This window comes from Bufo gargarizans, chromosome 6 (genome assembly GCF_014858855.1).
Source record: "Bufo gargarizans isolate SCDJY-AF-19 chromosome 6, ASM1485885v1, whole genome shotgun sequence".
NCBI classification, from domain to species: Eukaryota; Metazoa; Chordata; class Amphibia; order Anura; family Bufonidae; genus Bufo; species Bufo gargarizans.
This window is the reverse complement of record NC_058085.1, coordinates 140,630,266-140,774,444: the sequence shown is the minus strand read 5'-3', so window position 1 is coordinate 140,774,444 and position 144,179 is coordinate 140,630,266. Positions and strand designations below refer to the sequence as shown.

At 44.0% G+C, this 144,179-nt stretch overlaps 2 protein-coding genes across 2 annotated transcripts; one reads left to right on the top strand and one right to left on the bottom strand.

Annotated features, from left to right (window-relative positions):
- The first annotated feature begins 28,905 nt into the window (after positions 1-28,905).
- Positions 28,906-103,530, top strand: NSF (N-ethylmaleimide sensitive factor, vesicle fusing ATPase). The gene is made up of 21 exons (XM_044296533.1): positions 28,906-29,024; positions 48,960-49,045; positions 57,272-57,371; positions 59,512-59,551; positions 80,195-80,361; positions 81,035-81,142; positions 82,983-83,058; positions 85,724-85,879; positions 94,489-94,688; positions 95,559-95,724; positions 95,814-95,888; positions 95,991-96,178; positions 97,338-97,433; positions 97,713-97,869; positions 97,962-98,095; positions 99,212-99,278; positions 99,355-99,434; positions 99,942-100,076; positions 100,167-100,280; positions 101,102-101,157; positions 102,428-103,530. The coding sequence occupies exons 1-21, from the start codon at positions 29,013-29,015 to the stop codon at positions 102,453-102,455; spliced, it is 2,241 nt and encodes a 746-aa protein (XP_044152468.1). The 5' UTR covers positions 28,906-29,012; the 3' UTR covers positions 102,456-103,530.
- Positions 103,531-106,821: 3,291 nt separating this feature from the next.
- Positions 106,822-122,999, bottom strand: WNT3 (Wnt family member 3). The gene is made up of 4 exons (XM_044298227.1): positions 122,923-122,999; positions 110,998-111,239; positions 108,732-108,997; positions 106,822-107,301 (listed from the first exon to the last, which is right to left on the bottom strand). The coding sequence occupies exons 1-4, from the start codon at positions 122,997-122,999 to the stop codon at positions 106,822-106,824; spliced, it is 1,065 nt and encodes a 354-aa protein (XP_044154162.1).
- Between the last annotated feature and the right edge of the window lie 21,180 nt (positions 123,000-144,179).

Here is a 144,179-nt window from a genome sequence, read left to right as displayed (position 1 = left end):
CAGTGAGATAAAGTTGAAGAAAAATAAACGAACCAGCACCTCCATAATAAATGAATATGAGAACGCAGGTGGGTCCTACTCTAACATGCCTCTCCTGGGCTTACAGCCTACAATCTGGGCAAAGTAGTACCAAGCTGTATTCTACGCATGCCTCTCCCAGGCTGTGAGCCTGCAGTATGGGCTGAGTAGAATACAAGCTATCTAATTAAAAGCACATGGTAAATGGGCTGGTGGTGCACAATTCAATCTCACCACCAGGGGGAGCCACCCCCCTAGTGGCAGTGACAATGGGGAAGAAAAATAAACGAACCAGCACCTCCATAATAAATGAATATGAGAACGCAGGTGCACCAGGGCCGTCTTTAATATTGATTGGACCCTGGGCAAAAATTTACTTGGGCCCCCTGGATCCCGCCTTCCCGCACCTTAGCAGGCAATCACGCCCTCCACCACAACACACACAAAAAATCCACACATCTGGTAGACTCCAGTGAATGACTGTAAATACTTCCAGTTCTGAAGACTCCAGTGGCTCAGGATCAGTGCTCTGGGCAGCTGGGCTCAGGCTGGAAGTGGGCACCGCTCTGCAGGAAGGAGACCAGGGCTCGGCTCACCCTAGTGTTACAGTGCACCCCAGCACCCCACAGTATGCAGTATAGCACCCTATAGTATACAGCACCACACAGTATGCAGTTTAGCACCCCACACTATACAGTACCCCACAGTATATAGTAGAGCAGTAGAGCAGCCCACAGTATACAGCACCTCACGGTATACAACACCTCACTGTATACAGCACCCCAAACTATACACAATACAGCCCCCCACACTATACAGTACAGCAGTATAGCACTCCCCCCCACTATACAGGCCCCCCCCACACTATACAGGCCCCCCACAGTATACAGCCCACCACACAGTATACAGGCCCCCACACAGTATACAGGCCACCCCCCCCCACAGTATACAGCCCACCACACAATATATAGCCCACCACACAATATACAGCCCACCACACAATATACAGCCCACCACACAGTATACAGCCCACCACACAGTATACAGCCCACAACACAGTATACAGCACCCCACTATACAGTAGTTTACAGTATATTAACATAACAGCCCCTGTCACCTTTTTCTGATGTAATCTTTACACAAAAAAGCTCCACAGTTAACTTCTGTAGGACCTGTGATGACCTCATAGCCATGTGACCAGTAATTGCTAGGTTACTGGTCACATGGTAATGATGTCATTAACCCCTTAAGGACACATGACGTACCGGTACGGCATGTTTCCCGAGTCCTTAAGGACACATGACGTACCGGTACGTCATGGCTTTAAATAGCGATGCCGGCGCCGCGGGGGTTAATCGGAACGGGATGCCGGCTGAAATCATTCAGCCGGCATCCTGTAACAATGCAGGGGGGGGGGGTCATTTGACCCCCCCGCATCGACGATCGCAGAAAACCGCAGGTCAATTCAGACCTGTGGTTTGCTGCGCTTTTTGCAGTTTCTGATCCCCGCGGTCCCTGACCGCGGGGATCAGAAACTTTAGAGTGCCTAAAATCAATACAGTACACCCCCCCCTGCACCCCTGCATGATTTAATGGCGGCGGGTGGTGCAGGGGGGGTGTCGCAGGCGGTGGGGGCGTTGCGGGAGGCGTAATCGTTGGTGTACAGTGGGTATACCAGGGTGCCAGCACATTGCTGGCACCCTGGTATAAACGGCTGACATCGTTGATGCGATGTCAGCCGTTTAACCCTTTCCATACAGCGGTCCGTACGGACCGCTGTATGGAAAAGGTTAACAGTAAGAGGGAGCTCCCTCCCTCTCCGATCGGGGGGCTGCTGTGCCTTTGCAGCCCCCCGATGGAGAGGGAGAGAGCCCCCCGAAGCCCTGTCCTCACCCTTCCCCGTCTGCGAAGTTCTGACCATAACTGAGCAGACGGGGAAGGTTCCCATGGCAACAGGACGCCTGCTCAGGCGTCCTGCTGTCCATGGTGCTAAACAGATCTGTGCTGAAAGCATAGATCTGTTCAGTGTAAGTAAAATACAGTACAGAAACCTATATAGGTTCTGTACTGTATTTTACAGACATCAGACCCACTGGATCTTCAAGAACCAAGTGGGTCTGGGTCAAAAAATAAAAAGAATAAGTGAAAAAAGTTAAGATAAAAAAAAAAACATTTATCACTGAATAAAAATTAAAAAAATAAAATAAACTACACATATTAGGTATCGCCGCGTCCGTAACGACCTGATCTATAAAACGGCCATGTTACTTTCCCCGCACAGTGAACGCCATAAAAATAAAAAAATAAAAACTATGAGAAAATTGAAATTTTGCCCACCTTACTTCCCAAAAAAGGTAATAAAAGTGATCAAAAAAGTCGCATGTACGCCAAAATAGTACCAATCAAACCGTCATCTCATCCCGCAAAAAATTAGACCCTACTCAAGATAATCGCCCAAAAACTGAAAAAACTATGGCTCTTAGACTATGGAAACACTAAAACATCATTTTTTTTGTTTCAAAAATAAAATCATTGTGTAAAACCTACATAAATAAAAATAAAGTATACATATTAGGTATTGCCGCGTCCGTATCAACCGGCTCTATATAAATATCACATGACCTAACCCCTCAGGTGACCACCGTAAAAAAAAAAAAAAAACGGTGTAAAAAAAGCTATTTTTTGCCATCTTACGTCACAAAAAGTGTAATAGCAAGCGATCAAAAAGTCATATGCACCCCAAAATAGTGCCAATCAAACCATCATCTCATCCCGCAAAAAATTAGACCCTACTCAAGATAATCGCCCAAAAACTGAAAAAACTATGGCTCTCAGACTATGGAGACACTAAACAATTTTTGGGTTTTAAAAATGAAGTTATTGTATAAAACTTACATAAATAAAAAAGTTTTTTATACATATTAGGTATCGCTGCGTCCGTGACAACCTGCTCTATAAAATTACCACATGATCTAACCTGTCAGATGAATGTTGTAAATAACAAAAAAAAAAACGTGCCAAAAAAGCTATTTCTTGTTACCTTGCCGCACAAAAAGTGTAATATAGAGCAACCAAAAATCATATCTACCCTGAACTAGTACCAACAATACTGCCACCCTATTCCGTACTTTCTAAAATGGGGTCACTTTTTTGGAGTTTCTACTCTAGGGGTGCATCAGGGGGGCTTCAAATGGGACATGGTGTCAAAAAACCAGTCCAGCAAAATCTGCCTTCCAAAAACCGTATGGCATTCCTTTCCTTCTGCGCCCTGCCGTGTGCCCGTACAGTGGTTTACGACCACATATGGGGTGTTTCTGTAAACTACAGAATCAGGGCCATAAATAATGAGTTTTGTTTGGCTGTTAACCCTTGCTTTGTAACTGGAAAAAAAATATTAAAATGGAAAATCTGCCAAAAAAGTGAAATTTTGAAATTGTATCTCTATTTTCCATTAAATCTTGTGCAACACCTAAAGGGTTAACAAAGTTTGTAAAATCAGTTTTGAATACCTTGAGGGGTGTAGTTTCTTAGATGGGGTCACTTTTATGGAGTTTCTACTCTAGGGGTGCATCAGGGGGGCTTCAAATGGGACATGGTGTCAAAAAAACTGTCCAGCAAAATCTGGCTTCCAAAAACCATACGGCGCACCTTTCACTCTACGCCCCGCTGTCTGGCCGTACAGTAGTTTACGGCCACATATGGGGTGTTTCTGTAAACGGCAGAGTCAGGGCAATAAAGATACAGTCTTGTTTGGCTGTTAACCCTTGCTTTGTTAGTGGAAAAAATGGGTTAAAATGGAAAATTAGGCAAAAAAATGAAATTCTCAAATTTCATCCCCATTTGCCAATAACTCTTGTGCAACACCTAAAGGGTTAACGAAGTTTGTAAAATCAGTTTTGAATACCTTGAGGGGTGTAGTTTCTTAGATGGGGTCACTTTTATGGAGTTTCTACTCTAGGGGTGCATCAGGGGGCTTCAAATGGGACATGGTGTCAAAAAAACTGTCCAGCAAAATCTGGCTTCCAAAAACCATACGGCGCACCTTTCACTCTACGCCCCGCTGTGTGGCCGTACAGTAGTTTACGGCCACATATGGGGTGTTTCTGTAAACGGCAGAGTCAGGGCAATAAAGATACAGTCTTGTTTGGCTGTTAACCCTTGCTTTGTTAGTGGAAAAAATGGGTTAAAATGGAAAATTAGGCAAAAAAATGAAATTCTCAAATTTCATCCCCATTTGCCAATAACTCTTGTGCAACACCTAAAGGGTTAACGGAGTTTGTAAAATCAGTTTTGAATACCTTGAGGGGTGTAGTTTATAGAATGGGGTCATTTTTGGGCGGTTTCTATTATGTAAGCCTCGCAAAGTGACTTCAGAGCTGTAGTGGTCCCTAAAAATTGGGTTTTTGTAAATTTCTGAAAAATTTCAAGATTTGCTTCTAAACTTCTAAGCCTTGTAACATCCCCAAAAAATAAAATATCATTCCCAAAATAATTCAAACATGAAGTAGACATATGGGGAATGTTAAGTCATCACAATTTTTGGGGGTATTACTATGTATTACAGAAGTAGAGAAACTGAAACTTTGAAATTTGCAAATTTTTCCAAATTTTTGGTAAATTAGGTATTTTATTATGCAAAAATTTTTATTTTTTTGACTTTATTTTACCAGTGTCATGAAGTACAATATGTGACGAAAAAACAATCTCAGAATGGCCTGTATAAGTAAAAGCGTTTTAAAGTTATCAGCACTTAAAGTGACACTGGTCAGATTTGCAAAAAAGGTGAAAATGAGCCTGGTCCTTAAGGGGTTAAGGTCCTAGAGCAAAACTCATTAAGGTCCTAGAATTAAGATCATTAACACAGTACGATCATGATGCCTGTGTAGCCGACAGCCTGACACCCGGGGCAGTAGCTAGCAGGGCTCAAGAGGCAGCTGCCTTGGGCCCCCCAGGAACAACTGGGCCCAGGGCAGCTGCCCCTTTTGCCCCTTGGTAAAGACGGCCCTGAGGTGCACGCTACCTTGGCTGAAACACAATTGGATTAGTATAACTACAGGTAACAGCACTCTGCTAGTCAACTGCACAAAGATATAAGCAAACACTGAAAGAATAAATACTTGGTGGTCATACTTACTGCAAATGCAGCTAGAATCTTTTTGCGAATATAATTGATCAAAAATATTTCGGCCCATCTACCAGTCGACAAGGTAGCTTCTAATCAGATGGGTCCTACTCTAACATGCCTCTCCTGGGCTTACAGCCTACAATCTGGGCAAAGTAGTACCTGCCACTAGGGGGGTGGCTCCCCCTGGTGGTGAGATGGAACCATGCACCACCAGCCCATTTACCATGTGCTTTTAATTAGATAGCTTGTACAGCTGTATTCTACTCAGCCCATGCTGCAGGCTCACAGCCTGGGAGAGGCATGCGTAGGATACAGCTTGGTACTACTTTTCCCAGATTGTAGGCTGTAAGCCCAGGAGAGGCATGTTAGAGTAGGACCCATCTGATTAGAAGCTACCTTGTCGACTGGTAGATGGGCCTGAAATATTTTTGATCAATTATATTCGCAAAGAGCTTCTAGCTGCATTTGCAGTAAGTATGACCACCAAGTATTTATTCTTTCAGTGTTTGCTTATATCTTTGTGCAATTGACTAGCAGAGTGCTGTTACCTGTAGTTCTACTAATCCAAGTGAGATAAAGTTGTCACTGTGATTTTGTAGCAAATAGATCAGAGAGAGGCAAAGAGCATTATCAATTATGTTAATGCTCTGTGTCTCTGCTGTCCAGTACAGGGCTTGGCTGTCTTTCACACAGCGGATTGCCCACACAGAATCCGCTCATGTGAAAGAGCCCTGAGCCCAATGCATGACTACACTCACGCAGTCCTAATAAAATCTGGTCCTACCTCATCCAGGGTGTCGCTGGCGTCTGCTGGATCCAGAACAAGGTCCCTGTGGCGATAGAGAAAAAAAGAATAATCACATAAGGAAGGGATGGTGACTGCCCCTGTCAAATCACCAGCAGGGGGCGCTGTGTTGGCCTGAATCTACACAGTCCCTTTAGAGATCCTCGGGATATAATTCATAATACTATGTTGGTCTGTGGGACCAAATAATCCCTTTAGGGATCTCTTTTTAACAGTTAAAAAGTTTTACTTTATTGTTTATAATATTTACTCACAAGACATAGACAAAAATTAGAGAAAATATAAAGAAAAGTTCTTTTAAAAATCTCAGTTGTGAGGAGTTAGGAGAAAAAGCAATAACTAAGCCTAGTTGCCTAGTTTTGCAACCTTTGCTGGCAATATCTTGCTAGATACAGTATATTGACAATTATCACATGGTATGGTGACTGTAGGTGTGTGAGAGCCTCACCTTTTGAATAAGAATCACTTGGATATCTATTTATGGGTTTAGCACTGGGACTATATGCTTTATTTATTTGGAGTGCAAGTAGAAAACCTTTATTTGAGGCCTCCTGTATTCAGTTCCTATTGTACTGGGGCTCACAGATTGTTTCCAGTCCCCTGCTTATGATACTTTTATGTCTGCACAACAATTGGATACAGATTGGCTTACAATGTTGCCTCTATTTATGCCATAGAGGTCAATGTAGCCATATCTCTCTGTCCATACAGCTGCCAAACTTCTATTTCCTGACTTGCTATTCTAGCTATTTGACACTAGGGGTCGGCTTCACACACCGTATCTAATCAGTCACAATCTGCCACTATATGCTTTTATATAAAGTCTGTATCTCAGCGTGAAAGACTCCTCTTATTTCCTCACAAACTGCCTAAAACCGACATCACATAACTACACCCCTCCCGACATGTTTCGCCGCTGTTGCGGCTTCGTCAGGGGATGCGGGGTAACACTGAGCCATGCCAATGTATAGAATACATTTCCCCTAAGTGCTACTACACAGTACTAATGCCCACCTTGTGGCCCCTCACAGTAATAAAGCCCACCTTGTGGTCCCTTCAAAATAGTTATGTCCTCCTTGTGGCCCCTCACAGTAGTTATGGCCAGATATATGCCCCCCTTGAAGTAGTTATGGCCAGATGTATCCCCTCACAGTAGTCATGCCCAGATATGTGTTCCCCTCACAGTAGTTATGGCCAGATATGTGTCCCCCTCACAGTAGTTATGCCCAGATATATGTCCCCCTCACAGTAGTAGTTATGTCCAGATATATGCCCCCTCACTGTAGTTATGGCCAGATATGTGTCCCCCTAGGACAGGGGGCAAAATGGAATATATATACAGCGGAGGTAAAAAATTGAATATATACAAAGGGGGCAACATGGATATATATATATATATATATATATACACATACATACACACACACACACACACACACACAGTACAGACCAAAATGAAACATGAAAATTGTAGATTCACACTGAAGGCATCAAAACTATGAATTAACACGTGTGGAATTATATACATAACAAAAAAGTGTGAAACAACTGAAAATATGTCATATTCTAGGTTCTTCAAAGTAGCCACCTTTTGCTTTGATTACTGCTTTGCACACTCTTGGCATTCTCTTGATGAGCTTCAAGAGGTAGTCACCTGAAATGGTCTTCCAACAGTGTTGAAGGAGTTCCCAGAGATGCTTAGCACTTGTTGGCCCTTTTGCCTTCACTCTGCGGTCCAGCTCACCCCAAACCATCTTGATTGGGTTCAGGTCCGGTGACTGTGGAGGCCAGGTCATCTAGCGCAGCACCCCATCACTCTCCTTCATGGTCAAATAGCCCTTACACAGCCTGGAGGTGTGTTTGGGGTCATTGTCCTGTTGAAAAATAAATGATGGTCCAACTAAACGCAAACCGGATGGAATAGCATGCCGCTGCAAGATGCTGTGGTAGCCAAGCTGGGTTAGTATGCCTTCAATTTTGAATAAATCCCCAACAGTGTCACCAGAAAAGCAGCCCCACACCATCACACCTCCTCCTCCATGCTTCACGGTGGGAACCAGGCATGTAGAGTCCATCCGTTCACCTTTTCTGCGACTGACTGACCTTCATTTCTTAAAGTAATGATGGCCACTTGTTTTTTCTTTACTTGGCTGCTTTTTTCTTGCCATAATACAAATTCTAACAGTCTATTCAGTAGGACTATCAGCTGTGTATCCACCTGACTTCTCCACAACGCAACTGATGGTCCCAACCCCATTTATAAGGCAAGAAATCCCACTTATTAAACCTGACAGGGCACACCTGTGAAGTGAAAACCATGTCAGGTGACTACCTCTTGATGCTCATCAAGAGAATGCCAAGAGTGTGCAAAGCAGTAATCAAAGCAAAAGGTGGCTACTTTGAAGAACCTAGAATATGACATATTTTCAGTTGTTTCACACTTTTTTGTTATGTATATAATTCCACATGTGTTAATTCATAGTTTTGATGCCTTCAGTGTGAATCTACAATTTTCATAGTCATGAAAATAAAGAAAACTCTTTGAATGAGAAGGTGTGTCCAAACTTTTGGTCTGTACTGTATATATATTTATCAATTTTGCCCCCTCTGTATGTATTCCATTTGTCCCCTGTGTATGTATTCCATTTTTTACCCCCTCTGCATATATTACATTTTTGCAAATATTTCATTAAATTTGCTCCCAGGGTCGGGCCCCTATGAAGGATTGGCCGCACTGACAGATCCTCCTTGTGTTATGAGCCGGCACATACCCAAAAAAAAAAATGTACCTACTCTCTGAACCTGCTCTGCTCCCGCCGTCTTGTTCATAATCCCGTCTTCTGGCGTGCGTCGGCCGCGTCATCCCGTCAACCAGCGTGATCCCGCGAGACCTGGCGCGAGGGTTACAGGTCTGGAGCAAGGCAATGGCAGCAGCTCTGGATGGGTGGAGGAGGGGCTGCCGCGTGAAGGTACTAACTGCGAATGTGCAGTGCTGCACTGCCGGCCAGATAATATTAAAACTTTTAAAATCATTTGCGGTCAGGCTGCGGGCCCCAGCTGCCTTGGGTACAGCACTACTGCATGGGCCAGGGGTCCACAGGCGGCCGAGCCCCCTGGAGTACCGGCCCGGTCGCAACTGCAACCCCTGTATGTACGCGCCTGGGCGGAGCCTATTTTTTGAGCGCCAATGTTGTTATTTCAATCCTGCACCAGTGGTCATTCGGCCTCTTGGAGTGCAGGTGTATGGTTTTCCTTACTCTGCTTATCTTGAGATATTGGCTAAAGCGAATTTTCCCTTGGTTTTGCTTTGATCAGCTAGTGCTGTTCCTCTGCTAATGACCCTTGCGGTTTTGTTTGAAGCAATTTCTTGTTTTTTCTGGGTAAAAGCCTATTTGCTTGGATTTCCATTCCTCCTTCCAGACTGAACAGTTAATTCTGTTTGTTTCTTGCAGCCATGTCGTCTACAGGGGACGGTGATCGGGACCCTGGCAGGAAGAATTCTGGCAAGAGACACCATCTTCAATGCCACGACTGTCAAATTGTCCTGGAGGACAATTATTTATTTTCTCGATGTCTGCCCTGTAAAGCTAAGCTTCTTCCCCAGCAAGAACCTACGGTTCATGATGTAGTTGACTGGGTGAAGAGCTAAATGGGGTCCAACATGAATCATGTAAACTCCTCTATAAAGGAGCTGAAGCAGGCTCTTATATCTAAGCGCCAAAGACCTTCCTCTCCTCATCAGGCCATGGAGGTATCGGGGGCTCAGGATGCTAGAGAGGGATCTATCTCCTCTTCTTCCGAAGATGAGGATGGGTTTTCCTACTTCTTCCCTCCTGAGAAAGCCCAGCGGCTGCTGAGATCCATCCGGTCGGGGGACCAGGATGTTGATCAGGGTGAAGCCTCAACGTCCGCCTCTAAAGGGCCCAGGGCCTTTAAAGTGGACAATTCCCTCCTGTCAATAATGAACACGGAGTGGAAGAAACCAGAAAAAGGTCCCGTGCTCACCAAAAGATTTAAGTCTGTCTTCCCGTTAAGAGAAGATCAATTGTCCTCTTGGAGGCCAGTACCAAAGGTGGATATGGCCATTTCCAGGCTTTCCAAGAGTACCATAGTACCATCGGACAACATATCAAGTCTCCAGGATCCCATGGACCGCAAGGCTGATTGCGCCTTTAGGCGTACTTCTTCCTCTGCATCGGCTTCTGCCTAGGTCGAAATAGCGTCCTCGGAAGTGGCGAACTCTCTCAAGACCAAGTTCGCCCAAGTTCAGTCTGACCTGGACCAGGGGGTTTCTAGGGATGACATCTTGGCCTCTTGTAAGACGGCCGGTCTGGCCATTGATTTTTTTGGGTGATGCTGCGCCACAACAACTAAAATTAGCTTCCAAGACCATGGCGCTCTCAGCCGCGGGCAGGCTCTGGCTCCGCTCTGGCTAAAACCCTGGAAGGCTGATACAACTTCCAAGCATAATCTCTGCGCCATGGCATATGAACCTGTCAAACTTTTTGGGACAGAACTTGACCATATAATGGAGGGACTGTCGGATAAGAAGGGCAAGTCGTTTTCATGGTCGGGACAAAAGGTATGGGTCTAGGTCTGGACCTTAGCCCAAAGCCCAAAGAGATTGAAGCTCCCGTAGTGTGGGGGGGGGGGGATCCTCCAGGGTCTCTAAGCCCCTCAAGAAATCCTCGGCACTCTGATTGCGGGACTCCCTGCTCCCCATATCACTGTAATGACCGGCAACACGCACAGGGAGGAAAACAGGGAAAGCCCTGCCCAAGGGAGAGGGAAAGGTGGTGACCCCTAACTCACCTTGCAGCTGGCACCTGCCTGCCCTGACGTCCCTAGACGGGTTCCTCACCCGTGCGGCGATCACGTGCCTAAACCCTGGCTTTCCCTGAAATGAGCCCTAGATAATGAACGGGCCGGTGGGATCGCTAGTCCTCACCACTGCACTAAGAGGGAAACACTAGGGAGAGGACAGACAAACACAGACAAACACAAACACCCAGGTGGACGGCAACAATTGTCCACAAAGGTCCAACAGGGTTCCGGAGGGTAGCGTTCTAAGGCAACACTCAGAGAACGCAGCAACACAGCTCCAGTGGGTCAGAATAGATGTCCAGGCAGGAAGCTCTATATCTGGCAACCAGAGAAGTGTGAGAGGGGAATATAAGGAGGATTGGGAGTGCTGGACAAGGAACAGCTGAGAGAAGGAGCTACGGATCCCTGAGTGAGCCAAAAGGGTTTGTAAAGCAAACCCAGAAAGCTACAATAAGGAAACTTCCCTATCTGACATAGAGCGTGCAGCCAACCGCTGCGACCTCCTGACCCCGGGTACAACGGAGTCAGGCGTGGCTCTTGACACCCTCGTGACAGTACCCCCCTCTCTACGAGGGGCCTCCGGACACTCAGGACCAGGTCTCTCAGGATGAGAGGCATTAAAAATCCGGACTAGCCTGTCGGCGTTTACCTCAGACGCAGGAACCCACATTCTTTCCTCGGGACCGTAACCTCTCCAGTGCACCAGATATTGGAGAGAGCGGCGGACCCGACGAGAATTAACAATTTTGGATATCTGAAATTCCAAACTACCATCCACGACAACAGGAGGGGGTGGCAGCGGTGATGGTTCTAGAGGTGGAACATATTTTTTGAGTAACGACTTATGAAAGACATTATGGATTTTAAAAGTCTGAGGTAACTCCAGGCGAAAAGCCACGGGGTTGATGATGGCTACAATCTTGTAAGGACCAATAAACCTAGGACCCAGTTTCCAAGAGGGAACCTTCAACTTGATATTCCTAGTAGACAACCACACATAGTCATTCACTCCTAGGTCCGGACCTGGCGACCGTCTCTTATCAGCCATGCATTTGTATTTACCTCCCATATTTTTCAAGTTAGCTTGCACCTTCTGCCATACTGATGAAAGAGATGACGAAAACCTTTCCTCTTCGGGAACCCCAGAAGACCCCCCCTCTTTGAAAGTACAGAATTGGGGATGAAAACCATATGCACCAAGAAAAGGTGACTTGCCAGTGGATTCCTGACGGCGATTATTTATGGCAAACTCAGCTAACGGTAAATATGACGACCACAACTCTTGGTTTTCAGACACAAAACATCTTAGATATGTCTCCAGGTTTTGGTTGGTACGCTCAGTCTGTCCATTCGACTGAGGATGGAAAGCTGAGGAAAAGGACAAGTGAACCCCCAAACGGGAACAAAAAGCTTTCCAAAATTTTGAAATAAACTGGGTTCCCCGATCCGAAACAACATCGGAGGGGACCCCGTGAAGCTTCACGATCTCACTGACGAATACCTGAGCAAGAGTTTTAGCATTAGGTAGTGCGGGTAACGCAATAAAGTGTGCCATTTTGCTAAACCTGTCCACTACTACCAAAATCACTGTTTTACCCGCAGACAAAGGTAAGTCAGTGATAAAATCCATAGACAGATGTGTCCATGGTCTATTGGGAATGACGAGTGGTAATAGAGACCCTGCAGGACGTGTATGTGAAACTTTTGCGCGCGCACAGGTAGAACAAGAAGACACAAAATCCAATACATCCTGACGCAACCTTGGCCACCAAAAACGACGAGACAATAGCTCTAAGGTTGCTTTACTACCCGGGTGCCCAGCAAGTGCCGAATTATGATGTTCCTTTAATAATTCGAGACGTAGGTTCAACGGTACAAACAATTTCTCTGAGGGGCAAGAGACCGGGGCGTCCCCCTGGGCCTCTAACACCTTCCCCTCCAAAGCAGAGTGTACCGCAGAGACAACTACTCCTCTTTGTAGAATGGGTACCGGATCACTCACATTACCCCCTCCAGGGAAACTACGAGATAGTGCATCAGCCTTGGTATTCTTTACCCCAGGACGATAGGTAATCACAAAGTTAAACCTGGTAAAAAATAGCGACCACCTAGCCTGTCTAGGGGTGAGACGCTTAGCTGATTCGAGGTACAGCAGATTTTTGTGGTCCGTAAACACAGTGACGGGGTGGACTGCCCCCTCTAAAAAGTGACGCCACTCCTCAAACGCAAGTTTAATAGCTAACAGTTCCCTATTGCCAATATCGTAGTTCTGTTCTGCTGCAGATAGTTTTTTAGAAAAGAAAGCACAAGGACGCCATTTGCCAGGAGACGGACCCTGAGACAGCACAGCCCCCACTCCCACCTCTGATGCATCGACTTCAACAATAAAAGGCTGAGAGACATCAGGTTGGACTAGTACAGGTGCTGAGGTAAACCTCTCTTTTAGAGAGGAAAAAGCAACTTTAGCGGCGTCAGACCATTTAGAAAAATCAGTCCTCTTCCTAGTCATGTCAGTAAGGGGTTTTACGATCACCGAATAATTTTTAATGAATTTCCTATAGAAATTCGCGAAGCCCAAGAACCGTTGTAGTGCTTTGAGGTTCTCAGGAAGATCCCAATCCAAAATTGCCTGGACCTTCCTAGGATCCATACGGAAACCTGACGCAGATAAATAATAACCTAGGAATTGTATCTCCTGAACGGCAAAAACACATTTTTCAATTTTAGCATATAATTCATTCGTCCGTAGGACCTGTAGTACTTGTCTGACATGCTCCTCATGTGTTTTCAGATCAGACGAATAAATTAAGATATCATCTAGGTATATTACCACAAACCTGCCGATTAGATGACTAAAAATGTCATTAACGAAATGTTGAAAGACGGCAGGAGCATTGGTCAGGCCGAAAGGCATAACTAGATTTTCATAATGCCCCTCAGGGGTGTTAAAAGCTGTTTTCCACTCATCCCCCTCTTTAATACGAATCAGATTGTAGGCCCCCCTAAGATCGAGTTTGGAGAACCACCTAGCACCCGCAATCTGGTTAAACAGGTCAGGAATGAGAGGAAGAGGGTATGGGTCTCGGATGGTTATCCGATTTAATTCACGAAAATCTAGGCAAGGACGCAGGCCCCCATCTTTCTTTTTAACAAAGAAAAACCCTGCAGCCACGGGTGAAGAAGAGGGTCTGATGTGTCCCTTAGCCAAACTCTCGGAGATATAATCCTTCATGGCTTGTCTCTCTGGACCTGAAAGATTATATAACCTGGTCTTGGGTAATTTTGCGCCGGGAATAAGGTTAACCGGGCAATCATAAGGACGATGAGGTGGTAACTTCTGACAACCCTTTTCAGAAAAAACGTCCTCAAAGTCCGAAACAAATGTAGGTACGGTAGTTATGGAGGCGACTAAGCAATTGCTATTTAAGCAATTTTCTCTGCACGGCTCACTCCACTCCAATATCTCCCTGGCCTGCCAATCCACCACTGGATTGTGCGCTACCAACCAGGGAAGGCCCAGCACCACCGGAGTGGGAAGCCCCTCCAGAACATAACATGAGAGCATCTCGTTATGGTGGTCCCCTACCCGAAGGTGTAAATTATGAACGATGTGGGTGAGGTTTCTCTGAGACAGAGGAGCAGAATCTATAGCAAATATGGGAATAGGTCTCTGTAACGTACAGAGAGACAAACCCATAGTGCGGGCAAAATGGGCATCTATCAAATTTACCCCTGCTCCACTGTCTAGAAAGAAAGAAACAGTCTCTGTCTTATCACCAAAAACAATAACCGCTGGCAACACAAATTGCGATGTACGTATGGAGGAAACGTATACCCCCCGGCTGACATCCTCCACACAGCCTGGGGTTAGTAGTTTTCCGACGTTTTTTTTGTTTCTGAGGAAAGAAGGACAGACGTTAATGAAATGACCCCTCTCCCCACAAAAAAAAACAACCCCCACGCCTACGGCGAACCTTAGGAGGACGGACCTGACGAGTAGTTCCTCCTAGCTGCATAGGCTCGTCTATGTCCGTACAGACTAACTGCTGCTTGGGAGGGGTTACCAATGGCTCCGGTTTTTTCAACCTGTCCCTAAGGCGTCTATCTATACGGATAGAAAGGGACATAACTGCATCAAGGGAAAAGGGGGTCTCATACAATGCAAGCGCATCCTTAACCCTTTCGGATAACCCAGAGCAGAACTGACTCCTGAGAGCCGGGTCGTTCCATTGGGTATCCGTAGCCCACCTACGGAAGTCAGAGCAATACTCCTCTACCGGCCGCTCTCCTTGTAGGAGTCTCCGTAATTTTGATTCAGCCAGTGCGACTCGGTCAGGGTCGTCATATATGAGACCCAAGGCCCCGAAAAACTCATCCACTGACCGAAGAGCCTGGGAATCAGTAGGTAAAGAGAACGCCCAGGACTGCGGGTCCCCCTGCAGCAGGGAAATAACAACACCCACCCGCTGTTCTTCATTACCAGAGGAGTAAGGACGCAGTTTAAAGTATCGTTTACAGGCCTCACGGAACGTCAAAAACTTGTCCCTTCCCCCAGAAAATCTGTCAGGGAGAGGGACCTTGGGTTCCGCAACAACCTGGTTACCAGTAGCAACCGCTGGGCTTGCGGTCTGTTGTAATTGCTGCTGTTGCTGGAGGACCGACGCCTTCAATCCTGCCACCTCCAAAGACAGGCCATGAAAGTAGGTAAAAAAAAATTTTTTTTTTTTTTCAACACAAAAATAAGGGCCAGATATAATGTAATGACCGGCAACACGCACAGGGAGGAAAACAGGGAAAGCCCTGCCCAAGGGAGAGGGAAAGGTGGTGACCCCTAACTCACCTTGCAGCTGGCACCTGCCTGCCCTGACGTCCCTAGACGGGTTCCTCACCCGTGCGGCGATCACGTGCCTAAACCCTGGCTTTCCCTGAAATGAGCCCTAGATAATGAACGGGCCGTTGGGATCGCTAGTCCTCACCACTGCACTAAGAGGGAAACACTAGGGAGAGGACAGACAAACACAAACACCCAGGTGGACGGCAACAATTGTCCACAAAGGTCCAACAGGGATCCGGAGGGTAGCGTTCTAAGGCAACACTCAGAGAACGCAGCAACACAGCTCCAGTGGGTCAGAATAGATGTCCAGGCAGGAAGCTCTATATCTGGCAACCAGAGAAGTGTGAGAGGGGAATATAAGGAGGATTGGGAGTGCTGGACAAGGAACAGCTGAGAGAAGGAGCTACGGATCCCTGAGTGAGCCAAAAGGGTTTGTAAAGCAAACCCAGAAAGCTACAATAAGGAAACTTCCCTATCTGACATAGAGCGTGCAGCCAACCGCTGCGACCTCCTGACCCCGGGTACAACGGAGTCAGGCGTGGCTCTTGACACCCTCGTGACAATCACTTTCTAGAATCTTGGCAGATCCACATCCAAGACCCTTGAGTGCTTCGTATTATATCTCAGGGATACCTGGTAGACTTGAACAGTCGCCCTTCGGACAAATTTGTTATAACAAGACTGTTTCCATCCAGCAAACAGAAGATTCTAGAAGACTATATCCTGGAGTATTTTCGTAAAGGGGCCTTAGAGGAGGTACCCCTTCAGGATCAGGGATCAGGTATCCCCCAGTTTTCCTGGTACCCAAGGTGACCGGAGACTGGAGGATGATTATAGATCTGAGATATTTTAATCAGTTCATAAAACGCAAGCATTTCCGGGTGGAAACTATCCAGTCAGTAGCCGATCTTCTATTGCCAGGCAACCTGGGATCTTAAAAGTTATCTTTTGTAACTGCTTTTAATGGAGAAAAAATAAAATTAAATGGATTTTACCAATACCGGTGGCTGGAAATCGCTTATATTTATCAAGGATGCTTGCCTCCATATTCCCATCCAGAAGATTCTTAAGGATCGCGGTGCAAGTCAGGGGGGTCCTAAAATATTTTCAATTTGTGGCCCTCCCGTTTGGAATTTCTTCGGCTCCACACACATTTACCAATGTGGTGGTTTCCGTGGTGGCAGCTCTAAGACTTCAGGGTCTGAGCATCATTCCATACCTGGACGACTGGCTCTTCAGAGCTTCTTCCCAAGCGATCCTGTCCCAACACATTCAGCGGGCTGTAGCCTTCCTCCACCAGCTAGGATAGATAATCAACTGGGAAAAGTCCCATCTCCTGCCAGCTACCTCAGTGAAGTTTCTGAGGTTCGTGGTGGACTCAGTGGAAATGACTATTCATCTTACTCCGGAAAGAAGGCTACCTGTTCAAGAGACAGCCCTTTCTCTCTGAGTATCTCGGAAAGTAACCATTCGCACTTTGATGAAAATGTTGGGACGAATGTCCATCAACCGCAGAGGCGGTTTCTTGGGCATTATGGCATCTACATACGCTACAATCGGCGGTACTAGCCAAGTGGAATCACAGTCCGGTGGGACTAAATTCTGTGCACTCCCTGTCTTACCGTGCCCGGTCCTCCCTAAGATGGTGGGCCCATCTAGAGGAGGGCAAGTCCCTGATCCAACCTTCTTGGATCATACTTACCACAGATGCATCCCTAGTAGGCTGGGGAGCACATCTTCTGGACAAGACAGTTCAAGGAACCTGGACATCTCAGGAGAAGTTATTGTCATCGAATCTCCTAGAAATCAGGGTGATCAAACTGGCCCTTGTTCATTTCGCTCCCTGCATTCGGTAAAAGTACAGTCAGACAGCATGACCGCTGTAATGTACATCAACAAGCAGGGAGGCACAAAGTCACAAAGTTTCCTGAGAGAGATAGGTGTGATATTGGATTGGGCAGAATTGAATCTCACCCATTTATCAGCCGTCCACATTCGTGGAGTGCACAATATGATTGCAGATAGCCTGAGCCGAGGTCTTCCAACCGGAGAATGGTCTCTCCATCGAGACATCTTCAAGGAGACAGCGCTCAGGTGGGGCATGCCAGAGATCGATCTCATGGCAACGAGGTTCAACACCAAGGTGGAGAGGTACTGCTCCCTTTACAGGGAGAACAACCCAGTGGCAATAGATGCACTGTCAATCCTATGGAGTTCGGGCTGGCTTATATCTTCCCTCCAATTTCCTTGATTCCGAGGGTATGGATGAAAATCAGGCAGGACCAAGCAGCAGTCATCGCCATCATTCAATACTGGCCGAAAAGAGCTTGGTTTGCCCAACTCACTCAAATGAATAGGGGTCAATTTTGGAGGCTTCCCCCAGAGGGAGAACTGGTGTTGGGGGACACTCAGATCTCCTCAAATCTTCAACCTGACAGCCTGGAGGTTGTTCAGTCCCTTCCAAGAATAGAAGGGCTATCGGGGTCTGTCTTGAGAACCCTACAGCACTCCAGATCTGAGACTACTAACAGATCTTATTCAAGAATTTGGAAGATTTTTTCAAATTGGTGTTCCAGTTGTCAACTGTCATCCACAGACAATTCCATGCCTATCATCCTACAGTTACTGCAGGATGGTCTGGACAAGGGGTTGTCACCGTCTACCCTCAGAGTGCAAACTTCTGCTATCTTGGCCTGTCTCAACAGGTCCATTTCTTAAGAACCCCTTATCAAGAGGTTCCTGAAGGGAGCTTCAAGGTTAAAGCCTACAGTAAACAGACCTATCCCGGTATGGTATTTAACGGTCGTGCTCAGGGGGTTATCATTCCCCCTTCTTTGAGCCTTTAAAGGAGGTTGTGTTCAAATTTCTTGCCTGGAAAATTACTTTTTTATTGGCTATCACTTCTGCAATGAGAGTTGGGGAACTCCAAGCTTTTTCTGCTTTTGAGCCGTACACTAAGTTCCTGCAAGACCGGGTGCTGCTCAAGTTCTTGCCTACCTTTATCCCAAAAGGTGCCTTCATTCAGCAACAGCAACCAGGTAATTTCTCGACCAGTTTTGGCTCCACTCCCCTCCTCAGAAGAAAGAGGGCTCCACCATACCCTCGATGATTCGAGATGTCTCAGGATTTACCTGGAGCGGGCCAAGGTATTTAGGAAAGATGAAAATCTCCTTATCCTTTTTTCTGGTACCCACAAGGGTAGGAAAGCCTCTAAGCCCTCCATCTGTCAATGATTTAAAGAGGCAATTCAGGAGTCTTATGTGTCTCAGGGTTCTTAACCACCTGAGTTTGTAAAGGCCCACTCTACTCGAGCAGTAGAATGGGCCTCTAAAGAAGCTCGATTCCACTGGATGTCATCTGGAAATCAGTAAAAACACCAGCTCCAGATGTCAGCTGAAGGTCTATGGGAAATATGAAATGCAGGACACACAAGTGTTTATTTGCTACTGGCGTTTTTGATAATTAGGTGGTGTTTTTGTCTTTCAGCTTTTTTTTTTTTTTTTTTAAGCGCATGCTGCAGCTCTGGCCGTTTGTACAGAAATGTTCACATCACCTTCACTATAGGGGAAAAACTACATGAAGAAAACACTCGTGGAAAGACGCACTGTTTGCAAAAAAAAAATGCCCAAATAAAATGCTGAAAGGTGGCAAAAAACAAACAAAAAAAAACCTCTTGACTTTTTTAACTGGTATAAAAATCTGCGTGTTTAAGGACCATTAGGGTTCATTCAGACAGCCGTAACATGTATGCAAAAATGCAGATAGTTTTTTTTTGCGGACATGCTGAACTGATTGCATTCCGCATTTTTGCGGACCCATTTTGCAGACTTCAATGGGGCCACATTCTGATTTTCATTGACAAGTATAAGGACATATTTTATATGTTTTGTGGAGCAGTGGAATAGAAGAAGAAAAGGGCCCCACAGACGTAATAGGGTCTGCATCTAATCCACAAAATTGCGGATCAGATGCTGAAAGCAACATACGGTTGGCCATCTGAATGAGCCCTTATACCTGATTCACATGTCAGTGTTTGGTCTAAGGCTGCAGTAAAACAATTATTTTAGGAATAGAGTATTCTATTGATTATTTTTAAACGATCAAGTAATCTAATAAGAAAACATTAATAGACAGTTTTCCTTTATAAAAACTCATCAGACCCCCTGCCATCAGTCCCCAACACCCTTCGTTCCCCCCTGTGCTATCAGCCCAAGTGCATCAGTTCCCCCCAGTGCCATCAGCTCCGTTCCCCCAGTGCCTTCAGCTCTTACTCACCCCAGTGCCACCAGTTTGCCCTCAGTGCCAACTGCCACCAGCTTGCACCCCAGTGTCACCAACTGCCCCCCAGTGCCACCAGCTTGCCCCCCGGTGCCAACTGCCACCAGCTTGCCCCCAGGTGCCACCAGCTTGCCCCCCAGTGCCACCAACTGCCCTCCAGTGCCACCAACTTGCGTCACCAACTGCCCCCCAGTGCCACCATCTCCCCCTCCTAGCCATGTCCCCAGCGACAGTACTTACCTTTCCTGTAGGGGCGCCACTCCACAGCTCCTCCATCTTCTTCTCTGCGCGCTGCACTGATGTCCTGACGTCACACGGTGTCGGGTCATAGTGCGCGCTTACGTACACTATGATCTGACAATGTGTCAGGAAGAAAGTGCAGCGCGCGGGCCGGCGGGTGACCACAGAGCGGTAATTAATAGCAAGTGCTTCACTCCTGCTCCGTGGTCACATGACACAAACAAATCCTCGATGCAATCGTTTCAGCCCTAGTTTGGTCAGTGATTGTGAGCCAAAACCAGGTGTGGCTATGAACACAGAACATGTGCAGATCTTTCCATTATACCTTATGTCCGTGGAAGCTCCAGTCCTGGTTTTGGCTCCCAATCACTGATGGAAATCACTGACCAAACACTGACGTGTGAATGTGGCTTTAGTTTTGCTTGATTATGCACTGATCGGTAGAACAGAGTCGTGGAACTAGTGCTGCTCATCAGCCAAGACTAGAGCAAAAATAAGAATCTCTCAACAATATAGATGACATTTCACCAGGCAGATGGATAACTGAAAGGTCCTCTGACTCTACTTTGACCAATATTACTGCAAACATTTGCAACCATGTACCACTTAATGTTGGCAGATACATAGAGAAGAAAAAGTTATTGGTAATTATCATGGTCAATTAAAAAACTATTCCCAGGGTGGAGATTTATAAGGAAACCAGTCCCACCTTAGGGACATTTACTAATTGCAGTGTGGGAGTCCCATGACTCCCAATTGCCAATTCAAAGTGGCAGTCAGCAGCCTTTACCACTGAAAATAATGGAGAGGTCCCTGTTGTACATGTAGCCTGCTCTATTAAAAGGGTTATCCGGTTACACAAAAAAATAATAACCACCACCAGAATGCAACCTTACTGCATTATATAAGTCAGACGAAGTTATCGGGATAGGGAATCGACACAACGGAAAATGTCATGTGACCGTTATAGAGTACAGGAAGATGGGGCATTACAGATATTCATTATTAGTAAGTGATAACTTCTTGTTTCCAGTTACTTGATACTGAAAATTGTAAAACCAGAATACCCCTTTAACCTGTTGGGGACACAGGGAGTACAGGTACGCCCTGATGTCCCGGTGCTTAAGGAAACAGGGCGTACCTGTACGCCCTGTGTATTCCCAATCACCACTGCACGGTGGGCAGTGATCGGAACAGAGTGCCTGCTGAAATCATTCAGCAGGCACTCTGTAACAATGCCGAGAGGAATCCTGTGACCCCCCCCCCTCCGTATTGGCGATCGTGGCAAACCGCAGGTCAATTCAGACCTGCGGTTTGCTGCGTTTCTGGGTTATTTGGGTCTCTGGTGACCCGATAACCCGGATAACACATCACCTCTCAGGATCGCTTTCGATTGCCTGCTCCTCCTCCACACTGCGTCCTGGAGCGTGGAGAGAGGAGCCTCGTGGAGCCCAGCCACCACAGGTACCTGAGCCACCACAGGTACCTAGGGACAGGTTTAGGGACAGGTTTAGGGACAGCTTAGATTAGGCAGGGAGATTAGGAAGAGTTTAGGGAAAAAAAATAAGTTTTTATTTTTTTCAGCCTCACCATGATTGGGTGATTTCAGCTGTGTGACCCTAGACCCCCGCCCCCCTCCCCCCCACATTTTTTTGGGCGCAAGCACTAATTTTATTTATTTTTTGCGTGCGCTGACTGTGGCCGACACTCTTAGCATCCGGCAACTGTTAGCGCATCGCCAACACCACACCACTGATCAGCTTTGGACCGCTGATTTTTTGGAGCTTTTTTTTCTGTATTTTTATTTTTTTTCCTGTTAGGTTTAGGGTAAATACGCGAACACCCGTGCCCCCACACACACGCACACTAAAAAAAAGTTTTGCACACACTCCCCTATGGCCAGCCGAGGAGGCATACGCCCTGCTTGCCTCCGGCTCCGAGAGCCCCAGTGGGGACGAGGATGACCCCACTTTCCTCTTGTCATCCGGATCCTCCTCATCATCTAGTGATGATGATGAGCCCCCAAGGCAGCGGAGACGCCGCCAGGCGGAGCAAGGGGACCCCCATGCCATGGACCCTGTGGCCCACACTAGTACGAGCAGCTCTGGGGCTCGTACTAGTTTTCCAGCCCACCAGATAAGTCCACCTGTGCCCCCTACCGGTGAACTTGCATGGTGTACCCCAGAGGATTTTGAGCCCGTGATTCCTGATTTTGTTGGCCAATCAGGAATCCAGATTTCCACAGTGGGCTTCACTGAATATGACTATTTTAGTTTTTTTTTCAGTGACCACTTTGTGACTCTGATGGTGGAGCAAACGAACTTGTTCGCCCAACAGTTTATTGTTCAACACCCGGGCTCCTTTTTGGCTAGGTCCGGTAGCTGGACACCGGTAAGTGCAGCCAAGATGAGGACGTCTTGGGGCCTCGTGCTGCACATGGGCCTAGTCAAAAAAAACTGTCAGGCAGTACTGGAGTGGGGATGTCCTCTACCAGACCCCACCCTACTGTATGGCCATGACACGTTCCCGTTTTGAGGCCATCCGGAAATGCCTGCATTATCCAGATGAGGCAGCATGTCCCCCCCCCCCTCCCCCCGAGGTGATCCTGCCTATAACCACCTGTACAAAATCATCTATCACTTCGGGGCCAAATTTTTGGAGGCCTATGTACCTGGAAGGGAGGTCGTGGTTGATTAGTCTCTCGTTGCTTTCAAAGGGAGACTCATTTTCTGCCAGTATGCTCCCTCTAAGCGGGTGAGGTATGGCGTTAAGCTGTACAAACTTTGTGAGAGTACCTCAGGGTACACTTACAAGTTTCATGTGTACGAGGGGCAAGATTCCTGTATTGAAGCCCTAGAATGTCTCCCCACTCTGGGTGTTAGCGGGAAACTTGTGTGGGACCTTATGCACCCACTGCTAGAAAAGGGTTACCACCTGTACGTGGATAACTTTTATTCTAGTATCCCCTTGTTCCAGTCCATCGCCGCCAGATCCATGTTCGCTTGTGGGACCGTGTAGAAAAATCAATGGGGCCTCCCTACCTACCCCCTCCAGGTACCTATCCCCACGGGTGAGACCCATGCCCTTACCAGTGGAAACCTGTTGCTGGTCAGATATAAGGACAAGAGGGATGTGGTACTCAGCAGAAGGGCCAAAATCATTTAAAAACAAAAAGATAGCATTTAGGAATTATTAAAAAAAAACTAACGAGGATGACAGCCAAATTTAAAAGATTAGGCGGAGAGAGGCCAAACAAGTTATAAGAGCTTCTAAAGCACAGGCAGAAGAGAAATTAGCTCAGTCAGGCAGAAGAGAAATTAGCTCAGTCAGGGAAAAAATGCGATAAGGCATTCTTCAGATACATAAATGAAAAAAGGAAACTAAAACAAGGAATTACAAAATTAAAAACAAAAGAAGAAGGTATATGGAAGAAGATAAAGAACTAGCTGACTGTCTCAATGAATACTTATGTTCAGTTTTTACAAAGGAAAATGAAGGAAAAGGACCTCAGTTAGGAAAGAAGACTAATTAATCCTTTGATTCATGTGTCTTTACAGAGGAAGAGGTTCTAAGTCAGCTGTCTAAAATTAATACAAATAAGTCATAGGGGCCTGATGGGATACACCCAAAGCTATTAAAAGAGCTCAGCGGTGAACTAGCAAAACCATTAACAGATTTATTTAACCAATCACTGGCAACAGGAGTCGTCCCAGAAGATTGGAAATTAGCAAATGTTGCGCCCATTCACAAGAAAGGCAGTAGGGAGGAATCGGGCAACTATAGACCAGTAAGCCTAACATCAATAGTGGGGAAATTAATGGAAACCATACTTAAGGAGAGGATTGTGGAACATCTAAAATGCCATGGATTGAAAGATGAAAAACAGCATGGGCCAGATTTATCACGACTCTGACAGCTCACTCCACTTTCACATATGGCTAAAGTCAGTTTTAGCCAAGTCAGATTTATGATCGCCCCTTTAAGACTGTAATAAATGTGGTTTGACGGTAGCAGTTTATCCGTCAGTAAGCAACTTTACAAAAGTCGCACGTTTTTATGAAAAAGTCGCATGTTCTATTAAAAAGTCTCATAAGATAAGCATGGTCCTCACTGGAGTGAAGTTGCGACTTTTTTGCGACTTTTAAAAAAAGTCCCAATAGTAAATCTGTCTAGAGATTCATTTACATACGAAAACACGCCCATTTTCAGAAAACTGGCGAGCATAGTGCAGAGCAGAAAAAAGTCGCAAATTTGTGCGCAGTTTTAGCCTTTGGGACTTTTTTGCGACTTTTCCACTCCACAAAAGTGACTTTGCCTAATGATATATCTGGCCCCATGGGTTTACTTCAGGGAGATCATGTCAAACCAATCTTATTGATTTTTTTGATTGGGTGACTAAAATAATAGATGGCGGAGGTGCAGTAGACATCGCTTATCTAGACTTTAGTAAGGCTTTTGATACTGTCCCACATAGAAGGCTTATCAATAAATTGCAGTCTTTGGGCTTGGACTCCCATATTGTTCAATGGATTAGGCAGTGGCTGAGGGACAGACAACAGAGGGTTGTAGTCAATGGACTATATTCAGACCATGGTCTTGTTACCAGTGGGGTACCTCAGGGATCTGTTCTGGGACCCATATTGTTTAATATCTTTGTCAGCGAAATTGCAGAAGGCCTCGATGGTAAGGTGTGTCTTTTTGCTGAGGACACAAAGATTTGTAACAGGGTTGATGTTCCTGGAGGGATACACCAAATGGAAAAGGATTTAGGAAAACTAGAGAAATGGTCAAAAATCTGGCAACTAAAATTTAATGTTGATAAGTGCAAGATAATGCACCTGGGGTGTAAAAACCCAAGAGCAGAATATAAAATCAGTGACACAGTCCTAACCTCAGTATCTGAGGAAAGGGATTTAGGGGTCATTATTTCAGAAGACTTAAAAGGTAGGCAGGCAATGTCATAGAGCAGCAGGAAATGCTAGCAGAATGCTTGGATGTATAGGGAGAGGCATTACCAGTAGAAAGAGGGAGGTGCTCATGCCGCTCTACAGAGCACTAGTGAGACCTCATTTGGAGTATTGTGCGCAGTACTGGAGACCATATCTCCAGAAGGATATTGATACTTCGCAGAGAGTTCAGAGAAGAGCTACTAAACTAGTACATGGATTGCAGGATAATATTAAAGGACCTTAACATGTATAGCTTGGAAGAAAGACGAGACAGAGGGGATATGATAGAAACTTTTCAATACATAAAGGGAATCAACAAGGTAAGAGAGAAGAGAATATTTAAAAGAAGAAAAAACTGCTACAAGAGGACATAGTTTTAAATTAGAGGGGCAAAGGTTTAAAAGTAATATCAGGAAGTATTACTTTACTGAGAGAGTAGTGGATGCATGGAATAGCCTTCCTGCAGAAGAGGTAGCAGCAAATACAGTGAAGGAGTTTAAGCATCCATGGGATAGGCATAAGGCCATCCTTCATATAAGATAGGGCCAGGGGCTATTCATAATATTCAGTATATTGGGCAGACTAGATGGGCCAAATGCTTCTTATCTGCCGACACATTCTATGTTTCACATGTAAAAAATAATAATAATTCCCCAATTAAGTAATTTATTTATTTTTTATAAAAATAGACATTTGATATTGCTGCCTCCGTAACGACCGGCTCTATAAATATATCACATGATCCACCCCGTCTGATAAACACCATAAAAAATAAAAACAGTAAAAAAAAAAAAAAAAAAATGCCATTTTTGTCACCTTACATCACAAAAACTGCAACTCCAAGTGATCAAAAAGGCTTATGTCCGACAAAATGGTACTAATAAAACAGTCACCTCATTCCGCAAAAAATGAGCCCCTACATACGAAAATTGCTCAAAAGATAAAAAAAAACTATTGCTCTCAGAACATGGAGACATTAAAACATCATTTTTTGTTTCAAAAATGCTATTATTTTGTTATTTAAAATAAAAACAGAGCCAAAAACAGCCATTTTTTAGTTACCTTGCATCACAAAAAACTTAATATAGAGCAATTAAAAATCATATTTACCCCAAAATAGTACCAACAAAACTGGCCCCTTATCCCCTAGCTTCCAAAATGGGGTTACTTTTTGGGAGTTTCTACTGTAAGGGTGCATTAGGGGGGGGGACTTCCAAAAAACCATGTGGAATTCCTTTTCTTCTGCGTCCTGCCGTGTTCCCTTACATCAGTTTACGACCACATGTGGGGTGTTTCTGTAAAGCGCAGGATCAGGGTAATAAATATTGAGTTTTGTTTGGCTGTTAACCCTCGATTTGTTAAAGAAAAAATTTGATTAAAATCAAAAATCTGCCAAAAAAGTAAAATTTTGAAATGTCATCTCCATTTTCCTTTAATGCTCGTGGAACACCTTAAGCGTTAACAAAGTTTGTAAAATCAGTTTTCAGTAACTTGAGGGGTGTAGTTTCTACAATGGGGCCATTTATGGCGGGTTTCCACTATGTAGCCCCGCAAAGTGATTTCAGACCTGAACTGGTCCTTAAAAAGTGGGTTTTGGAAATGTTCTTAAAAATTTTAAATTGCTTCTAAACTTTTAAGCCTTCTAACGTCCTAAAAAAATGAAATGACATTTACAAAATGATGCCCACATAAAGTAGACAGATGGGGAATGTTAAAGGGCTTCTGTCACCCCACTAAAGTGATTTTTTTTTTTTGGGCTGGTGAAATTAGTTATATTGCGATATATGACAATATAATTGTGTTACTTACTTTGATCCAGCAGTTTCTGCAAAAAACGAAGTTTTAATATATGTAAATTCGGTCTCTACCAGCAAGTAGGGCGTCTACTTGCTGGTAGCTGCTGCAGAAATCCGCCCCCTCGTCGTGTTGATTGACAGGGCCAGCCGGGATCTCCTCCTCCGGCCAGCCCTGTCAGTATTTCAAAAATCGCGCGCCTCTGTGGATTCGGCGCAGGCGCTCTGAGATGAGGAAGCTCGTCTCCTCGGCACTCCCTCAGTGCGCCTGCGCCGATGACGTCTTCTATTTCGGTGATGTCATCGGCGCAGGCGCACTGAGGGAGTTCTGAGGAGACGAGCCTCCTCATCTCAGAGCGCCTGCGCCGAATCCACACAGGCGCGCGATTTTTGAAATGCCGACAGGGCTGGCCGGAGGAGGAGATCCCGGCTGGCCCTGTCAATCAACACGACGAGGGGGCGGATTTCTGCAGCAGCTACCAGCAAGTAGCCGCCCTACTTGCTGGTAGAGACCGAATTTACATATATTAAAACTTCGTTTTTTGCAGAAACTGCTGGATCAAAGTAAGTAACACAATTATATTGTCATATATCGCAATATAACTAATTTGACTAGCCCAAAAAAAAAATATCACTTTAGTGGGGTGACAGAAGCCCTTTAAGTAATAAATATTTTATGAAGTATCACTTTCTGTTTTCAAAGCAGGGAAATTGAAATTTTGAAAATTGCGAATTTTTCTAAATTTTGGGTAAATTTGGGATTATTTTATAAATAAAGGTTAAAAAATATATTGACTCAAATTTACCACTGTCGTGAAGTACAATTTGTCACGAGAAAACAATCTCAGAATGGCTTGGATAAGTAAAAGCGTTCCAAAGTTATTACCATATAAAGTGACATGTCAGATTAGCAAAATTAAGCTTGGCCCGGATGTGAAGTGGTTAATGACAGATCCGGCACTAATATATTTCAGTGTTCAGGATTTTTGGCCGGAGAGAGAAATGCAGCATGCTGCGGTATTTTCTCCGGTCAAAAAACGTAGGGCTACTTTCACACTGGGGTTTTTGCTTTCTGTTTGTGAGATCCGTTCAGGGCTCTCAGAAGCGGTCTAAAACGGATCAGTTTGCATTCTGAATGGAAAAGGATCCGCTCAGAATGCATCAGTTCTGTCTCCATTCCGCTCTGGAGACGCACACCAAAACGTTGCTTGCAGCGTTTTGGTGTCCGTCTGATGAAACTGAGCCAAACGGATCCGTTCTGACACACAATGTAAATCAATGGGGACGGATCCGTTTTCACTGTCACAATCTGCCACAATAGAAAACGGATCCGTCCGCCATTGACTTTCAATGGTGTTCAAGACTGATCCGTCTTGGCAATGTTAAAGATAATACAAACGGATCCGTTCTGAACGGATGCGGACGGTTGTATTATCTGAACTAATCTGTCTGTGCAGATCCATGATGGATCCGCACCAAACGCGAGTGTGAAAGTAGCCTAAGAGGGACTGAACTGAAGACATCCTGAACGGATTGCTCTCCATTCAGAATGCATGGGGATATGCCTGATCAGTTCTTTTCCGGTATTGAGCCCCCAGGACGGAACTCAGTACCGGAAAAGAATAACGCTAGTGTGAAAGTAGCCTTACACAGCCCCAGTGCACAAGCGTGTATACATGGAGCGTGAATCATGATGCAGTAAGAAAGGGGCAGGGAATCATAGGAAAAAGGACAAAGCACATGAAAGGGGAAGGGGGTCCTGTCAGAAAAAATCCCACCATCATGGTCGATATAAGCCCATCCACAAACGTCTCCATAACATCAACCAGCCAATAACATTGTCACAGAAAGCTGTACCCGGTTTTTGTAGCAAAACCACGTACTATTTTGCCTTTTACCCACTGAAAACCAGCGGCCATTATTACATTGTTGCCCACAACCACCAGAAACATGTCTTCCCGCTGCTTTACGTCGCCACTATGAAGCCACGCCGTCTTCCGGGATCGGGGGTTTACGTCCTACGCTCCTGACAGCAGTCATGTGACCTGGTCGGCCCCTCCCCCGGAGCGGCTCTTTGCTTTAGTGCTGAGCTGGTTCAGTTGCCTGTGTAGCCGGTGGCTTTCTGTGTGAGGGGACAGCAGCAGCAATGGCGGGCCGGGTAAGTGACAGTCGCCGGCGTCCTGGTGACATAGTTCACACAGCATCTATGAGCAGGGGCTGCGCCGCTCCACGGGGAGTCAGTGGTGATACGTGTACCTGTGTAACTGAATGGGCGCCGCCAGCAGTTCCTCTCATTACTGATGGCATCCCTGGCCGCAGTGATGGCAGCGCCTGGCAGATGCGTTAGAAATGCTGTATACCCGATATACATGAGATACACAGCCTCCACACACAGTGTGCGCACATATATAGCATACAGTGTACGCAGACCTGCTGGAAGCATAGTATTCAGTATACACAGAGCACATATACCACTGCTGGACGGAAGGTACAGTATATAATAATACACAGTATACTGCATATACACACAGCCATATATGATATACATAGTCAGCTGCATAGTATACAGTATATACATAACCCATATTTCATATATGTAGCAAAATATTATATACATAGTATACAGTGTATACACAAACCTAATCATATACATAACCAGATACTATATACACAATATACAGCATATACATAACCCATATATCATATACATAGTCAGCTGTTATATACATAGCATACAGCATATACAAAACCCATATTTCATATATGTAGCCACAAAGTATACAGCATATGCACAAACCTAATCATATACATAGCCAGCTATTATATACATAGTATGCAGCATATACATAACCAGATATTATATACATAGTATGCAGCATATACATAACCAGATATTATATACATATTATACAGCATATACATAACCCATATCATATACATAGCCAGATATTATATACACAGTATACAGCATATACATAGGCAGATATTATATACGCAGTATACAGCATATACATAACCCATATCATATACATAGCCAGATATTATATACACAGTATACAGCATATACATAGGCAGATATTATATACACAGTATGCAGCATATACATAACCACATACTACCGGTATATATACAGCATATACATAACTGATATTACCGGTATATACCTAGTATACAGAATATACATAACCCATATATCGTATACATAACCAGATATTACCGGTATATACCTAGTATACAGCATATACATAACCAGATATTATATACACAGTATACAGCATATACATAACTCATATTATATACATAGCCAGATATTATATACATAGTATACAATGTATACATGACCCATATATCATATACATAACCAGATATTACCGGTATATACCTAGTGTACAGCATATTTATAGCCAGATAATATATACACAGTATACAGCATATTTATAGCCAGATATTATATACACAGTATACAGCATATACATAGCCAGATATTTTATACATAGTATACAATGTATACAGAACCCATATATCATATACATAACCAGATATTATATACACAGTATACAGAATATACATAACTCATATCATATACATAACCAGATATTACCGGTATATACCTAGTATACAGCATATACATAACCAGATATTATATACACAGTATACAATGTATACATAACCCATATATCATATACATAGTCAGATATTATATACATAGTATACAGTATATACATAACCCATATATCATATACATAACCAGATATTGCCGGTATATACATAGTATACAGCATATACATAGCCAGATATTATATACACAGTATACAACGTATACACAACCCATATATCATGTACATAGTCATATATTATATACACAGTATACAGCATATACATAACTCATATCATATACATAGCCAGATATTATATACATAGTATACATAACCCATATATCATATACATAACCAGATATTACCGGTATATACATAGTATACAGCATATACATAACCAGATATTATATACACAGTAGACAACATATACATAACCCATATATCATATACATAGTATACAGCGTATACATAACCCATATATCATATACATAGTATACAGCGTATACATAACCCAAATATCATATACATAACCAGATATTACCGGTATACATATAGTATACAGCATATACATAACCCATATATCATATACATAGTATACAGCATATACATAACCCATATATTATATACATAACCAGATATTACCGGTATATACATAGTATGCAGCATATACATAACCAGATATTACCGGTATACATATAGTATACAGCATATACATAACCAGATATTACCGGTATACATATAGTATACAGCATATACATAACCCATATATCATATACATAGTATACAGCATATACATAACCCATATATTATATACATAACCAGATATTACCGGTATATACATAGTATGCAGCATATACATAACCAGATATTACCGGTATATACATAGTATGCAGCATATACATAACCAGATATTACCGGTATACATATAGAATACAGCATATACATAACCCATATATCATATACATAGTATACAGCATATACATAACCCATATATTATATACATAACCAGATATTACCGGTATATACATAGCATGCAGCATATACATAACCCATATATCATATACATAGTATACAGCATATACATAACCCATATATCATATACCTAACCAGATATTACCGGTATATACATAGCATGCAGCATATACATAACCCATATATCCTATTCAACTCCAGTTCTAGAAAGGTTGGGACACTGTGTAACATGTAAATAAAAGCAGTATGTCATGATTTACAAAACCCATATTTTATTCACAATACCGTAGATAGAACATGTATTGGAAAGTGAGATATTTTACCATTTCATGAAAAAATGTAATCATTTAGAATTTGCCACACGTTCAGTTTTGTTTAATCTGGTTTTTGATCCCGAAATCGGGAGTGGATCATAAAAGGACAGCAAGGTCTCCTCTTTTTTTTTTTTTTTTTATCCACTCCAGGTTTTAGATTCTAAAACTGCATAAAAGCCTAAATATGTGGCACCCGCACTGAATCCTGACCCATTCATTTCTATGGGGCTGTTCACATGAGCGGTGATTTTCACGCATCACTTATGCGTTGCGTGAAAATCGCAGCATGTTCTATATTCAGCGTTTTTCACGTAACGCAGGCCCCATAGAAATGAATGGGGTTGCGTGAAAATCGCAAGCATCCGCAAGCAAGTGCGGATGCGGTGCGATTTCCACGCATGGGTTCTAGGTGACAGTCTATTCACTGTATTATTTTCCCTTATAACATGGTTATAAGGGAAAATAATAGCATTCTGACTACAGAATGCTTAGTATAATAGTGCTGGAGGGGTTAAAAATAATAAAAAAAGTTAACTCACCTTATCCCCATGATCACCTAGTTCCCGGTCGGTCTGTTCTTTAGCTGTGGCTAAAGGACCTGTGGTGATGTCAGATCACATGCTCCATCACCATGGTGATGGACCATGTGATTGGAGCATGTGATCTGACATCACCAAAGGTCATTCAGCCCACAGCTAAAGAACAGACCGGGATCTACACGATCATGGGGATAAGGTGAGTTAACTTTTTTATTTTTTTTAACCCTTCCAGCACTATTATACTATGCATTCTGTAGTCAGAATGCTATTATTTTCCATTATAACCATGTTATAAGGGAAAATAATACAATCTTCAGAACATCAATCCCAAGCCCGAACTTCTGTCAAGAAGTTCGGGTTTGGGTACCAAACATGCGCGATTTTTCTCACGCGAGTGCAAAACGCATTACAATGTTTTGCACTCGCGCTGAAAAATCGCGGGTGTTTCCGCAACGCACCCGCACATTTTTCCGCAACGCCCGTGTGAAACCAGCCTTAACGTAAAATTGCAAAGACTTTGTATATCACACCGTCTACAGTATATGGGAATATCAAAAACATCAGAGAATCTGGGGAAATCCATGTGCGCAAGGGACTAAGATGCGGTCAATATTAGATGCTCGGGACTACGGCCCTCACGCGGCACTGCATTAAAAACAGGCAGGATTCTGTACTGGAAATCTCCGCAGGGGCTCAGGGACACCAGAAGTCACTGTCTGTGCATCATGCAAAGAAGAAGCCATAGGTCTACACCAGGCATGCTCAACCAATTTTACATTATGATTCATCTGACCACAGAACAGTTTTCCATGAGCTTTGGCCCAGAGAAGACGGTGGTGTGTCTGGATCGTGTAGACCAGGGATGCTCAACCTGCGGCCCTCCAGCTGTTGTAAAACTACAAAACTACAACTCCCACCATGCCCCTCTGTAGACTGTCCGGGCATGCTGGGAGTTGTAGTTTTGTAACAGCTGGAGGGCCGGAGGTTGAGCATCCCTGGTCTACACGATCCAGACACACCACAGTCTTCTCTGGGCCAAAGCTCATTTAAAATGGACTGAGGCAAAATGGAAAACTGTTCTGTGGTCAGATGAATCAGAATGTAAAATTATCTTTGGAGACCACAGTCACCATGGTCTGAGGTCTCAAGAGGAGAGGGACCATCCATCTTATCAGCGCACAGTTCAAATCTCTGCATCTCTGATGGTATTGGGTGACATTAGTGCCTATGGGGTGGGCAGCTGACACTTCTGGAAAGGCACTATCGATACTGAACAGTATATAGAGGTTTTAGAACAACATATGAGCCCGTCCGGACAATGTCTCATTCAGGGAAGGCCTTGAATAGTTCAGCAAGACAAAACCACAACTACGTACTGTATCTATCACAACAGCATGGCTTTATAACCTATATATCCTATACATAGCCAGATATTCTATTCATAGTATACAGCATATACATAACCTATGTATCACATACATAGCCAGATATTGTGTACACAGTATACACCATATACATAACCTGTATAGTCTATACATAGCCAGATATTATATACATAGCATATACACATATGTAGTATTTATTTTTGTTTCTTATATAGTGCCAACATAGTCCATATTGTGACCCACAATCTGATTTCCTTAAGTTTTTCATGTACACCATATTATAGAAACTGTAGTACAATGAATGAGCTTAGATGTAAGCTCCTTTTTCGGCCATGACCCCAGTTCTGACTACCGGCTTCATACAGCATGTTGTAGTGTGAACTACTACTTGCTCCATATGTAAGCCAATTAACCTATCAGTATGTGTTTGGATTGTGGGTACTACCCAAGTGAAACGGGGAGAACATATGGAATCCATGCAGATGCCTTGGTTATAGATATAGTATGGCATTTCACATTGTGGGTGGGTTGTGTGCACATGATCCTCTGCTGCTCAGTATAGATTTTCTTGTATAATAATTTCAGTATATGTTGGGACGTGTGTATATTGTTATCCCGGTCCTGTTTGATCAGTGGAGATGTATGGGGGAGAGGTAGTGCTGTATACGGCTAGCAGCTGTCTATAGATGTATACTGTTATACTGTACCAGCCGGTTAGTCTGGGTATCTGTCTCCAGCCATGCAGTGGGCGGCTGTAACTTGCAGGGCAGCTCGTCAGGGCACAGACGGTGCCTGCTGCTGTCATGATTTACATTCTATTACTATTCTATAATTTGTTGCTGTGTGTCACTGGTTTCCCTGTGGGATTAGTAGGCATCTCAATCAGTTCCTTTATTTTCCCTTCCCCTGGAAACACAGGCCGGAGGCTGCACTGCTGTGGGTTGTGTCACCACCACTAGCCGTTGTGCTGGCACTGCAGATGTTGAGAATGATTTCAGTTAGTCATTGCTGACTGCTTTGCTGAGTGGTATCGGCGGCGGTATAAATGTCAATAGGTGCCACCTGCAGCCTACATCCCTGCTATGTGTTGCACTACAGAGAACCTGTACCTATGAAACTGGCTGACCTGTTACAAGTGCACTTGGCAGCTGAGGGCATCTGTGTTGGTCCCATGTTCATATGTGCCCCCATAGAAGGTGGCATTGCATCTACCGCACCCTCTCCACTTTGACAGTCCTATTGAAACTAATGGGAGGAAGACACCATGCAGCCACCGCCGGTATCCGCGACAAAATTCTGCCATGTGAGCTGGCCCTCAGGGTACTTTGTACATTGATTTTTGCTGGTGTTTTTCAGCATTTTACAGTTTTAGAGGTGGCTCCAGATGTTAGCCCAGAGCATCACTAACTTTAAAAAAAAACTTAAAACATTTGGTATGTCATAGAGACCCACGTTTTGAGTACTGAGACCCCCACTGATCATTACAGCTAGGGGAGTGCACATATCACACACACTCTCTCTCCTCGTGACTGAAGATGAAATCCAGATTGGCCCCATAGGCCAATGTCCGTGCGGCGGCTGGGATGGATCGAGACCCATTCAACAATTTTTTTTTTTGCGGTGCGGAGGCACGGACAGAAACACCATGGAAGCACTCCGTAGTGCTTCCTTGGGGTTCCGATCTGTGCTTCCGTTCCGCATCTCCGTGATTGCGGACCCAAGTGAATGTGTCCGCATCCGTGATGCGGAGTGCACACGGGCCGGTGCCCATGTTTTGAGGCTGCAATTCGGCCACACAACGTTCGTGTGCAAGAGGCCTAAGGGAGAGTTCATATCACCATTAGTTTTCTGTTCTTCTGGTCGGTCAGAAGATCAGAAAAATAAGGAAAAAAATGGATCCTTTGGCATCCGTTTGAGCCATTTTCATCCGGGATCTTTTTTTTTTAGACGGAAAAAAGTCCTGCATGCAGTACTAAAATAACGGAGTTCAAATGTGCATAACTGATGCACAGGATCGTTTTTTTTCTTTATTTTTCTGCTCTTCTAACAGACCAGAGAAACTGAAAAATAACGGTGATATGAACTCTCCTTAACCAGTATTTCTTTCATTTAAATTCCTGTTCATTCTGGGCTTTGATGTCAAGGAGGCGGTCCTATGTGTCACGAACCAGTGGGTGTGAACCCACTGTGCCACGTGTCCTACCTCCTCTAAGGCCGTTGTCTAAGTGAACCCCTCGATCTTCACAGTACCACTGTTGGTGGGGATAGACTTTCCTGAGGGGAACACCAGGTCGCTACATCTTGAGGAGGATAGGCACACGAGGCAGCTGGTCCATGCGGACTAGGTGGTACCTGAGAAAGGTACAGGTGTTGTCAGAGTCATTACCAGGAGCAACAGTGCAGGACCGAAGGATGAGGCTGAGGCGAAGTCAGACAGGCATTAGGTCAAGGCAGGCGGCACAGGTACAGGTCAGGCAATCCGGATCGGCAACAGGAGAGTCAAGACAAGCAGGCAGGAATCAAACCGGTAGCAGAGTCCAGGAACACAAGCAGATATCAGGAATAGTGTTGAGCGAACATGTGTTTTAAGTTCGGCGTCTAAAGTTCGGGTTTGGGTTATCGAAGAATCGCGTTATGGATTCTAAATTACGTTATGGTCCGTGGTAGCGGAATCCATAACGCGGTTCTTCGATAACCTGAACTTTAGACGCCGAACTTAAAACACAAGTTCGCTCAACACTAATCAGGAACCTTAGCATGACACAAAGACCTTGACACTGAGGCATCTGGAAAGGGGGTTGTGCCACTTATATATGTGCATGAGCGCTAGGATTGGTTGGTGAGGTCACATGATCCAACCCATAAAACACAGGAAGTGACGCGCGCCGGCTCTTAAGGAATTGCTGCAGCAAACGAGCAGCAAGCATGCTGTGGCCAGGGGTGAAAGGAAACACTGGCAGCAGATCACCGCTGAACACTGCGCCCAGGACCGCGGCGGTAAGCAGGGGAACAGCGGCACACAGCAACCACTGTTACACTATCAGTGATTGTCAGCTATCTCTGTATACACAGTCGTAGAGGGAAGGCTGTCAGTCACTGATAGGACCGCCTGCTGGACTTCAAAGCCCAGAATGAGCAGGATCTTAGATGAGTAAAATAAGTTATGCTGAATCTTTCCCCATAAAACTACATATCAACCTGCTCAGCTCCTCCTGCTCTATAAAGGACCTGAGCCACTGTGATAAAGCTGTTGTAGGTTTACTCCATCTATAGGCTTATTTAATGGCCATTAACAATGCAGACCGAATGAACAGTGCGCTCCTAATTAGTTTGACTAGTACGGCTGCATGGTACTCTGCCAAGTGGTCCTACCATTAGGACTGGAGTGGACAAACCTAGCCTAGGATGCTATTGTAACAAAGCTATCAGCTGGGTAAATGGGAGGCCAGGACAGGTTTTAAAGGGGTTGCCCAGGTGTTTAAAGGGGTTGAGCACCTTAAGGGGGTGTTTTGCCAAACCCCCCTTCTTAGAAGACCTGCAAAGAGAAGCATACTGATCTGCTTCCCAGTTGTAGGCTCTTTGCTCCTTCGCTCCACGGCCTTGGTTGCTCCTCTGGGCCCTCTGGATGTAAACTTCCTGTTTGATGCCACTGCAGCCAGTGATTGGCTGCATCGTCACCAAACAGGAAGTTTACATCCAAAGAGCCCGGCGAAGCTGCTGGCCCTGTCAAAGTGCAGAGAAAGTGAAGCCTTTAGGTGTAAAGGCAACACCCCTGTTGCTCCTAGAGGCTAATTTGCATATATTAAAACATAACTTTTCTAAGCAATGTGGGCACATATGAACGAGGGACCAACACAGCTGCCAAGAGCACATACAACAGGTTAGTATTACATGTGGTCATCCAAATGTCCGCCTGACCAGGTGCAGATGTTTGTTAGTGGTTTCCTGTATTGTATTTTTTTGTAACACAGAAGTGGGATGCCATCTTGGAGCCACTTTAACAGCATCCGGGGTGGATATATTGCAGGGATGGCCAACCTGTGGCTCTCCAGCTGTGGCAAAACTACATCTCCCAGCATGGGATGGTGGGAATTGTGGTTTTACAACAGCTGGAGAGCCGCAGGTTGGCCATCCCTGATATATTGGATCATTGATTATTTCCTCTTGTGGTCTAACTAGGAGTAGAAGGTAACTGATTACATCCCTGTTCTTATCACAGCATCTTCGCACCCCCCTTCCCCATCGTGTGAAGTCTGTATTAAGCTGCTCACATGGCGTCTGCATACTGATTGGGATAAATAGTCATCATTTGCATGTAAGAAGATAGCACTTGTGACACTAGGAATCATTATGGAGTACTGGTGCTGATGTGGGCAGAGTCCTTCCCAGGGAGGGTGTGATCCCCGCAGGCTGCGGCCAGATTTAGCATAAGGCACCGATTCCTCAGATACCCATTAAAATCTCCTGATGTGACGGAGAAACCCTGGGTGACCTGGATTCTGTGCAGCTGCAGGGATCTAGGAGGGAGGGAGGTTGGGTTTTTCCTGATAGTCTCTGAATAATTTCTGCTTCAGCCACAAGGAACATTCTGGGTTTAGAAGCAGTTTGCATTATTTATCGCCTGCCTTACCGATAAATCCTCAAGATGGAGACCCCACATGATATTGCTTGTGCTGTCAAACCTTAAAGTCATAGCGGTACCGCTATACCACAGTGTTTGGCGATATTGTAACATTCTTCTTAGGCTACTTTCACACTAGCGTTGTTTGAATCCGGCGTTCAATTCCGTCAACGGAACTGCGTGCCGGATCCAGAAAAACATGTGAAAACGGATTACATTTGAATCCTGATCAGGATTTTGATCACAATGAAAAAATGCATTGAAAAAAACAGATCCACCATTTATGGACTTTAACTTTTTTTTCCACATTTTCCGGGTTTAACATGCAAAAGCCGGATCCGTTTTGACAGAACACACGGCGCCGGATCCGGCGTTAATGCAAGTCAATGGGAAAAAGGCCGGATCCGGCGTTCAGTCAAAGTGTTCCGGATTTTCGGCCGGATGTAAAATTACAACATGCTACGGTTTTCTGAAAATCCTGATCAGTCAAAAAGACTGAACTGAAGACATCCTGAACGGATTACTCTCCATTCAGAATGCATTAAGATAAAACTGATCGGTTCTTTTCTGGATTTGAGCCCCTAGAACGGAACTCAGCGCCGGAAAAGAAAAACGCTAGTGTGAAAGTACCCTAAATGAGGTTTTGTTTTTCACATTTTTTTAATTGAAGGGGTGTGTACCTGCACAGACTCGCTTTATCCACTCAGTGCTGCCATTTTCAGACTGTGCAGGTACGCACCCCCAACTGGTTACCACCCCTGTGTGCCATTACTGCAGACTGCTAGCAATTCATTCATAACTTCTAGTAGGAATAATAAAGAAATGGCACAACATAGAGCCATAAGAATAGATGCTGCGGAATTGTTATTACATGGGGAATGCATGTAGCCATTAAATTGGGCATGTCAGGAGTGGTGACAGGTCCTCTTTAAGGTCTCTTTCACACAAACCGTGTTTTTTGTTTCTTTTCGTTCCGTTTTTTTTTCGTTCCATATACGGAACCATTAATTTCAATGGACCTGCAAAAAAAACAGAATGTACTCCATATGCCTTCCGTTTCCGTATTTCCGTTCCGTTCGAGGATAGAACGTGTCCTATCATTGTCCGAATAACGGACAAGCATTGTACTGTTCTATTAGAGGCAAGATGTTCTGTTCTGCAAAAAACGGAATGCACATGGACGTCATCTGTATTTTTTGTGGATCAGTTTTTTTGCAGACCGCAAAATACTGAAAGACATACGGTCGTGTGCAAGAGGCCTAAGGCTGTATTACAGTTGCCGATATTTCGGCCGACATCTGCTAACGAGTATTCACATGAACGCTCGTTAGTGATCATCTCCCAGTGTAATACTTCCACTTATTTTATTTTATTTTTTAAAGGGTTTCTACCATCAGAATTACTGTTATGTAGCTGAGTGACATTAGCGATGCGCTAATGTCAGCACTACATAACAGTATGTTTATTACATTTCTCCCTGCAGCCATTCTGATAAAACAAGCACTTTTATAATATGCTAATGAGCCTCTAGGTGCTATGTGGGCGTAGATTCAGCACCTAGAGGCTCAGTCTACTCACCCTTTATCCCGCCCAGGTCCCCTGTTCTGCCCGCCCCGCTCCTCTTGATTGATTTCATGGTTCGCAGCATCGCTGACTAAATCACGCACCTGCGCCGTTCACTTCTGTATTCAGAGCAGGCGCAGTGAGTGAAGGCCGCTCTCTTGGTTTCGGCTTCCTCACTGTGATGTAGTCGGCGCAGGCGCAGTGAGGAATCCGGAACCAGGAGCGCATCATTTACTCACTGCGCCTGCGCAGAATACAGTGAACGGTGCAGGCACGGGATTTCGTCAGTGATGCTGCGAACCGTGACATCAATCAAGAGGAGTGGGGCGGGCGAGTAGACGGAGCCTCTAGGTGCTGATTCTACGCCCACATAGCACCTAGAGGCTCATTAGCATATTATAAAAGTGTGTATTTTATCAGAATGGCTGCAGGGAGAAATGTAATAAACACACTGTTATGTAGTGCTGACATTAGCACATCGCTAATGTCACTCAGCTACATAACAGAATTTCTGATGGTAGAAGCCCTTTAAGCATGCAAAAAAATCTGCGCTTGCCGGCATCAAATTGCGCTGTCTAATAGCGATCTGCCACCGGAAAACCACTATACAACATGGGGATGGGATAGCGATCGCTCCTCTCCATGTTTCGGAGGAGATCACTGCATGTAATAGCAGTGGTCTCCTCCGCTAGTGAGCAGGCGATTGCCAGGAGGGAGCGCCTCCCGACAATCACTTGCTGATCTGCCTGTCTAATACAGTCTTTATCCAAGTCATGTCTCAAGGCCTGTTTTAAAAGGTTGGACATTGACTTATAGGATGGCAACCTTTCATCTGGTGGCATTAGAGGCAGAGCTTTTTAGGAGCTCATTTGCATACATTTTCCCCAGAATTCCAGAGGAGTGTCGCCTATGATGGATTCTATAATCCCAGGAATTAACACATTAGTATTGAATGGAAGTTGATCTGTCGAGAACAACTGCTCAGAGTAGGAGGAGGAAAGATAGATGGTGCCCAGTTTGACAAGCTTATGGTGTTAATCGGTCAGCCGATTACAGAGATGTATCTAAAGCCTTAGGGATTTTCTACTTGGTGTGGGCAGGAAGATGATGTGACCGGTGGTACCTTATGTGGCCTTAAATTAACCCTTTAAGCTCTGATAGCACCTTCTTACAAGAAAACATTTGCCTTCTCCTACCTTGCTATTATCATTAGTCATTTGCCCGTGAGTTGTCCTCTTCTGTTCCTAACGTGCCCCTCCAAGTATACTCTCCTACTCTGGACATTGTGCATGGAGACGCCACTGAACGTTGCGCATTAGAGCAGCCAAAACGACTGTAGGACGACAGGCGCAGAGTATTGTGATTATTAGGGGCCATGAACAATACACACTGGGCATGGGGCAACCAGCGTGCTTTGTGTCTCCATGCCAGAGACTATGCCTGGAGCACAGTTTTTAGGCACGGAATATTTTCAGAATACTTTTTATCAGTTTTTTTTAAAAGCTGAGTGACTACCAATGTAATATTCACTAAAGAAGCCATACAGTGCCTTGCAAAAGTATTCACCCCCCCTTGACTTTTTTTTGTGTTTTGTTACATTACAGCCTTAAGTTCAATGTTTTGTTATTCTGAATGTTGTGATGGATCAGAACACAAAAGTCTAAGGCTGAGTTCACACCAGCGTTCAGCCTTTCCGTTCTCCTGCCCCGCCCGCCTCCCCTTGAATAATCGTTGGTGGCCAGTGGGTATACCAGGGTGTCAGCACATTGCTGACACCCTGGTATAAACGGCTGACATCTGTGATGCGATGTCAGCCGTTTAACCCTTTCCATACCGCGGTCCGTACAGACCGTTGTATGGAAAAGGTTAACGGCTCAGGGAGCTCCCTCCCTCTCACATCGGGGGGCTGCTGTACCTTTGCAGCCCCCCGATGGAGAGGGAGAGAGCCCCCAGACAGATCCCCCCCCCTTACCCTTCCCCGTCTGCGAAGTTGTGGCAGACGGGAAAGGTTCCCATGGTAACAGGACGCCTTCTCAGGGTACTGTACTGTATTATACAGACATCAGACCCACTGGATCTTCAAGAACTAAGTGGGTCTGGTTAAAAAAAGTGGAAAAAAAGTAAAAATCAAAAAACACATTTATCACTGATTAAAAATGAAAAAAATAAAATTCCCTACACATGTTCGGTATCGCCGCGTCCGTAACGACCTGATCTATAAAACGGTCCTGTTACTTTACCCGAACGGTGAACGCCATAAAAATAAAAAACTATGATGAAATGGAAATTTTGCCCACCTTACTTCCCAAAAAAGGTAATAAAAGTGATCAAAAAAGTTGCATGTACGCCAAAATTGTAACAATCAAACAGTCATCTCATCCCGCAAAAAATGAGACCCTACTTAAGATAATTGCCCAAAAACTGAAAAAACTATGGCTCTTAGACTATGGTGACACTAAAACTTTTTTTTTTTTGTTTTAAAAATTAAATCATTGTGTAAAACTTGCATAAATAAAAAAAAATTGTATACATATTAGGTATCGCTGTTTCCGTGACAACCTGCTGTATAAAATTACCACATGATCTAACCTGTCAGATGAATGTTGTAAATAACAAAAAAAACGGTGCCAAAAAAGCTATTTCTTGTTACCTTGCCGCACAAAAAGTGTAATATAGAGCAACCAAAAATCATATGTACCCTAAACTAGTAGCAACAAAACTGCCACCCTATCCCGTAGTTTCTAAAATGGGGTCAATTTTTTGGAGTTTCTACTCATGGGGTGCATCAGGGGAGCTTCAAATGGGACATGGTGTAAATAAACTTGTCCAGCAAAATCTGCCTTCCAAAAACCATACGGCGCACCTTTCACTCTACGCCCCGCTTTGTGGCCGTACAGTAGTTTACGGCCACATATGGGGTGTTTCTGTAAACGGCAGAGTCAGGGCAATAAAGATACAGTCTTGTTTGGCTGTTAACCCTTGCTTTGTTAGTGGAAAAATGGGTTAAAATGGAAAATTAGGCAAAAAATATGAAATTCTCAAATTTCATCCCCATTTGCCAATAACTCTTTGTGCAACACCTAAAGGGTTAACTAAGTTTGTAAAATCAGTTTTGAATACATTGAGAGGTGTAGTATATAGAATGGGGTCATTTTTGGGTGGTTTCTATTATGTAAGCCTCGCAAAGTGACTTCAGACCTGTAGTGGTCCCTAAAAATTGTTTTTTTTGTAAATTTCTGAAAAATTTCAAGATTTTGCTTCTAAGCCTTGTGACATCCCCAAAAAATAAAATATAATTCCCAAAATAATTCAAACATGAAGTAGACATATGGGGAATATAAAGTCATCACAATTTTGGGGGGTATTACTATGTATTACAGAAGTAGAGAAACTGAAACTTTGAAATTTGCTAATTTTTCAAAATTTTGGGTAAATTCTGTATTTTTTTTATGCAAAAAATAAATATATTTTTTACTTCATTTTACCAGTGTCATGAAGTACAATATGTGGCGAAAAAACGATCTCAGAATGGCCTGGATAATCCAAAGCGTTTTAAAGTGACACTGGTCAGATTTGCAAAAAATGGCCTGGTCCTTAAGGTGAAATAAGGCTGAGTCCTTAAGGGGTTAACTCTGTAATCAGAATGCTATTCTTTTCCCTTATAACCATGTTATAAGGGAAAATAATAATGATCGGATCCCCATCCCGATCGTCTCCTAGCAACCGTGCGTGAAAATTGCACCACATTCACACTTGCTTGCGGATGCTTGTGATTTTCAAGCAGCCCCATTGACTTCTATGGGGCCTGCGTTGCGTGTAAAGCACACAATATAGAGCCCCATAGAAATTAATGGGTCCAGATTCAGTGCGGGTGCAATGCCTTCACCTCAAGCATTGCACCGGCGTGGAAATCTCACCCGTGTGAACCCAGCCTTTACTGGATCATTTTCTAACATGGAAATGAAAAATTCACTTTATGATGTATACTATGAATATATTTAATGGATGCACAACAAATACCTTTAATGCTACCAGGAGTATTTGTAATATATAATACAAGGTCATGTTTTACGCTCATCAACTCGACAGATGAACAGGCTTACACCATGATTTGATGATTTGCAGGCACCGATCGTCTTCAGATCATGTTGATCCCACTGATATATGAAGAACGGTGCCCAGCTGCCTTCACCTCTCTGCCACTGCCCATCATGGCATTATTTCTCTCTTCTTCTGCACAAACAAGCGGACTGCTCTTCAGAATAGCTGACAGAGGGCTGGGGATATGTGGCATGGGTGAGGCAGTCAGAAGAAATTCAATAACGGGTTCATTCATAATCTAAAGTAGCAACAGAAGGGACCGTTTCGGATTAGTGGGGGTCTGACACCCAATCAGCTGTCTTGAAAAGGCAGAGGCCTTCTCTGTACTTACCAAGCACAGTGCCAAACATTGTATAGTGGCTGTGCTTGGTATCGCGCTCAGCCCCATTCACTTCTATGGGAGCGTCAATGCCTTCTCAAAACAGCTGATCGGAAGGGGTTCCGGGTGTCCTGAGGAAAGCTCATCAGTATCAAAATCCTGGAAAACCCCTTTAAAGAGGACATTTCACCAGAATAAAACTTCTAAACTAACTATACAGGCATGTAGAGCGGCGCCCAGGGTCCCCCCTGCACTTACTGTTATACCTGGGCGCCGCTCCGTTCTCCCGTTATTGCCTCCAGTATCTTCATAGTTAAGCTCCACACAGGGGAACCTGCCATCGGCTCATTCTCCCATGCTGTAGCGCTGGCCAATCGCAGAGCTCAGCTCATAGCCTGAGAGAGAAAAAAGCCTCTCGGGCTATGAGCTGAGTGCTGTGATTGGCCAGCGCTGCAGCATGGGAGAAGGAGATGCCGGCAGGTTCCCCTGGGTGGAGCCTAACTATGAAGATACCGGAGGCAATAACGGGAGAACGGAGCGGCGCCCAGGTATAACAGTAAGTGCAGGGGCGTCCCTGGGCGCCGCTCTACATGCCTGTATAGTTGGTTTAGAAGTTTTATTCTGGTGAAAGGTCATCTTTAAAGGGGTATTCCCATCTAAGACAACGGAGGCATATCGGTAGGATATGCCCCCATTGTCTGATAGGTGCGGGTCCCAGAGGAAGGTGGTAGCAGGAGGACCCCGGGTTTTCCAGGGTCCGGCCACCGCCAGACTCTGGTATTTTCGTAGTCCTTGGAGTTGCCAGTTCCCTAAAGGAGTGATTTGGAATGCTATAAGAAGCTGTGTACTGAGGTCGTACCCAATGTGATACCTCTTGGCTCAAAACCACAACCAACAACCGCGAATGACGTCTTATAAAAAGGGTTTTATTTTTGATCAGATGACAACGCGTTTCGGAGTGAGAGTACTCCTTTTTCAAGTCTTTGGATCCGGGCACATGCAGTTAGCGCGACCAGTCAAGATGCTTTAATTCGGGATGCTGTGTAAGAAAGGACTGTTAGCTGCCACAGGGTAAAGGAGACTAATTGTGTCCAAATCCTTCCCCCAGCAGTACAGATTAGCCGCAGCACCAAGCGGGAGGTGGATTGTTAACAATAAGGAAGGGTAAAAAAAAGGTATTATACGGTAGAGGCACTGCAAATGACTTTTAGGGTGGTTTTACCCATAATGGGGGTCTTTTACTAAAGACTGGCATTCCACACAGACAAAACATGCAGTAATGAACGTCTCACATCTGTTAGGTCAGTTTGCCACAAACAAACCACCGCCAGCTAGGAACTGGCGTAGGTATCCGTTGTAATTTATTCTGGTTTTCTGCTGTAGATGATATTAAATGTGTTTGGGCTGAGGCCGCTCTGCTGACTTCCACTAAGCACCGCCCACCTTTTATAAAGAGCCAAAAATCAGAGTAATACATAGTCATTTATCAAATGACACAGTGAAGCTAATTAACCAAAGGGCACAGCAGTTGCAGAGAGAGCAGAGCCTCTAGGTGTAATGGCAACGCCCCTGTTGCTCCTAGAGGCTCATCTGCATATATTAAAACTTCATTTTTCTTAGTAATGCGGGCACATATGAACATGGGACCAACGCAGTTGCCTTCAGATGCCAAGTGCACATGTAACAGCTCAGCCAGTGTCATAGGTACAAATCTGCTGACAGAGGCCCTTTAAAACTAGATAGTGACACATAGCGTTTTTTCTAATCTGTTGTGGTTTTCTGATTCTAGATTTGTTTTGTTTTTTATTCAATTTCCTGAACATGATTATAGAGGCTGCCATCTTGCCTGAACAGTATTTATAGATAATGCAGCCACATCAGCCACATGGGCCATAGACACAATGGACAGGAGAAGACCTCATTGAATTCTATGGGAGAGTTTTTTAGGCATGCTCTGTGACCTTTGCTGAGGTCAGGAGGGAGTAACTGGGCTGTGATATCACCTATTGTGAATGATGGATCCTGTGTTATCTATTTAGAGGAGAAATCTTCCTGCCTGTAATAATGAGCAGATAACTGCAGTAGAGTTCTTTACAATACCAAATTTTATATTCGCTTTCGATACCATAAAAAGTATTGCGATACTCTATGCCATTCGATACCACGTGAAAAAAAGCCACCAAAAAAGCCACCATCCACAGATCACCCCCCCATAACTGCCATCCACAGATCACCCCCCCCCCCCCCATAACAGTGCCATCCACAGATCCCCCATTAGTTCAAAACCCAGCGAAAGCACACCTTTTGGTTACAAATATATTTTTTATTATTTTCCTCCTCAAAAACCTAGTCTTATGGAACGGTGCGTCTTATAGGGCGAAAAATACGGTACCAGTGCGAAGCAGGGTCCTTCTGCTAGTCATTTTCTAAAACTTCAGACCTGTCATAGTAACAGCTCGAAATATTCTTGTTCATTGATGCTTTTGTATCACACTTACTGGAGCCTGATTTATGGCACTGCTATAAATAACGAATAATCATCGGAAGTGCTGGTTTCAGCAGTTTTTTTTTTCTACTGAATCAATTGTAAGATAAAATGTTAGGAATGTTAGGAGAGCAGCCTGGAACTGAAGTCTATCCGCAGTTGTCCAGTTTTGGTGCATTCATCCTTTTTGAACATTATAAATTTATTAGCATTATAGGACAGGAACATCTAGTATTGTTGGCGCACATTTTAAAGGGGTTGTCCCAGTTTGTACATTGATGGCATATGCCAGTGATGGGTAACCTTGGCACTCCAGCTGTGGTGAAACTACGATTCCCAGCATGCTCCATTTATTTCTACAGAGTTCTGAGAGCAGCCAAGCAAGGGGGGCATCTTGGGAGTTGTAGTTTTACCACAGCTGGAGTGCCAAGGTTAGCCATCACTGGCATATGCCATCAGTCAGATAGGTGCCTGTCCCACCTCTGGGACCCGCTCCTGTGTAGAGAACAGGGCCTCCAAAGTGAAGGAGAGCATACTGGGCGTGCGTGCTCTCCATTCATCACTATGGGAGTTCCAAAAACAGCCAAGTCAGCACTAGACTATTTTCGGAACTCCCGAAAATGCAGTGAACGAAGGGGGGATACACATGCATGGCTGCTCTCTGTTCACTTCACGGGTACTGTTCTGGAGATAGCAGTGGGTCCTAAACGTGGGAGGCACACTTTTTTCTGACAATGATGGCATATCCTAGTGACACGCCATCAATGTGCCAGATGGGAATACTTCCTAAAAGGGGTTCTCCATGAATGATTTAATGCCTTCACAACATCTGCCGTACATGTACGACGAATGTTGGGTCTTTAAAGATGGTGCCCACTCCAGAGTGGATCGAGCGCCTTAGCTAGTGAGTGCCTGCTGTTTCATGCAATGCCAGAGATCGGGGAGGATGTTCCTTGAAAGTAATGAGCCTGTATTAGGCTTCCAGGCTTATTAATTGTATATGGCAGGTGGCAGCACTGAATTGTAATGTAGCTATTTCTGTATAGGATAATGAAGAAAATCTCTTTACCCTACAATCTGGTGACTGCATGTTGTGGTCCACTTGGGGACCTAATAAAAAGAAAAAAGAAAAAAGTTTACAAAAATGTTAATCACTCCTCTTTCCCAAAAACAAAAATTATGAAAGAATAAAAAAAATCAACATCATGGGCATCACAGCACGTGAAGACGCCTGTACTGTTAAAATATAAAAAACACATCCCATACGGTGAATGGCGTAAACATGTCCAATTTGCCGTTTTATCATCACTTTATCTCACCCCAAATTTTTTTTATAAAAAGTGATCAAAAAGTCATACACACTCCAAAATGGTATTATCAAAAACTACAGATCAACCTGCAAAAAAAACGAGCCCTCAAACATCTCCATAGACATAACTATAAAAAAAAGTTGTGGGGTCAGAATATGGCAATAAGATTTTTTTATTTATTTTTTTCCAAAGTTTTTTTATTTTTTTCAGTATTAAAACGCAAGAATAACTATATATATATATATATATATATATATATATATATATATATATATATATATAAAAAAATTTTATTTTTATTTTTTTATTGTAGAGACACAGAGAATGAAGAGCACAAGTCATTTTTACCGCATAGTGCTGTAAAACAGTGGCGGAAATTGCATATTAAATGGTGACATTAGAAATACAACTTGTTTGCAAAAAACAAACCCTCATACGGCTATGTGAACAGAAAATTATAAAAGTTATGGCTCCAGAAAGGTAGGGAGCGAAAAATGAAATTGCAAAAAACGGAAAATGGCTGTGTCAAGAGGGGGTTAAAATGACCGCCAACAACCTGTCCTACAATGTGAGCAGGACTTGTTCCACCACTTGCAGGGACTGAAAGATTGCAATATGTCTCCAGGATCAGGCTACAAAGAGTTTGGAGTCTGTTACTATGGAGACCTATAGGTCTCCATGAGAGCTGTATACACAGAACTATAGGAGATTAATGTGCACTAAAAAAGTAAAGTAAAAAGGGTTGTGAAGGTGGACCTCGAATCAACACAATGTTCCCTTCATTCTGCATTGTCAGCTTTAATTTGTCTGCCCCTTGACGCTCATAGATAATTATTATTATCATCTTGTCGTTGGGTTATAATTAAATACATTTTTGTTTTTCTGCAGACTATGCAAGCAGCGCGATGTCCTACTGATGAGCTTTCCCTCACAAACTGCGCTGTGGTGAATGAGAAGGATTTCCAGTCTGGGCAGTAAGTATAGAGTTACTGGTTTTTATTTCCTTTAGAAGGGAAGTTTATTATTTTTTTTATTTTTATTTTTTATCAACTTGGTGAAATTGGGATTCTATATTTTGTGCAGTATTATAATCTAATTCTTTGTCTCTGTATACAGGGCTCATGCACACGACCGTATGTATTTTGCTGTCTGCAAAAAATGGATCTGTAAAAAATACGGATGACGTCCATGCGCATTCCGTATTTTACGGAACAGCCGTAATTCGGACAATAATAGGACATGTTCATTCTTTTTGCTGAGCGAACATACGGAGTAACTTTCATTTTTATTTTGCGGACCTATTAAAATGAATGGTTCCACGTACGGTCTACAAAAAAAAACAACGGAACGGACATGGAAAGAAAATACGTTCATGTGCATGAGCCCTAAGGGTCCATGTCCATGCAGTTTTATTTGCAGACCGTATGCATAACCATTCATTTCAATGGGTCGGCAAAAAAAAGAAAGGAAGTTACTTATATTATTCTCCCCCACTTCGTTTTATTAGCTGGCTATCATCAACTCTGCTCAACCCAAGTGGTTGGCTCATGAAGAGAAGGTGGCCTCACTGATCTCTGGAGGAAGCCAGGTCTTAAAGTGGTTTTCTGGGATTTTAACATTAATGGGTCATCACTATCAGATCGGTGGGGGTCCAGCACCCCCGCCGATCAGCTGGATGAAGGGAAGGCAGCACTCCCTGCGAGCGCAGCCTTCCCTTGTTTGTTTACCTGCTCGCCGTCAAGATTGCAGAGGTCAGCAGGTGTAATTGCAAGCCGTCCCATTTACTTCTATAGGACGGCTCGTTCCTATCCACTTGAATAGAAGGGAGCCGTACCAGAGAAGTGAATGGGATGGCTTACGTGGAATTACACCTGCTCACCGCTGTAATGTTGACAGCAAACAGTTACACAAACAAGGGGCTCGCACGGAGCGCGGCCTTCTCTTCAGCCAGCTAATCGGGCGTCGGACCCCCACCGATCTCGTATTGATGACCTATCCTGAGGATAAGTCATCAATATTAAAATCTCAGAAAACCCCTTTAAGGCCATCCAAGTAATGGATTGTCTAGGTCTGTCACAGCAAGAACTTCTGTTTACTCTGGCTCGCTGATAAAGGGTTCCTAACAGGCATTTTGGGTATATAGAAAGAGATTGCTTACAGGGACAACCCCTTTGTTGAGATGAGGAGGGTTTGGTCTAATTTATGCAAATACGTATGAGCTTAGCTACAACAGCTGGTTTCACAGGAGCAGGCAGATCCAGAGATCTGAAAAAATAGTAGGTAAACGAGGGGCACTCCGTATAAGGGAATACAAGCAGCAAGTCGATAATGGCTAGAATTTATTATACACAAGCCAATGCATCAAACAATAACAATGTTAAAAACATCCATAAAATATGATAAAATGCATAAAAAATAAATAAATACCCAATGAACAGGGGCCCTGAGGAAAATTCGTCAGACAAGCAGTCCCCACAGTAGAAATAATCGCACCGGGTCTTAATACACTTGAAAAATTCAAGCCTGTGTCAGGCTCCAAAGGGATCGCATCCACAATCTGACTATGTCAGAAAAATCGTATTCGGTACTGTCCGATTAAATCCTCCAGTAAATTTGAATAGTCAGATCTATTGGTAATTATGAGGGGAATCTCTTACCCTGTTCTGTCGCTGGCTCGATGTAATGGATCGCAAACTCAGCCGATCTTACCCAAACGCGGCGTCCCACGTGGTATGGAGTTTCAAACGTCACGTCTGACGTGACTCCTCGGCTGGAAAGGTAGTAAAGCAATCGATCCTTCTTAAAGATACAGTCTCTTAATTCGAGACAGGGTAGTGCTCCAGATGCGAAGATCAACCCGATAGTGGTTATTTCTCCCTCGTAGATCCTGGGGTACGGCTCACTGTCCCAACTGGCCCAGACGCGTTTCAGGGTATACACCCCTTCATCAGTGGTAAAGACAGTGAGCACTTTGCAGCATTTTATACCTTCCCAAGAGACCAGCCATGGGTGGGACTGATCTAATTGAAACATCATGAAAGTCCGAAATGGAATCCTATTCCCCTTTATGTCTACATGGGAGCCAAATTCTTAAAGCAACAGTCACTTCCAGCTCCTATATTATAACATTAGTCCATAGAGTATTCTGATATGCAATGTAACATCATATAAACAAAAATAATAATAAGAACATGTTAAGAACATATAAATAACAATCAGGATGTGATGGTTATAAGAAACGCATAAAAAACGCACATGCAGTCACATGCGTTTTTGATGTGTTTTTGATGCGTTTTTTTCCAAAATATTAAAATCCTCCTCCTAAGGGATCCAGATAGCATCTCGGGGAGTTTGCCTTATTTTGACCAGATTTGACCATATATTGCTGCCAAAAAAACTTCTACAGCCTAGCATAAGTTGCAAGGAGAAAAGGGGAAGGAGAGCCGGGCAGGGAGGAAGGAACAGAGTGCTGATAGACAGCCCGACTCTGGATCTGCATCACCACCCAGCTCGCCCCCCATCCCTCAGAGGAATCCAAATAGTTCCCATTCAGCATTCAGACCCCTAGGGATCAGGGATTCAAATTCAAAGATACGGCGGGACTCCTGCCTGGACATAGCGGCCACATGATTACCACCTCTCCAAGGTTTCTTTATTCTCTCCAGTGCAAAGAATGCCAAGGACAAGGGATCACAGTTATGTATATCTTTAAAATGTTTTGAAACAGAATGTAACACATAGCCCTTTTTGATATTGGCCAAGTGTTCTGCCACCCTTTTCTTTAATGTCCTCTTTGTCCTCCCTATATATTGTTTGCGGCATCCACAGACATTGTAATAGGTAATGACATCAGTCGAGTCACAGGTCAGACATTCGTTGATGTCAAACCTGAACGAATTCTGAGTCGAAGTGACACTGGTAGTTTTCCTCGCAAACTTCGTCATCTTACAATTACCACACCGTCCACATCTATGGAAGCCACCAGTCTCTAGCCAATTCTGACCTTCCGACGGGCCCATCCTATTCATTTTTAATGTGGGTGCTACTTTTGCTGCCAACGTAGTGGCTCTCGTGTAAGTAATTCTGGGATCTTTAGTAAGAGACGACCCTATAGTCTTGTCATCTAAAAGGAGATGCCAGTGTTTCCTAATAATTCTCTCTACCTGTCGGTGTTGTGAATGGTAGGGTAGAATCATCCTTAACACCTCATCTGATGGGGGTGTGCACTTCTGGACAAAAAAGTCCTGTCTATTCATATTTCTCACTTTGACCAAGGCTTTTTCCACTATCTGATCTGGGTACTCCCTCTCTTTGAACTGCTGGCTGAGAACCACAGCCTCTTCTTCAAATTGTCTGTGATCAGTGCAATTCCGCTTTAATCGTCTGAATTGGCTGACTGGTATATTCAATAACCATTTGGGTAGATGGCAGCTGGAAAAGCGTATGAAACTGTTCCTAGCTACCTCCTTCACAAAGGTACTACACTTGATCGTGCATCCCTCTATCACTACCCTGATGTCCAGAAACTCAACTTCTTTGTCACTAACCTTCGGGGTAAATGTCAAATTTCTCTCATTAGCGTTAATTTCCACCAAAAAAATCATCCAGAGTCTCTTTGGTACCTTTCCATATGAACAGGACATCGTCAATGTACCTACGCCACAGCACCAGACCCCCCCCAACCTGGGCGCGATGGACTCAGACTCCCACTGAGCCAAAAAGAGGTTGGCATAGCTGGGGGCGAATCTGGTGCCCATGGCGGTACCGGTCAGCTGGAGATAGAAGTCCTGCTCATATGCGAAATAGTTATGTGAGAGAATATAGTCAACTACCTCCAAAATGAACATCAATTGTTCACTTTTAAGAGTGTTATTTATTTGAAACTGTTTCATTAGGGCATCAATGCCCATTTTGTGTTCAATCACAGTGTAGAGGGAGCTAACATCAAGTGTGCCTAAAAACCAGCCCTCTTGCCATTCCAAAGATTCTAATTGTTTGACAATATCAGTGGTGTCTTTGATGTAAGAGGCAGTGCTCTTGACCAGAGGCTGAAGCCAGCGGTCAATATACCGCGAGAGGTTAGCTAAAATAGAGTCAATTCCCGATACTATTGGTCTTCCCGGGGGACATTTCAGATCTTTGTGGATCTTGGGAAGACAATAGAATACAGGAATTCTTTTCTGTGTTTCTGTAATATATCTGGCCTCATGGTCTCGCAGGAGTCCTGCCGTCACTCCCTTCTCACAGAGCGTCCTCAATTCCCTATGGTATTCCTCTGTGGGATCACCTTTGAGTTTTTTCGATAAGTGATCTCATCACTCAGCTGTCTCAAACATTCTCCCCTATATGCTTCTGTATCTAAAATCACCACTGCTCCTCCCTTATCAGCAGGTCTGATCGTAATCTCTTTCATGTCCTGTAGTTCTTGAATCGCATCTCATTCCTTTCTTGTCAGATTAGGATGTGCGATCAGGTCCGAGTGCGACCCTTCAATACTCTCAACTCTTTTTCTACATTCGTCTTAAAGGTGACCATTTCTCCGCTCATTTCCTGTCTGGGGTACTTTTTGGATCTTAGTTTTAAATCAGTATGCGAATATCTCCCAACATCTGCGATGATGGGGGGGGGGGGGAGTCCCATCTAAAAAAAGGGGCGATGATAATGCCTCATACCTATTTGTGACTGCAATGAGTGATTCCTGTTGTGCTATCTCATTAACCTCATTAGTGAATCTGTGTGTGTCTATATTTCCACCGATTCTTTCCTGGATATAACCATTATCACCAGTGGGGACACTCCTATACTGATTTTTACATTTCCTAGTTTTTTTATATATAATTTCTTTTTTAAGGGTATCCAAATTCTTACAGATTCTATCATGCCAGCCTTTAGTCTCCTCCCCAGCAGGGAACTGTTCTAGTTCTTTTTTGATTTTAGTAATCTGTTCGCCTAGTTCATTAGAAATCTCCTGCCGTCGTTTATCATTTGTATCAAACAGACCGACTGAGACTTCAGAAAGGTGTCCCACTCCTCTCTAAAGGTATCATTGACTAGGTCACTAGCTGGGGTTTTATTCAGGGCTAGACCTTTCGGAATGATCCCCTTTTGTAGAAAATGAGAAAGTGAGGTCACCTCCCACTTATTGCATAGCTGTCGTTGGAGAAGTTTCTCCAAATCTCTAAAGACATCACTGTTGGATCTCAAATAGTTCGATCCAGCACCTCCTTCATCATTGAAGACAAGTTCATCGATCTTCTTAAATTTACTGTTTATATGTTCCCAAATATCCATTACGGTCTACAAGGAGCACAACTGAAGGGTGGATAAGAAATGGAGAAAACTAGTGTGAATCAGTGACTCACCTATAGACCGAATAGATAAGGGTGCTCACCTCTCGGTCCACCCAGATCGCACAAATAGATCAGAAAAAATAGTAGGTAAACGAGGGGCACTCCGTATAAGGGAATACAAGAACTTCTGTTTACTCTGGCTCGCTGATAAAGGGTTCCTAACAGGCATTTTGAGTATATAGAAAGAGATTGCTAACAGGGACAACCCCTTTGTTGAGATGAGGAGGGTTTGGTCTAATTTATGCAAATACGTATGAGCTTAGCTACAACAGCTGGTTTCACAGGAGCAGGCAGATCCAGAGATCTCACTTGATGTCGTCTACAAGTCCAGATAAATAAGCATCAGAGACAAGGAGCTGGCAGTAGGACCCATTTTGAGGAGCAACATATGGCTGCATAAGACCTGTCATAGAGCTTTTTTGAGGTCATGACCCAGGAAGTCATAAAGACCTGCAATTTGATTGAACTTTATACTTGCAAGACAGACACTGACAATATTGTGATCATTGCAGAATATAAAATCTGTGATACAGTCCTAACCTCAGTATCTGAGGAAAGGGATTTAGGGATCATTATTTCAGAAGACTTAAAGGTAGGCAGACAATGTCACAGAGCAGCAGGAAATGCTAGCAGAATGCTTGGGTGTATAGGGAGAGGCATTACCAGTAGAAAGAGGGAGGTGCTCATGCCGCTCTACAGAGCACTAATGAGACCTCATTTGGAGTATTGTGCGCAGTACTGGAGACCATATCTCCAGAAGGATACTGATACTTTGGAGAGAGTTCAGAGAAGAGCTACTAAACTGGTACATGGATTGCAGGATAAAACTTACCAGGAAAGATTAAAGGACCTTAACATGTGTAGCTTGGAAGAAAGACGAGACAGAGGGGATATGATAGAAATACATAAAGGGAATCAACAAGGTAAGGCCTCTTTCACACTTGCGTTGTCCGGATCCGGCGTGTACTCCACTTGCCGGAATTACACGCCGGATCCGGAAAAACGCAAGTGTACTGAAAGCATTTGAAGACGGATCCGTCTTCAAAATGCTTTCAGTGTTACTATGGCACCCAGGACCCTATTAAAGTCCTGGTTGCCATAGTAGGAGCGGAGAGCGGGGGAGCGGTATACTTACCATGCGATCACGTCATCCATGCGTGTGGGGCCCCCTGACGTCACTCTGGAGCGCCCCGGGAGCCGCACGGATGGTAAGTATACTGCTCCCCCGCTCCCCGCTACACTTTACCATGGCTGCCAGGACTTTAGCGTCCCGGCAGCCATGGTAACCATTGAGAAAAAGCTAAACGTCGCATCCGGCAATGCGCCGAAACAACGTTTAGCTTAAGGCCGGATCCGGATCAATGCCTTTCAATGGGCATTCATTCCGGATCCGGCCTTGCGGCAAGTCTTCAGGATTTTTGGCCGGAGCAAAAAGCGCAGCATGCTGCGGTATTTTCTCCGGCCAAAAAACGTTCCGTTCCAGAACTGAAGACATCCTGATGCATCCTGAACGGATTTCACTCCATTCAGAATGCATTAGGATAAAACTGATCAGGATTCTTCCGGCATAGAGCCCCGACGACGGAACTCTATGCCGGAAGAAAAGAACGCAAGTGTGAAAGAGCCCTAAAAGAGGAGAGAATATTTAAAAGAAGAAAAACTGCTACAAGAGGACATCGTTTTAAATTAGCGGGGCAAAGGTTTAAAAGTAATATCAGGAAGTATTACTTTACTGAGAGAGTAGTGGATGCATGGAATAACCTTCCTGCAGAAGTGGTAGCTGCAAATACAGTGAAGGAGTTTAAGCATGCATGGGATAGGCATAAGGCCATCCTTCATATAAGATAGGGCCAAGGGCTATTCATAGTATTCAGTATATTGGGCAGACTAGATGGGCCAAATGGTTCTTATCTGCCGACACATTCTATGTTTCTATGGGGTGTCACGCTAATAGGATCCCCAGCAATCTGTTTCAGTTATGTGGGGGAAAACTAAGGGTTATATTTCTCTGCAGCGCCACCACTGGGTATATGAAGCATTACCGTTTCCATTGATATCATTTGTGATGGAAGGACAGGTCCTCCACAGAGTGCAAGTGTAGCCTCTTTCCACTCTCGCTAATGAACGGGAGGAGACCCCTCTGTTGATTTAGAATCCATCACAGGGTATGCTGCTTTCAGCAGGCTTCATCGAAAATTTGGTTGGATCAGAATTTTTTGTTCAGCTGTGAAAAGTGTTAACGATTCAGGATAATTATGGAGGATTCCTAAATGTGGAGCCAGCCTTCGCTCATTAGCAGCTAAACTGCAATTACAAGTTCTCATATTGAGGAGAGCACTTACGAAAACAAAGCCACACTTCTTCATGCAAATGGAAAACTAGCCTCCAACCTCATGTTGTGGGACATTTATTTGCTGAGGTGATAATTCTTCTGAGAGGAACTGTTGGAATCCTCAAGAACAGAATTTTCAGTGCTTTACTTGTTGTGTTTTATACACAATCCTTCTAAAAGCTTTGTTGCCGGGACTTTGGGGACACCACTGTTCTAGTGATACTCCTCCCGGTGCCCATGTGTCCACCTTGTGTCATTGGCCCTATTGGAAGACAAGGCAGAGTAGAGCAGAAGGTTGTGGCTGTCTTGCCAGGCAACAGTGGTTTGTTCTTCTGTTGGGATACTTTGACTGGTTGTGACTATCAGTTTCTAATGGAACCAGTGGCCACATTTGTAGCCTGGTTGACTGCACATACTTTATTCCTTGCCTTATATCCATATACCTTATCATAAGACTGACTTATTATCTAGTAAAAATGACGCCTCTTGATATTCACATACCCACCATCTATTTCTAGGCATGTCGTTATAAGGACATCCCCGAACCATCGATATATCTTCACCGTGAAGACCCACCACACTGTCCTGCCAGGGAATATTGCTTTCAGCCTTCCTCAGGTAAGACAAAGATGTTTTACATTTCCTGCTCCTTCAGATATGTGACACAGAATCCATTGGGAAGCTCTTCAGCTCTTCTTATGTGAGCCTTGCATCTGTGTTCTTTACTACTGTTGAATCTGCAGTCTGTCCGCAAATGGGTCCGCATCCGTTCCACAATATGTGCCGACCCATTTATTCTCTATGGGGCCGGAAGAGATGTGGAGAGCACACTATGTGCTCCCCGCATCCGCATTTTCGGAGAGTGGCCCCGAACTTCAGGGCTTCGGCCCCGAACTTCCAGGCCGTGGCTCCTCAAAAAAAACAGAACATGTCCTATTCTTGTCCGGACAAGAATAGGCAATTCTATGGGGGGTGCCGGCCTGGTGTATTGCAGATCCGCAATACACTACGGACGTGTGAATGGACCCTAAAGGAGTTGTCTGGTTTCTTATATTGATGATTTATCCTCAGGATAGACAAAAAAGGAAGATGGCTCCTGCGCTCCGTTGTGTGTGGTGCCAGTGGAAAAGTAATTCCAACGTAGATCCACGGCACTTGGTGTAATAATCTTTAAAGAATTATTTATGAGTTACAGAAATGAGGGTCCAGTATAGACCGAAACATTCATTGATATATGAGCGAGATTGGATATCACTTTATCTATACTGAACCCGGAATTCTGTAATTTTAGAAATAAAATAATTCTTTAAACATTATCCTCAGAATAGGTCATTAATAGCAAATTGGTGAGGGTCTGACTCCAATCACCCTCGTTGATCAGCTGTTAGAAGAGAACGCAGCGCTCCAGCAAGTGCAGAGATCTCTTCACTGTTTACCTGCATTGCAGCAGCGAGCAGTGTAATTACAGCTCCTCTGTCCTATTCACTTGAATAGGACAGAGTGTAACTACAGCTGCTGCTTCCCATCCAAGTGACTGGAATTACACTGCTCATCACTGCGAAGTCTACAGCGAGCAGGTAAACAGAGAAGAGACTGCAGCACTAAGTTATCTTCAAACAGCTTAAAAATGATAGTATACTTATGTCTCACTGCAACGCTATTCTCTGTGCCACTTCTTGTTTACAGACTACAGTGGTGACATGCAGGTATATAGCCCGTGACCAGTGCAACCAATCAATGACCTCAGCAGTCTTGAGCTCTTACTAAGCCCTGGCTCACACGATCGTGCTCAATCCTAGAAACTCGGTCCGTGTGGTGGCCACATCTCCTAGACCAGGGATGCCCAACCTGCGGTCCTCCAGCTGTTGTAAAACTACAACTCCCACAATGCCCTTCTGTAGACTGATAGCAGTAGGCTGTCTAGGCATGCTGGCAGTTATAGTTTTTCAACATCTGGAGGGCCGCAGGTTGGGCATGCCTGTCCTAGACTGACCGTGGCTCCCCTGACCCGAACTGACTGCATCATACTAGTGATTGGCTGTTTTGGACATGTGGAGTTTACAGCTGTGTCACTGGTGTGGCCATAACCCCTGGCAACGAGCAGTAAACAAAGCTGATATAAAAAGTATTTAGATAATAAGTAAGTGCGTTATTTGGAAATGATGCATTATATGAGAGCACATGGGACAACACCTTTACAGAAGCACTCCTACAAAAATCTTTATTCTGTACATGATGTAAACTGTAGTGACGGTAACCTTCTTACCAGTGACTGTATTTGTGAGTTATAACCTCCTTTCTGATCCTCAGCTGTGTCATGTGACCAGTTCTCTGCCTCTCCAACCGACACAGGACAGGAAGTCAGTTTCTCTATTAATTCCTATGAGGGCTCATTCAGATAAATACGGTCGTCTAAATGAGGAATACATAGAGAAACTGGCTTCCTGTCCACGCATAAGATGCTGTGTTATTTTGAGAGTCACAGTGTCTGTCATATGACACAGCAGTCACTGGTAAGACGATTACTGTACCTTCACTGCAGTTTATATGTACTTCTATAACAAGTCAGGATAAAACTTTTTGTGGCAAATGCTTCTTTAAAGAATTGCAAGAAAAATAAGAAACATGGAATCGACAAAGTAATACAATATTAAGTTCACCACTGTTTGTTACGGTAGCAGTTTCTGTATCTACTGTTTCATAATACAGATGGTTACCTTTTTTTTTCTTTTTTGCCTTCTGCTTTCTGCTTCTATAGAGGAAATGGGCTGGTCTCTCCATTGGGCAAGAGGTGGAAGGTAAGAAAAACCCAGAACGTGGGGATTCTTTGCGTGGATGAGTAGGAAACCTAGATATTATTGTACATGTATGGTAAAGTAGTTAGGAGTTACTGGAAGCTTTGTTGGCTGCTTTTGTAACTATTACAGACTTTACCACCACTTTCAAGGGAGTCTGTGAGCAGTTTTGTCAGTGCCAAACTGCTGACAGACCTAAGGATGGAGGACAGGAGGTAATACGTAAATCTGTTTTTAATCCTGTCCACAGCAATTACATTTAATTTTAACTTCACTCCTTGGATTAAAGGCAGTGACAGAGGTATATATTGTCTCTTGTACCCTGCCCCAAAACTGCTGGCAGACTTTTGTTCAATTTACTCTATGCCTTAGGGTACTTTCAAATTAGCGTTTTTCTTTTCCGGCACTAAGTTCCGTCAAAAGGGCTTAATGCCGGAAAATAACTGATCAGGCATATCCCCATGCATTCTGAATGGAGAGCAATCCGCTCAGGATGTCTTCAGTTCAGTCTTTTTGACTAATCAGGCAAAAGAGAAAACCGTAGCATTCTACAGTTTTATCTCCGGCGAAAAAAACTGAAGACTTGGCGGAATGCCGAATCCAGCATTTTTTTCCATAGGAATGTATTAGAGCCGGCATTCATAAAAAAATAAAAAAATAAAAAATAAAAATGCCAGATCAGTTTTGCCGAATGACACCGGAAAGACGGATCCGGCATTTTAATGCATTTTTTTGACTGATCAGGCATTTTTTAAGACTGATCAGGATCCTGATCAGTCTTACAAATGCCATCAGTTTGCATACGTTTTGCCGGATCCGTCAGGCAGTTCCGGTGATGGAACTGCTTGTCGGATCACTCTACCGCAAGTGTGACAGTAGCCTTAGTTGGAGTCACAGAAACGAGTCCTAAATCTCTAAGATGGGGGAAACCCACGTAAATCAGCTCGGCACTTTAAATATTTGGTCTAATTAACTGATTATTATGGAATTTGTCTAAAAGGAAAACTGTCTTTGTTGCCCATAGAGAGTTATCGGAGCTAAGCTTTTGTTTCTTAAAGGCTACGGAAATCTTTGTGCATGAAAAATGTATAAACCCATTTCTGACTAAAATACAGCTGAAAAAAAATTGCAGATATGTTTTTTGGATTCAATGTAACGTTTTATGCGCTCAGCAATGCTCATACCTGGTTTTCAAGCACTTCCCAATTCACAGTTCACTGGTGACATGTTCTCTTCACTGACCCTTTTTTTTTTTTTTTGTGTGTATATGCAGGAGCACAGCTCCGCTCCTCCTCCCATGTGTTCCTTTACAAAACCCCTCACACACGCTGTTAGATGGAACATCCTTCTGGGACTGCTAATTAGCATCCTCCATCATACTGACTGTGAATTGATAACCGTATACACCTGGATTTGATCATTGTCCATAATGCCCCTCCGTAGTGTCCCCAGTATATTTAATGTCCCTTAGTAGATATCCTGCCCTGCATGTAGTGCTGTCCATCAATATAATGCCCCCCCATGTAGTGCTCTCTATAGATATTATGCCCCATATACTGCCCCCCATCAATATAATGCCCCCATGTAGTGCTCTCTGTAGATTTAACTACTGGAGGCACTGCAGGGGCATTATAAGGCACCTCTGTACTGCCCCCAGTATATATTATGCCCTCCTGTAGGGCCTTCAGTAGATTTAATGCCCCCATGTAGTGCCCTTTTATTTATATATATATATATATATATATATACACACCCCCCCCCATGTAGTGCCCTCTTTAGATATAATGCCCCCATGTAGTGTTCTCTGTAGATATAATGCTCCCCATATAGTGCCCTCACTTTACCGTCTTGTCTGCTACATTACTTATAATGCCCAGAGCTGAGCTGTCTGTCATGTCAGTTTGCTGCGGAGCCGATCTTTGCTCCATGATGAAACGCTGGGCTATCCTAGTTGACTACCATGTGAAGAAAATAACGCTCCTGTTTTCTTTGAATGCATGGTAGTCAACTAGGATAGCATGGAGCACAGATCCTCTTCGCAGCACCAATCAGATAGGGATGACTTATCCATAGGATAGGTCATCAGTATTTAAAGGGGTTGTACACATTTTACTATTGATGTATACTATCCTTGATGTATACTATCCTCAGGGCACCCAGCACCCCCTATTTGAAGAGAAGGCAGCGTTCATATGAGCGCTGTCTTCTCTGCTGTGTTTAACTGCTTGCAGCAGCAGCAATAAGTAGTGTAATTACAAGTATGGCATCCCCATAGACTGATCCGTCTCATAGAAGTGAATGGGGACGCCATACTTGTAATTATACTGCTCACCGCTGCAACTTCTGTGGCGAGCAGGTAAACAGCTGATCAGCAGGGTTGAGGGGTGTTGGCCCCCCGCCGATCTGATAGGATAGGTCATCAATAGTAAAATGCAGACACCCCTTTAAGTCTCGGAAAACCCCTTTAAATGAGGCCTGTGTCTTTATGGTTTGTACATACCCCATAAGTAAATGGCTTACGGTTATTTACATGTGATGTATCCTTACTATGGATTTAATATCTGAAGTGCTGACAATGATGTCAATCATTTGATATCTCTGCATCACTCCCGCGTTCTCTGCCTTGCTGAACCAGAAGGCAGTTTCCGGCTGTGCACTGAATAATGGAGGCGCTGGGGAATTAACCACATCTCCGCATGCTATAAATAATCTCTCTGATGCCCCTGCTCCCTCGGCTTAATGCTGATATTTTATTAGCATGTTAGCCAGTGGCTTAAGCGTCACTTATGAATGGAATAGATCCTCTCTGGGGTATTGAACAGCAAATAGGTGCTCTGCTTTGTGTTTAACACTATGGCGGCACATTAACCCATTCCTAGGCTTTGTGTACAGGATGCAGTTTTATTTTCAGAATGAATGTGCTAGTTTAAGTCGATTTCATATTTGAAAAAACTATTTTCACAGTCGGCAATAACTAACATTGATGATGCCAATTCTCTTACCACATGGCACACCCAGCTGTCTTCTGGGGCTCAGTCTAGTTAGGGTCCATTCACACGTCCGCAAAATGGGTCCGCATCCGTTCCACAATTTTGCGGAACAGGTGCGGACCCATTCATTTTCAATGGGGCCGGAATGTGCTCTCTGCATCCGCACTTTCGCTTCCGCACTTCCGGATCCGCAAAAAAATAGAATATGTCCTATTCTTGTCCGCAATTGTAGACAAGAAAAGGCATTTTCTTCTTTCACATAATGTCACTGTCTCTGTTGCTGTCTTTTGTGATATGTATCTGAATATTTGCTTGTGAAGTTTGGGACTCCCCTGCGTGGGCTGTCACTACTTCTTGCTGTCTTGACTCATGCCTAATGTTAAACTTCAATAAAACGAGTTAAAAAAAAAAAGGCATTTTCTATGAGTGTGTCGGTGATGTGCGGTCCAAAAAATGCATACAGACGTGTGAATGGACCCTTAGGCAGTAATATGAGAGCAATGGTTAGGGGTGTCTTGCCAAGCTAGGATTCTTGCAGCCGATCCCTGGATAAAGCAGAATTCATCCGCAGTGGAGGAATTCAGAGAGAAACTTGGTTGGAAAAGGGTATCTATAAAAATGGAATATAATGCAGAATAGGCCATCAATGTCAAAATCCTGGACACGCCCTTTAAAGGAGTTGTCCACTTTAAACAGGTTTGATAACATGTGGGGGCCCTGGATAGACACTCTGGCATTACCGTCCGATATTCTCTTGAGAGAGATGCTCTTTCTCAGATTGTAGACTTGGGGAGGGCAGAGTTTTGCGTATTTTTGTATTATGTTGGAATTCTGGTGACTGTATAGTATAGCTGTCTGCAGTTCATATGTTTACACCCTTCCTGCTTCTATATGATGACAATTTACAGGTTCCCAGGAGTACAGTATTGATGACCTGTTCACGGAATAGGTTATCAATAATATATGATAGGTGGGGGCTACGTATGAAGAGGCTACGGTGCATTTGTTTCCTCAGAGTATAGTGGCTGTGCTTGGTATTGCATCCCATTCTCTTGAAAGGGACTGAGCTGCACTTAGGCCCTGTGACTGATAAACGTGATGTCATTACCCTTGGAAGATTCCGCGGTGCCCCATGATTAAATGTTGATGACCTATCCTGAGAATGGGTCAGCAATGTTTTACTCCCAGAAAATCCACTAAACTTTTTTTATTTTTTTATTCAGATATCTTTTTATTAAGTTTTATCCAAAAACAAATAAAATGCACATCATGTTTACAGTGTCTAAAACAGTTCAGACATAGTAGGATAGAGTATTGCCATGACAATCATAATTGACTTAAGTATTAATCAAGTGCAAGTCCACAACCCCCCCCCCACGAGACAATCACAGTAAGGGCTCATGTACACGACCGTTTAGTTTTTTGCGGTCTGCATATTGCGTATCCGCAAAAACGGATGCCGCCTGCGTGCCTTCTGCAATTTGCGGAACGGAACAGGAGGCCCATTATAGAGATGCCTATTCTTGTCCGCAAAACGGACAAGAATAGGAAATGTCTCATAATTTTTGCGGGGTCACGGAACGGAGCAACGGATGCGGACAGCACACAGAGTGCTGTCCGCATCTTTTGCGGACCCATTGAAATTAATGGTTCCGTATACGGAATCAAAATACGGTCCGTATACGAAATGCAAAAAACGTTCCTGTGCCTGAGCCCTAACAGTTGGCTGCCAAAAATTAAGGAAGAGGAGGAGAAATAAAGATTCAGGGTTGACTCCCTGAAGAGAAGGAGAATGAAGAGGCTCCCCCGGGGTAGCAGCAAGGCCCAGTCATCAGCACGTACCCTTAATTGGATTTAGGAGGACACTACAATGTCATAACTTCAGGTTCCCTAGTATTGTACCCTACCTCAATTATGGATGTATAAGTCCCCTAGTAAGTGCCAACCACGGTCTGCAGACTCTGGATCTATCAATCCAGGGACCCCATATAGCCTCAAATTTTGAGAAGCAGTTTCGCTTGAGATAGACCCCCCTCTTTCCAGTCTAATAACATTTAGTCATGCTATACACTCTGCTATAACAGGAGGCAGTGCTTGTAGCCACTTGGCTGCCAGAGTGCCTGGTGCCTGGTACAACATCCTATTTATTCCTATAATAATAGGCGTCTGTAGTTGATCAGATTAAAAAATGCAGAGTAGGCACATTTTAGGATTGAGAGGGAAATGTGCACTATACACTTTATTGATTAGCTGTATTACCTCACTCCAATGGTCTCTTATTGCACAGCAGCTCCATAGCGTATGTAACAGATCAGCCTCTGACTCACTACATTTTGGACAACAGGAGTCTCCTCTACATCCAATTTTAAGCAGGAATAGTGGGGTCTTGTACACTCTATTTATCAAAAACAGCTGGGACAATCTAGCAGCTTCACTCAGAGATAAGCTCGGGGTCAATGCCAGAAATTAACTATTTTAAATAGAAATTAACTTTCTGTGGGCTTGTTCTTAGAGTCTCAACATAATCAACACTATTTAACTACTGCCTGGTAGGGTTGATCATGCTGAATAAAACAATACCTTTGCTTTGTCTGTTAAACAGCTGCAGAGATATCTGCGTTTTTATTCAAGTGCAAATGAGCACGTTGGAGGACCAGGGGGCAAGGCTGAATCCTTGGAGCACTGCTTTTGTAACACCCCTGTGGTCTGCACACTCCTCCTCCCCTTGATTGACACGGCTAGACATCAACATGCTGAAGGCAGAATTGTGTCATAGCATGTACATATCATATACACTACTTACTATAGCCTCACCATATTGATAAGAGTGGATTTCTGTTTAGAAAGCTAATACATATTACTAGTTTATCCACAGGCACACTACATGATTGTAAAGGAACCAGTAAGGCTACTTTCACACTTTCGTTTGGTGCGGATCCGTCATGCATCTGCACAGACAGATCCGTTCAGATAATACAACCGTCTGCATCCATTCAAAACGGATCCGTTTGTATTATCTTTAACATGGCCAAAACGGATCCGTCTTGAACACCATTAAAAGTCAATGGAGGACGGATCCGTTTTCTATTGTGCCAGATTGTGTCATAGAAAATGGATCTGTCCCCATTGACTTACATTGTGTGTCATAACGGATCCGTTTGGCTCAGTTTCATCAGACGGACACCAAAATGCTCCAAGCAGCGTTTTGGTGTCCGTCTCCAGAGCGGAATGGAGACGGAACGGGGAAAACTGATGCATTCTGAGCGGATCCTTTTCCATTCAGAATGCATTAGGGCAAAACTGATCTGTTTTGGACCGCTTGTGAGAGCCCTGAATGGATCTCGCAAACGGAAAGCCAAACGCCAGTGTGAAAGTATCCTAATATGTATTACCATTCTAAGCATAAAAAGCCACTATTCTCAGCATAAGGCTATAGGCTGACCACTTACCTCCAAGCTATAACCTTATAACATTAAGAATTAGTTTTTTTTTCTGTACTTAGAAAGCTAATACGTATTACTGTTTTTTTTTAAATCAAATATTGTGCCTGTGATTAAACCAGTAATATCTATAGTAGTTTTATAATCCACTCTTCTGAATATTGTAAGGCTATAGTCAGTAGTGTATATGATGTGTGTGCTAGGACACAGCTCTGCCCTCAGCATGCTGATGTCTAGCCCTGTCAACCAGGTGGAGGGGAAAGTGTGCAGACCACAGGGGTGTTACAAAAGAATTGCTCCAAGGATTCTGCCCCGCCACCTGGTGCTCCAACTGGTTCTTAGACCCCCTCTGATCTAAACTTTTGATATGTCTCTGACATATCAAAAATGTTTTGAAAAGTGACCCTTTAACAAATTCAGTAGAACTACAGAAACCAATACCCCTGATGTGAAAGCTGCCTGCACTGTAGACTGACACATTGTAGAAAACTACCAGAGATATGTATTTAGCTCGCAGAGCATTTGTATCTGCTTCTCAGCTGATGGCAGGACTAGAAATGCATAGAGATCTTCTGAATGCAAACACGTGTTTTCATTCACTGACAGCAAACAGTGATCTTGAAAATGGTGAGAATTCACAACAGTAAGCTTGTTGGAAAGTTTTAGAACATAACATTTATACATTGATTATGAATTCTTTATCTAATACTGGAAATTAAGGCTGGGTTCACATCGCATTTTATGCCGTATACGTTAGAAAAAAGAGGACACAAAAACGCAGCGCGCCACGTTATTGTATCCTGCAGAGTCCAGTAATAAAAAGTGTACATTTTATTTTTTTATTTTATTTTTTTCAATGGAACTCTAGGGTGAATGGATGCCACTGTATGGACAAAATGTGGCGTGAACCCCGTCTAATAATAAAATGTTTATTATCTCTCACTTATGGGGATTCCAAAATGTTATTCCTGGGAATATTTGTTCCAAATATTGTATGATGGTCCCTCCCCAACCCCCAGCAGTTTACATGAGACGAACTGGAGATAATAACCTGTAATATGAAGAACTGCAGTCAGCGGTCTAGCATTGCAGCCGATCTACATTGTGAAGAAATGCTTATTAATGCCTTCAGTCCAGACATATGGCAGTGCCCATGTGGAGCTTGCGTTGAGCGGTTTGCGGGCAGCAGATGGCTCAGCAAAAACCCCTGTCAAATTCCAGAGCGACTGGACTAGGGGATCTCATCTACAGTTCACGTTCCTGGATCAGTAGATAAGATCATGCTTTTAAGCAAATAGGTTTTGCTTTCCATCTGTTCGGTGCTGCCATATGTGTTCATGTGATCAAAACGGTGCCCGTTCCGTCAGAGATCATTCCATTTTTTTATTGTAAGGAAATCTGTGCTCATCACTTTCCAGATAATCCTATAACTCGTCTTTATTAACAGAAGCACGGAAGTTGACTGTATAGTTGTATTTCCAACTATTTCTTTTTTTAAATCGTTGCATTTAGCTTCTCCTCAGTTATTCCTCCTGGAATTATGAATGAATTGATAACTGGATGTTACTATTCCTCTCCTCCCTTCACCCTGTCAGCGTTCATTACATAGTGTCAGAATGTGCAGTCACAAGTAGTGGATAAGGGGAATGGTAACGCCCTGTTGTCACTTTATTTCTACATTTCCAGCAGGAATAACATAGTGTCACTATACAGTTCTAAGAAAAGATGCTTCAGAAGTTTTATTTCACATCGAATGCAAATGTGTACGAGTCCTCTTTAAGAGAGCGGCTGTTGTGAATAAGCTGCCTGCACGTTGGAGGACCGTGCACATGGCCCATTGCTTCCTCTGATCTTCAGTGCTTCTAGTCAGTGTGCAGATTGAGTTAAGAAGGGTGTACTTGTGAGCCAAGACCAGGGTCTGATAGTCTATCGCAATGTCACAGCCGTTCTCGAAAGAAAAGTGCTTAGGGCAGCAGGACTCGAGCCGCAGCGTGATGCAGTAATGTCTCCTGAGCTGTCCATGGTCCTGAATCTGGAGATCAGGACTGCGCTGTCCGTGTGTAGTCCATCCGTTCAGACTGAGCTGATGATATGGTCACAAATGTTAGAGGGGGTGTCCTGTCATGACGACCCTTGTCCATATGGACGTCTCTTAGGACCCCCTTCTCCTGACTTGGGCTGCCTTGTACGGACTCTGTTCATACTGCTATATTTTCCCTGCCACAGACAGGGCACTACCAAGCTGTCGAGCGTCAGACAGAAGGAAGAAAATTAGATATCTTGTAGTCAAGGATTTTAATAGGCTTGATGTGGCTGATAACAGGGAACAATAGGTCACATTCCACTAAACGGCACATAAACATACAGTGGATTTTAGCTCATTAGAGATCATCTTGCCGTGTAAAGCCTGTATTACACAGGCCGATTGAGCAAGCGATTGTTGGGAGGAAAGCTTTCCCTCCTGGCAATCGCTTGCTAGCTAGCAGAGGAGACTGCTGCTATTACATGCAACGATCTCCTCCGCAGCATGGGGGGAGCGATCATTATTCCATCGGCAAACGATGATTTTTTTAAGTGTGCTTACAAATCACAATAGTCTGACGAACAAGCGTTTGCTCGTTCATCGGGCAATCAGCGGTAGTATTACACTGCCAGATTATTGCTAATGAGCGTTCATGCAAACAACGTAAAATCAGCAGGTGTAATACAGCCCAAGGGTACATTCACACGGCCATAAGTGTTTTGTGGTCCGCAAATTGCGGATCCGCAAAACACTGATATCGGCCGTATGTGCTCCGTATTTTGCAAACCACACATGGCTGGCGCTATATAGTAAATGCCTATTATTGTCTGCAATTGCGGGCAAGAATACGACATGCTTATTTTTTTTCGGGGCCGCGGAACGGGACAACGGATTCGGACAGCACATTGTGTGCTGTTCACATCTTTTGCTACCCCATTGACATGAATGGGTCCGCACCCGTTCTGCAAAATTGCGGAACCGATGCGGATCTATTTATACGGTCGTGTGAATGCACCCGTAATACTACGAGCTTGTACATCGGACAGTTATGATTTTTAAGCACGCTTAAAAATCATTGTTTGCCGTGACAGATTGTGGTGTCTAATTACGATCTGCTGCCAGCAAACCACTAGACAGCATGGGGACGAGTGATGGCAAGGAGATCGCTTCTCCTCACGCTTCGGATTAGATCGCTGCATGTGATTGCTGGGAGGGAAAGCTTGTGTAAGGCTACTTTCACATCTGCGCTTTGCATTCTGGTTTAGAGATCCTCTGCCGGAGCAAGATCTTGCCGTTCAGTATAATTGATCAGGATGCATCCGTTCCGTTCGGCAGCTGTAATAAATCGAAACTGAACAAACCAAGAGAAGTCAATGGGTGACGGATCTTTTTTTTTTTTTTTTTTCGGTATTGAGTGCTGATGTATTAATGCAGGCAGCCTGCATCTTACCATCCACTGTTATGCAGAGAACAAATTCTGTTGGATGGCGATATAAAGACCTATTAAATAATAACGCATTATTCACTGCTTCAGGGCGTCTTCTGCATCAGGAAATAGATGTGAGAGAGACGCGGGGAGATACTTGCATGAAGCCTGGCGCAGCCATATGCCGCTCTATTCTGGCGCCAGGGACATTCCTCGTCCCCTGCGAATCATGTTCTCTCCATGCAGATCATCACCTCCCCTGCCCCCACAAGATGCTGCAGTTTGCTTGACCCTCTCTTGGCTGCAGTAGACTTTTCTCCAAGGACACTTGCCCTTGTATCTTCTCATTAACCCAATGCATGCCTGTCTCTTGCCCACATTGCTTTTGTTTTCTCCCTCCCCTTCTTCAAGCATCTTGTCTTATTCCAGCCCAAACCTCTGATATGTGCAGATTTCTTCCTTCGCTGTGCAATGCAGCACCATGTCCTCCTCCATCACGTCCCAGCTCCCTGTCATGGCCATGTCCATTCTAGATGCTGGTAGTTAAAGGGGAATGGTACCTGAACACATTCAGCCATCCTGGAGGCAGAGGAGTTAATATAAAACATAACCTATGGTGACAGTAGCAGTATGCAGGTAGATAAATCTGTTCTCTATATATGTACCGTATATTCTGTACGTGCACAGAGATTAGTGCAGCCAAGCTGTTGCCATAGAAACAGCTGCATTTCTTTGTTACTTTAGGTTATCGCCTATACCAGTATTTGATTTTTGCTCGCTGTCTGCAATAACCCGGGGGAGTCGCTGCTTTGTAGATGGTTTCTTGTGTCGGGGAGATGAGAAGATTCCAGTTACCATGGTGATAATATAACTATGGAAGCATCACCCACTCAACTGCCAGTGCGCTAGATTGACGGCATCGTCCTACACGTACCTCCGGGTCGCTGTTCTAAGGATATGACATCTCTTCCATTGAATTTCCTTCTGTCTGGATTATCAGATGTTCTGGATTATCAGACATCCTTTGAAAATATACCTGTAAGCATAGAGAACAGCACAAACCGCCATGAGGGCAGATCTTGGCTTTCAGCTTCTGGTTCTGTAAGATCCCAGATTATCTTGGCGTTCTCTTCTAGACAAGTGCAGGACCATTAGACTTTGTACATTATAGGATGGCAGAATACGAAGAAATTACAGGTTGGTATCTGTAGGCTCCGTTCACATGGGGGTTTCTGCTGTAGAATACTTAGAATGTGCCCTCCTGGTTTCTGCCACTGGTTTCCAGTGTGATGGCCGCGGACCCGCCTGTGGTTTAGCAGTTACCTGCAGCATCCCCCGAACACCCCACCAAGAAAGGGCACGTTCTTTCTTCTAGTGGCTATAAGGCTCCATTCACACGTCCGCAATTCTATTCCGCAGTTTCGGGTCCGCAATTCCATTCCTGAAAAAAAATAGAACATATCCTATTCTTGTCCGCAGTTGCCTCCAGCAAAAAAAAAAAAAAAAGTCTGCGTGAACAGGCATTAGCATCATCTAGACTAGAATCTGTTCTACTATAGCATACCCAATGTGATCAGTCTGTATCAGTTTCCATTCAATCACAGCAAGTAAAATACATGTTGAAAGCAAAAAAAATTATGAAAAAAGTCACCCAGCCTGTTATACTCCACAGTTGCATTAAGGGCTGTTTCACACGAGCGGGTGCCGTGCGTGACATCCGCTCCGTCAATGACAGCCAAGACCCGATGCAGACTGCAGAAGCACGGAGCATTAACATGACTGATAATGCTCCGTGCCTCTCTGTGATCTCTTTACTACGAAATCACGGTGACAACTTTATCTCGCTGTGATTTCGTAGTAAAGAGGTCACAGAGAGGCACGGAGCATCATCAATCATATTAATGCTCCGTGCTTCTGCTGTCCGCATCGGGTCTTGGCTGTCATTCACGGAGCGGATGTCACGCACGGCATCCGCTCGTGTGAAACAGCCCTAACAGTTGTGCCAGTTGCTAATGGAAACAGTCAAGGTGCTTGATGACCCCCATCAGCTTAGCTGAATGCCTATAATGTAGTAAAAACTAACTGCCTCACTACATCAGGTTATATAATACAGTGCCTCATCCCATAATGCAAATCAGCAGAAGCTCAGTGCTGACCCTGAAAGAGCAAGGAATGCTGAGAGATTTCAGCTCTGCAGTAGAATGCAGATTGTAATTTAGGATCAACACGACACAAAAGTCATACAACGTTACAAGGTCTTTTGTAATGTGGCATGTCCGTCATTGGGTTATCCTGTAAAAGATAACGGTGATAGGTCACAGTTATCACATCAGCGGAGTCCAAGTCCCCGGGACACCCACCGATCAGGTTTTTTTTTTTCCAGGGAGCCGCTATGCTCACCAAAGCTCTTGTGACCTATGCGGGCTCCCGGCGGCTTTCCTAGGACAGCGCGATACATCGTATAGTGGCAGTGCTTTGTATTGCAGCTCAGTTCAATTCACTTCAGTTGGTCTGAGCTGCAACTAGGCCTCGTGACTAATCTACAGTGAAGAGGCTGCAGCGCTCAAGGCCTCTTCTAACAGCTGATCGGCTGGGGTCCTGGGTGTCACACCCCCTCAGATCTAATACTGAAGACCTACCCTGAGGATAAGTCAGAAATATATTTTCCTGGATAACCCCTTTAACTAAATGTTGCATCAAGCACTTTATTGAATCCTGTCCTGCTGTCGGTCGTACTAGAAACACTGGAACCTGAGCACTAGATTGTATACAGTCCATAGTACTATGCCGCTTTCTTAGGCCTCTTGCACACAAACGTATTTTCTTTCAGTGTCCGTTCCATTTTTTTTGCGGACAGTATGCGGAACCATTCGCTTCAATTGGTCCGCAAAAAAAAACCTGAAGTGTGCATTCAGTTTCCGTATGTCCATATTTCTGTTCCGCAAAAAAATAGAACATGTCCTATTGTCTGCATTACAGACAAGGATAGTACTGTTCTATGAAGGGCCAGCTGTTCGGTTCCGCAAAATACGGAATGCACACTGATGTCATCCGTTGTATTTGCGGATCCGTTTTTTTGCGGACCGCAAAACACATGCGGTCGTGTGCAAGAGGCCTTAAAGGGATTATCACACAACATCTTTCTGTTAGACAACACAAAACAAAACCATTTTTCCAGTTGGAACCATTTCAAAAATGTTCCTATGTTATGCATTAGAAAGAAATGTAATATTTAATCATACGGCTGCCCATTTAAGCCCCTCTGGTCTTACAGCCTTGTGGAGCAGATTGTGCAGTGATGAAGGGGTTTTCCAGGCACCTGATACTGATGACTTATGCCCAGGATAGGTCCACTTTACCTGAACTGTGAGGGTCCAACACCCCACTCGTTCTCTGCAGCTGGAATGGGTAGCGCAGCGCCGCGCCGTTGAAAGTGTTGTAGCCATACTGGGTTACTGCAGTTTAGTTCCCATTCACTTCATTCGGAGCAGAGCTGCAGTAACCCCGCACAACCACTGAACGTTAAATGGAGCTGTGCTTCTGCTCCATTCAAAGTACTAGTTCCAGAGTCGGAGGCTGCAGGGAACAGCTGATCGGTGGGGCTAAAGATAGGTCCTCAGAATCTGGAGCCTGGAAAACCCCTTTAACCTTTTAGGAGGGGGTTGCATACTTACTATGTCATTGTATTCAGGTCACATAAGAAATGGATTCAGCACCAGGCACCGAGAAGAAAAATAATGTGCACTTTCTGAGGGTAAAGCCCTTGTGAGAAATCATTGCATTGTAAAGCCATTATGCTAATTGTGTTAACGATCTTCTGCATAGATTAAGAGCTTTTATAGTACATCAATAAGGAGGCTTCAGCAAGAGTGTCCATCATCTCAACATCTTTGATTCTTTAATGAGATGTCCGGTGGAGGATATCTTACTCAGGACCCAGGATATCTTACTCAGATGGCATCAGCTCCAGGCTCCTGAAGTGCTGCTCAGACCAACTGTGTGGCATCATGGGTCACATGTTCAACATGACCCTGAGGCTGGGGAAGGTTCCACAGCTGTGGAAGACCTCCTGTGTGGTACCAGTGCCAAAGACCTCACACCCGAAAGACCTCAGCAGCTATAGGCCGATAGCACTGACCTCACACTTGATGAATACCCTTGAGAGGCTGGTTCTCAACCATCTTCGCCCCCTGGTGAGGTCTTCATTGGATCCACTGCAGTTTGCCTACCAGCCTGGCATCGGGGTGGCTGATTCCATAATTTACCTCCTACACTGAGCTCTAACTCACCTGGAGAGGCCTGGAATCACTGTGAGGATCGTGGTTTTTTGATTTCTCTAGTGCCTTTAACATCATCCAACCTGGACTTCTGATGGACAAGCTGGAGATGGCAGGAGTGGACCACCACATGTCACATTGGATACTTGACTACCTCACAGAACGCCCACAGTTTATTAAATCTCAGGGTTGTGTCTTTGACAAGCTGATCTGCAGTACGGGGGCACCACAGGGAACTGTGCTGGCACCGTTCCTCTTCACCCTCTACACTGCAGACTTCTCCATCAACTCCCCAGGCTGCCACCTACAGAAGTTCTCTGATGACTCTGCCATAGTCAGCCTTATCACAGGTAAGGACGACTCAGAGTACAGACAGGGGACGCAGGATTTTGTGGTCTGGAGTCAGTGGAACCATCTCCAGATTAACGTGGGCAAAACCAAGGAGCTGGTGGTGGAGATTTCCGCAGACACAGGCCCTCTGCTTTGGTTCCGGTGGACATACAGGGAACGGACATTGGGGTGGTGGACTCTTATAAGTACCTGGGTGTTCACATGAACAAACTGGACTGGAGCCATAACACTGACGCTCTTTTTTCAAAAAGGGTCAGAGCAGACTCTATCTGTTGAGGAGACTGAGGTCCTTTGGAGTGCAGGGGACGCTCCCAAAGACCTTCTTTGACTCAATGGTGGCATCAGCCATATTCTATGGTGTGGTTTGTTGGGGGAGCAGCTTGTCTGTGGCTGAGAGACAGAGATTAGATAAGCTCATTACGAAGGCCAGCTCTGTCCTAGATTGTCCCCTTGATCCAGTGCAGGAGATGGGTGACAGAAGAACTCTAGTAAAATTAACATCACTGTTAGACAATGTGTCCCACCCCATGCACGAAGCTGTTGTGGAGCTGGAGAGCTCCTTCAGTGACACACTGCTGCATCCTAGGTGCACAAAGGAACGTTATCAGAGGTCCTTCCTCCCAGCAGCAGTTAGGATTTATAACCACCACTGTTCCCAGAAGCCCAGTAGTGAAGTTTTTAAGTAAATTCTGTGTTATGTTTTTCTTGTTTTTTACTCTTTAGTTTCTAATTACTCTTATTTTTTTCTCCTGTCATGAATGTGATTGCTGCTGTTTCCCCACTGAGTGACAATAAAGGGATTTTCTACTTCTTCTTCATCTATTTGCAGCATCATTCGAGCCCCCTCCCCCCCCACTCTGGAGAACCCAGAATGTTCATAAAACACGTGGCCAGCCTATTATTTAAAGTGAAGGCTGTCATTTTTTTAATTCCCCTATGGCGGTGCTACCTGGGAATTGCACATATGCCGCCAGGTTCCCCTATAGAATACAGCTAATCATTGGGGATCTCTGCAGCCAGGCACATTATCAACTTACAGGAAGACCCTTCTAACTACAAGGGATTGCCAATTCATTATTATTATTATTTTTTTTTTTTTCATTTGCTCATAATGCAATTACTGGGCATTTAATGTGAAGCCTAGATACCTTAAAGGGTTTATCCCATGACTGTGAAAAATGTAAATCAGACATCATATAGTAAATACAACCTACAAAAAGAATTATTAGCCTCCGTTCAGAATAAATTTCAAAATCTTTATTAAATACACTATTAATACATATTAAAACACATGCAAATAATTGGCAGCAAGTGAACCCCCCCAAATGCGGACCAAGAGGGAGCCGCAGAGCCAGCCAGCCACAACAAATGAAACAACTTGACAAGAAAACAGTACAACTCGCACATGTCCCTTATGCACCTTAAATATCGCTGGGGTAAAAGCCCCAAACAGTAAATACTGAATAGAAGAAGGGCAAAGTGGAATATGAGAAAATGGTGACACCATGTGTAGCACGCCGACGTTGCAGCCAGCTCCTCCCAACGCTGTTTCACCTCACAGGCTTCTTTCGGGGATGCAGACTGAATATCACCACTTCCTCCTCCTATTGCCACACAATTTAACCAGTTAAAAACACATGCAAGGCGGTTACCTATTGTGAAATCGCACTGCGTGTCAGCGGTTTGTTCGTGGATGGAGACAGGACTGAGCCGGAAGGAGCACAAGCGCCTCCACGTGACTCACGGCGTGCGCATCACATGACTTGCATCCTGGAAGGAAACATGGCCGCCCGTTCCACGCTGGAGTGCACAGCCGGCAGAGCCGAACTAAAGTGCGCTCCAGCGTGGGGCGGGAAAGCCCTGAACACTCCTGCGATACAGAAACCAATTGCTGAACACACACAAAACGCATCATAAGCACAATTACTCTATGAGGCATAATATAAGAAAGTTTAACCCATGATTGTTATAAAATAGACATTACAAAATAGAAAAGTAAGTTTTAAGTGCACATATAAATTGCATTATAATAAACCAATCCTAATAAATAAATAGTATAATAGACCCCAATAATTGATGGAAAAATAAATAGTTAAAAATACTGAAAAGTGATATAAAAGTGAACACATACATGATCAATAAATATATATATATATATATATATATATATATATATACAGTACAGACCAAAAGTTTGGACACACCTTCTCATTCAAAGAGTTTTCTTTATTTTTATGACAATGAAAATTGTAGATCCACACTGAAGGCATCAAAACTATGAATTAACACATGTGGAATTATATACATAACAAAAAAGTGTGAAACAACTGAAAATATGTCATATTCTAGGTTCTTCAAAGTAGCCACCTTTTGCTTTGATTACTGCTTTGCACACTCTTGGCATTCTCTTGATGAGCTTCAAGAGGTAGTCACCTGAAATGGTCTTCCAACAGTCTTGAAGGAGTTCCCAGAGATGCTTAGCACTTGTTGGCCCTTTTGCCTTCACTCTGTGGTCCAGCTCACCCCAAACCATCTCGATTGTGTTCAGGTCCGGTGACTGTGGAGGCCAGGTCATCTGGCGCAGCACCCCATCACTCTCCTTCATGGTCAAATAGCCCTTACACAGCCTGGAGGTGTGTTTGGGGGTCATTATCCTGTTGAAAAAGAAATTATGGTCCAACTAAACGCAAACCGGAGGGAATAGCATGCCGCTGCAAGATGCTGTGGTAGCCATGCTGGTTCAGTATGCCTTCAATTTTGAATAAATCCCCAACAGTGTCACCAGCAAAGCACCCCCACACCATCACACCACCTCCTCCATGCTTCATGGTGGGAACAAGGCATGTAGGGTCCATCCGTTCACCTTTTCTGCGTTGCACAAAGACACGGTGGTTGGAACCAAAGATCTCAAATTTGGACTCATCAGACCAAAGCACGGATTTCCACTGGTCTAATGTCCATTCCTTGTGTTCTTAGCCCAAACAAGTCTCTTCTGCTTGTTGCCTGTCCTTAGCAGTGGTTTCCTAGCAGATATTCTACCATGAAGGCCTGATTCACACAGTCTCCTCTTAACAGTTGTTCTAGGGATGTGTCTGCTGCTAGAACTCTGTGTGGCATTGACCTGGTCTCTAATCTGAGCTGCTGTTAACCTGCGATTTCTGAGGCTGGTGACTCGGATGAACTTATCCATCGCAGCAGAGGTGACTCTTGGTGTTCCTTTCCTGGGGTGGTCCGCATGTGAGCCAGTTTCTTTGTAGCACTTGATGGTTTTTGTGACTGCACTTGGGGACACTTTCAAAGTTTTCCCAATCTTTCGGACTGACTGACCGTCATTTATTAAAGTAATGATGGCCACTCGTTTTTCTTTACTTAGCTACTTTTTTCTTGCCATAATACAAATTCTAACAGTCTATTAAGTAGCACTATCAGCTGTGTATCCACCTGACTTCTCCACAACGCAACTGATGGTCCTAACCCCATTTATAAGGCAAGAAATCCCACTTATTAAACCTGACAGGGCACACCTGTGAAGTGAAAACCATTTCAGGTGACTACCTCTTGAAGCTCATCAAGAGAATGCCAAGAGTGTGCAAAGCAGTAATCAAAGCAAAAGGTGGCTACTTTGAAGAACCTAGAATATGACATATTTTCAGTTGTTTCACACTTTTTTGTTATGTATATAATTCCACATGTGTTAATTCATAGTTTTGATGCCTTCAGTGTGAATCTACAATTTTCATAGTCATGAAAATAAAGAAAACTCTTTGAATGAGAAGGTGTCCAAACTTTTGGTCTGTACTGTGTATATGTATGTGTATGTATGTATGTGTGTGTGTGTATGTATATATGTATATATATATATATATATATATATATATCATACATTAGTGCACACTCGACCACAGTGCCAGTGTACATGACCTTAATTAACACTATAAACAAAATTAGTGCTAGATGTCATAAAATGGATTTAGCAAAAATGATTATGCCAACATGATCAACTATATAGTGTATGTGTAAGCTTTTTAAAAGCATAAAATAAAAAAATTATCCATTCATCCAATATTCGAATGTCATCCAATGAGAAATCAATTAATCCAGTGTTCAAGACCCATCCACAAGATGCTCCTATCCCGCACATCATCCAAATGGATTCACCGTAATTGGTAAGTATGTCTCAATCTTTTTTGTATTACATCACTCCAAGGACCGGTTACAGGTATCTAAATGGCCTAAAAGCAACTATAGTAAAAGCATGGAGTTAAAAACCATTAAAAACAAAGAGGACCAGCAGACAAAAGAAACACCAAAATACAACAAAAATATATATACTAATGAATATAGCACCACAAGGAATCATAAGTACGGTGAAAAAGACATATCCTCCAGGTGCCACACAGTCAAGCTCGTAAATCCATCTTGCCTCTTTTTGAGCCAGCAGTTTTCTCCAGTTGCCCCCTCTCAATGCTCTTAAAGGGAACCTGTCCCCGGGATTTGATGTATAGAGCTGAGGACATGGGTTGCTAGATGGCCGCTAGCACATCTGCAATATCCAGTCCCCATAGCTCTGTGTGCTTTTATTGTTTTAAAAAAAACATTTTGATCCATATGCAAATTACCCTGAGATGTGTCCTGCACGTGAGATGAGTCCAACACCGCCCCGGAATCCTCAGAATCTCCTTCTTGCTCCCCGACATCAGAAAGCCAGAGCGCCGTAATCTCACCATAATACCTGGGGATAGATTTAAATTTAGCTGCATAATTTTCCTCTTTCGCCCCCTCGATCCCTAGGACATTTTCACAAACACGTCTCCTCAGTTCTCTCAAGGTCATGCAAACGTAAATAAGGGACATGTGCGAGTTGTACTGTTTTCTTGTCAAGTTGTTTCATTTGTTGTGGCTGGCTGGCTCTGCGGCTCCCTCGTGGTCCTCATTTAGGGGGGGGGGGGGGGGGGGGGTTTCACTTGCTGCCAATTGTTTCCATGTGTTTTAATATGTATTAATTGTATATTTAATAAAGATTTTGACATTTTATTCTGAATGGAGGTTGCTCTCCCTGGGGGGGGGTCCGTTCTCTCCCTATCACAGCTCAGGAGGCAGTTAAACGATGAAACTGAGCATGTGCGGCATCTCAGTGAGCAGGTCAAAGAAATAAGAAAACAATCAAACAGCAGGTGGCGCTATACAGATACATTTTATTGAATAACTCAGCGGCTATGCAACATTTTTATTACACAAGAATTCAGATTCAGGTGATGGTTTTGAAACTGTAAAATATTTTTTGTGAGAAAACTCCTTTAAATGCTCTTAAATTGTAAAACCAGGTATAAAATGTAAATTCCCAGTCAATAAAATATGATGGCGGCTTACTGCTTATAGATTCATGGGCACCTAAATGGTTAATTTAGTGGGCCATATAAGTGGTATTTATACAGCAGAATTTGGGGCAGTCCTCTAACCTGTACAAGGGGCACTACTAAATCAAAGGGGTTTTCAGAGAGTAAAACCTTGATGGCCCATTCATGCAACATTCTTACAATATCTTTACAATGTCATCACAATCCACAATTCTGAGGCTTGATCTTTGGGGTCTGACCCCGTTCACCCATCAGCAAAATGAGAGGTTTGGAACATTGTTAACCGTTCATTGCTCGCACAGCAGATTATCCATGTGGTACTGCAGCTCCGCCCCATTCTCTTGAGCGCTGGAGCTCACCTACCCCCCTTTATTTAGGAGCAGGGGTTTATTTATTACCTGTGCGTAGTATATGCCATTTACTAATGACTCTAGCCATCCTAGGGCATCTTGTACATTTTTAGCTGCAAATGGATATTATGCCACTAGGTGGCGCTGTTCCCTCAGTTTATTATTATTATTTTTTATATGATGTCATTGGGGAAGTTTAACAAACTGGTGTAAAGGAAAATTTGCTTAGTTGCCTATAGCAATCAGATTCCACCTTTCATTTTCCAAAGGAGCCCTGAAAAATGAAAGGTGGAATCTGACTGCTATGGGCAATGTTCTCCTTTACACCAATTTCTTTCATCTTTGCATAGTGAGGTGTAGCATGGTCATAACATATGTATGGAATTATCCACATATGCCTAATAACTTTTTTTTATTAATTTTTTTATTAAGTTGCCGTATACAACTTTGACAAGGCCAAGCAGTGCATTGGAGTCATGACCATCGAGATAGACTTCCTGCAGAAGAAGAATATCGACTCCAACCCTTATGACACAGACAGGATGGCGGCAGAGTTTATCCAGCAGTTCAATAACCAGGCCTTCTCTGTGGGGCAGCAGGTAAATCCTGTCTCTTTAAGAGCTGACCTCCAGTTACTATTGCAGCTGCCTCTCCCAAGTTTAAAAGAGATGGCAGATGATCTAGTAACCAGTCCCAAAAATGCATCTCATTAAAGGGGTTGTTCAGCCGTTAATATTGATGACCTGTTGTCAGAATAGGTCATCAATATCTCATTGCTGGGGGTCCGACACCCGGCTCCCCTGCCTATCAGCTGTGGCGGGAGGTGGAGGTGGCGCTCCTGTGGAGTGGTGACGCAATGTAACTAGAAGTACTCGCTCCATTCACTTGAATGGAGCGAGTACTTGTATTAGACTGCACATACTAGACGAAGTGCAATGTAATTAAGTGGGAGCAGTGCTCACGTGGAGCCCCCCCTCTTCAAACAGCTTGATCGGCTAGGCTGCCGGGTATCGGACCCCCAGCGATCATATATTGATGACCTATCCTGATGACAGGATAGGTCAAGTATGGTGTCTCTATTCACTTGTATGGGACGGCTCTGTAGTATTAACGTGAACAGACAGAGCCGTCCCAGAGAACCGCAGTACCACCCAAAACCTGTGGGCAGGGGTGGTGCTGTTTCTGGAAGAAAGCTGCTTTAGTTTTGTAATCCTGTATACCTTTTACTGATTGGTATTCCTCCATTTCCTTCATTGAATGTCTCTTCTGCAGTTGGTGTTCAGCTTCGTTGACAAGCTTTTTGGACTGGTTGTGAAAGACGTTGAGGCAATGGATCCCAGCATCCTGAAGGGGGAGCAGTCCAGTGGAAAGAGGCAGAAGGTACGACTGATATGCCTGTAATAACTTCTGTATATTATATATGACATGGCTCTGGGATCTCTAACCTCATAAGCTATACATGTCATGTTGTGTGTATCCTGCTGGTCACACCGGTACTTGTCCCCACAGAGTCTCAGTGTATTTTCTCTATCTCACACACTCACCAATCATTAAAGAGGTTTGGATAGGTCATCAGTATCTGATCAGTGGAACTCCAGTGAGCACTGCGGCCCTCTCTCTGCTTACCAAGCAAGGCACAGTATATTGGATGATGGCTGTGTTTGTTATCGCAGCTCAGCCCCAATCACTTGGCAGAGTCACTGATGGTCATGACGTCACCAGCCTAGGGTAAGCAGCAAGAAGGCTGTAGTGCTCACAGGAACACTGGGCCTTGGTAACACTGAGTCTGATCGGCAAGGGTCCTGGTTGCCGAACCGCCACGATCAGGTGCTGATGATCTATCCGGAGGTTAGGTCATCAGTTAGAAATGGTCAGATAACCCCTATAAGCAACCAGTATGTTTTAGTAGTCATTTATGCTTTTCACATCTTCTGAATTATTAGTGGACAGAAAAGTATATGAACTTCCCTATGATTTGGATAGGTAAAAATGGATCATATAGCATCAGAGGAAGCTGTGAGGCACGGGTGGGGTCTGCAGGGGGTACAGAGCCCCCATTCTTGTGATCAGTGGGGGTCCCAGCAGTAGGACCCTCACCGTCCTAATAGTTATCCCATATCCTGTGGATAGGGGATAACTTCTAACAGCCAGAATATCCCGTTAATCTGTATGAGCACCACCTTGTGGTGGCTGCAGGGGATTTAGTTCAGTGCTGTGCACCATCCTATCACATAAACCTATAAAGAACAATGGTGAAAATGCCCATAGCAAAACAGTTACAAAATATATAGAAAATCCTTTATTAGATGCAATTAAAAATACATATATGAAAGTTTAAAAATCAGAGAAATCCACACTACAGTAGGGAAAAGAAGTTTCATGTGAGGGACAAACCCAATACAGACAAGAAAAAGCATAATATAAGGTGTAAATGCTGGGCAATTATAGGCTAAATTTAGGGAATCAAGTAAAATGGCATCCAAAGCGGAGTGCAACGGAATAAAGTACAAATCCAGTGCCCCGCTAGTGAATGTGTCGCAGAAGCGTTCACCAATAATTATATCCAACCATATCGCAACAATACGGGCCACATAAGAATGGCTGAGTAAAGAGAATATAACAACATAAAGTGGTCTGCATGAGAAGCCCTTGCTTACCCAATGCGTTTTGCCAATAGCTTCGTCAGGGGAATGATTCATCTAATAAATGCATCTAATAAAGGAAATATTTTTATATTTTGTGGCTGTTTTTGCTGTGGGCATTTTCACCATTGTAGGTTTATTTGAATTTCTTGAGTGTGCTTTCACGATAGGTCTAGTTATTAATGGGTTATATTCACCCTCCTATGAATGTTATGTGCCCTACCTGTATATTACTTATGCCATAGGTGGTAACTGGCTCTTATAATGCTAAATCTTCATGTTTTCTTGGGGTCCTGTTGATAGTGCTTGGTCCCCCGGCAATGTAATGTCAGTGCTGGTTGCCTATCCCTTGGTAAAAGCAAACCTGTTAGAACCTTGTAACCCTTTTTTATCTTGTTTCTCCATAAATAAGCTGTGCCAGTGTCATCTAATAGCCGCTTATCTCCATCACCTTGTTTGATACCACTCTCGTTCAGTTTGCGGAGTAGAGTCAGGGCGGCTGCTGCAAATTGTCTATGGCCTTATTCCTTAGTGATAAGCTTCTGTGGCTTCTGTTCATGTTGTTCTCCTTTCTGCAGATCGAGGCAGGTCTGGTCGTAGGGAACAGTCAGGTGGTGTTTGAGAAGGCTGACAACTCCACGCTGAACCTCACCGGTGAGTTACACTTGTATTGTCACTTCTTAGATTGTGTTCCTGAAACGTTACAAAGGACTTCTCACCACGTCTGGATGATGGACCTATGTTATTGAAGCAACATATTCTAGCTTTGTAGGGAAAGCTCTACAGTCACTTGTAGTCATATTACTAGGGCATGATCTGGAAGGACTTTACTTACTGTAAAGCTACTATTACTGAAGGGGTAGGTGCAACATAATAGATTTTGTTTTCATGGACTAACAAAGTCGATCCTCTGGGGGCTGAAAAAGTCCAATCAGTAAACATAAAGGACCAGACTTGGTCAAGGATGGAAAATGGTTGGTGACAATCATTGAGCATTCTCAACCAGTCTGAAATTCTTCAGATTGACTGTGAATGTTAAAGGGGTATTCCAGTAGTGTGAAGTTATCTCCCATGCACAGGATAGGGCATAACTGTTATATCCATGGGGGGTCCTACCACTGGGAACCTCACCAATCATGAGAACGGGGACCCTGTAACTCCTGGAATTCCCCCAAAATAAACAGAGCAGCGGGTCTGGCATGTGTCCTGCTGCTCTATTTATTTCTATTACCGCTGTGATCGACTATTTCAAGAATTCCCATAGAAATGACTTAAACAGTAGGACACATGCTCGAACAGCCACTCTGTTCATTTCGGCGGCTCCCTTTGGTCCCTATTCACGTGATCAGTGGATTTCCCAGCCGTAGGACCCACACTTATCTAATAGTTATCCCCTATCCTGTGTATAGAGGATAACGTCACACATCCAAGATACCCCTTTAAGTTGAAGGTACGGTAGGCTTAGGCTTCGTTCACATCACTGTTCAGCCTTTCAGTTCTCCTGCTCCGTTTAGGAGCAGGAGAACGGATAGGACGGATTCGGCACATAACTGAGCTGAACGGGACCTAGGGACCCAATAGACTATAATGGGGTCCGTTAGGTTTCCACTCAAAAGCAGATTTTGGAGCAGAGACAAAAGTAGTGCATACAGGACTTTTGTCTCCGCTTCAAAAATCTTCTTCTGAGTTGAAACCTAACAGACCCCATTATAGCCTATGGAGTCCTTAGGTACTGTTCGGCTCAGTTATGTGCCGAATCCATCCTTTCCGTTCTCCTCCTAAATGGAGCAGGAGAATGGAAAGGCTGAACGGTGATGTGAACGAAGCCTTACCTTTGTCTGTTTTTCCTCAGTGTATCAGTAGATGGCAGTGTTGCCACATAATCATCAGATACAGTGCTGCACACAACTGACAGAAGATGGCAGAGTGTCAGGCACGACCTGCAAATAATGGGATTTTAATCTTCAGCTATCAATACGTTTTTGGTCCACAAAAAAGAAAAAGAATCTAAATGACCACCAGTACAGTTCCTGCAAAGATGATAACCTTTCTTAGAGCCCTGAATGGCATAGGTTCCTTTTCTACAGCCATGTGAGACTGGGGGTTATATCCCTCTATAACTAGGCAGCTTTGCCATTCAGATATTTCCACAAATGTTACTGGTCACAGTACCCCTTTGAGGTTCCACTCTATATAGGCCAGCAGTCAGCCGTTGTGAAACTACTACTACCAGCATGCTCTGTTCACTTCTGTGGGAGTTCAGAGAACAGCCAAGCAAGCCTGCATGCTGAGTTTGTTGACCCTCGCCATAGACCATGCAATGCTATACAGAGGGACCTTGTTATGTAGAGACTTTTGCCTTTTTGCTAGAGTTCAAGCCAGATAAATACTGGAACACTAGCTGCTTTCCTGCAGCCCTAACATTGAGACCAGATAGCCGAACTTCTAGATTGCGTGATTCTGAATTTAACAGTCGCTTACAAAATTTAAGTCAATTGCATCATGTTAGCTTCACAATGAACTAAACCCATTGACTCCATTGCAGGAAGCAAGGAATCTGTTCACTGGAGCTAGGGTTGAGCAAATCGAAATATCCGAAGTGGACTTTGATCCGAATTTCAGGGAAAATTCCATTTGCTGCGAAACAGAATTTCCTTGTGTTTCGTGGTAACGAATCAATTTCCCTGAAATGAGGGGGGGGGAACAAAAAAAAAAAATCATACTAACCTCATCCATTTACACATGAAGAGGCCGCTGTGGCCATCTTGATTAAAGCTCCTGCGCAAAATCTTGCGCGTGATGACGTCATCACGTCTCCGCGCAAGACTTTGCGGTGTCTGCAGTCAAGTTGGCCGCAGTAGCCTCTACGTGATCAAGTGGATAAGGTGAGTATTTTTTCCACCTGAAAGCCTTCAATGTTCATCTCAGATTCCACGATCAGCGATGAATGCGGCATCTGAGAGGTTTAATGACTGCGCGGCGCAATTGCCATTCCCCATCATTGCGCCCGTTTATTACGAAGAAATGCGTTTTATGACGAAGGAAACCAAATTTATTTGTGAAATTTGGAGAAGCAACCGATCACTAACTGGAGTACAGAAAAATACTCCATGGAATGCAGAAGAGGGAAAGGTTAGTATTTTCAACATTTTTTGCATATTCTAAGTTGAAGAACTGAGCTGCATCGACTCTATTGATATCTCCTAGAGGATTCAGTCATGTGTAAGCCAATGTTTTCTAGAAGGTCTTGGTTTTTGTTCTCTCTCGATCGCTGTGTGGATGTTCTTATTGATTTATGTCTCTAATTTTACACACAAAGGAAAATCAAAGACCAAGCAGGGCCGCCAGTCCATCATCAACCCAGACTGGAACTTTGAGAAGATGGGCATTGGTGGTCTGGACAAGGAGTTCTCTGACATCTTTAGACGAGCCTTCGCTTCAAGGGTCTTCCCACCAGAGATTGTGGAGCAGATGGGTGAGTTTTCTAATACAGTTATGAGTTTGTCATAAAGGAGTCTGCAAGATGTATCAGACTTATTTTTTTTTTTGACACGATGAAGAGAAACATAGATTGGTTACTTTTAACAGTTAAAAGGATTATCCCATGAGTAATGTAAAAAAATTAAATTATATATCAAATAGTACATGACAATCTCTGTCTAACAAAGCCAGAAACAGCCTTGTACCTCACATGCATCCAGAGATCTCCACATTAATTGCTCTAATTGCTCGGCTAGATTTATTTCAAGCTGGCAGCTCAGGGGGCGTGCACTTTCTCAGGGGACGTGTCATTTCTGCTGCAGTTGGCAGCAGTTAAAGGATGGAACTGAGCATGTGTGTCCATCTCAGTGAGCAGGACAGAGAAATTAGAAAAAGAGCAAACAGCAGGTGGCGCTATACAGATAGATTTCAGTGAATAACTTTGCATTCAACTACAAAAGTATTTAGATCCAGGTGCTGGTTTAAAAAAAAGTTGAATATTTTTCGTGGGATAACCCCTTTAACATATGTTTAGTTCCTCTTCTGTCATCTGAAATACTGTATATAAACTGTTAAGCGTTTTCTCTAGTAAGTATCTAAGAGGTTCATCCACACATGTGGTCTCTCCATGGATAGTGTTATGAGCATCACTCAAAGGGGTTGGCCACTCTGTTAGCACTTATTAAAACTATAAAGAAAGTAGGGAGATATTACACTTACTAATATATCTTCTTAAGCAGATCTGCCTGGTTTTCCTGCTATTGGCAGCCACGTCCCCTTCCTGTCCTGCTCTTGCCACGTCCCCTTCCTGTCCTGCTCTTGCCACGTCCCCTTCCTGTCCTGCTCTTGCCACGTCCCCTTCCCGTCCTGCTCTTGCCACGTCCCCTTCCCGTCCTGCTCTTGCCACGTCCCCTTCCCGTCCTGCTCTTGCCACGTCCCCTTCCCGTCCTGCTCTTGCCACGTCCCCTTCCCGTCCTGCCAATCCCTGCATGCCATGGAGGAGCAACCTCGTCCATGCCTGAAGGAGTGTGCTGCTCCCTGGGTCATAAAGCAGCCTGCTTGTATCAGAGGTGCTTTTCTTCTGTGACTGGCACTCCTGGCCGTGCAGGGCTGGCAGGGGCTTAGCGGGGACACGTATTAAAGGCTGAAATAAAGAAATTTTTGCAGGAGGAAGGCCCCATGCACACGGCCGTTGTTCAGGGCCGTGTGCGGGCCGTGGAACCGCGGCCTGGATCCCTTCCTGTGAGCTGGAGCGCACGGCGTCACTGGTTGCTAGGACGCCGTGCGCCCCCTGCTGCCGGCACAGTACAGTAATACACTGGTATAGATCGTACCAGTGTATTACTGTTCTGTGCCGGCAGCAGGGAGCGCACGGCGTCATAGCAACCAGTGACGCCGTGCGCTCCAGCTCACAGGAAGGGATCCAGGCCGCGGTTCCACGGCCCGCACACGGCCCTGAACAACGGCCGTGTGCATGGGGCCGAAGGGAGACAGAGGGGAAGCTCTGATGGCTGATCTGACTGCAGGCTCTGCCCCCTCTGTTTCCTCTGTACTGAGAGGATCCTGCCAACATGTGAGGATGTAGCAGATCCAGGGAAGTGCTGTGGACCACAAACTGTGAGCAATCCCAGTGTCTGTCCTATTTATGGCCCACAGACAAGATATGACAGCCAGACGAACAGTTCAGGAGCTTTAACCCCTAGTGAGCTGTCAGTATGGCGGAGGTCAGGGATATCGGCAAAAAACGCAGCGTGCTGGGCATATGTGAATGGGGCCGGAGCAGACTTCCGGTGGCACTCGTGGGCTAGCATTAGCACAGATCCGGCAGGGGAACAGCTAGTGTGAAAGTAACCTTAGTCATGTGATGATAGACAGGAGGCTCATCTCTATTTGAGCAGATAGATTTGTACAAATGTATTCATCAGAGCTCTTGTGCAAAGCTCAGCAACCCCCCTCCTCCGGCAGTCCATGCACCTAAACAGAAATCTATGACCGCTCAGAGCTGCCGTGGATTCCTGACTTCATTTGTGCCAGAAAACTGGCGAAAAGTAACATACATTTGTTGGGGTGACTGGTCACACCCCCTCCCTACCACTGCCATGCCCCCCTTATTATTTTTTTTTTTTAGGCACAGTTAAAAAGTCACAAACACATAGTTTGCAACTTTTTAACGCCACTTTTCAGAAACAAGGCAACTTATAAATCTCCCCCTCTATTGATTCTGTTCATGGCTTAAATCCAATGGTGCAACTAGAACTTACTAGGCCCTACAGCAAGTTTATGTACAGGGCCCCCTCCCCATGATACATTAGCATCATATTCCTTGTGCTGCTGGGACTGGGGCGTACGTCCTATTGCTATGTCTGTACAGCAGTTATTCACTGATGACTAAGTTATTGCTATTATCTGAGGGGCTCTTATCTCTATGGAAACAAGTCAGCAGGGATGTCATGTGACTGCTCCTCTGAACATGCTTGCTGCAATGCATGCTGGGATTTTTACTTTCACTTTGATGCTTCTCCTCCCACACAGCCGGTCTGAGGAAGCTCCTCCAGGGAGGCATGTCATGGTGAACAGGTTATTGATTTTGGCTATTGTCTGAGGCACTTTGGATTTTTGATACTTAGGGTGGCCAACCCCTTTAAAGATGACCTGTCTCATCAGCTGGAACAGTGTTTTTAAACTCTGCATTGTGCTATCCCTCTGTTGTTCCTCCTAGTAATGTATGACTACATTGATAACTGGGTGTTGCCATTGGCCTTGTCAGTGCGGGGTGTCCCCACACACTCAAACGCTGTCCAATCAGTGCTGACAGTGTCAGGCTGCATATGAACACACCCTGTTGACAGGGTGAATGGTATGATCCATTTGTCAATGTATTTGTATGTTGCCAGGAGAGATAACAGAGGCACTGCACAATGCAGAGTTGTTGGTAATTTTTATTATCAGTATTTTCAAAAAAAGGACCAGTGAGTCTGACATCAATAGTAGGCAAATTAATGGAAACCCTATTAAAGGATAGGATTGTGGAACATCTAAAATCCCATGGATTGCAAGATGAAAAACAACATGGGTTTACTTCAGGGAGATCATGTCAAACAAATCTTATAGATTTTTTTGACTGGGTGACTAAAATAATAGACGGTGGAGGTGCAGTAGACATCGCATATCTAGATTTTAGTAAGGCTTTTGACACTGTCCCACATAGAAGACTTATCAATAAACTGCAGTCATTGAGCATGGACTCCCATATTGTTGAGTGGATTAGGCAGTGGCTGAGTGACAGACAACAGAGGGTTGTAGTCAATGGAGAACATTCAAAACAAGGTCATGTTACCAGTGGGGTTCCACAGGGATCTGTACTGGGACCAATTTTGTTTAATATCTTCATAAGTGATATTGCAAAAGGCCTCGATGGTAAGGTTTGTCTTTTTGCTGATGACACAAAGATATGTAACAGGGTTGATGTTCCTGGAGGGAAACGCCAAATGGAAAAGGATTTAGGAAAACTAGAAGAATGGTCAGAACTCTGGCAACTGAAATTTAATGTGGATAAGTGCAAGATAATGCACCTGGGGCGTAAAAACCCAAGGGCAGAATATAGAATATTTGACACAGTCCTGACCTCAGTATCTGAGGAAAGGGATTTAGGAGTAATTATTTCAGAAGACTTAAAGGTGGGAAGACAATGTAATAAAGCAGCACGAAATGCCAGCAGAATGCTTGGATGTATAGGGAGAGGTATAAGCAGTAGAAAGAGTGAAGTGCTTATGCCGCTGTACAGAACACTGGTGAGACCTCACCTGGAGTATTGTGCGCAGTACTGGAGACCATATCTCCAGAAGGATATAGATACTCTAGAGAGAGTTCAGAGAAGAGCTACTAAACTAGTACATGGATTGCAGGATAAAACTTACCAGGAAAGGTTAAAGGACCTTAATATGTATAGCTTGGAAGAAAGAAGAGACAGAGGGGATATGATAGAAACTTTTAAATACATAAAGGGAATCAACTCGGTAAAGGAGGAGAGCATATTTAAAAGAAGAAAAACTACCACAAGAGGACACAGTTTTAAATTAGAAGGGGCAAAGGTTTAAAAGTAATATAAGGAAGTATTCCTTTACTCAGAGAGTAGTGGATGCATGGAATAGCCTTCCTGCAGAAGTGGTAGCTGCAAATACAGTGGAGGAGTTTAAGCATGCATGGGATAGGCATAAGGCCATCCTTCATATAAGATAGGGCCAGGGGCTATTCATAGGATTCAGATATATTGGGCAGACTAGATGGGCCAAATGGTTCTTATCTGCCGACACATTCATGTTTCTATGTTTCTATTTCAGTTATGTAGAAACACGACCATAAAATGCACAATGCAGAGTTGTAGGTATGACTTTTAACGGGGTTGTCCAAGTTATATTCCCCCGATCAGCTGTTTGAAGAGAAGGTGCGCGCCGTGCCAGCATTGCCTGCTCTTCATTGTTTACCTGCTCGCCATCGCATCTGCAGCGGTGAGCAGGTGTAATTACACCCAAGCCGTCCCATTCATTTCAATGGGACGGTTCTCCTATAGAAGTGTATAGGAATGAGCCGTCCCATTGAAATTAATGGGAAGGCTTAGATGTAATAACACCTGCTTACAGCTGCGGATGCGATGGCGAGCAGGTAAACAATGAAAAGCAGGCAGCGCTGGCACGGATTCTCTTTAAACAGCTGATCGGCGGGGGTGCCGGGTGTCAGACCCCTGCCTATCTGACATTGACGACCTATCCTGAGGATAGGTCATCAATAAATATAACTTGGACAACCCCTTTAATGATAGGACTGGGTTCTCCATGATGACCATGATCCAGGAGCAGTCTATAAGCTACTGAATAAGGAGCACAAGCAGTATACATAGTTATGCCAGGTTTGCCCGTAGTCAGGTGTTGTGCCCTGTAGCGCACACTTGGTTAATTATGTATTTTTTGCACTCGGACAGGAGTCCACTGCACCTGTTCTTTCTAATGCTGAACTCTGAGAAGTTTATAAAGTTGTAAATGTCAGGTCTTTTTCAGTAAAAGCAGCTCCTGCCATCTCCCGCTCTTCTGTCACCTCGATGAGCCTTGTCTTGTAGACCTTATCTCGGTATAACCGTGTGTTTCTTGCACATTCTCACCTGCATCCCAGGAAAAGGTCATATTGTTACAGGATTAGGCCGGGATGACAGGTGCCCTCTTCTACCCACACATGGCTGTCATCACTGGCAAGTAATAGACTGGGAGGCAGCAGCTGGAATCTGCTGACACTGTGGAGATCTGGATTGATCAATAGACCACTTCTCAAAATTCACAAATCAGATGTTACTGATATTTCATCCAATGAGTAGAGAACATGAAGGAGCCGGGGTTTATTATTATTATGCAGGGACTTTAGACTTGTATCGTACTACTGTCCTCTTATATGGAAAAAGGGTGTTTGGCACCATGTCCTAGGTTCAGATGTAGCCTGTATACCTCGTATAGGCAGGCCTGTAGTACTGATCTATAACACAAAGCACAATAGACTAAGTGGAGATGTCAGAAAGCCATTAGCTGATCTGAAATATAATTCTACCCTCTAGGGGAAATATAGAAAAAAATAATAATCTATCGTTCTGCATCTCTGCAGTTCACCTCTCACATGCAGCAGCTGCTTATCTTCCCAAGAACAAAAGGATAGAGGTGTTGCAGTCCAACTGCCCGACTTTATCTTTTCCCGCATCTGCCCTTTAGGGAGAGTCAGGAGGACCTCATACACATTAGATGGTCGGCAGGTTTGGCCAACATTTATCTCATGTATGACCAGCTTAAAGGTGTATTTACATGGGGCAATATTCGGGCAGATTATCGGGAACAAACGTTCCGGCGAATGCTCATTCTCGACAATCTGCTCTTGTAAAAGTGCTGCAGATCACCTGATGAACGGGCAAAACGCTCATTCATTAGGGGAAACTGTCGTTTGTGCAACTGTCATTTCTGGGCAGCAGATTGTCCTGTCTAAACAGCGATCTGCTGCCCAGAAACAAAGCAGCTGTATGAGGACGAGCGATGGCAATAACAATCCCTCGTTCTCATACTGTGGAGGCGATCGCTGCATGTAAATGCAGCAGTCTCCTCCACTAAACGAATGCTTCCTTCCCAACAATCTGCTGCTGCTCCGCGCATGGAAATGCACCTTTTTCTTAAACAGCATGCAATGCAGCAGAAAGGTTACTATTTCTCTTTCACCTGTAGCAGCATTCAGAATTCCTTTATCTACTGAGCTCACATCTTCCAGCAATCCTTGACGATTTACTGTCTACACAGAACGTCTGGGAAACGTAATCCTTACATCACTCTGGTCTGATATAGAAAGCACTATAGCCACCTAGACACATCCAATCAGGCAAATGATCATTCAGCCGACAGCTATCTCTCCTGTCTCCCTCCTGGCTTCACATACACATATATAATTGACTGGGCTGAACGTGTCTGTGTATGCTATGGTGAGAGTGGAGAAAGCTGCTGCCAGACGTACCTCCCTGGAGTAAGGAAGGATCAGGCTAAAATATTCTTTTTGCCCGATCCTTGTCCCTCTCGACAACATCGGTCATCATCAGCCGTTCTGGACAGGTTCAGCTGACAAAAGCATCAGGCGTATGGCCAGCTTTAGGCAAGCCATCCTCTTCATACACATGCATGTGTCCTGAGCAGGGATAGGTGAGAAGTATCCGGCAGCAGCATATCTCCCTGAGAACAAAAGGATTGGGCATTTGAAATTCATCTGCCCAATACTTATCTTATCCGTCATCGGCCTTCAGGGGGCCCCATACACATTACATGGTTGGCTGACATTTATCTAATGTGTATGACCAGCACAACTTGCGCAGAATGCAGTGCCGCACAAAATGCTACAGTATTGCAAAGTATATACAATACACTGTATACATACAGTGGATATAAAAAGTCTACACACCCCTGTTAAAATGTCAGGTTTCTGTGCTGTAAAAAAAAATGAGACAAAGATAAATAATTTCAGAACTTTTTCCACCTTTTAATGTGACCTATAAACTGTACAACTCAATTGAAAAACAAACTGAAATCTTTTAGGTGGAGGGAAGAAAGCAAAAAAAAACTAATATAATGTGCTTGCATAAGTGTGCACACCTTATAACTGGGGATATAGCTGTGTTCAGAATTAAGCAATCACATTCAAAATCATGTTAAATAGGAGTCAGCATACACCTGACATCATTTAAAGTGCCTCTGATTAACCCCAAATAAAGTTCAGCTGCTCTAGTTGGCCTTTCCTGAAATTTTCTTAGTCGCATCCCACAGCAAAAGCCACGGTCCACAGAGAGCTTCCAAAGCATCAGAGGGATCTCATTGTCAAAAGGTATCAGTCAGGAGAAGGGTACAAAAGAATTTCCAAGGTATTAGATATACAATGGAACACAGTGAAGACAGTCATCATCAAGTGGAGAAAATATGGCACAACAGTGACATTGCCAAGAACTGGACGTCCCTCCAAAATTGATGAAAATACGAGAAGAAAACTGGTCTGGGAGGCTACCAAGAGGCCTACAGCAACATTAAAGGAGCTGCAGGAATATCTGGCAAGTACTGGCTGTGTGGTACATGTGACAACAATCTCCCGTATTCTTCATATGTCTGGGCTATGGGGTAGAGTGGCAAGACGAAAGCCTTTTCTTATGAAGAAAAACATCCAAGCCAGGCTACATTTAGCAAAAAACACATCTGAAGTCTCCCAAAATCATGTGGGAAAAGGTGTTATGGTCTGATGAAACCAAGGTTGAACTTTTTGGCCATAATTCCAAATGATATGTTTGGCGCAAAAACAACACTGCACATCACCAAAAGAACACCATACCCACAGTGAAGCATGGTGGTGGCAGCATCATGCTTTGGGCTGTTTTTCTTCAGCTGGAACTGGGGCCTTAGTTAAGCCAGAGGGAATTATGAACAGTTCCAAATACCAGTCAATATTGGCACAAAACCTTCAGGCTTCTGCTAGAAAGCTGAACATAAAGAGGAACTTCATCTTTCAGCATGACAACGACCCAAAGCATACATCCAAATCAATAAATGAATGGCTTCACCAGAAGAAGATTAAAGTTTGGAATGGCCCAGCTAGAGCCCAGACCAGAATCTGATTGGAAATCTGTCGGGTGATCTTAAGAGGGCTGTGCACAGGAGATGCCCTCGCAATCTGACAGATTTGGAGTGTTTTTGCAAAGAAGAGTGGGCAAATCTTGCCAAGTCAAAATGTGCCATGCTGATAGACTCATACCCAAAAAGACTGAGTGCTGTAATAAAATCAAAAGGTGCTTCAACAAAGTATTAGTTTATTTATTTTATTTTTATATTTTTTCTTCCCTCCACCTAAAAGATTTCAGTTTGTTTTTCAATTGAGTGGTACAGTGTATAGGTCACATTAAAGGTGGAAAATGTTCTGAAATGATTTATCTTTGTCTCGTTTTTTTACATCACAGAAACCTGACATTTAACAGGGGTGTGTAGACTTCTTATATCCACTGTACATGCTTATGGGCTTTACAGTAATCTCCTGTTTTGCTTCAACCTGCAGGGTGCAAGCATGTGAAAGGTATCCTTCTTTTCGGCCCTCCTGGATGTGGTAAGACTCTCATGGCCAGGCAAATCGGCAAAATGCTGAATGCCCGGGAACCAAAAGTGGTTAATGGACCCGAGATCCTAAACAAGTATGTTGGAGAGTCTGAGGCCAACATCCGAAAGTTGTTTGCAGATGCAGAAGAAGAACAAAGAAGGGTGAGTGCATGAGCCCTGCTCAAAGTTTCTTTAATAAAAATTAAAATGTTTAAAGGGAGCCTGTCAGCAGCAAAAGCCATCCCAAACCGCCATCAGTACCTTCAAGTAGCCAGCAGTGAGTTTCCAATTATTATTTTCTTACTGCATTTAGATGAAGCAGACATACGAAAAACGTTCTTTTATCCTCCGTCCGCGCTATTTTCCAGTCAGGCTTGAAGTTAAGGTAACCACACCCCCTTCCCTGCCCCTTCTCCTGTGACGACAGCCGGGTGTTCGGCAAAGCCAGCCGGCTGTCGTGGCATAAGCGCTGTGAGTCACAGGAGAAGGGGGCGCGGTTACCTTGACTTGAAGGAAGGAGGCCGCTGCCCCCTTGACATCAAGCCTGACTGGAAAATAGCGCGGACGGAGGATAAAAGAACATTTTTTGTACTTGTGCCTCATCTGAATGCAGTAAGAAAATCATAATTCGAAACTCACTGCTGGCGGTTTGGGATGGCTTTTGCCGCTGACAGGTTCCCTTTTAAAGGGTGTCGCCTCCTATGCAGTTCATTTTGGTTTTTATTACAATGGATCTAAAAACATAAGCAGATTTTCAAATATCCTACTATTTTCTGTCCACACCTTCTATGCGTCTCCTTGGGAACTACAAGCAAGACTTCAGAATCAGACTACACGTGGTTTGTAGTCTGTTACCATTGGAAACGCATGTGTCTGCATAGGAGCTACAGACATAAAATAATAGATGTTAAGACTATTTGCAAAGATGTTAAATTTGTTATTGTAGGTGCATTTGAGTAATACATGCAATTGGTTGTGTAGGTGGTCACTATCTGCTTCTAATTATCTCCCATCATTTCCTTGTATCTCCAGCTTGGTGCTAATAGTGGGCTTCACATTATCATCTTTGATGAAATAGACGCCATTTGTAAGCAGAGAGGAAGCATGGCAGGAAGCACCGGCGTTCATGACACTGTGGTGAACCAACTGCTTTCCAAGATAGATGGTGTGGAGCAGCTGAATAATATCCTGGTCATAGGTGACATAGAGTGCAAGAAGATGCCATAAACCCACCTGATGTGAGTGTAGGTTGGTTTTGACAACTTTGTATCTCCTCCATCTGTCTAGGTATGACCAACAGGCCAGATCTGATAGATGAAGCTCTTCTGAGACCTGGGAGGCTAGAAGTTAAGATGGAGATAGGTGAGTGGGACATATGACATGTGCATATACCAACCTTTGATTTGCTTGCCTTACTCCTATGATGCATCATATTCACCTCCTGAATTACCATTATTACTTCAGGTTTGCCTGATGAGAAAGGCCGTCTTCAGATTCTCCATATCCACACTGCCCGGATGAAGGAGCATAGTCTGCTGGCCCAGGATGTAGAAATACCTGAATTGGCTCAGGAGACCAAAAACTTCAGTGGAGCGGAGCTGGAAGGGCTTGTGAGGGCAGCTCAGTCCACCGCCATGAACCGCCACATCAAGGTAAGCTGATAACGCAACAAAATGTGAACTTGCTAAACTAAATATCACTAAGAAGTCCAATGACAATATAAATGCGCAAGGTAGCAGGCTGCGTACACGTACACAATTCACACAACTCCAAAGTGACTGCTTATATTAGTGGGTGCATCATTACTTATAATACACCTCATCTGCTGCAGAATCTCTTTGAATAGTAAGCAAGATATTGGGTCTCTCATCCTTTATCAAAAAAATGATCTGCAGTATTTGATATATGCAGTATGAGATTATACAGCAGCTGAGGTGTGTTGATGATGAGCAGGAGAACTTGACCACTTCTACAAGAAGAGAGGAGGAAGGTGAGATGGATCATGGGATTGGGGAGGGAGGATTAGACATTGCACAGAGAGACACATTAGTTTTCAGATGATCTGTCTATGGCACCTGCATCCTCCATAGCACCCTGACACTCAAAGGCTGACATTTTACCATGTGTTTGCTGTCTGAGCTGTGTCTTGCTTCTATTTTGGCATTGTGTTGCTGAGATGGCATTTGCCATATTTTTTTATGTAGAGAAATACGTGTAGATCTGCTTCTCAGATTTTCCCCAGGACTGTAGGTTCAACCTACTTTGGTTTAGCAGTGCACCTCTCCATAGCTCACATTCAGCCCTGCTGCATCTGTCAGGTATTCAGAATTTGGTAAATGGAATCCTGTAAGTGAAAGTTTTCTTTACTGTTCCATTTTGTGGACAGGCCTAGAATTTCAGGTGGTCTGCACTAGTGTCCTAATCGCTTATGTATTTCAGCACCTTACAATATCTTGGTCATGTCACCCTTCTAGCTTACTTTATTAGCTGAGGAGTGACAGGTTCCCTGTGCTTACATTAGTTTGCGGTTTTCCCAGCCTTGTGCCGCTAACCTATTACAGTCTAAAAACTAAAATTCCACTGATCCAGCATTTACCTGAACATGGAACTGAAAGTACTAGCATCATGTGCTGGAAGTGTCCACCCAAACTATCAGGACCCTGCTGTCAATTTGGTCTGCTTGGAAATCTCGGAGCTCTATAGTCCTCTGCATGATTGGGAAGCTCAGCGATTGTGAGGACAGATAAAGAATTTCTGAAATTCAACGATTTGGTCATAACCACGTGGTTGGTGTTTGTTTTCTCTTCTCAGGCCACCACCAAAGTAGAGGTTGATATGGAGAAAGCCGAACAACTCCAGGTGACAAGAGGAGACTTTCTGACTTCACTGGAAAACGACATAAAGCCTGTAAGTTGTTCTCCTGTGATCAACGTGGCCACTTCTAATATTCTAACTTCTTCTCTAAAATGGAGAGCTATATGCAGAACGATACACAAAGGCACATGGAGTCCTTGTGGATCCCTACTCATGAGGTTTGGCACTCTGTGTGTCACTCTGTCTGTAGGCAACTTTTGCATATAACAGGCAGATTTGGCTGGACTCCATATTTTTCGATGACTGGGTCCTCTTCCCATTTGCTTCTTGAGGTAAATTCCAGCTTTGATTCTTGACTTGTCCTGTTTTTAGGCATTTGGAACCAACCAGGAGGATTATGCAAGCTATATTATGAATGGTATCATTAAATGGGGTGACCCTGTTACCCGTGTATTGGATGATGGGGAATTACTTGTCCAACAAACCAAAAATAGTGATCGAACACCCCTGGTCAGCGTCTTACTGGAAGGTAGGCTCTTATATTGTCTCATAAGGGGGCTCATCTATTAAATCAAATTTCTTTCGAATCAGGCTGTTACATGATTTATTTATTTTTGGCAGGTCCACCACATAGTGGCAAGACAGCCCTAGCTGCTAAGATCTCTGAGGAATCTAATTTCCCCTTTATAAAGATCTGCTCACCAGAAAAGATGATCGGGTTCTCTGAGACTGCCAAATGCCAGGCCATCAAAAAGGTATGACCTGCAGCATTGTTTCCACTAGTATCTGGACTTCACTACATGTGGGCAGGTCATAGGTCACCGTGTAAGTGAAGAAATTCACCCTCTATAGACATCAAGTCCAACCAAAATCGGGTTTCATCTTAAAACGAGCTTAAAATGAGTGTCCACCCATTTTTATCTAGAAGCTCTGTATCGAAGAAAATGAAGGTTCAACCCCTATGAAGTTGTATTAAAAAATGATCAATTGTGGAACTTAAGAATGACATGGCGTTAAAATCTGGAAATTAATTTAGTTATCTTAAAGGGTTTGTCTAGTTTTCTCTTATCCAGCATTATTGGATTTTTTTTTGTGATTCTGGGGTCATGTCAAATGTGCAACTGCTACACTTCGCCCCAAATCGCTGTGTAGCCATACCTTTACTTACATTTTCTGATTGACTTCTTCTCTCTTTCCTTTGTGGGTGGGCAGAAGCTCACCACATGTGACCATCAAGCAACTTCAACCCCAGGAGTGCATTGCAAGGAGTTCCTGCTAACTCCTTCATCCCTTGCATAGAAAATACTAGATATTCCAGTAATAAACAGCACTGTGGCATGCAATGCAATTTTTCGTCTCTATATCTTTTGTGAGAAATGGCTATATATTTCTATGAATTAAGAAGGAGGGAGGACCAAATGAAAGGTGTCTAGGCTGGTTCACGAGAATCACTATGCCAGCATTGGGAGCAGGGTAGCTGCTGAGCATGTCAGTCCACTGAGTGCAGGGGAGAAAGTGGACCAGAATATGGACCACTTGAGAAACGGCACTACCAGAGAGGAAAATTTAATGTATATTTAAAAAAATTACCATATTTGTATTGCAATCATATGCCCTATTCATTGTACAGTAATACTTTTTGTGGGACCTTTTATGGACCTACTGTATTCGACTTGTGTTCCCACTCCTGATAATGAAGTTCCACAAAAGATATGTTTGTCCTGGTCTCTATTGCCCCACCTTGTGCTGGCAGCAGTTTAGCATGGACAAAACTGATGACAGACTCACTTTAATATTCAGTTTTACTTTACCCTGCCTACTAAATCACTTTACCTCCCAAATCATTCATTGTTCCAACTGTTCTTTTCCAGATTTTTGAGGATGCCTACAAGTCCCAGCTGAGTTGTGTTGTGGTGGACGATATAGAAAGACTGCTAGGTGAGGCCACAAATCCACAAAAATGCTGAAACACATAGACATTATGAGATTATAATCTACTGGGTTTTCTTTGCAGATTATGTTCCTATTGGCCCTCGTTTCTCTAATCTGGTACTCCAGGCTTTGCTTGTGCTTTTCAAGAAAGCTCCACCACAGGTAAAGGCAGATTCCCACCGGACAATTTTTGGGAACGAATGTTACTACGAATGCTCGTTACTGATAATCTGCCTTTATAAATGTGCTGCCGATGAACGAGCAAAACACTCATTCATCAGGCCAAATCATTATTTATGCAGCACATTAAAACGTTGTTTCCGGGCAGCAGATTGTGCGATTTGAACAGCGATTTACTGCCCAAAAACAATACATTTGTATGAGGACGAGCAGTAGCAGTAGCCATCTCTTGTCCCTATACAGTGGAGGAGATTGCTTCATGTAAATGCAGCTCTTTCCTTCACTGCGGAGCAGGCAGTTATCGAGAAAGAATGGTCCCTTCCTGATATTTGCCGGCTCCATCGGCACGTGTAAATGCCTCTTAAGAGACTCGAGGTTGGCAATCTATTATATAGGATTTAACTTTCAAAGGCATCTAAAGGCTGTTGCTTCCAGGTTGGACTGAACACATTTGTTTTTACGATTTTGTTTTATTTTTATTTTTTCCAGAGTCGTAAACTTCTGATCATTGGCACCACCAGCCGTAAGGACGTCCTCCAGGAGATGGAGATGCTGGATGCCTTTAGTACTACAATACACGTTCCAAACATCTGCACAGGAGTGCAGCTGATGGAGGCGCTGGAGGTGAGCTTATTACATTGGCATTTATTATGTATTGTTTTCTTAGATTGTCTTTTACGGACAGTTATATATATTATTTATGTTTTTTTCCAGCTTTTGGGTAGTTTTAAGGACAATGAACGCTCTATTATTGCCCAACAAGTGAAGGGCAAGAAGGTTAACATAGGCATCAAGAAGCTTCTCATGTTAATCGAGATGTCCTTGCAGGTGAGGACACACATCCAAAATGGGATCTTTTTGTTTTAAGTGTTAGGGCAAAAGCAAACTATTTTTCCTAGAGAAATTTTGGGCATTTTTTTAAGATGTCCTATAAATGTCTGCTTGGTTCACGTCTAATGGCTAAGACGCCCACTTATACCAACAATGAGGATTGCCTGCTTCAGCTTCCGTTAGATGTGCCGTCACTGTCTGTTATAATGAATGGGCAATATGGAAACTGCCTTGTGAAAGCGCATGCTAATTTCTTTATTTCCCTACCGGGAGTAAGGTACCAGGAACCACCACTTATTAGATATTCCTAGTACAGTAAATGATTTAATTAACTGTATTTTTAGACTGCACGTAACTTTACTTTGGTGTATCGAAATTTTTTCTTTATGTGCCGATTCTGCCTTTGCCTGTGTAGCAACTATGCCTATTAGATATGCTCATAAATGCTTGCAAAAAACCCTTGTATGTGGCAGAAGCATTGTGCTGAACACAAGTGAATATAATACACATTTGGATCCTTGGATCTTTTGAAGTGTTGCAAATTCTTCATTTTTCTGTTGCATGGCACTGTGGATCAAGATTCAGTTTGTTGGCACCCTCTTCTGGTTCTTGAGAATACCCTGCATTTGTATTAAAAATGCTCTGATCTACTAAGAAATTTCAGAATTCCCCAGACTAGACACCACCAATTGTCCTCTCTCTCACTAGTGATAACAAATGACCCTTGCTGCCCATTGAGCTCCAAAAGCTTTCTTTAGCGTTAATGGGTTGTGATTTATTCCTCTTTTCTAATGGTGGTTTTTGTTCTTATATTTAAGATGGATCCAGAGTATCGTGTCAGTAAGTTCTTGGCCTTGCTGAAAGATGAAGCTCCGTAAGTTTATATCATAAGAGTTGAATATTAATAATATGTGGCCAAACTGGTTTGTCCAGGAAATGTGGTAGTTTGTAAAACTATATTACGCATCAAAGGGGTTTTCTGAGAGTTTTTACTGATGACCTATCCTCTGGATAGGTTAATCAGTATCTGATCGGAGAGGTCTGACAACCGTAACCCCCATTGATCAACTGTTTGAGAGGGCAGCAGCGCTACCGCAAAAACTGATGCCTTCTCAAAGAGCTGATCAGTGGGGTCCTGGGTGTCGGACCCCCACAGATAAGATACTGATGACCTACCCAGAGGTTAGACAAAAGTGTTTTTAGAGCAGCACCCACGGACATAAATGGCCACACCGTTAATGCAACAGCCGAGCCACGACCGCAGATCCTCAGCAGTCGACCGTATAGCAAATGAAGAGAGGTAGCGGCAGCATCTCCAGTGAATCCTTCATTGGACGGACTTTACAGAAAGTGTGCCATAAAATCAAGCAGCAACATTTCGGCTGTATCCCAGCCTTTGATTCTGTTCTTACTCTTTTAGAATTATTTAGGTGGTCTTAATAATAGTAGTAGTGGTCTTTAAATAATTGTTACCAGGACTAAGGATGTTTAAAGTGAGACCACTGACAGCATTAGGTAGGGGCTGGGAAGAGCAGTACAAACATACCTTTTGTGAAACTTTTCTAATCAGGAGCAGTGTAAATGTGAAGCATGATTCTGCTCTTGAAAGTGCCAGTTGGAGCTTCGCTGCCATGTGCTATTTGCATTGTGCAGCCATACAGCCCCTCCTCTCCACTCTGAGAGATATCTGTAGGATCCAAAGGAGACCACTACAGCTACCGCTCAGAGCAGAGGGGACGAGCTGTGAAGCGGCTTCATGCAGAGAGTAGAACAGCACTTCATAGTGAAGCCCCCACTCTGGCCACTTGCAAGAGCAGAATTTTGCTGAATAAAACTTAATATACACACTACCCGTGATGAGAAAAGTCTCACAAAAGATATGTTTGTACTGCCCTTCCCAGCCCCTACCTAGTGCTGTCAACAGTTTAGCATAGTCAAAACTGCAGACAGACTCCTTTTAGTAGTATATAACCTTTTTTATAGATTGTGAGCTCGTCCGATCACCTCCTACCTTGTGCTGTGATATGGATAGTGAGAGGACCCTTAGAACAAGACACTTGGTCCTCCCTCTCCGAGTGCTAGACCTTGCTAATTGATAACAACATTTATTGTCTAACATCCTCCAATCACATTTTTTATTTCAGAAATTCAGTGCGCCGTGACTACGATTAACTGGCGGGAACAGGAGAACTTGGGGGAAAGTGTCATCATCATCCAAACGAGTTACATTCCACCCACCACTGGCTGTTCCTGGGAAGGTTGGATTCTAGTAGCACATCACTGACTCCCCTATTTCTGTATCACCTGGGATGTGCATGTAATTCTAAACTATGCTTTGTCTAAGCCATTCAGATCTATTCTCGGTTCACCCAGCTTCTGATTAGTATGAATGCACAGGACAGTGTGGCACAGTGCAACCATGATGTAACCAAAATGTAACAACGCTGTAATAACCTTGTCATTGATTTTCCGGTGGAGTGACTGCACACAACAGGCAGGCATCGAACATCACAGAGCTGTCACTTCAGCGTTACATAAATGCAACATCTGGTTGATATAAATGCACAAATCAAGCTGTGGTGATTTAGCCATATTCCAGTAGCCATATTGTTTTATCTTGATCGTTGATCTAAAAAGCATACAGCTTGTGGAGTGCAGACAGCCATTTTGAATGTCTTCCCTCTACAGCAGGCATTCTCAAACTGCGGCCCTCCAGCTGTTGCAAAACTACAACCTACAGGTATCAGCCTACAGCAGGGCATTGTGGGAGTTGTAGTTTTACAACAGCTGGAGGACCGCAGTTTGAGGATGCCTGCCTGACAGTGTACTGATTCACTAGTTCATTGCAGGGTGGTGGTTTATATCACAAGATGGCTGTCTGCAGGATAGGTAAGTAGTGTTCAGGGTTACGTTTAGTAGTACTCTTTGTTGGGAAGACTGGTCATGGATATACTCATTTCTCATGCCTGGATATGCTCACAATGAATGTGACCATGCTGTGTGGTTTCTTTTATCCCACTCTCGGCCCTAACCCCCCCCCCCCTCTTCAGCGTCCTTCCTTGTAAGTGACATGTGCTTTGGTTCTGTGGCTGCTTTATCTCTACCTAAACCCCCAATCTCTAGACACGTGTCATAACCTCCGTCCCACAGTATGTGTATATTTTTATTGTGGATTTTATGTTGTAATAAATGATCTGTTGGTTATTGCATCTGGACAACTATTGCAATAAATAAATTATTTATCGGATTTAAGTTTCCTTCATTTTTTAATTGGTAATGCTATTCCTATCAATCAAAAGCATAGAGGTAGCTGCTTATAGGTGCTTCGGATTGTGCCAGAATCTCCTGCTCGGAGTACTGCGGAAGCAGGTGCTTTATTCATGGCTGGTCGCAATGAATTTAGCAAAACTAATACTAGGAAAATGTGGAGTTGTTGCCTAGTGTAACCAATCAATTTGCTGCTTTTCTTTCCCAAGGGTTTCTAGGATTTGATAGGGTACAATAGTTTCAAAAACCGGCCCCAGTAAGTTCAATACCATGTATAAAAGGCTTTCATTTAACTTTTTTTTTTCTTTTTTTTCCTGGTATTGCATTATTTTTATGTTTATAAAAGCATTTTCTTGATAGAAATCTGTTATGCAGTTGACAGGTGGCCATAGGTACAGTACATTGCGAAGTATGGGTAGTCAGGAGTGTTATTTTTTTCTTTTTTACCAAGGTACATACCATTAAATGCTTTAACCACATTGTAGCCTCGTAGCGGTTTGAGGTATTTAAGTGAATAGGGCTGACCTGCAATACCAGACATGGCTTTTGGAAAGATGTGGTGCTGTTTCTGGAAAAAGGTGAGACCTTTGTTCTAGTCCTGGACAATCCCTTTCATAGCATCATTTGTAAGGTGGTCCAAAAACACTTGCAATGCGCACACAAAAAAACATTTTTCTTCCAAATATATATTTATAATATATTATATTATATATACTCTCAGTTATGACATATAGGATATATACACGCCATATAATAAATAAGATTTATAAAATGATTCTGAATATAAAATTCTATGAAGCAGATGGAAAGCTTTGGATGGACCGCTGGAAGTCTGCCATTTTCCTGTCACAGAGAGATGCTGACACATGGCTTCCGGTATATGGAGGTACGTTACCTACCCATGCTAAAAGCCAGTGCTCAACATTGTAAGTCCTCTCCGCTATCATTGCTCTTGTAATCTGATGCATTTTTATGTAACTAATCTTAGTTTTGGATATATGAGCTGCCAATCTGTCTTGAATCATTTGATTGTCCGCCATCTATTATCACTTGTTAGGTATAACCCGCAAGGCCAGTTCAGCTGCCCAGTGTAGAGTCCAGAACAGGAAAGGCATGTAATGCCATAAGACACCAGCCAGTCGTCTTCAGGTGAGGGTATAGACAGCTCCAGGTAGGTAAGATTGCTTCTCTCATCAATCCAGGATTCCAACAGAGATGCCCAATAAACCTGACGATTCTGGTAACAGACTGTCGTGACCATAGTGACTCATGTTTTCGGGTGTCTGTGGACAGAAGAGAACAATGGCTTATTTCATACACAGGTATGGGAGCCATTTCCAGGACCAATTAGGTGCTGATTCATTTCTTGATACATCTTTATAGAAGCAGGAGCTCTGTTTTTATGATACAGAGCTTTAAATTTCCATGCATGGACATTACCTTAAAACAACAAAAAACGTTCTGGCTGCCTGAGACCACTACTAGAGGAGGTATAACTTCATACTGTATCATTATTATTATTAGTTTTAATCCACATGCAAATGAGCAGCTAAGTTCACCAAAGACGGCCCAAGGCACTCTGTGCACCTTTCCTCCTCCTCTTTTCTCTACCAGCTCCTCTTTCCTTGATTGATAGGGCCAGGTTGTTGCAAAGTTTACCAGTCCCTATCAATCAAGAAGGGGTGGGAGGATCTGGCACTGGAAATAGGAGGATCAAGAGATCGGCTTAGGCTTGTGCTCTTAAAGGGGTATTCCAGTTGTTTGATGTTATCCCCCATCCACAGGAAAGGGGAAAACTATTAGTTCGGTGGGGGTCCTACTGCTGTGACCCCCACTGATCACAAGTACAGGGGCCCCGTACCCCTTGCAGCCCTCCTGAAATGAACGATCAGACTTGCACGGCCGCTACATTTATTTCTATGGGAGTTCCGGAGATAGCCGAGCACAGCGTTCAAGTGTTCGCCTGCTGAGCGGAGTGGAGGCTGAACGCTGCCAGACTGATGCATTCTGAGCGGATCCGCGTCCACTCAGAATGCATTAGTGCTGGACGGATGCCGTTCGGGGCTGCTTGTGAGCCCCTTCAAACGGAGCTCACAAGCGGACACCCGAACGCTAGTGTGAAAGTAGCCTTAAAGGGGTTGTGAAGGGGTTTTATACTGATAACCTATCCTCAAGATAGGACCAGACCAACGGCATGGAGAAAGAGATAAGTATAGTGTTTTTTTTTTTTTTTCATTCATGATCGTACAAGGGCATGTCCAAGATTCTTTATTCTCAGACAATCCTATTGACAATTAATTTCCTAGTGACCAATTCCCTTTAATTATCATTATTATTATAATATATATATACCGTATATGTATTTTAGTATGCATAAACTTCTCTACTGGTAGCTTATAAGTGGATTTGGAGCTCTGTATCAGAAAAACCAAGGCTCAGGTTGTCAAACTATATAACTATTTTCTTATGCAGTGTTGACAGATGGCAGCTGGCTGCAGAATTTTTAAAGCGATTTTGGATGTGCATGATAAAGATATTTTCTAGGATCACTTCAAGGTAAGTGAGTGGTGACGTGCAGGGCTACGTATGTGCAAATATATTTTCCCTAGAAGCAATGCTTCGGGGGAGAATATGTCTGTACATATGGAATCTGATAGAACATGCCAACATTTCTTTCTGTGTCACAAAAAAAATCCTCTGTGAAATTCGAGGGATATTGGAGGCCTCATGCACCTCTATAGCAGCTCTGTACAAAACTGAGGTGTGCACGAGGCTTTAGGTGGATATTACATTAAGCTACTGCTTAGCCTTGAACTGTCTGTTTACTATAGAACAGCCAGTGTTTTAGGGGTTAAAAGGATTGTATGGTATTAGGAGAAAATGGCTGATTTTTCCATAAATGGTGCCTGTGTCTTTCATTGACTATATCACATAATGCAGTTCATTCTCTTGCATGGGGTTGAGGCGCAGTGCCAGACACAGCCATAGACAAGAATGGCATAATTTTTGGGAAAAAGGCTGCTGTGTTTTTCCAATCCCATATAACTTTTTAAATGTCTGAAATTGGAGCTTTGGTGTGTTATACTGAATTAGGTGCAGAACAATGAAAATAATGGAAATACCATATCCAGCACTTGAGTGAAACGGACTATAATAGGGTCCGCAGGGTTTCAGTCAGGGAGTCTGACATATTTTTGGACAGAGCCAATGCAAATTTCCTTCTTGACAGTGATTTTGTATGGCGTTTCAGTAATGGAGCCCAGTACCTGTGTCATTTGCAGGTGTGGACATCATAGATCCTCACACACTCCTGGCAGCTCACATAGCAGCACCAGTGAAAAATGCAATGGCACTTCTCCTTGCGTTTTTCTGTTCGGGTGTTGTGGCCTCTTCCACAGCACAATAAGTCGCAGCCGTCTATCCCGTGGGAAGTCACATTGCAGGAACGTCCCCGAGTTCCAAATGAGCCAGTCTCTGGGTTGGGCTCACAGAAATTAGGGGATGTTTCATAGTACACCAGGTCCCTCTCAGTGGGGGGTTTAAATAGTGAATATTTGGCCCTGAGGGTCTCTACCCATCCACGGGATTCTCTGTGTTTCTCCACTGACATCTCAGAGGCGCTGTCATATTTATCTTTTAAATGATCACCAATAGCTCGGAAATCAGGCTGGGACCACCAACAAGTCTTCACCTCACAGCTCCCAGAAAGACCATGACATTTACATTTGAGGTGCATGTGATCCAAGATTGTCTAAGGAGGGAAAAAAATATTGAATACTAAACTCAGTGAAGTGAAAGTTGTGAAAAAAAATATACATAAATGAATCAGTTTAAAGGACATACAGTATACACTTTTAAAAAACATCATATTTTGTTTTGCTCCAAGGTATCGAAATGAATGAAGCAACTTTCCAAAAAAATAATAATAATCTAGTGTTGTGTCTGCTATGTTCTATGCAGATCCATGTGCCGTTCCGATTAACAAAGAAACTCTGTGTAGTCTGATCTTGCAGTCATATTCCCTTCAATCTGTTCCCTGATTCTTGCGAAAGTAAAGTTTGTAGGTTTTCAGGAAGCAATAGATAGACTCACCGCAGGATCAGATTATACAAAAATACATAGATCTGTATAGGAGATGTAGACACAAACCAATGTATTTGCACACAGAAAAAAGTCTCCCTTCCCCTTTATACCCCAGCTAACTCTGCAATTGTGGACCATCAGGACGTTTATAGTCAACGCGCCGTCCGCGAGAGGTTACTAAAATATCAATTTACTGCCTCCGTTACTTTTGGCAGTTGGATGATGTGACCCCCCCGATGAGACTGGATCCCACAATGTCTGCCATGTTTACAGGAAGTCAGTTTTTCTATTTATTCCTATGAGACTTACATCCAGGCTCTCAAATGGATGAATAGAGAAACTGACTTCCTGTCCACAATTAACGCATGTACTGAAAAAAACTGGAAATGTGCCTGGTCAGTAGGGGGGGGGGGGGGGGTAAATGGTCCTGTCTTGAACTGGTTAAATAAATGGTTATGTATGCCAGTACAATAACACATGGGGGGCAGACAAAAAATATTTTCTGTCTCATTAATACTATTTGGAAAGTTGTTTTATTTTACATTTCCTGGAGCACTAAAAACGCTAAAATTGGTTGCATAGTTGGACATACTTTAAAGGGGTCTCCACAACCCGTATCAACGGGATAGATGACTAAAGTGTGGTTGCCGAGCGTCTGACCGCAGGGACACCCCTGGCAATCGTGAGGACGTCAGTCCCCTGTGTAAATGGAGAGATGGTCACACATGCGCATAACTGCTACATTCACACAGAAGACTTTGAGACCAGGCTTTTATAACTAGTGTGGGTCCCAATGGTCAGACCTCCAGTGATCATAAATTTTTCACCTTTCCTTTTGCACAGGTGATAAATGCTGTTTGTGGGGAAAACCCCCTTTAGGGAATCCTCTCCCATCACTGGTTCAAAAACCAAATCTGTCTATTGGTCCTTATGAATCAAAACAGTGTCAGAGACAATATAGCCATGTCTATAACAGGATTTGAAATTGTTCTCCATAGCATCCAATTACAGAGAGGTTTGTTGTTGGGTGATATTTCATGGGCAGAGATTAAAGTTTAGTTTTTAGTTTTTTAGTCTCATTTAGTGTTGTAAGCTCACCGCTCGTCCTGCCTCGTTGTTATGCCTATTCATGGCTGATCTGGCATCTGGCCGATTCTCTCTGGCATCTGCAAACTCCCGAGACACCAGGACACCAAAGTCTGCGTCTTCACTGCAACCTCCCCACTTCCAGCCCTCTCCTGATGAGCCTTTATGGTGGGAATCACAACCGCAGATGGTTGAGCTGCCTTCTGCACAGGAGCGGGTCACAGCAAAGGCCACACCGGCAGAAGCGATAGCATGAACAAAGGCGGACTCCCGAGTGGCTGGAGAAGACAAAGAATAGGAATGGAACACACATACAGCATCTTTATAGGAGACCATTCTGTGTCATCAATCATGGATGGAGTTGGTTACCAACTGGTAGAAGTTTCTACAACACAGTTGTAAAGGTCCACTTAGTGACTAAAGTATATATTCTTAAATCTATGTGTATGTGTTTTACTCTTCATTGCATCACCCTCTACTGAAGTACAAGGAAGAACCTAAGATTAGATGCACAAAAAAGAAGAACCACAGTTTTAAAATTGCAGTATGTACGGATACAAGAGAGACATGCATGAAGAAGAATACAGGAGAGCACAGGGTAGAGATCTCTGCATGATGGAGAGGAGGGATTAAGCCTCTTATTAAAAACTTCTCCCTCCTCATCCCAGTGCAGCCAGTTACCTGCTGAGATACTCAATTCCCCTTTGTGTGCTGGTGTCACAGTGTATTAGAGATATAATGATGGACGTCTATGGGACCTGCGTGTGACCAGACTGCCATTTCCCTGCCATTTCGTAGCAACAGGCAACTGTGTGCAGACTGTGCACTGTCCCCTGCTTGTGGAGACCCCTTTCTGTCTGGGAGGGGAGCAGTGAAAGGGCGTGTGAATAGTCGTGGAGTCCTGCTGGGCTCAGAGCCCCTCTCAGCCTCACAGTGGGGAGGAGGTTTAAACCCCTTTCATCCTGCACTAAGCTCATTTCACTCATTCACTTAGTGTTACTGAGCCGGGAGCCTGTGTGAGAGCTGAACCTGCACGGGCTCTTGTCATCTCTGGGAACTTGCTCATCTCCCTGCCACTGGGATGGCTCCCGGTATATTTTCCTACAATTCACTGTGGTGATAGTCAAATCAGGCAGAAAATGGAAGTCAAGTCAAATGAATGGGAGCAAAAATAAAATACAAAAATGCACGTGAACCCCTAAAATACTTCCTTAAATACATAGTCTTAGAACTGGCAATTTAATGATTTACAGCACGGGCAATAGCTCTGGGGTCTGCTCTAGATATTCTCCTTAGCCACATCTTGCAAACTTGTCACATGACAGAGTATAGCAGTATACTTTACGCTATATTGTACTATTATTTCAGCATTGTTAGTCACTGTTATATTATGACTCTGTATGGCATTAGCCTAGCACTGTATGGGTGTATTATAGTGGTATTTGGGCACTACAGGGAACTGTTATTTGAGCAGCATAACTCTAAATTTCCCTCCTGGATCTGTAAGGGCGTCCCCACCAAAGTGTTGCAACTCAGATCTGGCCCTGGTTACTGTTGTATAACATTCTTTTAGAAACCCAACTCTGCTGTGGATATAACTACAAAGGATCTAGGTATTTGCATGCGTCATCTGGAGCTCAGTATTTAGGTGCCCCATAGATAATGTAGATGCCTTATAGTTGTTCTACTATACAGGTGAAACTCGAAAAATTAGAATATTGTGCAAAGTTCATTTATTTCAGTAATGCAACTTAAAAAGTGAAACTAACATATGTAATAGACTCATTACATGCAAAGCGAGATATATTTATAGCCTTTATTTGTTATAATTTGGATGATTTATAGCTTATGAAACCCCAAAGTCACAATTTGGAGGTGCCCTTTGCTCAGGGGGTATGGATTAATTAGCTGACTAGAGTGTGACACTTTGAGCCTAAAATATTGAACCTTTTCACAAAATTCAAATTTTAAGCTGCATTCATGCAATTCCTTTTAATTTGCATTACTGAAATAAATGGACTTTTGCACGATGTTCTAATTTTTCGAGTTTCACCTGTAGATATCTGTTCAGTTGTTCTAGATTCTCATTAAGATACTTTATGTGGTTCTAGGTGGTGTTGTCTTGATACTAAATGATGCTCTATCACCATTTCTATAGATCAGTTTGACATTAATATTCCGCAGTCCCATTTCTTTAGTAAAGGTTGCTGATAAAATGTAGAAGACTTTTTGTGCCATTGATTTTATGGTATGCTGGTTGTAGTGTATCAGGCAGTACCTTTATCGAGCACTGGTCCAAAGATGGCGAGGCTGTCATGAATAGTGGTACAGTTCCATCTCCTGCCCCTGAATTGATGCTGGCATTCTTGGATACCCAATTTCACTCCTTCTGCCACACTAGGCATGATTTCAATGTAATTTCGGCAGAATCGCATTTGCTTAGGTACCAGACCTGGTATAGATCCACAGAGAAGGGGCTGTGATGCCAGAGAGCTGTACTGCTGCCCCAGGGCTAGAGACCTATGGTTGGAAAAGCAATACAAATAATCACTTAAGTGTGCAGAAAGGTCAGGTCAATCAGGTTGAAGATCTCATTTTTTGTATAACCTTGGAACCATCAAAGCTGCTTGTTATGGGCAAAGTTCCAGTATTTCATTTCACTAATTTTGATAAATCTACGGACAAGCCTCTCAAAATCATTCTTCTTGTGAGACATTGCTAGAATATGGAGTCTCAATCAGTCAAGTGACCATATTCTTCTTACCACCTCGCATCCATTTTCTACAAGGCTTTATTGTATACAAGTTTTATTCAAGCTACAAAGTTCTGTTCCTTTTGGAATCCATCTTGATGGTGGTAAAGGTATAGAATGAGCAAACTCCTCCAATTTGGTATTCTTATCTCATTATGCTAATACTCGTGTCCAAACCTAATTCTCCCTGGTTCAGCTACTCCTGATAAGCCTTGTATCCAATACAATTGTTCTTAGACTCTTCTCTGAGAGATATTTTATAATCAAATCACAAAAAGAACCATTTCTAGCCTCCCGATAACAATGTAACTTGGAGATTTTGAGGATTTATGTACCCCCCAACCCTTTCTTAGATACTAATAGCCGGACATACTACATGCATAAGCGATCCTCCTCCACTGTTCCTCGGGGAGACTTCATTACAAAGGGCTTAAGACCCCCATATCCTCAATGCATCCCACCAGACAGAGCCTTGCTAGACAATACTTATCATCCTACAGCCTAATCCCTGAACAATAAAAAGGATTAGGATGCCCCGGATATTACCTATTGGTAACCCATCCTACTTCATGCAGCTGGGGTAATCCTTCTGGAGTTGATAACATCTATCCAGCATGGCGCTTGTAGTCATGCCTCATAAATTGCCTAAATGTTTGAGATACTGGTGAAAAGATTCATTGCAACTTTATTGTAACATGGCCTCCATGGCTACATAATCCACACGTAAAACATTCACCGACGGCAAATGTATCAGTTCTGCCGGCAAACTGAGATGCCTCCAAGAGATCAATAAGACACCATTAGTAAACATGTAGCTGCTGGATATGTGAAGTGTTGGGGTCCATTCACACGTCCGTATGTGTTTTGCGGATCCGCAAAACACAGACACCGGCAATGTGCGTTCCGCATTTTGCGGACCGCACATCTCCGACACTCTCCTAGAAAATGCCTTTTCTTAGCCGCAATCGCAGACAAGAATAGGACATGTTCTATTTTTTGGCGGAACGAAAACACATTCCGGCCCCATTGAAAATGAATGGGTCCGGACCTGTTCCGCAAAATTGCGGAACGGATGCACAGCCATTTTGCGGACGTGTGCATGGACCCTAAGGGTATGTTCACATCTGCATTGGAGGATCCATCACAGAGTGCCTCAAAAATATCAGATAGAAAAGTCCTGCATCCAAGACTTATTTTCTCTGCTAAAAAAAATGTTCTCCACAACAGAAACCGAAAGAATGCCATTATAGTCAGTGGGATCTGTTGGGGTTCCTTTTTTGTCAGATATGTGCCATCCGTCACTTCTGTTATTTCCATTCTTCTGCTCCTATAATAGATGGTGGCGGTGATGTGGATGAGTCTTAAAGTGATTTATCCAGTGTTTTTGCCTTAGTGATAATAAGTATTGTACAAGCTACATGTCATAAGACCAGTGCCAACTGTGACAATGTAAGTGGAAAAAGGGAAAGCATGTTACCACGTGGTGCTGCTTGTTTTCAAGGCTCATTCATAGTTGTAGATTGTAAGCCCACACGGGCAGGGCCCTCTCTCCTTCTGTACCAGTCTGTAACTCCTCTTGTTTATGCTTCAGTGCAATTGTCTGTATTATGTATGTGTACCTCTTCTCATATGTACAGCGCTATGGAATGAATGGCGCTTTAATAATGAATAATAATAGTTCTGAAATCCAAATTTCTGGCATATTTGTGCCCACACAGTTGTAGTATAAAGGCTGTATTAGACTGGCAGATAGTCGGTCAGATTATCGCCAACGAGCGTTCCTAGTAATGCTTGTTAGCATTCATCTTGCAGTGTAATTCTGCCAGCGATTACCCGGTGAACAAGCAAGCAGATCATGCTGTCTAATCACGATCTAATGCTGGCAAACAACTAATCAGTATGGGGAGGAGCGATGGCATTGGCCATCTCTCCTCCCCTTACTGTGGAGGAGATCGCTGCATGTAATAGCAGCGGTCTCCTCCACTTACGAGCAGGCGATTGTCGGGAAGTAACGCCTGCAAAATCTGCAGGTCTAATACAGGCTTAACATTTAGTTTAATGTATGGTATTTAAAGGGGGAAACCAGTCTGATGTAAATAGGCAAGTTATGCTAGTTTTAATTACTCAACCATAATCAAACTGTCTGCTTGCGGCCAATGTATGTAATCACTTTGATTTACAGAGGCAAAATCTGTATAGGCCATATTCTATTTTCACATAGCTACAGCTTATACAGTGTACCCTCAGATGCACGGAGTCCTATGCACGGAGCTTGTATGGCAGTACACAGGCAGAGTCCGTGTGGCTCCCTTAGTACTGACCTGCACAGGCTGTGTATACAGAGATACATATGGCGATGCAGCATGTCTTTAATACTGGCCTGCACAGGCTCTGTATACAGAGATACATATGGCGATGCAGCATGTCCTTAATACTGACCTGCACAGACTGTATACAGAGATACATATGGCGATGCAGCATGTCCTTAATACTGGCCTGCACAGACTGTATACAGAGATACATATGGCGATGCAGCATGTCCTTAATACTGGCCTGCACAGACTGTGTATACAGAGATACATATGGCGATGCAGGATGTCTTTAATACTGGCCTGCACAGGCTGTGTATACAGAGATACATATGGCGATGCAGCATGTCCTTAACGCAGGAGAGGCCTCATGTACCTCTATGGCAGCGGTATTACAGCACCGTACAAAATTAAGCAGAAATGTGGACAGCGACTTTTCACATTATATCCTCCATTACCAATCTATTGCACCTTCACCTCAGCTGGAATTAAAAATCTTCCCCCTCAGGTCAGGAAGGCTGTGGCTTTTCTGCTCATGGCTACTAAATTGATAGTGACGGAGCATTAGAAATCTCCCTCCCAGCCGCATATTAGGGCTCATTCAGACGGCCGTATGCTGTCCTCAAAAATGTGGATCTGTTTTTTTGCAGATTAGATGCTGACCCATTCAATTCTATGGGGCCCTTTTCCATTCCACGGCTCCCCAAAACAAATTAAATATCCTATACTTGTCATTGAAAATCAGGACATGGCCCCATTGAAGTCTAAGGCCCCTTTCACACGGGCGAGTATTCCGCGCGAATGCGATGCTTCAGTTGAACGCATTGCAGCCGCACTGAATCCTGACCCATTCATTTCTATGGGCCTGTGCACACGAGCGGTGATTTTCTCACATCACTTGTGCGTTGCGTGAAAATCGCAGCATGCTCCTCTTTGTGCGTTTTTCATAGAAATGATTGGGGTTGCGTGAAAATCGCACCGCGGATGCTTGGAGGAGATCGGGATGGAGACCTGATCATTATTATTTTCCCTTATAACATGGTTATAAGGGAAAATAATAGCATTCTGAATACAGAATGCATGGTACAATAGCGCTGGAGGGGTAAATTTTGGGTACCAAACATGCCGATTTTTCTCACGCGCGTGCAAAACGCATTACAATGTTTTGCACTCGCGCGGAAAAATCGCGCATGTTCCCGCAACGCACCCACACCTTTTCCCGCAACGCCCATGTGAAAGAGGCCTAAATGTCCGCAAAAATACTGAATGCTATCCGGTTTTTTTTTGCGGACATGCAGAACTGTCCGCCAAAAAAAACTGATCCGCATTTTTGCGGACAGCATACGGCCGTCTGAATGAGCCCTTAATGAGATGATTAACCTAATTAATGCCACTTTTATAGCTACTCTTACCCACAGTCTTGGAAGCACTGGGATGTATGGAGCAAAAGCACATACTATGCATCTTAAGGCCCCATTCACATGACCATAAGGGCTCCATATGCATATTGCAGACCGCAAACGGTGGATCCACAATATATGATCACCGGCCATGTGTACTCTGTGGTGTGGATGCAGACATTGACTTGAATGGGTCTGTGATTTGCAAGATATGGCCGAAGATAGGACATGTCTTATCTTTTGCAGAACAGAGGCAAGGATCAGAAACATCAAAAACATTGATGACCTATCCTAAGCAGAGTTATGGAAATGGGCTAGTGGGTAAAAATGGCCATGCACATGAGATTGAAGATGAAGAAACAATTATCTGATGAACAATCTGTTCGCAGACACGGCCATACACATTTTAGTCCATAACTAGGCCTAACATGTTTAATGAAATCACAGTGATTGACGAAAGATCTTTTTGGGAACATTCTTTCAAAGAAAGATCTTTTGCCCACAAATGAGTTTTCTTTAAACAAATGATCATTCTTCCAACTATTGGACAAAAATATTAAATATGACCGACTTCTTTTCCGATGAAGATGGTCTGTGATCAGTCGGCTAAAACGATTGCTCATAGTTAAATTTCAAATGACTGTTTTCGTTGAAAACACCCGTCTTGATCAACTTTAGACAAATGGGTTTCGGTCACCTGAAAAATGGGTATTCAGCTGGCTGACATTAGCGATGTGCTAATGTCAGCTGAACATAACTATATTAGTGCCATGTCACTGCCTGAAGCCTTTATTGAGGAAAAACAAACTTTTATAATATGCTAATTACCCTCTAGGAGCGGGGGGGGGGGGGGGGGGCGTTGCACCTGCTCCTAGACCTAGAGGCTCCGTTTGCACGCCCTTCTTCTCTTGATTGACGGAGCCAGGCAGCACTGCTCTCCTCCCGCTGGCCGTGTCTACTGTGAAAATCTCGTGCCTGCTCCGTCTCGTTCAGTATTTGGCGCAGGCACAGTGAGGGAAGGACGTTCTCCAGCAGCCGGCTTCCTCACTGAGAAGTATTTAGCGCAGCCGAGCGTCTTTCCCTCACTGCGCCTGGGCCGAATACTAAACGGGACAGCGCAGGCACAAGATTTTCTTAGCAGACACGGCCAGCGAGAGGAGAGCAGTGCTGCCTGGCTCCGTCAATCAAGAGAAGAAGGGCGTGAAAAGAGGTGGGAGAACGGAGCCTCTAGGAGCAGGTTCCCCCCCCCCCCCCCCCCCCCCCGCTCCTAGATGCTAATTAGCATATTATTAAAGTTTGTTTTTCTCAATAAAGGCTTTAAGCAGTGAGATGGCACTAATATAGTTATGTTCAGCTGACATTAGCACATCGCTAATGTCAGCCAGCTTAATACCCATTTTTCATGTGACAGAAACCCTATAACAGTGATGGCGAACCTTTTAGAGACCGAGTGCCCAAACTGCAAACCAAAACCCACTTATTTATCGTAAAGTGCCAACACGGCAATGTAACCTGAATACTACAGTCCAATATAGTATATCTTTATGTACTTTATCATGTAGCTACAATAGCCTGCCTACAGTCAGTGCCCTGCCTGTGCTGTTCATAGGAAAAGTCTAAGGTACACCATAGACTTTTTTCACAGTGCAGGTGCCCACAGAGAGGGCTCTGAGTGCCGCCTCTGGCACCCGTGCCATAGGTTCGCCATCACTGCCCTATAAGCTTATAGTGGTTATCCAAGACTATAACAGACTTCTCAGAGTGGCGATCATACTTACCTGGTCCCAACCACTGGGCTCAGTCTCCATTGCTCCGTGGCCTGTTCTTCATCTTCCTGCTGCACTGTAACCACCACTATCTATGTATCCTACCAGGTTATAAAGAAATATTATTCATGTTTTTTTTACTCTTTTCATAATCTCCTCTCTTCTTTATTGTAGCCAACACACTTGTGTTTTCTTCTTCCTTAGGGCTCCTTCACACACCTGTATGAATGGGTCAGCAAAAGATGCAGACAGCACATCCGATGCTCCGTTCAGTGGCCCCGCAAAAAAGATTGCTGACAAGAATAGGCATTACTATAATGGGACTCCCATTCCGTTGCGCAACGCACATGGACGGCATACGTGTTTTGCAGATCCGCAATTTACGGACTGCAAAACACGACTCTGTTGTCTCAATGAGCCCTTACAATGCAAATGTAGCTGACCTGAGTTGGTCATTGAACTGTTTTTTCTGTCCACTGTGATGACTTAAGTAATACAATGTAGGAGTTCTGTTGAAAGTAACAAAAGGTGATCTTGCGAAGTATTGTGCTAACTTTCTTCTCCTGCACTAAGAAAACCAGCTCTGCTACATCTGTATGTATTTTAAGGGATATTGAATGCTTGAACCAATTAAATATAATCGTTTTCAAATTACAACTTATTGCAGGAGGAGTCTTAGAACATAATTTGGATGTTATCCCTATCTGAGGGGATAGATCTGTATCTTATTACACCTCACTAGATCACACTCTGACATATGGAGTCTCTGTAGTGTACACATTGTAATCATATAGAAAATGTACACATGCCCTTCATTTGCCTAAGTTGCATGTTCCTTGGATACTTTATGAAAACTTTTTGTAGGGTACATTCACACAGTGGACCTGCTCGTGGCTTAGCCCCATTGAGGTAAACTGTGAGTGGTCACCCACGGTGGCTTCAAGCAGCATCTGTCCAAACACCACACCAATAAGGGACATATCTCTTCTTGGCATGGCCGAGGCTTTAAATCGCTGGCTGTGTGAACTGCTGTACTGTCTCCCATCCAGGGGCGTAGCTATGGGCCCTGATGCAAGAGTTCAGTTTGGGCCCCCCAGTACTTTGTGGCCAGGGGCAGGGAAGCACATAGCCTTCATGCTGCCTGAGGCAAAAATTGAAACGCAGAGATGCAACTTAACCTGCATGCATTTTCTATAATACTGGTGTCTTCTTATGTGGCTCAAGGGTCTTTGGGCCCAGTAGCGACTGCACACCCTATAGCTATGCCCCGTTCCCATTGCAAACAATGTGAGGCAGAAACCACGCAGCCGGTCTGTGCCAAAATTCCAGCACCATAAACTGCTGTTTGAACAAGCCCGGATAGAGAAAAGTTCTACTACTTTCTAATAGGCTTCTAGGGGAATTTATTAACCCCTTAGTGACCACCTATACGCCTTTTTACAGCGGTCACTAAGAGGCCTTAGGCTGAGCCCAGTCTAAGCGCTGCATGCGGACCCGGCTCTCACATGAGACCCACCCGTGGCCCTGCTCTAACAGCCCGGATCGGCAGGAGTGCCGATCCGGGCTGTTTAGCACTTAACATGCCGCGGGCAATGGCTCCCACCGCATGTTAAGTGCTGACAGGGAGCGGACCGCAAATGCGATTGCGGGTTGCCGATGTGTGTGAAGGCTAACTGAGGTCTGATATAGGCCTCAGACCAGCCTTGAGTAATTTCCAGCAGGCTGTGCCTATCTGGCGCAGCCTGCTGGTCAATGTCAGAATAGCCAAAAAGCAGTCTGTTATAGTCCCCTTGTGGGACTATTAAGTGGTAAAAAAAAGAAACTCATTTATTCAATAAAAAAATCCCATAAAACAAAAATAAAGCTTTTTTCCCATTGAAAATACTCTTTTCAATGAAAACAAATTGCAAAAAAAATCTTCCCCATATGTTTGGTATTACCACGTCCGTAACGACCCGGACTACATAAATGTCATGTAAATTATCCCCTACGGTGAACGCTGTAAAAAATAAAAAAAAAGGACAGAATTGCTAATCTATTCTTAGTTGCTACCGAAAAAACTTAATAAAAAGCAATCAAAAAGCACCATTTATGTCGTCCAAAAATCAAGCTCTCACACAACTCCATATAAAGAAAAATAAAAAAGTTATGGGTCTTGGGAAGTGGCAATGCAAAAACATTTCTTTTAAAAAAAGGGTTTTATTGAAAAAAGTAGTAAAACGTAAAAAAATAAAATTATGTGTTTGATATCATTGTAATCATACTGACCAGAGTTCAGGTTCGTATTTTTATGCAGTAATTTATGCCAATAAGCAAAGTGATACGTGATACAGGCGAGACGAAGTAAGTCTTGCGATATTTGCTGAAACTTCAGAAAGACTTTAGAGAAGGCCATCCATTTTAAAGTAGGACGGAGTCCATATTCTTAAAGGGAGTCTATCACCAAAATATGACATTGTACGCCACTTACATGGCTCTCTAGCACACCTATCCATGATTCAAATGGTACCTTTATAATTTTCTTCTGAGTTTCACCAGAAGGAAATACACACTTTAATCCATATGAAAATGAGGGCTCGCATGTTCCCAGGGGCGGTGTTCTGTGTGTAAGTGCCCAGGCTGCTCTGCCTTCTCTTTACGTTACTCCTCCCCAGCCTCTTCCTTGGCTCACCCTGCAAGTCCCTTGCATCATCCACAGGACCGGCCGATATCCTGCGCGTGCGCAGTGCACCGCCAGCGCGAGCATGCTAACTGTGATGCCCATTGTGGGTACGGCATCGATACATGTAGTGCGCATGTGCCGTCCTCCTGCTTCTGGTCCACCCTCTAGTCACAGGTTTCATGCCTGTGCTGGCGCATGCGCACTACATGAAGCGATGCCATGCCCACAATTGGCATCACAGTGCGCATGCCCGTGCTGGCGGTGCACTGTGCACGCACGGTATATCGGCCGGTCCTGTGGATGACGTAAGGGACTTGCAGGGCGGGCCAAGGAAGAGGCTGGGGAGGAGTAAAAAGGGGGAAATTACTAGTGGACTCTATAGGGAGATTTGGGGTAATTTATCAAACTGGTGTAAAGTAGAACTGGCTTAGATGCGCATAGCAGCCAATCAGATTCCACCTTTCATATTTGACAGCTCTTTTAGAAATCCAGTTCTACTTTACACCAGTTTGATAAATGACCCCAATTATGTCTACGGGGGGTCACTATTTTTTCAGCAGTATAGTACCTGGAGCATTGGGGGGCACAACGGGCACAGTATTGGAGGTGGCAGCAGGATGACACTGTGGGGACACCAGGATGCGGGGGGGTTGATGGAAAAACTGAAAATCGAACGTGTCTGTGTGTTGCAAACTCTGTAGAAACAAGATGCGGCTGAAAGAATTTGTCATGGTGGCGGAGGAGAAGAGGAAAGAGAAGGTCTACTTGACAGGAGATGTCCCTGGATGTAAGGCCTCTTTCACACGGGCGTCGCGTGTGAGGGCCTGGATAGGATGCGGGAGCGTCGCGGGTAAATCATGCGATTTTGCCTGCGAGTAGGGTGAGTTTTGTATGTCCAAATGTCCTTTTCTCCCAGGTCCTCAAAAAAGAAGAAAGCCGGGCTCGTCTTCTGTATTCAGAATGCTATTATTTCCCCTTATAACCACGTTATAAGGGAAAATAATAATGATCGGGACCCCATCCCGATCGTCACCTAGAAACCATGCGCACTTGCTTGCGGATGCTTGCTATTTTCACGCAGCCCCATTCATTTTTATGGGGCCTGCGTTGCGTGAAAAACGCACAATATAGATCATGCTGTGATTTTCACGCAACGCACAAGTGATGCGTGAAAATCACCGTTCATGTGCACAGCCACATAGAAATGTATGGGTCCGGATTCAGTGCGGGTGCAATGCGTTCACCTCACGTATTGCACCCACGTGGAAAACACGCCCGTATGAAAGGGGCCTAAGAGGCATGTGGTCAAGTACTGGGGGAGGGGATGTCAGAGAAAGGACCCACCCTGGGTGCCAAACACCCTAGGCACGCCACTGCACCTAGACACTGTTGTGAAACTGTGCCAAAACTCGGCAAAGATTGGCGCATCTAGTTCTTGTGAAATCCTCTTCACCTAGCTTAGGGAGGGTGACATACAAGAAAAGGGGATGTGGTTTCACCGAGAAAAGCTGTGGCCTAATATGCAACATTTAGTGTCAAAATTGTGCCACAATTTGCAAACTAAACCAACCAATAGCTGGTATAGAGTTAGGCAAATGTGTCTATGTCGCTGCACCAAATATATCATCCGGCCTGATCTACTGTGATAAATCTGGTGCAGGTCTAGACAGCCGGCCTCATTCACATTTCCATGTCCGTTTGGCATCCGTGAAAAATCCATTTGTGCTTTACCTGTGAAGAATCCGTGTTTTTATGCCCACCGTGTGTCATCCATAGTCCCCACAGACATTGGTCCGCTTGAAATTAATTTCCAGAGCATCTCCTACCAATGTGAAAAAACATTGACAGAACACAGATGACATCCATGTTTTGTCAGAGGTTTTTCACATACCCATAGGCTTCAATGGGCATGTTTGGTCCACATCACAGAACAAAGTGGTGCATGTCTCTGTGATTTTTCCACTGACTGTCTGATGTGTGACCAAACACATTAAAATCAATCGGTATGTTTTCTGTCCGTGGAAAATGAGAATATCACACGCGTTTACACCATCTTTAGTTTAAATAAATCTGCCCCAAAGTTTATTAGGCTTTGTTCATACTCTGAGCCTTCCATTGGAAGCATACATCGGGAAGTTGGGGTTCCTGGCGTATGGAGCTGTATAGGCATGCGACAAACACAGTGAACAGAGCCTTAGAAAGTTACAAAACTTTGCAATTTAAAATAATTAGCATAAAAATTTAATCTGATACGATATAAACTTTATCATAAATGTTTTCTACAATCCCAGAAAATACAAAAATGTGATTTAATAGATTTCTATGAGAAGGATTAACGCAATGTGATCCCAGCAGTCTCCTGGTATTTACTACAGCTTGTGGGCAGGACTATGAACTTTTACATTCCACTGTGCCATAATGTGATATTAACATGTAGTAATGTGTGAAGATGAATACATATGACTATTAACCTTATATCATTACGTGTTCTATGCTGGCTCCATATTCCGATATTGTCAGACACTATTTCTATATCCATCTAGATGTCTTATTACTATACCCTGTCTTTCAGAGCGTGTATACTTTAGTAATGAAATGTATAAATAAATTAGTCCTTCGACATCAAAACTTAGGGGAATTACAACTAGCCAGGGTTGCCAACCTGAGTTTTCTTAATTTTTATTTTTTGGGACAATTTATCCAAAAATCACAGAAAATCAACATGTCCTACGGACACACGGGAAAACCATAATGAATATAAAAGTGATATATGTCTATAGCTCACATACTAATATACTATGAATATTATCAGCATACAGCACGGATCTGTAAAGTAATAATTACAACAATAATAACCTGTACAAGCCCCTCCATTCTCTAAAAATAAAATAAAAAATTGCATCATATTTTTTTTTTTCTGGAAAGTGGAAAAAAGTGCTGTATTTTTACGGGCTCTCTAAAAATGTATGGACAGTTGGAACCCTACTGCAAGCAAAGGAAGTATTAGGATTTAATTTCTGAATTCAGCAGCAGACATGATGCTGATTTGCCAACTAACTTTTTAAATAGTTTTCTATTTAGTGCTGATGCAGCAGAGCTGAATATGCATGAAAGTAGAATCATGATAACGTACACATTTAGATGAGCAAGAGGTTTTCCTGCAGTGCCATGTTAACCTTTTCATAGTGTAATTATGATGCATGATAGCACGCGCTAAATGCCACACTCAGCCTTGCCAAGTAGACCATACCAAATAACATAGGCACTGGATACATTTAAAATAAAGTAAATGAAGGTAGAAAATAAACTCTTACCACCAAATGGGGTAACCTGCCAGGACCGGGGCAGCTGAGAAGAGCCAGAGGAAGTGTAAAGTATGGAGCCTGTCCATGGGGGGAATGATGGAGGTGATGGGGAAGTCAGGAGACCTTGGTGGGAAAGTGAGGCGCATCCCATGAGAAGCTGGATTTGTCCTCTTGCTGTGTGCCTGTTTGGGGGGACAAGAGGTGCTGGGCATTTTATACTCTGCCCCTTGATCATGACAAGGAGAGGAAAGCTGGATGTCATCAGACAACCAATCCCAGAGCCATGAGACAAGGTAAGAGAATCCTCCCTAAATTGAGCTTCCCCCTCCCCAGCAAGAATCATCACTGCAGCCTCCTACTTATCATCTCCCCCTGTGTTTCTGTATAATCTGGTAGTCTGCTTCCCTTGAATTACCACTGTGTGTATCATCCTACTGGTGACAGATGATTTGCACTAGTGATGCCGTGCACTAGTTTATGGATATATGCTCTGAACAACCCTGTCCTAGATGGCAGCTGCATATTCAGCCCTGAGACTGCAGTTGTACCAGTCCTATGATGCTCTATTCCAGTGGTCTCTGTTCTGTGGGTCTCCAATTTAATTAGAACTTGTAGAATTCCCCAGGCTTGCTTGTAGTTTATGCCGACATCAGTGTTTCTTCTTTGTAAAACGATAATTCCTCACTATTTTCAAGATCTCTGCTTGCTGTCATTAGATTGAAATTGAGTCTGTCCTGGTCATGTGATGATGACAAAGGTGTATGGTTCTTTACAGTTCAGTTACCAGAGCTATGGCTATATTAATCAGCCACGTATCTGTGCGATAATCACATGACCAGGCCAAATAAGCCTTATTGGCTGAAACTAGTATATGCCTTTAATAAATGAGACATCATACTACTATATAAAAGGCAAGCCATGTTTCCAGTCACTCACTTATATGACTGGCTGCAGCTTTCTTATGGTGTAACCACTTTAGTTAATCACCTGTAAGTGGAAACAGACATACATAGTGCTAATTGTAAATTCTGAGGCATGGCTTCTCAGCCTATCTCTCATCTCCCTGCATGGACTATTCTTATAAATGTACTCTCTTACATGTAAACTATTTGAGGGAGCAGATGTATTAAAATTGTCTAAAAGAAAAAGTTTGTTGCCAAGCTTTGATTTGTTGCTATTGCCAAAAGACAGTTTCTTTGTTTTGTTTTTTTGACAGGAGTCCACCACTCAATACACCTCTACTCCACTACAGGAAGAGGCGTATTGAGAAAAAGGATTGGCGCATAGCAAATGTGGGTGCTAATATTCAAAAAGGGTCCAAAAACAGAGCCCAGAAACTATAGGCCAGTAAGTTTAACATCTGTCGTGGGTAAACTGTTTGAAGGTTTTCTAAGAGATGCTATCTTGGAGGATCTCAATAAAAAAAGGCGAATAACACCATATCAGCATGGCTTCATGAGGGATCGGTCATGTCAAACTAATTTAATCAGTTTCTATGAGGAGGTAAGTTCTAGACTTGACAGCGGCGAATCAATGGATGTCGTGTATCTGGACTTCTCCAAAGCATTTGACACTGTACCGCGTGAAAGGTTAGTATATAAAATGAGAATGCTTGGACTGGGAGAAAATGTCTGTAAGTGGGTAAGTAACTGGCTCAGTGATAGAAAAGAGAGAGTGGTTATTATTGGTACACGCTCAGATTGGGTCACTGTCACTAGTGGGGTACCTCAGGGGTCAGTATTGGGCCCTATTCTCTTCAATATATTTATTAATGATCTTGTAGAAGGCTTGCATAGTAAAATATCAATTTTTGCAGATGACACTAAACTGTGTAAAGTAATTAACACTGAAGAGGACAGTATACTACTACAGAGGGATGTGGATAGATTGGAGGCGTCGGTAGAGAAGTAGCAGGTGAGGTTTAACACTGACAACTGTAAGGTTATGCACATAGGAAGGAATAATGCAAGTCACCCGTACATACTAAATGGTAAAACACTCGGCACACTGACATGGAAAAGGATCTAGGAATGTTAATAATGTTAATTAACAGCAAACTAAGCTGTAGAAACCAGTGTCAGACAGCTGCTGCCAAGGCCAATAAGATAATGGGTTGCATCAAAGGGGCATAGATGCCTGTGATGAGAACATAGTCCTGCCACTTTACAAATCACTAGTCAGACCACACATGGAGTACTGTGTACAGTTCTAGGCTCCTGTGAACAAGGCAGACATAGCAGAGCTGGAGAAGGTCCAGAGGAGGGCAACTAAAGTAATAACTGGAATGGGGCAACTACAATACCCTGAAAGATTATCAACATTAGGGTTATTCACTTTAGAAAAAGACGACTGAGAGGAGATCTAATTACTATGTATAAATATATCAGGGGTCAGTACAGAGATCTATCCCATCAGCTATTTATCCCCAGGACTGTGACTGTGACGAGGGGACATCCTCTGCGTCTGGAGGAAAGAAGGTTTGTACACAAACATAGAAGAGGATTCTTTACGGTAAGAGCAGTGAGACTATGGAACTCTCTGCCTGAGGAGGTGGTGATGGTGAGTACACTAAAAGAGTTTCAACAGGGGCCTGGATGTATTTCTGGAGCGTAATAATATTACAGGCTATAGCTACTAGAGAGGGGTCATTGATCCTGGGAGTTATTCTGATTGCCTGATTGGAGTCGGGAAGGAATTTTTTATTCCCCTAAAGTGAGGAAAATTGGCTTCTACCTCACAGTTTTTTTTGCCTTCCTCTGGATCAACTTGCAGGATATCAGGCCGAACTGGATGGACAAATGTCTTTTTTCGGCCTTATATACTATGTTACTATGAGTAGTAGACTCTGCCAGCATAGGAGTAGAGTGCGTTATGTTGTGCCAGTAGAAGGGTATTAAGGAGTAGACCCTCCCGTCATGGGTAAGGAGTCGCTTGCCTTGCATTTCTTTCTTTAAGACGTTGCAGGTAGGGGGGGGGGGGGTCTATCACTATCTGGAGGCCCGTCTGTGGACACATTCAGTATCATAGATAAGGGGGAGCAAAAAATATATACAGCCATAATTGCTTGCAATTGCTTGCAAATTTAGTATTTTAATGTTTTATGAAAGGCATGAAGCTGTATTTTGTCCAGCAGAATGCTAGTATTCATACCAGAAACCTGGAATTGGATCAGTCGGGCGCTGGTGGTGTCCGTCCTATGCTAGATATGGCAACTCCAGTATTTTGTTCCTATGCCAAAACAGGATAACTGAATTAGGAATGCAGATGTGGATGTTAGCTCACCACCAGTCTTTTCATCTCATTCGCTGAACACTGGGTGCAGGGAGGAGAAACCCCAACCGGATCCAGGCAATAAAGTGTGATCTTCAACAATGAAAAAACTTTCGTCAGCATTTCTAAAATCCAGTCTTTATTGAAAACAAGTAAAAAAAAATCTTGAAGATAATGATAAAAACATCTCTGCATTTTAGAGAGAGTGTGACTTGTTCTGAATCATGACATACGTATCTCTGTGGCTGAAACCTTCTTCTACCCTACAGAGACCGCTGCATTGACATTACAGAGAATGAAGCCTTTACCAGCAGTAAAATGCACAAGACAGAAAATCATGATTCTTATTCCTATTTCTATAAAACTAGCACCAAACAATTACACAGAGTCACATTATTATTATTATCCAGAGTAACCTCCGTGTGCAGCATGGACAGCACCTAGACAGCTCGGAGTGACTCAGTAGGGTCCTGGTAGGTATCTGGATTCATACTGACTGCAGTGAATCCCACTGCAGCGAGAGGGTTTGTGGGGGAGGATCCATAGAGCGAATACGACAATCGAGGTGGTTCCTCGGATGCTCAATTGGGTCCACATCTGGGGAATTAGTGGTCCATGGTAGTACTTGGAAGTCTTGCTCATGCTCTTCCAATCAAGATACAAAAGTGGATTGAATCTGGTGCTCCAGGTGATATCTATGAGGGACAAGTGTTGCGCAAAGGGGTGGAACCTGTATTGTTCCATGCTATTCCCTCTCCCCCCATATGCCTTGGTCAAAAGTGGGAGTGTTTACAGCGCTGATTACACACACTTGAGCTCCTATATATACCTGAGAACACTATACGCACACCACTGTTACGAATAAGAACCTTTTGAAATGCGTCCACAGCCTACACCAGAGAGAATTGAGCCTTGTATTGTCTGTGCACCATTGCTAAATAAAGACGGAGAACTTGACACTTCAAAAAAGTGAGTGCTGGAGTCTGAATCTTTCCATTATTTTTCTGTACCTGCAAAGGAGGTTGAAAAACCAAGGCACCGAGCACGCGGATATATACTATTGTAGAAACAATGAGCCGGTATCCCTACCTTACACGTTTAATCTTCCAATCAATGTCAGTTATTTGTAGCTGTGTGACATGTCTTCCAGCAATCTTGCTGGAAGATCGCATTCACCCCAGGGAAGACAATCAGCATGTATAGGTGCACGTGATATGAGAAGATGGATTTAGACCCAAATTGGTTGAGAGTGCCTTCTACATCAGACCATAACACTTCCACCATCAGCTTGTGTTCTTCCAGCAGTGGTTTGGCAGGTTTTGTTCTGATGTTTCTCTCCTGATATGCCAACGTCCATCCGTTCGATGAAGCTGAAAACGTGTCTCATTGGAGACCCTTTTCCAATCAGCAGAGGTCCAAGTCTGATACTGCCATGAAAATTGAAGCCTTTTCTACCATGCAACTTTGTTAGCAGAGACACAGTGGCCATCCGTCTGCTTTGGAGCCCAATATGCAGTAGAGTTCGCTGACACGTATGGTAGCCCCCTGGTTAATTTTAGCGGTGAGCTGCACCACTGTAGCGTTAGTCCACCTTCACATGTATATGTGAATGTATATTATGTAATCCGTTTTTGTTTTTTTATGTATTGTTGAATTGTTATATACATTTTTTTTAATTTTTTTTATGTATGGACAAACACGCTACAATTTTAGCAGCAGTATCAGAATTGGACCTCTGATTGGCAAAGGGTTGCCTTCTTCAATGAGATACATTTTGTGCTTCATTATACAGAAGGACGTTGGTGTGTCAGGCAAGAAACACAAGCTGGTGGTGTTAGCGTTGTGGTCTGGGGAATGTTTTCGTAGCTTTCTCTGGGTCCACATATCCATGTGTAAGGCACAACTAATTTAGGTATGAATCAATCTTTATACAAAATACAGATTGGCATGGTATTAAAGAGCAGAAAGTCTGGCTAGGGGCACCGGGCAGGGATGTCCATTGTCGCCCTTATTATTTGCATTAGCTATTGAGCCACTAGCAGCTCTTATACGCTTGTCACCGCATATTGTGGGGTTCAGATATGGCGGGATACAGAACAAGGTAGCTATGTATGCTGATGATACCCTGCTTTTTCTGGGCGATACTGGGGCATCTCTGGATGCGGCCATGTCACTGATAGATAGATTTGGGGGCTTCTCTGGACTTAGAATTAATTGGCAGAAGTCTGCTCTGATGCCGGTAGACGGGCAGGCCTGGTCAGCTGAGCAAGTTCATTGTAGGATTCCTTGGGTGGATAAGTTCGACTACTTAGGATTGTACATAACACCTAGATTGTTGGATTTTGAAGGTCTTAACTCCTTTGCTTGCTGCTTTTAGACTCAAAGTGAGGGCTTGGTGTAGGCTCTTTCTATCCATAGTGGGCAGAGTGAATCTGTTAAAAATGTAATGATGCCTCAGCTGCTCTATGTACTCAATAATGCCCCCGTGTGGATCCCTTTAGATAGGTTTAAGAGAATACACTCTATGTTCAGGGACCTCATTTGGAAAAATGGCCAGACGAGAATCAAACTAGAGACGTTTCAGTACCCTAAAACTGAGGGGGGTTTGGCAGTCCCAGATGCCTGGATTCATTTTTTGGCCTCCCAGTGCCAGCACTTTAAGGGCTGGATTGACTTTCAGTCGCCGGATGTGACAGGTAACATACTGCGGCACTGGTTGGACAGTCTGGAACTCATGTGTATACTAGAGGGGGCGGGAATGCATGGGGGGAGGGAGAAGGTCCCGCTTATTGAACTTATGAAGAAGGTGTGGGCAAAGGTGAAGCAGCTTAGAGGTGTGGGAGGAGTTGGGGAGCTTTCTCCTATATGGAATAATAATTTATTGCCTGAATTCACGTCTTTGTCAGGACTCAGGAACTGGGAATCTCATGAGGTGATGAGGATAGGTCAACTGATGGAGGGCAACGTATTCAAATCTTTTCAGACTATACAGCAGGATTTTAATGTCCCAAAGGTTTGGTTTTATCAGTATCTGCAACTGAGGAACGCATATGAGGTAACGGTGAGGAAAGGATGTATTATAACTAAAATGGATGTGGTACAAAAACGTATCCTTCCGAAAGGGGGGAAGAGAGGATTGATATCGCAGGTGTATACTTTATTGCTAGATACGTTTCTAGATTGGTTCCCTCTGACGCGGATGATGAAATGGGAGATTGATTTGGGTGTCGTGTCTAAAGATCAGTGGGAGGATATCCTGGAAGCTGTTCCCAGAGTGTCTTCAAGTGAACAGGCTAAATTGTCGCAGCTTTTCATCATACACAGAGTGTATAAAACTCAGGTATTTTTACGAAAAATTGGAGTCAGGAATGATGATCAGTGTCCGAAGTGTTTGGAGGGAGGTGCGGACCTGGTGCATATGCTTTGGTCGTGTCCGGTGATTGGTAGATACTGGGATGAGGTACTGAGTATGATCAATCTTAGACTTTCGCTGAGATTGCAAAGGGATCCAATGGTTTGTGTGTTGGGATATATGTCGGAGATCGGAGGTACTGAAACGGTTAAAGTAGCGGTGGGAAGGTTGTTATATGTGACCAGGAAGTTGGTGGTGCAGAGGTGGATCCAGGGGAGTCCGTCTACAGTGGATGAATTTGTAAGGAGGGTGCATGATATGTTGATTATGGAAAAAAGTGTGTTTGTCAAGAGAGATTGCCTTCATAAGTTTGAAAGATTGTGGACTGAGTGGATGTCTCATACCCATATTGTGCTATAAGATCTGATAGAGGTTTTCTAGTTCCTGCTCAGTGGGGGGGGGGGGGGGGGGTAGTTTTTTCTTTTGGGGTTGTTCCGTATCTCAAAACAGCTGTTTCTTAATCTGATAGTGTACATTGTACAATATTGTCTATCCTTTTGATGGTGTGTACTACTATGCGGAAATGGATGTATCTTATGAGGATATCTTATGTTGCCTTATCTTTTGTTTCTGTATTCTGCATTTTGATGGAAATGACAATGTACTTGAAGAAAATGCTTAATATTTATGAGCAATAAAAAATGATTTGATAAAAAAAAAAGAGCAGGAAGTGCGCAACCCCATATGCAGTGGTGCATCTATACAGGGGGGTCAGATCCTGCACTTGTGGCCCGTTGCTTATGGCAATCCCCAGCAAAAATGCATACAATGGAGGATGCCTGCAACGGACCAAAAGTACCACAATGGACATCCTACACAGGATAGCAAATGTGTGTATGTGATAAACAGTTAAAATAATATAACAAAAACAAAGACAGGTGCACTCTGTGGTCTTACTAACCCTCATACTGGTGTAAAATTGAGAGATTAGCCAACATATCCTGCTTGGAGGACATGTCTGAACCCGAGCACTGCGCCAAGGTTTCTCAAGTAGCTCAGGACCTAACGCTAAACCTACCTGGGCCGTATGGGCAATACCAGGAGCCAGTGGGCAAATTACAGGAGTGCAAGGTCCGACTCAAAGTAATCTCCCAGTAACCTCCAGCATGTGACCATGCATACAATGGGAGGAGGCAGAGAGCTCTGAGCCCCACCCAAGACTGGCTGATATAGCCCGGGCCTCACATGTGCACCATAATGCTGCCTGTGGATGGAAATAAAGGCACATTCAGACTAGGAGTTTCTACACCTCCAAAAAAATTCAATATACAAAACTACAGATTGCCGTAGTATTAAAGAGCAGGAAGTGCTCAACCCCATATGCAGTGGTGCATCTATACAGGTAGGTTTAGCGTTAGGTCCCGAGCTACTTGAGAAACCTTGGCGCGGTGCTTGGGCTCAGACATGTCCTCCAAGTAGGATATGTTGGCTAATCTCTCAATTTTACACCAGTACGAGGGTTAGTTAGGGCTCTTTCACACTTGCGTTCTTTTCTTCCGGCATAGAGTTCCGTCGTCGGGGCTCTATGCCGGAAGAATCTTGATCAGTTTTATCCTAATGCATTCTGAATGGAGAGAAATCCGTTCAGGATGCATCAGGATGTCTTCAGTTCCGGAACGGAACGTTTTTTGGCCGGAGAAAATACTGCAGCATGCTGCGCTTTTTGCTCCGGCCAAAAATCCTGAAGACTTGCCGCAAGGCCGGATCCGAAATTAATGCCCATTGAAAGGCATTGATCCGGATCCGGCCTTAAGCTAAACGTCGTTTCGGCGCATTGCTGGATCCAACGTTTAGCTTTTTCTGAATGGTTACCATGGCTGCCGGGACGCTAAAGTCCTGGCGGCCATGGTAAAGTGTAGTGGGGAGACCGCAGAGTGCACCTGTCGTTTGTTTTTCTTATATTATTTTTACTGTTTATCACATACAAAGATTTGCTATCCTGTGTAGGATGTCCATTGTGGTACTTGTGGTCTGCTGCAGGCATCCTCCATTGTATGCATTTTTTCTGGGGATTGCCATTAGCAGCGGACCACAAGTGCAGGATCTGTTCCCCCCGTATAGATGCACCACTGCATATGGGGTTGAGCACTTCCTGCTCTTTAATACCACGCCAATCTGTAGTTTTGTGTATAGAATTTTTTGGAGGTGTAGAAACTCCTAGTCTAAATGTGCCTTTATTTCCATCCACAGGCAGCATTCTGGTGCACATGTGAGGCCCCGGCTATATCAGCCAGTCTTGGGTGGGGTTTAGAGCTCTCTCCCTCATCCCACTGTATGCATGGTCACATGCTGGAGATTACTGGGAGATTGCTTTGAGTCGGACCTTGCCCTCCTGTAATTTGCCCATTGCCTCCTGGTATTGCCCATATGGCCCAGGTAGGTTTAGCGTTAGGTCCCGAGCTACTTGAGAAACCTTGGCGCGGAGCTCGGGCTCAGACATGTCCTCCAAGTAGGATATGTTGGATAATCTCTCAATTTTATACCAGTACGAGGGTTAGTAAGACCGCAGAGTGCACCTGTCTTTGTTTTTGTTATATTATGAATCCATCGTTGCAGATCACGTACATCCCTATATGCTGATTGTCTTCCCTGGGGTGGATAGAATCTTTCAGCAAGACAATGCGACATGTCACACTGCTAGAAATGTCTGACATTGGTTGGAAGAGCATGAGCAAGACTTCTACTACCCTGGCCTCTTAATTCCCTAGACTTTAACCCAATTGAGCATCTGTGGAACCACCTTGATCGTCGTGTTCACTCTACGGATCCTCCCCCATGCACCCTCCTGCAGCTGTGGGATGCACTGCAGTCAGCATGGCTCCAGATACCTGTGACGACCTGTCACCACCAGACATCTGAGAAGCTCTGACAGATGCCTTTCAGAACCTCCTCCTTGAGATTCCTTTGTTTTGGTTTTCAGTTCCTCATCTCGTTAGCCTCTCTCAGCTGTCATGTAGTTGGACTGATTGAATCCCTTTAAATTCCTCCCCATAATGCATTAGTGTGCGGTTTATACAACTTCCTGGAGTGTGTGTGCATGCTGATCCTATTTCCCAGTCTTCTACAAGATAAGTGTTGTACATTCATTTATGATTTTCTGTTTGCTGGATCCCAGGTGACCCTGACTCCCTCCGTGTCTAGTGTAGGGAGCCGGTGGTCGTGTCCCCCCACTATTATAGGGTGTTCAGGTGTTATACAGTCGAGGTACGAGGATATGCGATCATCTACCATTGGGATTTTCGTATAGGCTGAGCAGTCAGGGAGAGTGCCAGGTTTGATGCAGGGGTCTCCCTTTTGTTCCTTAGTTTTGGATCCAGTGAGTCATATGTTCATTTTGTGTTGTCTTGTTTCCTGTACACCTTCCGTGACATTATAAACCGCCAAAACCGTCTCGAGCATGGATCTGGTTTCACTTTTGACTGAAAGCTTCCAGGGTCTTTCATTGGAGGTAGCTGATCTCTGTAAGACTCTTTCTCAGTTTCTAGTGACCGGTTCAGCTTGCGTTCATGGAGTTTGTTCTGAGCCTAAGATCTCGCTCCCGGATACGTTCTCCGGCGGTAGTGAGAATTTTGTGCGTTTTAGAGAGGCTTGCAAACTCCATTTTCGCCTTCTTCCTCATTCCTCTGGTGATGAGGAACGGAGGGTGGGGATCATTATATCGCTGCTCAGGGGTAACGCTCAGTCGTGGGCCTTTTCGCTGCCGGTGGGGGCACGGCCCCTCCGTTCAGTGGATGAATTCTTTTTAGCCCTGGGTCAGATATATGATGATCCGGATCGTATTGCTTTGGCTGAGTCTAGACTACGTCTGTTATGCCAGGGTAAACAATCCGCAGAGATATACTGCTCAGAATTTCGGAGATGGGCAGCTGATACTGGTTGGAATGATGCTGCACTCCGAAGTCAATTTTGCCATGGTCTTTCAGAGGGATTGAAAGATGCATTTGCCTTTCATGAGAGGCCTATCTCCTTGGACTCTGCTATGTCTCAGGCCGTTCGTATTGACAGGCGTCTTAGAGAGAGAGGAGAGATCACTCCTTCCTGTCATACTCAATCCCAGGACAGTGAAGCGGTCTCATTCTGTGCGCAGGGGTCTCAGTCGCTGTCAGCCCCTTCTGAGCAGGAGCCCATGCAGCTGGGGTTGATTGCCTCTGACAATAGAAGATTCAGCCCGCATGGGAAGGTTTGTTTTTGTTGTGGAGGTATAAATCATTTGGCAAATGTTTGTCCCTCTAGGAGATTCAGGCAGTTTTTTGGGAGTAATAAAGAAACAAAAAGGAAAAAATCTTTTAAAAATGTTCCATCTATTACTATTGGCAGGGTTGAGGCGGAAATTGAAGGTTTTCCGTTTGCTTGTAGTTCCCGTTTTGTCCTGCCTGGCAGGGTGGCGCTAGAGAGCAAGAACATTTTTTGTGAGATTTTTGTAGATAGTGGAGCAGCTGTCAATCTCATTGATAATCAATTTGCGATAACTCATGGTTTCCAGGTATGCACTTTGGGAAAGGATATTCCTGTTTTTGCTATTGATTCTGCTCCACTTTCTCAGAAATCATTAAAGGGCATAGTTCACAAAATCCGTTTAATTGTGAGTGATGCTCATGTTGAGGATGTGTCATGTTTCGTCCTTAGCGGATTGCCTACTCCTCTTGTGTTGGGGCTACCCTGGCTCACTAAACATAACCCCACCATTGATTGGCAAGCGAGGCAAATAAATGGTTGGAGTGACTTTTGCAGCGAGAATTGCCTCACGACATCTGTTTCTGAGGTTTCTACTAAGACTGTACCATCTTTTCTCTCAGAATTTTCGGATGTCTTCTCTGAGAGTGGAGTTCAGGATTTGCCCCCGCACAGGGAGTACGATTGCCCTATTAATCTCATCCCAGGCGCCAAGCTGCCTAAATCTCGTTTATACAATCTCTCCCAACCTGAAAGGGTCGCTATGCGTGCTTATATCTCTGAGAGTCTGAGAAAAGGACACATACGACCCTCGAAGTCACCTGTTGCCGCTGGTTTTTTCTTTGTTAAGAAAAAAGATGGTTCTTTAAGACCTTGTCTGGATTTCAGGGAGCTGAACAGTATCACTATTCGTGACCCATATCCGCTTCCTCTGATCCCGGACCTGTTTAACCAGATTGTTGGGGCTAAAGTCTTTTCCAAATTAGATCTAAGAGGGGCATACAACCTGGTCAGGGTCAGAGAAGGAGACGACTGGAAGACGGCCTTCAATACCCCAGAGGGCCATTTTGAGAATCAAGTTATGCCTTTTGGTTTGATGAATGCCCCAGCCGTTTTTCAGCATTTCGTGAACAGCATTTTTTATCATTTAATGCGAAAATTTGTATTAGTGTATTTGGATGACATTTTGATTTTTTCTCCTGATTTCAAAACTCATAAGGAACACTTACGTCAGGTCTTGCTCATCCTGCGGGAGAATAAATTATACGCAAAACTGGAAAAATGTGTGTTTGCGGTTCCAGAAATTCAATTTCTGGGGTTTCTTCTCTCCGCTTCTGGTTTTCGCATGGACCCCGAGAAGGTCCGCGCTGTGCTTGAGTGGGAGCTTCCTGAGAATCAGAAGGCGCTGATGCGTTTTTTGGGCTTTGACAATTATTACAGGAAGTTTATTTTGAATTATTCCTCTGTTGTTAAACCACTTACTGATATGACCAGAAAGGGGGTAGATTTTTCTTCCTGGTCGGTAGAGGCGCGTAAGGCCTTTTCTAATATCAAGGAGAGTTTTGCTTCCGCTCCCATCTTGGTACAACCTGATATTTCTCTACCCTTCATAGTTGAGGTTGATGCTTCTGAGGTGGGTGTGGGGGCGGTCTTGTCTCAGGGTTTCTCTCCTGCCAAATGGCGACCGTGTGCCTTTTTCTCGAAGAAACTCTCCTTCGCAGAGAGAAATTACGATGTGGGAGATAGGGAGTTGTTGGCCATCAAGTTGGCTTTTGAGGAATGGCACCATTGGCTAGAGGGAGCCTGACACCCTATTACCGTGTTTACTGACCATAAAAATCTGGCCTACTTGGAGTCAGCCAAGCGTCTGAACCCGAGACAGGCCAGATGGTCATTTTTTTTTCAAGGTTTAGTTTTGTTGTCACGTTCCGCCCTGGGGTTAAGAATGTGAAGGTAGATGCCCTGTCACGTTGTTTTCCAGGAGGTGGGAATTTTGAAGACCCGGGTCCCATTTTGGCTGAAGGTGTGGTGGTCTCCGCTCTTTATCCTGAATTGGAGGCAGAGGTGCAGGTAGCCCAGTCAGAGGCTCCTGATCTTTGTCCTCCTGGGAGGTTGTTTGTGCGTCTCGCTTTAACCACCTCCCGACCGCTGTACGCACCGATGCGTCCGGGAGGTGGTTGATTTGTTCCTCCTGGACGCATCGGCGCGTCATCTCGCGAGACGCGAGATTACGTCACAGCCGGCCCGCGCATGCGCATCGCGGGCCGGCTTTTCGCAGCACAGTATTTCGTCAGCAGCCTGCCGGCCACGATCATTGGCTGGCAGGTTGCTGATTTTTAAAAAATCCAATCAGCAGCCATTTAACCCCACATATTAGTAAATATGATGGGGTTATATGGCTGCTGTGCTCCTCTGCTCCTTCTTTTGGTCGGTTGGTTCCAGCAGAGGAGCAGAGGAGCACACATCACTGTGAGTACCCACTACACCACACTTAGCCCCCAGATCACCCCAATTAACCCTTTGATCACCCCTTTGATCGCCCCTGTCAATCACTAGTGAAAGGAAAAAAGTGATCAGTGCAAACTGTCACTTTTTTTTTTCACTGGTATTGACCGTTAGGTTTCAGTATAGTTTAGGCCCCTTGGTTAGGTAGTTTAGGGATCGGTTAGCGCCCAGCCCACCGCACCGCAGTCCGTTATTCGCTGATTAGCGTATCGCTAATCAGCATTTGTACTTTTATAGTATCTGGAAGTGATCAAAACTGATCACGGTCAGATCTATAATAGTACTAGTGTCACTTTAGTTCTCCCTCCACCCAAAACGCAGTGTTTGCCCGATCAGGCCTGATCGGTCGCCCACACGTGCGTACACCCACGCCCGCCCCACCGCAGTGACAAAAAAAATGTTTTTTTTTGATCGCTGCACATTCACTTTACACTGCGGCAATAAAAAAATCTGTTTTGATATTTTTTATCAACCGCAGCGGCCTCCGGTACTTCGCTAGCCTCCCGTTTGTAAGACAGGCTTGCTTTTTTTTTCTTGGGTAGTCTCAGGGAATACCCCGAAATTTAGTTGCCCACATGTCTAACAGGGGGTATTCTTCTGAAGAGGCCTACACGCTTCTGACCCAGTCGGATGAGGAGTGGGAACCCTCATCTGATGAATCCAGCGGGTCAGAATACGAACCTGTAGAAAGCAGTGGCTCTCTGACCCAAAGTTCGGACGAGGAGGCTGAGGTCCCTGATACCACCAGGCGTACCCGGCCCCGTGTCGCTAGACCGCAGGTTGCGCAGGATCCGCTTCAAGAGCAGCAGAGTGGGGCTGGTGCTGTCGGATTACGTGGTGAGGCATACACCAGCAGCCCAGCCCTTCCTGGACCTAGTACCAGCACTGCCGTACAACCTGGTGAAGTAGCGAGCACCAGAAGGGCAGTTGAAGCTGGTACGGTGGCACGTGCAGTAGTGACCCCGTCGCAGCCACCGCAAAGACGTGCCCGTAGAGCCCCTAGAATCCCAGAGGTGCTGGCAAACCCTGATTGGCAGTCCCCAACTTCAGCCGCACCCGTAGTTTTCCCTTTCACCGCCCAGTCTGGAGTTCGGGTTGAGACAGCTCAGATCGATTCGGCCCTGGGATTTTTTGAGCTGTTCTTGACTGCGGAGCTTTTAGACTTAGTCGTGGCAGAGACAAACCGGTATGCCACACAATTTATCACCGCTAACCCGGGAAGCTTTTATGCCCAGCCTTTCCGGTGGAAACCAGTCCAAGTTTCCGAACTTAAAACTTTTCTGGGCCTCCTCCTCAACATGGGCCTGACAAAAAAGCATGAATTGCGGTCATATTGGTCCACGAACCCGATTCATCACATGCCCATGTTCTCTGCTGCTATGTCCAGGACACGATTTGAGACCATCCTGCGTTTCCTGCACTTTAGTGACAACACCGCCTCCCGTCCCAGGGGCCACCCTGCTTTTGACCGACTCCACAAAATTCGGCCCCTCATAGACCATTTCAACCTGAAATTTGCAGATTTGTATACCCCTGAGCAAAACATCTGCATAGACGAGTCCCTGATACATTTTACCGGGCGCCTTGGCTTCAAACAATACATCCCAAGCAAGCGCGCCCGGTATGAGGTCAAATTGTATAAGCTCTGTGAAAGGGCCACAGGCTATACCCACAAATTTCGGATCTATGAGGGAAAAGATCAGACCCTGGAGCCGGTCGGTTGCCCTGACTACCTGGGGAGCAGTGGGAAGACAGTTTGGGACTTGGTGTCACCCTTATTCGGCAAGGGGTACCATCTTTATGTGGACAATTTCTACACAAGTGTGGCCCTCTTTAGGCATTTGTTTCTAGAACGGATTGGCGCCTGTGGTACCGCGCGAACTAGTCGCGCGGGCTTCCCCCAACGGCTCGTTAGCACCCGTCTTGCAAGGGGGCAGAGGGCCGCACTGTGTAACGAAGAACTGCTCGCGGTGATATGGAGAGACAAGCGTGACGTTTACATGCTCTCCTCCATTCACGCAGACACGACAATCCAAATTGAGCGAGCAACCCGTGTCATTGAAAAGCCCCTCTCAGTCCACGACTATAACCTCCACATGGGAGGGGTGGACTTCAATGACCAGATGTTGTCTCCGTATTTAGTTTCCCGCAGAACCAGACGCTGGTATAAGAAGGTGTCTGTATATTTGATTCAATTGGCTCTGTACAATAGTTTTGTTCTCTACAGTAAGGCTGGGAGAACTGGATCCTTCCTCAAATTTCAGGAAGAGATCATCGCGAACCTCCTGTATCCAGGAGGTTCCGTGGCCCCATCCACCAGTGTAGTTAGCCATCTACACGAGCGACACTTCCCCAGTGTCGTTGCTGGTACCTCAAACCGACCGCCACCCCGAAAAAAATGTCGTGTCTGTAGCAGGAGTGGAATAAGGCGTGACACCCGCTATTTCTGTCCTGACTGTCTGGACCACCCTGCCCTATGCTTAGGGGAGTGTTTCTGAAAGTACCACACACAGGTACACCTAGCATAGGGATCATCTCACCAGGATAGGCACACAGGGCTATTAGGGCCCATTCACTCACAGCTGCTGCAAACGTCTCCTTTCACATGGGACAAAGTGCATAACGCACTTCGCCACATCTTTGGGCGATTTGCGCTTTGCACATTGACCCATGGGGAAGGAGAGGTTTGTTCTATAAAGGTAAAAAAACAAAAAAAAAAACACCAGTAAGCAAACAGGTTAATGTTTAGTTCCAAAAGTTAAAGTTTACATGTTCTGTTCCAAAGTTAATAAAATTATTGCGTTGTGGCCTGGTTTTTTCTTTTTTTTTTTTTTTTACCTTCCAGGTGGACCAACCGATCTACTAGCTGCAGCACCGATGTGCATTCTGACAGAAGCATTGCGCTGCTGTCAGATTACACGCAAGTCGGTGTATGCGGCGCTGCAAGACGGGATTTTCTCCTCTGCAGTGACAGATACGTTTGCCGAGGCATACGAGCTGAGGAGGAGGCGGCGTTCCTATGCTTTGGCAAACACTTTGTATATATATATATATATATATATAAAAAAAAAAATCCCGGCAATGATTTATTCATCCACATCGATTGATGCGAATGGAGAAATCTGGTTTGCCAGGGCATACGAGCTAAGTGGGTATGGATGTAGGGCGGAGCTCCTGGCAGACGCCTTTCCCCTCCATTTTTTTTTTTTGGGAGAGATTTTTTCATCCACATTGATCGATGCGAATGAAGAAATCTGTGCCGTTCATTTTTTTCTTTCAGCCCAGAGGCTGAACGGAAAAAAAAATCTCATTACCTGTATGCTCAATATAAGGAGGATAGCAGAAACTCCTAATGCTGGCCATACATGTAATGATTGCGGAGACCCTCAAAAGCCAGGGCAGTACAAACACCCCACAACTGACCCCATTTTGGAAAGAAGACACCCCAAGGTATTTGCTGAGGGGCATATTGAGTCCATGAAAGATTTAAATTTTTGTCCTAAGTTAGCGGAAAGTGAGACTTTGTGAGAAAAAACAAAAAAAAATCAATTTCCGCTAACTTATGCGAAAAAAAAAAAAATTCTATGAACTTGCCAGGCCCCTCATTGGATACCTTGGGGTGTCTTCTTTCCAAAGTGGGGTCACATGTGGGGTATTTATACTGCCCTGGCTTTTTAGGGGCCCTAAAGCGTGAGAAGAAGTCTGGGATCCAAATGTCTAAAAATGCCCTCCTTAAAGGAATTTGTGCACCTTTGCGCATCTAGGCTGCAAAAAAGTGTGACACATCTGGTATCGCCGTACTCAGGAGAAGTTGGGGAATGTGTTTTGGGGTGTCATTTTACATATACCCATGCTGGGTGAGATAAATATCTTGGTCAAATGCCAACTTTGTATAAAAAAATGGGAAAAGTTGTCTTTTGTAAGGAAAAAAGAGAAGAAAAAAAAAATCATCATTTTCCGCTAACTTGTGACAAAAAAAAATAATCTAGGAACTCGCAGTGCCCCTCACGGAATACCTTGGGGTGTCTTCTTTTCAAAATGGGGTCACTTGTGGCGTAGTTATACTGCCCTGGCAATTTAGGGGCCCAAATGTGTGAGAAGTACCTTGCAATCAAAATGTGTAAAAAATGACCGGCGAAACCCGAAAGGTGCACTTTGGAATATGTGCCCCTTTGCCCACCTAGGCTGCAATAAAGTGTCACACATGTGGTATCGCCGTACTCAGGAGAAGTTGGGGAATGTGTTTTGGGGTGTCATTTTACATATACCCATGCTGGGTGAGAAAAATATCTTGGTCAAATGCCAACTTTGTATAAAAAAATGGGAAAAGTTGTCTTTTGCCAAGATATTTCTCTCACCCAGCATGGGTATATGTAAAATGACACCCCAAAACACATTCCCCAACTTCTCCTGAGTACGGCGATACCACATGTGTGACACTTTTTTGCAGCCAAGGTGGGCAAAGGGGCACATATTCCAAAGTGCACCTTTCGGATTTCACCGGTCATTTTTTACACATTTTGATTGCAAAGTTCTTCTCACACATTTGGGCCCCTAAATTGCCAGGGCAGTATAACTACCCCACAAGTGACCCCATTTTGGAAAGAAGACACCCCAAGGTATTCTGTGAGGGGCATTGTGAGTTCCTAGAATTTTTTTTTTTTGTCGCAAGTTAGTGCAATATGAGACTTTGTAAGAAAAAAAAATAAAATAAAAATCATCATCATTTTCCGCTAACTTGTGACAAAAAATAAAAAGTTCTATGAACTCACTATGCCCATCAGCGAATACCTTAGGGTGTCTACTTTCCGAAATGGGGTCATTTGTGGGGTTTTTCTACTGTTTGGGCATTGTAGAACCTCAGGAAACATGACAGGTGCTCAGAAAATCAGAGCCGTTTCAAAAAGCGGAAATTCACATTTTTGTACCATAGTTTGTAAACGCTATAACTTTTACTCAAACCATTTTTTTTTTTTTGCCCAAACATTTTTTTTTTATCAAAGACATGTAGAACTATACATTTAGCGAAAAATTTATATATGGATGTCGTTTTTTTTTGCAAAATTTCACAGCTGAAAGTGAAAAATGTCATTTTTTTGCAAAAAAATCGTTACATTTTGATTAATAACAAAAAAGTAAAAATGTCAGCAGCAATAAAATACCACCAAATGAAAGCTCTATTAGTGAGAAGAAAAGGAGGTAAAATTCATTTGGGTGGTAAGTTGCATGACCGAGCGATAAACGGTGAAAGGAGTGTAGTGCCGAAGTGTAAAAAGTGGCCTGGTCATGAAGGGGGTTTCACCTAGCGGGGCTGAAGTGGTTAAGACACAAGATTTTTAAGGAACACCACGATACTGTCCTTGCTGGGCACCTGGGGGCAAGAGCCACAGTGGATCTCATCGCTCAGAGATTCTGGTGGCCTGCGCTTCGTAAGTCGGTTGAGGGTTTTGTGGCAGCCTGCGAGACTTTCGCTCGTGCCAAAGTCCCTCATTCACGGCCATCAGGTCCTCTCCTTCCCTTACCCATTCCTTCCCGTCCTTGGACACATCTGTCCATGGACTTCATAACGGACCTGCCTCGTTCCTCGGGGAAGACTGTGATTCTGGTGGTGGTGGACCGTTTTAGCAAAATGGTGCATTTCATCCCTTTTCCTGGTTTGCCCAATGCTAAGACGCTGGCGCAGGCATTTATTGATCACATTGTCAAATTGCATGGTATTCCTTCAGACATAGTCTCTGATAGGGGCACGCAGTTTGTTTCCAGATTCTGGAAGGCTTTCTGTTCTCGCTTGGGGGTTCGGTTGTCATTCTCTTCTGCTTTCCAGAGGATTGGTGTCCTTTTTTGTCCCTTGCTGAGTTTGCTTTAAATAACCGTCGTCAGGAGTCCTCTGATAAGTCACAATTTTTTTGTGCATATGGGTTTCATCCGCAGTTTGGGACATTCTCGGGAGAGGGGTCTTCTGGTTTACCTGATGAGGACAGATTCTCCTCGTCTTTGTCATCTATTTGGCAAAAGATTCAGGATAATCTAAAGAGCATGAGTGAGAGATATAAGGGTGTGGCAGATAAGAGACGTGTGCCTGGTCCGGACCTGAATGTTGGTGATCTGGTGTGGTTGTCTACCAAGAATATCAACTTGAAGGTTCCCTCCTCACTGAAGACCTCTATTCTAGCCGTCATAGCCATTTTGCTGTGCACCATGATAGCCTTTGAGAGCAGTGGTGTGGGGCCAATGGAACACCTGTAGCTGAACATCTGACTGGTACCTCAGTGTCATGCAAATTCCTTCTGATGGTTTGTGTGGACACTTTTTGCTACTTTAGGCTTGGGATGGGGTGTCCAGTTTCAATACAGAATGGATCACTATGACCCATTCTTCTATTCAGATGATCCGTCTGTGCAGAGCTTTGTCTCTGTACCTCTTGTTTTATGTGGCTAAAACCCCTTTCTTTCAGTCTGGACTTTATGCCCCTCCCATATGTCACAAATTGTAGCTAGGTGCTTGAAATTTGTTCATCTGCTACTTCTTCAATTTGCATTACCTTACGACCTGTCCTTGATGCTGAAATTTCAGTATTGAGGAGTGCAGTTTAAAATAATAGTCATACAAATGGAGGATTGTCCACTGGGTGGTTCCCATCTGGACTTTCTTTATAATTAGGAGCCTGTTGGTATTTCATGTTGCCCATTGTCAGGGCTGCATGACTGCTGACAGATTTCCTGTATATGAAACAATATTATATGACTCTAGTCACCACTAGAGGGAGCTTATGAGTAAGGGTACTTTCACACTAGCATTAGAAGAATCCAGCAGGCAGTTGTGTCGCCGGAACTGCCTGCCGGATCCGGAAGTCCGTATGCAAACGGATATCATTTGTTTCCAGATGCGGATCCGTCTGACAAATGCATTGCAATACCGGATCCGTCTCCCTGGTGTTTTTCCGGAACACTTGGTACCGGATCCGGCATTAATACATGTCAATGGAAGTGTTCTGGAATTTTGGCCGGAGAAAATACTGCAGACTGAACGGAAGACATCCTGATGCATACTGAACGGATTGCTTTCCATTCAGAATGTGTTGGGACAAAACGGAGGTGTTTTTTTCCGATATTGAGCCCTTATGACGGAACTCAATACCGGAACTTTAACACTAGTGTGAAAGTACCCTAAGCATTGAGATCCTTCTGCTGTACACTCCCTCAATTGGTGGCAGTAGGCTGCCAGGATGTTATCAACCCTATGGCTATACAGATTTGGAGCTGTAACAGAAAAGCAGAACTCTGTTATAAAATAATATTTTTTCTATATATATATATATATATATATATATATATATATATATAGCGTCTGGGCAATGGTATGGCTACTTCAAGGTACATCGTTACATATCTGGAGGTAAAAGATTCATGTTTGACTATAATCATTGTAAAAAAAAAAGCATTTCCCCGTACAATGCTGTAATTGTTTGTAATTCAATTGGCCTGGGATACAGACGTCTGTCCTAGGGTGACAGACAGATTAAAAGATGCAAACATAGACTGTGCCTACTGTAGTAATATATGAACATCAATGCACACAGTAAACATTGCAGAGAGATTTCTAGCGTATTCCCCCAAATCCAAGACACTACTGTCTCGCTGTGGGCTACTCAAAGTGTCACACACTCTTCAGTTTATTGTGACCTCTGCTCAGGCAGATGGGTTTGGGCCATATTCAGGACATTTGTGAAATTTAAGCATTCCCTTAAGCCCAAGTGAAAAACCCCCTGCTGGGAGCGTCTCCAGGGAGACCCCAAACTGCGGGACAACCAGCCAGGGGCTCAATACAGCCCCAAGAATTAGAAGGGGGAGGTGTCTGATTAACCCCTGCGCAGATTGATAGCTCATAGCATGTAACACACGAGCAC

What these genes read in the sequence shown, in the direction of transcription:
- NSF (XM_044296533.1), top strand. An exon ending in CCTTCTCTGTGGGGCAGCAG is followed by an intron (nt 80,362 to 81,034) that starts GTAAATCCTGTC and finishes TCTCTTCTGCAG; the next exon opens with TTGGTGTTCAGCTTCGTTGA. An exon ending in CGATATAGAAAGACTGCTAG is followed by an intron (nt 99,279 to 99,354) that starts GTGAGGCCACAA and finishes TTTTCTTTGCAG; the next exon opens with ATTATGTTCCTATTGGCCCT.
- WNT3 (XM_044298227.1), bottom strand. Translation starts at nt 122,999, where the DNA reads ATGGACAGGCTCCATACTTTACACTTCCTCTGGCTCTTCTCAGCTGCC. An exon ending in TGGACCAGTGCTCGATAAAG is followed by an intron (nt 108,998 to 110,997) that starts GTACTGCCTGAT and finishes TGTCTTCTCCAG; the next exon opens with CCACTCGGGAGTCCGCCTTT. An exon ending in ACAACGAGGCAGGACGAGCG is followed by an intron (nt 107,302 to 108,731) that starts GTGAGCTTACAA and finishes TTCCCTCCTTAG; the next exon opens with ACAATCTTGGATCACATGCA.